The sequence below is a fragment of the Pholis gunnellus genome, assembly GCF_910591455.1.
Source record: "Pholis gunnellus genome assembly, chromosome: 5".
NCBI classification, from domain to species: domain Eukaryota; kingdom Metazoa; phylum Chordata; class Actinopteri; order Perciformes; family Pholidae; genus Pholis; species Pholis gunnellus.
The window spans coordinates 25,938,984-26,083,162 of NC_136531.1; the positions used below are offsets into that span (position 1 = coordinate 25,938,984).

Genomic DNA, 144,179 nt, shown 5'->3' on the forward strand with positions numbered 1-144,179 from the left:
TGAGTTGAGGTGAAGCTTTACTCTACATCCACACTACTGCGTTTACATTTTAAAACGCATATCTTTTACTAAGTTTACACTGAGCGTCCACACTGCCTACCTCGTGTTGGGGAACAGGACCTAGTGGAACCATTCCACAGGTTGACAAATTAAACCTAATGCAGGAGAGAACCCTACACACCAAGAACAGTCAGGATCTCTCCTGGCAACACATCCATGAGACAGGCAGCTTTGAATCACCTGAAGAAGATCACCGACATAGGCCGTCAGCAGTGCTGTAGCAGATCAGTGGTCGCTCTCAGGCCTGTATTCATAGGGGCTGTGGTGGAATAGTCTTTGCTTAGGAAGGTTCCTCACTGAGTGAATGGGATTCATGTTGATGAAAATGAACAGAGGGTAACAATCCTTACAGTTCATTTCTATGTATTTATTTACTTCTAACATGTAACAAATAAGTTTCAAAAATAGAATACAAAATAAAATGTACAGTAACTATAGCAAACTGTTAATGAACAAATTCTCAATAACAAGAAGCATCCTTACATCTATATATAGATGATAGATTATTAACTCTACATCATTGCACAGAGGATATATTGTTGTGTGACAGCAGCAGGAAGGAAGGAGCTCTGGTTTCTCTCCTCCACACCACGAGTGAAGCAACTTCATGCTACAGAGGACCGTATTTAATCACAGTATGTTAAAGTATATCTGGAGATGTATGTGGCATACATTACAATACAGTCAATTAGCTGACACTTTTATCCAGAGCGACTTATAATTCAGATGCTATGATACAGTAGGCACAGCAGTTTTTGGGGTTAAGTGTCTTGCTCAAGGACACATCAACATGCAACCAGTGGTGCCAGAGCCTGGGTTTGAACCGCCAACCCTCTTGAAAGACGGCCCTGCTCTCCACTCAGCCGCAGTCGCCACAACAGCAGACCATATTAGCAGACCACGTTGTCCGTCTTGTCTCCCTCTCTCCTCTCTGTCGGCTGGCCCGGTCTCCTCCACCAGAATCAGATTGGGGGGGGGGGGGGCTGCTCAAGGTTTCCTCTTACATCATCACATCTCCAGCTAAGCCTCCGCTGCTTTGTTCCCCGTTTGATGAATCGCACACTTTTTGTTTCCTTGTCCCTGTGCATCTCGCTCACAGAGAGCAGGGCTGGTGTTCTCTGCACGGCCGGCGATCGAGCGCAGAGCAGCTCGCGCTGTACAATGGCTGAAGGACATGTTTTCAGGGACATGTGGGGAGAAGGAATGTGAAACTGTGTGGAATGAATTCACTCAGGTATGTGTTGTCCTCAGACGTGAAGGGACGGGCCAAGGAAAAGAAGGACTACTCTATATGTCCCTCACACATGTAGACCACATCCATTCCTACTGGGATCAGTAGTGACGTGTTCATATCAAGCATCAACATGCCATAGTCCTAAATAATTCAAGTCTTCCGCGATAATGAAGGTACATTAATGAGATATATTTCCGATCGAGTCATCGTTGAATCCTCTACCTCCAAAAACAGGAGACAAACAGCCACCATGTGGCAGGCCACTCCCTCACTACTGTTGATTCTTTGTTTTTAAGGTCATCACACTTTGATCAGTCTGACAACATCTGGAAAGAAGAGCTGCACCATGGAAGAAGCTTCTGCTCTCTGCAGGGGTCTGTCCTCAGTAGAATAGTCCTAAAACTGTGAATTGAGCAATATTATTATTATTAATAATAAATATATATCAGGATACTTATTGTTTAATATACAAATTATGCAGTGCCTTGTCTATAAAACATTGAACTACGTCTGTCATCTTCTTCCTGGCAGCGTACCGACCGACCGCCGATGAGCATAGTGGTGTGAAACATGTGTGTCCTGGTTCAAAACACAGCAGGGGCCCACTCATTAAATCATTGTCCCCGCAGCACGAGTAGTGGTCAGAGACTCCACAGGGGGCCTTTAATCCCACACTGTACCAATTCTTACTAGTATTGTGTCGTTAGAGTTAATGCATACAATAATGACAAAATACATCAAGAATGGTCTGTTAATGACTTCTATCCAGGGCTGCTCTCTGACCCCTTGGATGGCCACGATGTGCTGGTTGCCACTTAATAAAAGTCCAAAAGGCAGAAAGTTCAAGCGTACTTCCTGTTTATCAGCCGGTCTGGGTAACATTCCACACATGTGGAGACACACTTCCCTCCAGGTGTAGAGCTGATCAGCACAATCCACACACTGAGCTCTGCTTATCTACAGTATCGGTGGCGACCTTCTCTGCAGGTTAATGAACAGTGGGAGGGTAAACAGCAGACAGGACGGGACATGCAGGACGCTGGCTTTCAACACCACCGAATCCGGGAGGGAGGGAGGGAGAGAGAGTTTCAAAGTGAAACCCGGGTGCCTGTCTATCTATGGCTGCCTCCATCAGTCTATTAATCAGTTATTATTAACTTTATTGGCACAGACAAAAACACTCTATTCATCTCGCCCCTCTTCCTCTCTCCCCCCCACGTTGATGTTCCAGTGTTTCTTTACTTCTCTCAGCCCATGTGGTTACATTCCAAACCTCACTTCTCTCTTTTCCCAGCCACGCCCTTATAAGTGTGGGCATGGAGCACCCTACTCACACACACACACACTCAGGGAGTGCACTGCCAATCCGATTCCCCCCTTCAGGGAGAGACTGTGGTTGGTCTGTCCTGGCTGTCAGCATGGAAACTCTTGAGAGCGTCAGCACGGCTAAATCTGGTCCTGCGCTGCTCTGTGAGCATTGAACCTCTGGAACAGGTGAGCGCCCCTCCCCCGCTGCCTCCGCCTTCTCAACTGGCCTACTTACTGAACCCAAAGTGAAGCCGTCTGCTCTTTTCCTCAGATTGTAGTAAAATGCTGAAAGTGCGACTGGAACGTTGAGCCGGTGCTTCTACTGAATATTCAGGGAGGGTTAGGAAGGCGTGAAGGGCAAAGGGTTAGGGTCAAACCATTGGCTCTTCTTCATTTCAATTGAATCCTGGTTGGCCCTGTCCTGTTCATCGCCCCATTCTATTATGAGCTAAATATGAACATGGAAGTGACAGTATGTGAGGTGAGAAGCACATGCCTGCTGGGTTTTTTTCATTCTCCTCTTGTCTGCCAGCTGGACGTATTCGGTCTTCAGGGTTTCTCACAGCGTAAGCTGTTCTATCTCTTTGCTGAATGTATTTGTAATGAGCGTGTGTGAGAGTAAAGTGTCCACTTGTCTGAACTTCAACAGCAGCTCCTCTGCTGAACTTGAAAAGAGAGGAATGAATTGTTCCAGTGGTTTGGAAAGGTTCTCCTCTCAGCAGTGTTAACACAGTGGACACCATCAGCAGACTGGCTCACAACATGTGTTTCTGACTCGTCACCTGCTGACGCTCTGTCAGACGCTCTCTTACGTCCAGCACACAGTCGCAGTAAACACGTGGGAATGCAGACAAAAACACACTTAGGTGTGAGAACACATCTCTGTTGGGATTAAAATAACGATGTAGACTAAGCAAAACGTACTAATAATGCCGTCCAATACAGACAGCGTCGTCATGGAAGCGTAGCGCCCACCCTCTGGCTCCCCCTCAGATAAACACTGTTAGCATCGTTAGCTTCTAGCTGCTGGCTCAGCCATGATGAGAGCTGTGTGAAGGCAACAGAAATGCTCTTAACCTTTGGGCTAGTTGTAATTTTCTGACATTTTATGGACTAAACAATTAAGTGAAAAAAGATGAATCTATAATGAAAACGATTGTTTGTTGCAACCCTAACAACATTCAAACAACCCTATCCTCCATCACTACGCTGAAAGGATATTGAAAGGAGAAAAAAGCGTCTGATTCACATCACATCACACAGAGAGTTACACATACCAGCACGTTTTAAGCCCCAGGAGGACATGGGTTCTCGGTCCATTCGGGGGTTTCCCAGACTAAGCCGATCCCTGGAGCCTTGTTCCAGAGGCCACAGCAAGGCTGTGCAGCGACTGTGGACAGACGGGAGGAAACACAGCCCTGCACCTGTTGCCTTATTGAAACCGAGGGCAGAACTGCCACGTGGGTCATAACAGGCCCACACTGGGGACGTCTCCAGGATCAGAGCTCAGCTCTTTAGACAAATCCACACTCCCGCACCACCCCCACACACGCATTCACTGCGTAGAAGCATGCAGGGTATCATGTTCCATCCAAATATAACGTGCCAACGTGGACAGTGATTTGTCTAGATCTGGTGCCAGCATGCCACTTTATATTCAGAAGCACAACTGTGAGTGATTGTGGCTGGTTGATTCACATGCTCCATTAGCTTCAGCTGAGGCAGGAAGTGAAAAGGTGCACTCCTCAAAGATTTGGGCTAAATGTTCCTGAGCTTGTGTTCCTGAAGAGGAAAAAGGGGGTCAGAGATGAGGGGGGACATGTGTACATCCTGGAGACAAGATAGAAGCAGACCAGCAGAGAGAAGGAGCATGTGTGGCCTTCCTCGCTATCACCACGTCGCCATGGAAATGGTGAAGATCACATGGCTGCCTCGCTGTGCCAGTCATGGGTTGTTCAGAGAGTTTATTTCCAATCTGTTCTGTTCCACTACTGTGAAGCCCGGGGTAAACCCTCCCAGTCACATGGCCGCCAACAGGAAGTGAGGCATCAATCCACTGCAAAATAACTGTATGCCCCCCCCCCCCCCCAAGTTTATGCCAACTGACTCTCACAGTTCCTTATATGGAGGCTCTATTCTTAGCACATGTGCATGGTGTGAAGAAGGAGCTGTTAGTCCAACCCTGGCGCTGTTGTCATTTGTTCCTCTGGCTCTACTTCTTCCATGTTTCTGGAACTGAATGAAGGAAACACATCTCTATGGGTGATTCTGTACATTGTCCACTTCACGTTACTCCCCTCAAACTGTGTCGGTGGCTTGGCCGGTTAGGAAATGGTTCAATGTGACCAAAAGCAATGCTGGAAGGCTTGGTGAATAATCAGCTGCAACAGTGCTAAAGCAGCTTCTCAAATGTGAAGCGGTATTTCTGTTTGTGTCTCATATCAACGTAAATCCTCTTTGATTTTAGACTGTTGGTTGGACGATGACATTGATTTGGAATCAGCTATGAACACAAAGAGTCTTCCCTTTATTACCTATGATTTCCTTTTCAATGGTTTAAGCTAACTCTCTTATCCAGAGCAATGTAGTCTACGATTTGAATCAGCTGTTCAAATCATTTAGAAGCCTGATCTCCATGAAGGTGTGATGTGCAGGAGCTCTACAGTAGGAGAGTAAACATTACGTCATAAGCTCTACTTACTCTGACAACAGAAAGATCCTCTTCCTTTTTTTTTTACCTGACTCCCAACATTTACACCAGTGGTCCAGAGCTGTGCAGCATCATCCAATCACGTCCCTTCACAACTCTCCTTCACACTCGCTCTGTGCTGGTTACCAAGGAGACAGTGAAGTCTGGGAAGTGGAGCCATGGTTTGGCATGAGTGTTTTTATTTTTTTATTTTCTTTCTCTGTCCACATCCTGCATGGAATATTACTACCTGGATTGTGCTTTTGTCATACCACAGTACAGTTCCCTGCACGGTGTGCAGCGTGTCTGCATGCATGTCAAACGTCAGGAAAGGCTTGAACCACCTTCAGTCTGATCAAAGACGACCTGAGCCCAGAACTGACATGTCGAGCCTTACAGGGGCTTCAGTCCTTCCCGGTGCCTGCACCTGTACACACATGAACGCACACACACCCGTATATACCTTCACAACCACTCAGCCTTTGGCTTCGATTCCCCCCCAATCACATTCCTCCTCATCATCCACTTTTGTCAAGAATGAAAGTGCTGCTTTTCTGCTAAATGATTGGTTGCTGGTCCATCATCCATCCGTCCCTCTGGGTCTGTTGTAAATTCAGCAGGATTTCGCTGTTTGTTTGTCCCAGGCAGGGTGTGTGTGTGTGTGTGTGTGCGTGTGGGGGGGGGGGGGGGGGGGGGGGGGGCTGCTGCAGGTTTTGTGCTGTCGAAGCAGTAGATGATCTGGTATGGATGCAGGAAGACTAGGTAGAGTCCTCTTGACTCTCCACCCAAGTAGAACCGGTGGACAAAAGAAGACAGGAGTTCAATAGAGAGATGCATGCAGATTGACAGATTGACAGAAGCAACTGGATCTGGGGACAGATGTGTCACCAGGGGACATTATCTGAGTGTGTGTGTCTAGATGTCTCCATGCAGGACGTCTTGAAGCCCCATCCGGCTGTTTGCTCACTTAGTCCCTGAGGGTCTTTTACAGCCATCAGACACAGTGATGTCTCCTCTCCTCCCCCACGTGGGAAACACTTTGCTGCATTGCTGTACAGTATGTCTGCTAGCCCTCTGCATCTCTCCTCTGCTTTGCTTTTACTCTCTCTCTCTCTCTAATCCCTCTCGTGAATGATTCATTTGAAGGGTGACGCGGGGTAAACACAATATGGCTGACACACTCATCTACACCCCCTGACCTCCGCTGTATCTCTCTCCCTCCGTCTCTCCGCCTGCTTTGTCTCTACCTTCTCTCTGTTTCTTTTTCCCTCCATCTTCCCTTATTCTCTTTCTTTCTGCCTACCCCTCCAGCTCCAGTGTCAGCACTCCTCTCCCCGCGTTCATGTCGCTGTGCTTTATGAATTCATCGGAGCTCGTTTGACTCCCGTGAGCCCCGCAGCTCACCGAGCCGACCGCTGCACCATCACGACCACAGACGCTTTGACGGGCTGTGGTTGTTCATGTGAAGGAGGCCCAAGAAAGAATTTCTTATGTGTTCGCAGGAGTTTTTTAATAAAGCTGAAATAAGTGTGAATCAAATCAAAAGAACACTGAGACTATTGTTTTCTCTCTGAGAGTAGAATAAACAGCGTGACGTCATTTTCATGTCGAGTATGAAGCTACTGTGCTAGATAGCGTAACACAACGACTATTAACAGTCAAACATTGTCTCACTCAGAAACAAAGCACACGTACCAAGAAGACACAAGATTAAAACTCTCCCCTCTTGTTTCTCTAGATGCAGATACTTGACAAGTTCCCAATTGAGGGAGGGCAGAAAGACCCAAAGAAGAGGATCATCCCATTTCTCCCAGGTAATAGCCTGCTCCAGAGCTCCAGTTATCTGAACAGGCTCCCATATTAATAATGTATGGCTGGCACTGGTGGGGGGTCAATATGAGCTGGTTACTGATGCCTGCCTGTGCTGCATGTGTGTGCCCGTGTGTGTGTGTGTGTGTGTGTGTTCATGTTCCCCTGTTACTGCTGACAAGGCGCTCTCTGTGACTTTCAAATCTCAGCCGTGGTGGCATGGTGGTGTCTGTGTGATTTTTGTTGTTGTTTTATTTTAAGGACACATTGGATTGTGTGTGTGTGTGTGTTTCTGTCTGAGGTTGTGGATGCATTTGATCGTTTCATTAGCTTGATATACAGTGTGTGTGTGTGTGTGTGTGTGTGTGTGTCCTCGTATTGATTTGAGCCATGCCCCACATGCTCGTCTCTCCTGCTGCAAGTCGTCGGCTGACATTCAGGCTCATGGCGACCTGCAGCGTGACAGTGATCGATGAGGGTGTTTGTGGCGGTTCAGTGTGCGGGGCAGAGGTGCTGACAGTGATTCTGCTAATCACACTGGGTCCTGTGTGTGTGTGTGTGTGTGTGTGTGTGTGTGTGTGTGTGTGTGTTCCTGTATGTTTTGTCATGCAGCTTTCTCTGGATTCATCTGGGAATGACATGTGTCTGTTTATTTAGTGCAGTTTAGTTTAGTAAACGCTGTGTTTAAGCCCTGTGGCCAACACATGGTCCCAGCATCTACTGTAAACTCTCTGAGTCTCTCTCTCTCTCTCTCTCTCTCTCTCTCTCTCTCTCTCTCTCTCTCTCTCTCTCTCTCTCTCTCTCTCTCTCTCTCTCTCTCTCTCTCTTCCACCTACCTCTTGACTATGAAGCCATGGGACCAGATGCAAACAGTATTGACTGTCTGCGTTTGGTTGAGGATAAACTCCTCTGCCTCACCTGAGTGACAGTTCAATAAACTGGACAATGTTTCTGATTAAGGTGGCCTACAGATTCAAATTGTTGCCGTACAAATCTCAAGACAACTTCACTTCTTTGACCAGATGCTTCTGGTTTAAACCATCCTTCATGCTACACCTGCCCACCAAGTCTCATTACAATCTGTCTGGTAGTTTTTCCTGTAGTCCTGCTGACCAACACACCAACACACCAACACACCAACACAACATGGCGAAGGTCATGATGAATTTCCAGACCGAAGGGTAAAAACGTCCCTGTGGTTCTTTGGGACAGCTGTCCTCCCAATGAGACCACAGCTCACAGTCACCATCTGGGGTGTTACAAGTAAAAGTCAAGCATTCAAAACTTTATTGAAAGTAAAAAGAGTATTAGAATAAATATATTTATTTGTTGATTCTTTTTTTGTATTTTAGATTACGGTATCAAATACATGTAGTAGAGTAAACAGTACAATATTTTCCAGAAAATGGAAATACTCTAGGAAAGTACAAGTATCTCAAAACTGTACTTTAGTACAGTACTTGAGTAACTGTGGTCAGCATCAGTGAAGTGTGCTCACTTGAAGGGATCAGTAGAGTGAATCCTGACTCATGAGATTCATGAGATTATGTGTTTATGTTTGAAAACGTCATATCAACCGATTGAAATAACGTAAATTCTCAAAGCACAACGGTAACATCTATTCATGCGTCACCTTTATTTCTCAAAACTTGCCGATCTCACTGAACACTGCTATTTTGTAATGCTCGACACAACTTTGACTTGGTGTGAGGGTTTACTTCTCTTTTTAAAAAGCAAACAGATTTGTGGAAGTTTTGACTGGATTCAGAATGGTGGAAGATAAGAATGTTGATTCTTACATGAATTGATTCCCAGCGTAAAACACGAGGACCAGTAATGCTAATGTGCTAATGATAGCATGTTTCAGCGGGTCATTGAAGGCGGACTTGCACTCTAGTCCTGGTGCTGGTTAAAAATAATATTTATCATATTGCCTATGTAGAGCTCCCTAAATAGTGAGCTGATGATACAAGAATCTTTTGTGATTGGATGGGGTTGGTGAGAGGCGTGAGAGCAGGGCCTTCTACGGAGGACCCATGTGTGTATTAATCCTATTGTCATAAGGAAAGCCATGTCACAGGCAGGGGTCATGGAGTCCTCAGGGGGGACAGCAGGGGGACAGCAGGGGGACAGCGGGGCACAGCAGGGGGGGGACTGAGATTGCTGAGGCCGTGAAGGGTCTCCAGCGTACATTACTGACATCTCCTGCTCTGCTGGGGTATGACATGAAGCAGCCATCAGCACTGCTGGATGCATGTGTCAGCTATTCACTTCTCTCCTCTTCCTCTCCGTCTCTCATCATCACACCGTTCCTCTGTTTTCCTCCACCTCCTCCCTCGTTCTGATTTTTTTTTCTGTCCTTCTCCTCCCCTCCAGGAAAAATCCTGTTCCGGAGGAGTCATGTGCGAGACGTGGCCATGAAGCGGCTGCGTTTCATCGACGACTACTGCAGGGTAAAGAGGCCTTACTGTAAACATCCTTCAGTTCCCCATCTGACTCTGGGGAATGCCCCCCCGTGAGGGGTCAAAGGTCCTTTCACATACTTTAAACATGGCACACATGAGACTGTAGCCACAGTAGTGGACGTAGAAAAGTGTCCTCGCAGTGAAGAGCTGTGTTTCTGAGCAATCTCAGGAGCCTGTAATGAGCTCTGACACTAGGCTTGGTAGGGGAAAGGTGGGATCAATGTGTCAATGCACTACACAAGACAGACTCTAGCTCTTCCATTGTTGCAGAAGCTGTGGTTCCACTTGTCTTTTTCAATGTAACAGACCACATGCTGAGGTGGACTGGCTCGCATTGAGTTCAGGTCTCAGTGAGGTGTGGACAGCATGTGGACACGATGTGGACAATTTATCAGACGTAGGTCTCCATCATCTTCCTCCCACACAGGAGTTCCTCTCTAGAGGAGAGTAAAGAGAAGAGAGGAGGAAACCAGACTGGAGCCAGCGTAGACCTGCTGTCTGAGTCCTGTTATCTTACTGGTGATGAAAACACAACATTTCATGATTTTGCTGCTCCAAAATAAAAGCTTTTAAATAACACAATAACGGAGGATTTTAACTGTGAAGAATTTATAGGAACACGTGTTTAACACTGAGTTAGCGGAGCTTTGTTAGCGGCTATTCTTCAATAAAACAAGTCTGCTAATTCTGCAGGGAGGAAGAGAAAGCAGCAAAGATAACGCAGGACTTTTATTGTGAAGCATTTATAGGAAATGACATGTTGGTCCACCGTTTTACAGCCGCTCCTTTGACCATGACATATATCCGATCAGGCAGGTTGCATTGAAGTGTTACGTGTGGACACAGCTGAGTTTCGATCCGCCTCATCTGATCATAGAAGTCGCATTTAAAAAGACAAGTGTAACCAGGACCAAAGTCAAACTCACTAACAAGCTGATCCTCATTTGGTCCAATCAGGAAAGAAGTTCTCCTACGAAGGAGCGTCTTTTTCCTGGAAGAAACAAAGAAACCTAGAAAGTGACAGCCTTCTTCAAGTCTTCAGTTCGCCTTATCACTTCCTGTTCTCTCTCTCATTAGATTTTTCAGATTAATTTCTTTAAAACACACACACTCTCTTCCTTCCGTCCTTCCCCTTGGCACAAAGCCACACTAGCAGCAGGGAGAGGCATCACAACAACTAATTTGTGATTGTCTCTATGCACACAATAGGGAGGAATTAGTTGGCCTTCATTAGGAAGGGTTAGCCACAGTATCCACTCAGTAATCAGGATCAAAAGCAGTTTAAAAACAAAAATATACACACAAAAATGACTGAAAATGACCCTGCTCCTTCTCTCATTACCCAAATAACCTGCAGCGCTCTAATGTTTACAGAAGCCGTAGCGAGCCGCTTCTTCTGCCCGGTACCTCAGCGTGCCGCGCTGTTTACTTCCTACATCCTGTTTATGAGGCAAACAGCGGAGCGGAAGAGTAATTACCCAGGGTTCTCAGAGGGTCTGCTCTCTGGAGATGGCAGGGTGCTGAGTCCCGCCAGCTGTGGTGCACAGTGAGATACGGCCCTCTTCAATCACAACCACAAAGGCTCTTTCAATATCCACATAGGTCGGATCCCATGAATGAAACATGCAGACCGCTGTCAATGAAAAGCCCACGCTGAACATATGGCCTCACATGTCTTATGCACCCTGCACCCCGCTACTGTACATGAGCTCCTCCTTTGGTTGGAGCTGTCCAGATCATTAAATATAGATGGCTATAGTCAGACATATGATCCTCTCTCTGACTGCCGTGTGGCTCTGTCAATTAACACACAGAGGAGAAAGGATGCTTGATTAACCAAGTACTCCCCCTGCACACCCAGACACTATTCTTTTCCAAAGAAGCCTGTATGATGCCCTTTAAAGGCGCTATACAAGAGATACATTACTGATACGCTATCACTAAAGGGGAGGCTGTGACTCGCCGTCTTCCTCTAATCGGAAGATCGGCGGTTCAATCCCCGGCTCCGCTGGTCCATGTCGATGTGTCCTTGGGCAAAACACTCAAGTTGCTCCTGAAGGCTGCACCTGCAGTGTTCCAATGTTCAGTCCTGATGGGCAGGTGGCACTTTGCATGGTCACTCCTGTCATCAGTGTGTGAATGGGTGAATGATGACATGTAGTGTAAAAGAGCTTTGAGGGGGTCAGAAGACTAGAAAGCTCTATACAAGTACAGTTCATTCCAGGATGGGGAGACCATAGCAGTGGCTCGGAGTATGGTGGAAGCTGCATCAGAAAAACCTAGAAGCATCCTAGAAAGGTTTCTGCAGTGGGAGCTCCAGATTAATAAAAAGGAACTGGGCGTTCAGAGGAAGGATTTCAGTCAAAACAAAAGAAGGATGTGGACAGCCACTGGGGGAGATGAAGATGGTTCAATGAAAACAACAACAGGACTAATCAATCAGCTGGTCTTTAACCTCCCCGTTCTCTCTCTTCTTAGGCGCTGGTGCGACTCCCCCCTCAGATCTCTCAGAGCGAGGAGGTGCTGCGCTTCTTTGAGACAAAGGCCGAGGACGTCAACCCCCCAGTGGAGTGAGTGTCACATACTGTACAACACACCCGTACGCATGCTGTATGCTCAGACTAATCGTCCATCTGACTCAGCGTCAAGCTCTCCAGCGACACCGTCGTTCCTGTTGTGCTGCACTTTCACTCAAAACCCCACTGAGGGTGGTAGCTTATGCTAATGTAGTGTCGCTCCCAAAACACTGGTCTGAAATTGGTTTTGACATCCTCTGTTGGAGAAAAAGAAAAAAGAATGTTACTGCTTTAATTACAGGATGGATGTGAATGGGCTATGTGGTGTAGTGGTCAAAGCAAGACTTCATCATTTGAAATAACATAGGTCCTCCTTTTACAAATGAAAAGTATAATTCATAAGTGATAAAGTGCACACTTCAGTTCAATACACTGAGAGGTTTTGCCTGTGTGGTGTGGTGTGGCTAACGTTAGCTAACGTGTGCGCCTGTGTTCTCACGTCATAGATAGGCCTGTACTGAATAGTCTCAAACTTCATTCATGGCGTTTCTTTGGGTGATGATTTCATGAAATATGACGACAGACATTCAAAATGTCATTCAAAAACCTAAATTGGCACTTTGAATGTAAATATTCAGTAGTCATAAATAAACATTCTAAGAGTTGTATTATTAAAATAAGACAAGAAGTAAACACGCGGAGGGGGAGGCATGTTTACCAGGAAGTAGTTGTGATCGTGGTCCCGTTCCACTGATGGAGCTTCATTCGGTCACTTAATGATGATGTCGTTAAAGCAACTCAAGACTCAAGAGAATTGTGGGAAATGCAATGTGCCACTATCTCGTAATGGCAACTAGTGGGCTCAACAACAGTTGCAGAGTCTCACTTTATTTTTTCCTCACAGTTTTGTTTATTTATAAAGTCAATATGTGTATGCATAGAGAGAGATAGAGATAGTAATAATAAATATGAAGTAGAACAACAACATGTAGTAAAAAAACAACAATAATGATAATAAGAAATAAGATAAAACAAAGAGACAAAAAATTGAAATATGGATAAAAACATAAAAGTCAAAATGAAATAAGAGTGATAGCAATAATACTATGAGAAATTCAGTAAATAAAGAAAAATAAAATAAACAATTTACAGAATAAAAGAGAAGAAGAAGAGAAAAAAACAATGCCATGCTTTTTCTAAAAGGATGCATAGAGTCACTTTAAATCCTAGACGGACAATTTCAGAATTTGCTAGCTTGTGATTATGAATCAACAAATCCAATCCATTACTATGTCATATAATACACTTCTGGAACATGGGTTGAGTGTAAGGACTGCTCTGCATGGAGCAGGTTGTGTTTGTTAGCATAAAGCTACAGTGGGTACGGAAAGTATTCAGACCCCTTTAAATTTTTCACTCTTTGTTTCATTGCAGCCATTTGCTAAAATCAAAAAAGTTCATTTTATTTCTCATTAATGTACACTCAGCACCCCATCTTGACAGAAAAAAACAGAAATGTAGAAATTTTTGCAAATTTATTAAAAAAGAAAAACTGAAATATCACATGGTCATAAGTATTGTACTGAAGGCTGTTTTTACTTTTGTCTTCACCTCACACTGATTACAGGAGCAGCATGCACACATGATGATGATGAAGTCATCACTTTTTTGATTGATAATGTTACTCACAATAGCTCAGATGCTAACACACCGAGCATCTGTATATCCCCCCCCAAAATACAGTATGATGTACAGTGGATAAGCTCATTATCTAGTCTATTCCCAGATCAGCTCTTTCTCTCCGAGTTCGTTAAAACCTCCAACGGGGAGTGCGAGGAGGAGACTGACTTGTTTCAGAGCAGGAGATAGCCCCTTTGGGTGCTTTTTAATTAGAGAAGACCTGGAATGCCAGTAGCGCACTATTTTGTGATGTGCTCCTGTACGCACGAGGAAGCTGCAACCGAGCACTGTTTGTTAGACCTCCCCCTCCTCTGCTGACAGTCTGTAGTTTAGAGTTTTGCCCTCGCCTTTCTCCGTTGGATGAGAGGGAAGACGTGAGGCAGGCAGGATTTAGTGACCTCTGGCTGCCAGTGTTTCTTCAGCACAGAGTAATGAGGGTGTCTCTCCCTATCGTCCTCTCCCTCCTCTAATTCTTTGTATCCAACCCGGCCTCATAAATTCAAGTATAAATTGAAGCAACGGCTCAAGGTTACGAACGCCGACGCGATCAGTCTTTGAGCAACAGCCTTCGTTTCCTCACTGACAACACAGCTTTCCATCTCGCTTCTCTTCTACTGTCTCTCTCTCTCTCTCTCTCTCTTTCTCCTCCTGCCTCTCATTTGACTTACGCCCTGCATCTCTTCCATTCCTTTTTCCAATCCTCCTTCTCAACTCGTTCTCATGCTTCTTTCTCTCTCCTCTACGTGTGTTGATGCTTAAAGAAATGGCATTAATCTCGTTTGGAGATGTGGGAGATGAAGCAGTGTGTGTGTGTGTCAAAACAGGGACGAATTTGAGATATTTCTCTTTCAGCCACTGGAATCAAACAGGTGTTTACACAGTGAAACTTGGGACACATTAAAAGAAAAAGGAATAGAATGAAAGAGGTACTTTTTGAGCAGTGTCTGTTGAAAAGATGGCTGTTCATAACTGAACGTCTGGCCTGTGGTGTTGCTGCATGGCAGCTTTCTGGAGAACCGCTCATACAAAGTCAACACGTCAGAAACACACCTGTATGAGACACAGTAGTAACACCATACACTGACGTCACGGCTCCTCACGGTCAGGAACTCCAGTGAACTACAGTCTAGTTCAGGAGGAACCACCAGGAGCAGACTTTACTGTGGACAAGGTAGACCACCTGGACCTGGTACCCCTAAAGAGCCCCAAACAGCTATAGATGTATTATGATGTTCAGATATGAATGATATTGAAATATGTTACTATTCATTGTACACTGAAATAACTATTAAAGGCCCCAAAGCTCTTACACAATATGCAACTCAACTGTATACTACTTACTGTGTACTTCTACTGCAGAGGAAGACATTGGAGTACTACCTTTACCTGACAGAGAAATGTTACTGGTTACGTGACAGATTCAGATTTGACTCGCGGAATATAACTATTCAAATTATTCATTAAACTATCCAGCATCATATTAGAATGGTAAGCTCCAACAAGTACATGTAAGTACATTGTGTAAATAATACCTCTTCGTTTGGTTTGTGGACTCTCGTTATGAAGTCTTGAGTTTGGCCTTTTCGCCGTCGCTATCTTGGATTACGGCCGTCGTTGCCATGTTGTTTTTTTGCAACCAATGAACAGAAGTGAATGCGGAGCGTTGACATAGAGACGTTGTATTGAAGAAGACTTGAAACTAGAGATTGAGACCATAAACTCATGTTCACAATGTTTACTGAGGTAATAAATCAAGAGAGAAGTCATTTTCTCATAGACTTCTATACAACCAGAGGAGTCGCCCCCTGCTGGACACTAGAGAGAATGCAGCTTTAACACATGAAGCTTTGACTTCACTCGGCAGAACCGGAGGTTGCTGCCTGACTGTCTACGTTGCCTGATTATTGCTCTCCATGAAGATGAATGGACTTTAGGTGACTTGATTGTGCTTTTCTGCAATTAGAACGAGTATCCAATTTCTTATTAAAAAAATTGGAAATAGTGCTTATTTCCATCAGTTGCACTCAACAAAAGCATCTCTTCTCACAGTCCTAAATGGCATGTTGATGCATGGGGATGCAGGATCATTCTTGATGCTGTTGGATGTCAGTGCAGCTTTTGACACAAAGTGTGTTTCCAACCATCTGTTTTATGTACATTTTTAATTTGCGCATTCAAAAACACAACTTTTTTCAAAAATCTTGAAATATCGCAAATCTTTTTTATGCTTGGCAGAGGCGAAAAAGTTGGTTTATTTATGAAAGCAAAACTCTACAAAGTGCATCTTAGTGAATCAATGACTAAAAACTAAAAACAGTCTCCTCATCGCTCCGCTCAGATCTGACGTAACCTTCCGCTCATTAATACACAAATGTCATATTTACCTCCAATTGTTTTCCACCGTTCAACGTTCCTCTCTTTTAGTCAAGTCATCTTGATGCGTCCTCTTCTTCTTCAGTGGTATAATGGGGTTGGACTGGAGAACGGTCGCCACCTACTGCTTATCTCAATGAACTGACTCCTAATAATGGAATAACAGAAGTGGATGAGTGGGTGGAAACAAGCTTTCGTTCACATTTTCTTTTGCGGATTTTCCCAAAACTGGGTTACAATTGTAAACCACCATCTCCTGAGCAACAGACTGAGGCAGTGGACGGGCTCTCCCCTACCTCTCTGATGGGACTTTCTCAGCTTCTGCTGGTAACCTCTGTTCTCTAGTTAGTTTCAGATCAAATGAAGCCAGAACCTCTTCTGGCTTCTCTGGATCCCTGCAGGCCTTCACTCTGTCTCACTAAAAGAAGAACATACTCAGAAGGGTGAGCTGCCCGCTCTCCATTTCAAGAAAGAAAGGAGAAAAAGACCTCTCAGTTAATTGTTAGGAAGACGTCATCATCCAGAGGACTTGACTGTGTCAGGGCTAAGTTTGATGGCTTTCTTCCATTAACCTACCCATAATGCATCTGCTAAATGGAAATGACCCATGGGGTAGTGTGTTCAGGAATGACATGGGCCATTGATTGTGTGTGTGAGTAGTGTGTGGGTAGTGTGTGGGGCTTTTAATGTGTAAGTGCACATGTGTGTCCTAAGTGCTGCAGATGAAGAAAACAGGATGCTGAGCACTAATATTAATCCAACAGGGTTTGTGTGTATGTTTGAGTGTGTGTGTCCCGTCAGCTTATTTAATGCAAATGACCCGGTATCGTCTCTGTCTGCTCGCTTTTTATGTGCATCACTTCACGCAGAACTTTGTGCGTTTTAGGATCGTCCTGATCAAAGCGTGTTTCCTGTTGATCATCTGTCAATAGTGAGTCCTGGTTCGGGTTTGGGTTTGAAAAAAGTGGTTGTTTCCATTGATTATACAACACAAGAGTACTCAGAAACTCAAATGCTATCTTGACTAGGGCTGGGTACTGGGACCAAGTAGCATCAAAACAACATACGATACCTTTTAGTGCCCTCTCTATAGTAAAAAGGGATATTTAAATGGTGTCTTCTTAGATTTATTGCGACGTGTGATTGGCCCACTACCGCAGCAGCTACAACCCATACAGCCGGGATTGCCTCCACATGGTTCCCAGCGTGAAGACGGCTGAGCTGGCAGCTAGAAGCTAACGGTGCTGACAGCGGGAACAGCGCTAACAACAGCAGCAGCGGTACCTCCGTATGAGACACAGTGCAGTGTGCCCATCCTCCAGCCTAACGCTGGCAAAACATTATTTGACAAGAAATAAGTTACAGCGCCCTTGTCCTCACTCTGACATGGAGAAGGCAGAAACGGAGTACTGGCAGCTTGTGAGGAGTGCAGGTGGGCAAGAAAAAGTCACGGTACGCCAAAGAGTCAAATATAGAAGAGCCGGTCCTCTTCAAGCGTTGAACCTCAGCGAAATATCCCTGAGCTGCTTAGTCCACAATAACTGAGTCATCAGCAGGTCTCTAAAGTCCTAGCGTCAGTGTTTGTTGGCAGTTCCCGTCCTAAAACTAAGAGACTGTTGCTTTGAGGTTGTGGCTCCTACACTTTGGAACTCTCTCCTTTTGGACTGGTGGAAGATTTGTGGACACTGTGGACACCATGCTGTTTGAAATGGTTTATATATTTTATTTGATGGTGTTTTTGACGTGCTGCTCTTGAAAGGCGCTATGCTAATAAACTTCCTTACTTCCTCTCCTCTTCAATTACCTCCTGAGCTTTACCCTTCCTCTATCCCTTACTTATTTCCCTCTCCTCTCCACTCATTGCCTCCCAGTCTCCCACCTCTGTCCCCCCCCCCCACCAGTCATCTGTCCATCCCACTCCGTCTGCTGAGGTGGAGACAGGGGACAGGCTCACTCAGCCTTAATGGATAAGATGCTGCACTCCCCTAACTATTAGGATCAATAGCACTCGCTGGAGACCGAGCAGGACAGCAGCGCACAGCAGCGCGTGGAAGGGGTTAAACACTTTAAGTGTGTCAGAGTGAGAGGAGTGGTCAGCCGAGCGTGCAGCGCTTATGTGTGTGTGTGCATGTACGTGCTCTCGTGTGTGAGCGTTTATCGATCCGTCTGAAACAGAGCAGTTGTACACTTCGTGCAATTATATCTTTCAAAAATGTTTGTGTTCTCAGCCAAACAGAGACAGCAGCAGGAGACGAGTCTTCATTGCGGGACTAAATTGGTCTCGCTAGTTGTGTGCAGCAGCCTTTGTTGCTGTCAGGTTATTTCAGTGCACCTCCCGTCTGTGCTCCACAGTCTCCTTTCTCTCGCCATCATCCTACATGGATGCACTCATCCACCCAGACACCCACCCGATGGCGTCTGACTCACTGCTGCTCTACTTCCTCACACACTCACTCACACAGGGTGTTGTCAAGGCTGGGCTCGCTACAGTAATAGCTTTGGGAGGGCCAGACTGTACATGGGTGTGATGAACAGAGCGGGGCCAGGACAGCTACCAGGGTGATGAAGTGTGTGTGTGTGTGGGGGGGCTAGCACAAGGCCAATGGTGCACTGGGCTCCCACGGTTTCTCTGATGAGCTTCAGAAGAATATATACAAGATACTGACATTTAGCTTCAGGTTTTTAAGACTGGATCAAACTGTTTCTTATTTCTAACCCTGTCTCCATAACATCACTGTGAGTGAGTCATGCTTTGACATTAGCCAGCAGCAGTCTCCTTCTCTATGTGAGATACAGGTTTTATTTCTGACTGTGATCTGATTAGAAATAATGAGCCACATGCCTCACAGGCACAGGAATCGATCCCATCAATCAGAGCTCAGCAAGCACACGGAGCTCTCCTCTCCCCTGTCTGTGGAGTGGAGTACTGCAGCGGTCTGATGTCACTCAATCAGCTGCTCCGTTTTCAAGCTGAGCGTATTTCTTTTTACATTAAACGTATTTTGATTGGACTTGTGCTGGATCTCTGGTCTTTCTGTTGGCTTTTGACGCCTTGAAACGTCCTGCCGAAGAAAACTACAACAAACGAGGATATTGTACATAAAGAAGAGACGCTATCATCACAGCTTGATGACATTTTTTATGTTTCAAAAACAGGAACTGTGCATGCATTTGAACTGCCCACAGGAAGTCCTCTGCAGAGCAGGCTCGTCTGGGTCTTGTATTCTGGAGGTCAGTGACTCCCTCAAGGAGTCGTTCGATAAAGTAAACACATTTTTTCTGAAGTTAGCCTCTTTCTTTGGAAATACTGTGTCGTTTTATCTCTACGTCTCTTGAAATTATTATAATAAATCAGTCAAGGGGAAATCATTCTATATATATATATATATATATATTAGAGCTGTGAAAAATAACGCGTTAACGCGTTATGATTAAATTACAGGATTAATTCGGTATTTTTTTTTAACTTAAATGCGCAGAATGAGCTTCCAATTAGTGCTGGGCGGTATGACCAAAAATGTATATCACAGTATTTTGCCTAACTCTAGTATTTTGCCTAACTCTAGCGGTACCACGGTACATCACGGACGGTATATCACGGACGGTATATCACAGTATTCTCTTCAAACTCATACACCTCACCACAAGTTCAAGTGTGCGGAAAAGAAACACTTTTATCTTTTCACAGCACTGATTTGGGAATGCAGTCTTTTTAGCAATTTAAATTGTCAAAATTGACCACAGATATTTGACTTTCACATTATATTCTTATGCTCTATGATGTCTTTCCTCGTCTCTCCTCCCTGTGTCACGGTGTGGGTACATCTCACTGGAGTAAGGAAACATATCAGAATAACCTTATTTGATTGGCTAAACTGCATCACGTGACGTGATTTACAACACATTGGCCTGTGTTTTTCCTGCACCGCTGAACAAGTGCCGTAAATGCTGGAAAGGAGCGTGAATAACTCCGCTGCTTTAAGGCAAAGGCCCGCAACCCACTGAAAACGGGTCCGCGATGACCCACCAGTTGAGAATCTGTTCTACAGGATCGTGAAGAGCGGTGAACAGCTGTTTGTGTGGAGTGTCTTCCATCTCTTCCGGTTTCCTTCACCTACATTCCCCTGGGTCCTAAACCCCTCCAAGTACAGCTTGTTATCACCCTCTACGCACCAACGTACATTTATAACAAATACCACACATCTTACAGTAATCAGCGTTGCATATGTGTCAAACTCTATCGGTGCATCTCCAGTCTGTCTATGTTTATCCTGCATCGCTGTTCTGTAATGTAGCGTTACTGGAGGACCGAGCCTCTCCCAGCTGTTAGCAGACTGTTGTGCTAGCAGGTGAGTGAGCTGTACCCAGCATGCAGTTCGGCGGTGAAATTTTATAAATGTACAATTATTAGTGTTACAAATTGTTTATGTGTCACAGACTGTTGTGTTGTGGTGTTTTGCTCTGTTAAAGAGCGTTAGTTGTGGGTTGTTAATTGTTATAAATTTATGACCATGACTAGGGGTCCCTCTCAATACAGATAAAATAACTAGCTCCACCACTATCATTTTCAGTAGCGAAGATCATCTTTAGCTGCCTGTTGAAGACAGTCAGTAGTGTTCTGGCTATGCACCGGTATGACGGTATGTGGAAATTCATATCGTACGGGGGGAATAGAAACCGGTACTACTTCCAATATCCCACAATTGACCGTTCGCCCCCTTAGTTACTGTTGCTACGTCGACAAAACTCCCAGGACTGTCAACCCGAAAGCATGGCGAGGACGGGGACCAGCGCTATATCTGTCAGTGTCAGTGATACTTTTTGGAGTAATATCTCCGCGATATTCTCCGGATCAAGGCAAAAGGGACTGCAATATGCAGTGGAAGGATATATCCAAAACATTAAGATCACGAAGGTGACGCAACAATAATCGAAGCAAAAGCATACAGGTCTCAATCAAAACATCTCTAATGCAGTCAGACGTTAGCTGCTATCCTAAGAAACCAATGTAACAGACTGTCTCATGTTTGTCCTTTCTGGTGTTGAAGATATGTCCCATCAGGGTTGCCGTAGAGAGGGGGCAATTCCCGCCTCTAGGAAAAGGGGCGTAAACGTAAACGGGAAGACGTTATGGTTTCACCGTAGCACTACCAGCCTAAAGTACCATCTCAACGCGACGCATGCGTTGGTCGGTGAGGGGAGTTTAAGTGGAATGCGCCAAACCACCCTCACTGAACAACGTAGTTCCCTCACTAAGTCTGCCTGTGACAAGTTGACGAGCACAGTTGCCAAATGGATTGCAAAAAGCTGTAGACCGATTAATATTGTTGAGGACGAGGGGAAGTTTTGCGAGTGGCAACGGGGGACTCGAGCATCAAAGCACCGCAAAGACGCACAATAATGACAAAAATCGGTAATATGTGATTAATCATGATTAATCCACAGAAACCTGTGATTAATTTGATTAAAATTTGTAATCATTTCACAGCCCTAATATATATATATATATATATCTGTATTTCTATCTCTCCACTGCAGAGTGGACCCGTTGGGACTAATCTATGTCATTTGTATAAAAAAGAATGTTAATCAGAGTCAGGCGTCCGAACATTGGCTAACAGTCCCCCCCCTCCTCTCTTTACCTCGGTGTTGTCTCGGCTCACAGAGCTGTCAGTGTCGCTGTCCATTTATCTCTGTCCAGATGTTCACACAGCGCACTGAGGCTGCAGTACGACCTTGCTCACATGTGGTGCGGCTTTGTCCCGTATCGTGGCGACTTGAGGCCAAAGTGAGCTCAAAAATGTGAATCCATCCTTTGAAGGATCTCCAGCAGAAAGGTTGCCGCTCTACGTAATGCACTGCCTTTGCATCACAGTAAGAAGTCAGAACTCAGAGCTTTCCATGGAGCTACATTAGCTCTGATTCTACCCTCCGGTACGTCTCCACATGGTGGCGTGCTTCACAACACAAACGGCCCTCAGCTGCTCTGTGTCCAGTTCATCCCCCGGCGTGATCTGTTGTCCGCTCACAAACCTCCCTAAGGCTCCCCTTCCTCTATACATGTATCCAGTGTCTTCTTTATGTCCCCCCCCCCCCCCCCCCCGCTGACGCTACACTCCCCTTCCCCTTTTTGTCAGACATGATGTTTTCCTCTCTCTTGCTTAACACTTTTCCCACCATCTTGCATTGCTCTGGAGTCAATTAGCATGGGCTGTGGGCTGTGATGTGTTCCATGTGTCTGGGCCCTGCTTTAGCAATCATATAACTATCAGCCTGAATGGCATTATCTGTCCTCTGCAGACCATAACCATGACAAATGTCTCGATTCATATGCGCATACTGCATTTCAGCCATGATGAAAATATTGGCCACTGCCCCCCGATAGGCTACCGTCGTGTGAGACATGGCCGACGTTATCGTTCATCATGCCCCCTCACAACCCTCCCCCTGAATAACAATAGGCATCGACCTTGGCTCGTGCCTCGAGGAGAGAGATGCTGCAAGATTATCAGATTATCACGGGGTTAAGCCATGAACTCCTGTGATTGGTCAGATTTTGGGCCTAAGTAGCAGGGCTGTACCTGGTGACAGGGGGAAGACACATTTGGTGTTTTTTGGGCTAATTAGGAATAAGTGGGTGATAAGGATTGGGGCGTATGTGTGTCCAGCTCTATCACTGATGTCGACAGGAAGTGTATATTTAAAGTCAGATCAATGTAACTTCTTTGAAAGAACAAATAACGTTCCTCTTACAAATGAAACCTTGTACTCCAGAACACACGCGTGCTGGCTTACACTGCTACAGTCGCTAATGTTAGATAATGTTAGATAATGTTAGATAATGTTTGCAAGCTTTGGATCGATATCGCTGTGGAACTGTTGCTATAGAGTCGGTTTGGCTGGAATTCTCACATTTAATCAGCAAAAGTTTCAAAACATAATTCCTTCGTCTTGCAGTGTCCTGTAGAACAGAAGGTTAGTTGGTTTAGGGTCTAGATTATTCAGTGGAACATAAAATGTATTTGTAATGCCCGATCCCATTCCCCACACTCACTGAGCTGTCCCTCTGTCAGATCATCGAGTGTTTGAGGACTCTCTCTCTCTCTCAGACAGTTCGAGTCCTTTATGAACACTTTCCATAAAGCTGCATTTCTGCAGACAAAAAACGAGTAAATAGATTATTTGAAATGACCGCTCATCTTGTGAGGAAAGAGTCTGGAGGACGTTTAAATCAGGAAGTAAAAAGTATCAAACAAATCATATTTTTGACGGTGTCATGGTAAAGTGAAATGTTGCAGCACAGTGCTGTTCCATTCATATTTACATCATTTCAAACCCTCACAGTCTCTCCAGGAGGATGTCAGTCCCTGAGGGTTCAGGTCTTAAGGCCTTGATGCTCCTCACATGGGACACAAACTTGCGTGTATTTAGTTGCCGCCAATTCTTTGGTACATCTGCAACCCGAATGAGTCTCTGTGGGCACAATGCGTGTGTGTTGACTGTGTGTACGGGAGAGTGTTGAGGTTAATTAATTCCTTGAACACTAATAGTGTGCTAATGCCCACAGTGAGCTTTAGCCTGGTCACGGCCATGAGGGCTCAAAGACAGGGGAGGCTGAGGGTAATTTGGGGCTCTGGAGGGGGCTTAGAGTGGGGGGGTGTAGAGCGGTGGAGGTCTGGATCTGGTGACGCTGACGGATGAATGGGGGTGGTGAGTTCAGGGACGAGAGAGAGAGAGAGATAATCTGTGGGAGTGTGTATTTCCTGGTGTTGCAGGCTAGCCCAGCAGGGGGCCATTGAGAGTCATTAACTTGCAGCCAGTTGGCTACACACATTGATTAGCCTATTATCTGACAACCCACTCATACACGCTTAATGAGTAAATCCACTGCCTTCTTCTTTCACAATTTAGAGTCATACTATGAGTTTACAAAAGAATGTAGTTTGTTAATGTCCACAAACTAATCTAATTGTAGTAATACTATCATCATTTTCATACCACTCATCCATCCACCGGCTCTGGACCTGATAAGAGCCGGATGGAAGCGACCTGCTCCACGGAGCCGTGGTCAGTGAATGCACCGTGACCAAGTGTCAGTGTGTGACGAACAGTGTGACCACAATGTGTTTGAATGTCCGTGGCGGACCCACCTGTTGATGTTTTTGATCGGGACATACCTTTTCTTTTCTGTGTCTGACAGAGTTAGACACACGCACTGACACCGATACCATTTGGTCACTCAGTGTCACTAAACAGCGCTGCTGTCAGAATAACAGCCGTTTTGAATTGCACATGTTTGTGCATGAATAGTCAACATCTGTGCATGTTCCAGTCTGTGCTGGGACAGAAGAAAACAGGTGTCGCATCACTGCACATCGTAGCAGTTAAACAGACGTATACTGAAAGGCTGTAAAATCTTGGTCTCCTGCTTCTCTACTAAAAAATGGCCTTGAGATTCCACGTCGCCACATAAAACACCCTTTTCTCCACCACTGGAGGATGTATTCTTCACGTCGCCTCTCACTCCTCGCTTCCTCTCCTCCATTCCTCAAGGAGACGGAGGAAATGTTTGATTTCAGCCTCCAGGGACTCCGGTCACTGTGTTTCTGCTCTGCCTCCTCATCCTCCCACCCTCTCTCAACGTTGTACCCCCCCCCGCCCCTCCCCTCCCCTGTGCCCTAATGCTTTGCAGATGCCTCCAAAACCATACCTCTAAAAAAATACAGCCCAAAATAGCCAGCCGCACCCCCACTGGCATGTCCCAATGTAATGTTAAGTGTTAGTGGCTAAGCTAACAAGCTAAAGAGCTCTCTTTGTACTGTGTCACAGAAATAATGATCAAAAACCAGGCTAATCTCGGTGCTATGCAGGTTGCTAACACGGCTAACGTGGCTAACGTGGCTGCGTGTTGACTAGTGTTTGCCTCCTGAGCTGTGTCAGTGGGCTAATGCTCGGGTTCCATGCAGGCATGTTGTTCTCAAGCCCTTTGTGAAGGCTTAACGCTACCAGCCGCCCACACGTGATGCGAGCCAACCTTTGCTTTGAGCCGCTCAGCATAACAACAATAGAACACATGCTATCGATCCAATCAGCAGTCACTGTGTGTGTCGGGGTGAACAAACAGCTGTCTTCTGGGAATGCATCTGATCACATGATCATCTGATCGAGAACCACTAACCCCAGAGACTCCAGTGCAGCGCGGCCCTCACCCAGAGATCTGTGTAGACTCTACCGTCAGACCAGAAGCTGCCTCTGTCCTGATTGGGACTGTTCATAGAGCTCCACGCTTGTATTAGCCTTTTTAAACCATACACAGCATGAGCAGCTTAACAGGCTCGGTGGGAGTTTGCTACAGCAGAGCACTTGTCATGCTGCTGCTGCTGTTCTTCACCAAACAGAGCTCATTCATCGGCCCCTGTCCTCACCGCCTCGATAAGTTACAACCAGACATTTGCAGGTTCCACTCTTACACCTATTGTATTGTCAGGCTGCTGCGTGGATCATTTACTGTTAGCTTGTTCAATTAACCCAGCAGGCACCCAGCATGCATATAGAAACTAGTTTGGCTGGTGGAGGGGGCATTCCTTTCACACACTGGGCCACTTGTACCATTTATGAACCTCTGAAAATATCAAAAACACATTTTAAATAGAGTGAAAAATGAATAAAATGTTGAATTATTTTATCACCATCCAATCTATTAGTAAACTATTGATGGAAAGAAGGTGTAGAAAGGGTCAAACAGTGCTGGCTGCTGAGTCTGCTCATTCCTTTGGCCTCTTCACCAGATGACCTGAATCCCTGCATGTTAACTCCTACAAGGCTGGACCACAACAAGTGGTATTTCATGGCGGCCAATGAAATGAATGACTATAGGAGTTTTTTCCCTGTTAGGGTTGGCCTCTGGCTGAGGAATCCACTGGGACTTCCAATTTCTAAAAGAAGTATTTGTTTTACGAAACTAATTTGAGCTTACCAGAAATGTTGGACAATGCGTCTGATTGAGGCAGCAAAAGATTGAGCGTGGCTAAGAGAAGGGCACTGAGCATGTGGAAGCGTGAACACAGCAGCTAGCATTGCCTGGACAAGTAAAACATTTCCCCTTCACCGGTCAGAGGATACCAGCATCTTTAATGCCACTGCGGCGAGCCGGGAGCGAAAAAGGGTAAACATCCCGACAAATCCCCTGCCAACTCCTAGGGCTCGGTCCGTCCACCGCATACCTTCCACTGAGACACATCCACAGCTCACTGCATTATTATGTGTAGTATAAGACTTGAATATTGTCCCTTCCCCATATATCAGAGGCCGTGTGTCCAGCATGTGTGTGAGACGGACCAGATGAGGAGAGGGGGTCAAGTCCCGCTCTCTGCCTGTCCCACTTTGGTGACAATGAAGCGTATTCTGGTTGCAGCGATGGTGGTGGAGATGTCGGTACAAAGGCCTCATTCTTCGGCCGCTGCCGCTCACAAAGTGCCGGACACGTCAGATCACAGACGACGACGGGACAGAGGGGAGCACAGCGACTCACAACAACACAGAGCGGCTCTCGCTCGTGCGTGTTGTGTTGCTGTCTGCTTGTAGAGCGCGTGTCTATGCTCAGAGGCGGACAGAGGACTTGTCGTGTCTCTTTATTGAGCTTGAGTGTGGTCGCAGCGAAAGCCCCCCAGAGGAGGTTTCCATTTACCTCATGCAGTGACCGCTGGCCACGCTGCTCTTCCTGGCAGTGCACTTTGATGTTGCTCCGGGTCACACCTTTACCAGATCAGAGCGCCCTCATTAATGAAATGGGCTGTTCACAGGGGGCTCAACTGCCCCAGTTGACGATGCTGGAGCTGGGTGGCTGATCCTGAACCATAGAGGAACAGCCACGTTCAATAAGACATTTTCACCGACCTACACCTGCTTACCTCACACACATCCCTCTGTCATCCTGAGAGATGAACCCACAGCCGTGAGCTGGCATGTGGTGCTCCAGAGTGGTGTTGCACCGTCTGGTCTCCAGATCCTTGCTGCTGCTGTGTGTTGATATGAGGGTGAAGGAGGGATTCAGCCTCACTGCAGCATCACGCTTCATGGTTGTTGTTTGAGTACTGCAGCAGGATGACGTGCGTGAGGATGGGTGAGGCTTTTGATCGGGCCTTGGGAAGGACACTGAGCAGCACAAGAGAAAGGTGACGGGGGGAGGAAGGGAGAATGGGGCAGGATGGACAGATTGTCAGGTCTGTGTTTCTATAAATAGCGCCGTCGGTCTTCACCTGATCTGTCCTCCGCTGTCTTTTTTTTAAACTTGATTTCCACGCTGCCGAGAGTCACTGCTGATGAGGGCGGAGTCCGACCCGCTCAGCCTCACACACAGCCCCCCCCTCAGTCTGTAGCTGAGCCTTGCGGCTTAATCCCATTAGAACCCATTAAGCAAGGCATCTTAAACTGAGCCCCCTGATTCTTCAAACTGTGGGGAGGGGTCATCTTCTTGTCTGACAGGGCGGAGAGGGGAGGGAGGGGGGGAGGAGGAGTGTAGGAAGAGGATGGTGGTGCCGTTTTGGAGTCACATGACTAATTTGTGTCTGTTGCTGGAAGTACAGGCAGCTGGCCAAAGTCGTTCCTCCCGCTCTCTCTCTCTATCCTTCACTCCCTCCCTCTCTCGCTCTCTCCCCCTCTCTCTCTCCCTCTCCCTCACACACAAGCATTTGTTAGTGAGCTAAAGCCGATTGTGTGAGTGCGGTGGTTCAGGAGAGCTTTGTTGTTGCCTGAGCAGCATCCTCTGTCACTAACTATGTCCCTCCTGTGTTGCTTCTCCTTCAGGGACTATGGCTCCAAGCGCAAGTCGGGTAAGTCACCTGCTTTTTTCCTTCACTGTAGTTTTTTCTCTCTCAACTTGTTGCTCTGGACAGAAGCTGCAGATCTGAGGGGGGGATGTGATGCCGCATGACGTATGCCTCTTATCCATGTGATGTCAATGTGCGGTGTGTTGGGGTGGGTTCAGCTGAAGCCTCCTCTCCTTCTGGCTGTAGGTCTGATATCACAGTGGGGGGGGTTCAGTCCTCACTGAAGCTTTTTGTAGGGCATGCCGATTCATCAATATCTGATCAACATGTTGGCATGAGATGACATGTCTTAGATATTAGATATCGTCATATGGCGTGTTGTCGTTTCCTGGGTTTAAAGGCTGCAATACAGTAAAGTCATTTACCTACCAGACTGACTATTATTTGCCTTTACCCACTTAGTGAAAATATCCACATTAGTGATGAGTATTTATCAAAAATGAATATTCGCAAAAGGCACCACTTGCCAACCCTACAATATCACCACATGTAGAGGTATTTTATGACATATTGTGAGATGTGTCCCGGCCTAGCTCCATGTTTAGTATTGCTCATGATTCAATAAAGTAAGAAAGAGGGATTTCTCAGGGATACCTTTGGAGGTTTGTGCTTGTTAAGGGGCTTTGCTTCAGTCCTGATTCCTGGGACTTAAGACGTCAACAAAAGCTGAAATACTTCCTTTGGATGCCACACATGTAATTCAGTAGAGTGCAGGGTAAAACCATCCCGACTATGAACCTGAACCTGTTCCACTGAGCGTCCAACATGTGGATTCAGTGGCACGTTGCAACAAGCTACTATACCAGCGTTCATCCATTCATTGGCCATCTTAGCCATCTTATAGCGGGCATTAGCTTCAGCATAGCTGCTTAACATGTGAGCCACTAATATATGCACCTTGGAACCCCGTTTGTTTACAGCCCGGTAGACAGAAGAACTATCAGTCATACCTCTTCTGAATTATTGACGAGAAATAGCACGGAAATAGCTTGTGGTTGTTGGAGGATGATTCCCTTAAAGAGCTCGTCTTGATGTTTCAGTAGCTTGACGCTTGTTTTTTTGGTACGGCAATGCAAAACTAGTTCATACGATGCGGCCCCTTGATTTTTTACCTCATTCTTAAAGCTTTTGAGTAATGGGACCTCCTTCAAGTGAAGTTAGATTTTTGGGAAGTGTGTGACCCTCCTGCGTCGGCTCAGAGGGAGCTCACTACCTCCTCGGTCACATCCACAGGAGCTGATGGCTGCTGCAGATAAGCCAGCTCCAGCTGCTCTCTCTCTTGGGGTGTAGTGCATTGTGCTCTGAAACAGGTAGATTTAAACCTTTATGTGAGCTAACTCCACCACTCCACTGACCCGGGGACCTCGCCTACGACCCTGAAGAGGTCGTCTACTTTTACACCTTTGGACAGTTACATAACATCTGAGTACAGCACATTCCTCCTCCGGTTTATTCTAGATTAACATCATGGAACAAATCTAAACGTCTATAAACCCAGTGTGTCAGTACATATTTTCATGCTTTATTTTATTCATGTGATTTTATGTAGAGGTGGTGCGTGTTACAGGAAGTACATTACACCCTAAAGTGTTCCATCGCTGTATTTATGCTGCTTTCTTTTTCTTTCTGAGATGCTTTTGAAGATGCGTTTAGTGACCGTTACATCCACTGCTGACAGCAAACAGAGCCTCCAGGTGGGGGCTGAGGTTGTGCTAAAACCTCTGAAGTTCACTAGTTGTATCTTTGTTTCATTTGTACTCACACAGAAGTGCAGAGATTCGTGGTCTTAGCGGGAGTTATGTGATTGTAGTCTTGTCTTGAGTGAGGTTACCAGTCTTTATGCTAAGCTAAAGAGGCTAATCACCTCCTGATGCAGATGTAACAGTCAGAAAGAAGGAGAAGGAGTGGAGTCCCCAACATGTCTCTTTGGTGGTATTAGTTTTCGTTGTCTGCTGGAAAAATATAAATACAGCTTTTAGAAAACGTTCATGCAGACACAGAGGATATTTAGAACAGCACATGTAAACTGGGTATTTGTTCTCTCAACATTGTGTAACATGGAGTTTGTACACATATTATATGATATTGTTTTATATTGTAATTTATTCCCATCATGCTGAGAGTCATCCCAGTGACGGCTGGTCTGCAGACAGCACAGATCTCTCTATAGCACAATCGTGCTGATAAAGGAGCCAAACAGCTGATGTTAACGGGGTTGCAGTGACTTGCATTATGATGCGTTCAGGCTCTATCAGTATAAATGAGTATTCAGCAGATCAAGTTTAAATGTAATCTTGTAGTTTTTGCTGAGAGACTTGATTAAATCCAGTTTGTTTGAAGGAGATGTTTTCACATCAACACAAAATAGATATTAGAGATGAATTATGAGCTGTTCTAAGCTCTAATCTCATTATAATACATCATTAAAACTACCAATGACAAGATGATTTTTGGAATGATATTTCCAGGACGGTGGTGAGAAAAGTCTGGAGCCTTGCTGTCAAATATAGTTCTCAGAAGGAAAGTCAAAATGGGCAGGTCAGATTTCAGCTAAGAAAACTACAACTGGTGCATCTACAGGAAACCCGTTTGGGGTCCTGGTGGAGGAGTCTGTTGAGGGACTTTTGTTACAAGTCATCCCCTCTAATAATGGCCTGATGCCATCTCACATATGGGATTTTCCTTTTAAGACAATGTGACAATAACGTTTTTGAAAGTACAGTTGAAACAACTAAATCATTTAATCTAATAATTCCTAGAAACGGAACTTTAAAATGAACTTTAAAAGTTCAACAGAAACCAAACACTGATTCGTCTCTCCTCTTGTGAGGGGTCTCTGTGCTCCCCTTGGCTCTGCAGAGTGCAGATGGAGCTCCAAGTGAGGGAACGGAGGAGGGTGCTGTTTGGGCTGTGGAGGCCACAGGGGTCGAGACTGTCAGACAGACGCTTGTTTGTTTACGTGGAGACATGGAGAAGATTTCAGCCTAACGTTGGAATGGCCTCTCACTCTGTCTGTATGTGTGTATAAGATAAGATAAGATAAGATAAGATAATCCTTTATTAGTTCCACAGCGTGGACATTTGCAAGTTTGTAGGTTTTAGTGGTGCAACGGATCTTAAAACTTACGGTTGGGATCGGATCACGGCCACAGATCAGATCTACACAAAAGAAAAAAGGGAGAAAATATAACTTTTAGTGATCTCGGTTCATGTTTTAATGCAGCTGATACTAATTACCCATCATTGATGATCCATATTGGCAGATACAGATCCCTTTGTTGTTTGATTATAGCAGCTGGTCTACAAGGATCAAGACTATTTCTTTTTTTGCCACCATCCCAAAAATCATTTAAACTGCTCTAAAGTCTGTAAAACATGAAAAAAATAATATACTTTGCTATAGTAATTTATAGTGTTTTTTTCTTCATAAAAACACACAATCCAAATGATAAGGAAATCATTACAATAAATGTTGTCTTATTAGTTTCAATGATGTATTATGATCTGTTTAGGAAGTTAAACAGCTCATAATTCATCTCTAATATCTATTTTATATTCATGTGAAAACATCTTCAATCTACTGGATTTATTCAAGTTTCTCACCAAAACTACATTTTACGAGAAGACGTCACTGAGCAGAGCCTGAACACATCATAATGTAACCGAACGGAACCTTCGTTGGTTAGCCGTTAGCGGTGCTGCTAACGTTACTAGCTCTCAACCTCGCTCGGGATCTGTTGTAGCTAACTGCGGTATTTAAAGCAGAGGGCCCATCAGCGTCGCTCCCCTCGCTGCTCTATTTAGCTAGAGCAGAGGCCCTTCAGCGTCGCTCCCCTCCCCGCTCTATTTAGCTAGAGCAGAGGCCCTTCAGCGTCGCTCCCCTCACTGCTCTATTTAGCTAGAGCAGAGGCCCTTCAGCGTCGTTCCCCTCCCCGCTCTATTTAGCTAGAGCAGAGGCCCTTCAGCGTCGCTCCCCTCACTGCTCTATTTAGCTAGAGCAGAGGCCCTTCAGCGTCGTTCCCCCCACCGCTCTATTTAGCTAGAGCAGAGGCCCTTCAGCGTCATTCCCCTCCCCGCTCTATTTAGCTAGAGCAGAGGCCCCGTCAGCGTCGCTCCCCTCACCGCTCTATTTAGCTAGAGCAGAGGCCCTTCAGCGTCGTTCCCCTCACTGCTCTATTTAGCTAGAGCAGAGGCCCTTCAGCATCGCTCCCCTCACTGCTCTATTTAGCTAGAGCAGAGGCCCTTCAGCGTCGTTCCCCTCCCCGCTCTATTTAGCTAGAGCAGAGGCCCTTCAGCGTCGCTCTCTTCACTGCTCTGTTTGCACAAGAATGTCATTCGTCAAAGTCGCTGTTGTTCTGTCCTCTTCCTGCTAAACATGGCGTCGATACCATTTATCTTCTGTCTGTGGTTTGACATTGTTAGTGGCGGTGTAACTCTCGGCTGCTGTGCTTTTTCACAAGTGTCCCATCAATACTGGTTAGCTGTTATTGGTTGCCTTTGTCGTGGTGTCAGGTGACAAGGGTTTACCATTGAAGCTGTGACTGTGTGGAGGACATGCAGGGAGAGCCAGCGTGAGGTTGGACCGTCAGTGTGGCTGTCTGAGGATAACTTTGTTACCTATTGATAAGGTTCAGAAAGTACTTTCTCACTGTTGTTTGAGTTCTGTAGAGAAGACTCTGAGCACATAATGCTGATGTCAAATGTGTCCTCCACTCAGATGATTTAGAGCTCGCAGTGAAAGACATCTCTGCTTCTGCGTCTTCACCTCTCCCATCTCTTTCAGACTTGCTTTTCATCCTCTGTATCGCCTCCTGCAGGTGGACAACTATTAAAGGGATTCGGTCAAATTTGGTGCAGACATTCGTGCAGCCCTCAGGATGTACTGTAAAAAGAGATGCTTTGAATTTTCATCTGGTGCCATGATCAGGTGAAAATTGCAATTTGTCCAGTGTTTTGGTTTATGACCAAATAACTGGAAAAGTTCTGGCATTTATACCGATGCTACATTGTATTTCATGCCAATTAGCAAATGATAGCATGCTAACACACTAAACTCAGATGGTAAATGTTGTGGCTCCCCCCTGAGTTCTTGAAGCTGATACTGATGGCATTATTTGGGAGTTGTTGGCCTGGCAGATTTATCGGCCTAGCTCTAAACAGTATACCTGCTAAATAGGTTAGCATGCTAACATTAGCATTAAACTCAAAGTAGCAGCGTGCCCTCTTGTTTGTTGTGTTGTTGATAAAAGTTCTCTAAAAGTAAGGAATTTGTACACTTGAAATACTAAAACATCCTTACAAATTATGGATTTATTTGATTTAAAGATACTTTAAGTTGTGGTTTTATCCTTATCATCCTTTAAATTGATGCAGAAATAACTTCTTTTTACAATCAACATTTGAAATAATGAAGGCACTTGCAAATGACAAGGTAGTACAAAATGTAAACCATACTTTGGTGTTTCATTTTTACCTCTTTACTTAAGATGTATAGCTGCCAAACACAAGTGAAGGTTGGACTAATCTGAATGAGAGCAATAGTCGTCATTTTAGAGCTAGAAATACTAATTCCAGAGAACAAACCAGAATACTTAGAGACTCAACTCAGTTCACATTCGGGTTTGGATTTTGGGAACGTATCTTTAAGGTTCCAGAGAGAGATCACATACTTCAGTAAACGGTCACTCCTTGTACTCCTCAGGCCGCTGGTCTTAGCTCGTTGATGGACTGATGTAAACAGGAACACAATCTACTAATCTACTGGTCTGACATGCCCCTTTTCACTGTCCTTAGACCCTGAATTGCAGAACAATGCAGGCGTTTGGGGTCAGAATTCTAGTAAAAATGACCCACAGCAAGCAAAGGGACAGAGAAAACACTGCTGGCTCTGCTGGTTTGTGACGTCATCACCCAGACCTGAGAGGAATGAAGCATGGAGGACATGGAGGGCCCAGAGTCAGAGAGTTAATATCAATCAGATGTTGAGCGCTGGACTGAGAGCTGCCCGGTGTGTAGTAATCACGCCAGGGCGTTAGTGAGCGAGGTTTGACCCTGGCTGACCTGGGACCAGCAGTGTCCCTCCCTCGGGCCAACATCAATCCAGCTAAAGCCCCTGAGGCTCTGGAGGGTAGCGGCTTGGGGATTTGGCTTTTATTATCTCTCGTGAGTCGACGCAGAGGAGCGTCGGCTTCACTACAGGGGCAGCGCTCGCCAGGATCATGAAGTACACAAACTTCAAACTCTTCTAAAGATGAGTTGATTCGTTGGGAAAGCACACGATTTTCAGATTGTTACATTTTGAACATTTTCATGGAGTGATAAAACGAGATGAACTTGTTAAAGGCCATATCCTTCAGAAACACGATCCATTTGCCTCAACCATCTCTGTGGGACTGCGTCTCTATTTTTACACTCCATGGTTACATTTCCATAAAGCTCATTTTATCACACAGACTGAACAGAGAAGTCACTGTTGAAGTGGGCCATGGTTGAACACAAGTCATGAGCTGAAGAGAAGCAGCAAGATTTCTTTTAGACCTCTGAGTCTCGTCTCTCGTCTCTCGTCTCACGTCCTTTAAAACCCATTGAGTGCTGCATCTATCATCTAATTAAAGAATCTGACCAAGCAGTCCATGCCAACTTTCAATATGTTCAATCCTATAGTTTACTTCATTATTCCTGGAAAGACATAGATGTCACACATGTTCATATTGTTTATACACAGGGAGATGAAGGGATGTCTGGGGTCAGGAGGGGTCATGAAGGATGGGAAAAAGCAGTAGATGAACCTAAATTAGTGTAATTTTATTGTGGACCCTTTTTTAACTTGTTTCAGTTCAATGCTTCTCACTGCAGCTTTGGAAGGTGTCTACTATCGATCCTACTCCTCTTGTGTTGAAATGCCTGAGGGATCCATACATAAAGCAGAGCTCAATCAAAGATTCTTATAACAAGCTCTTGGAACAAGGTCGCCGGGGTCAGCTGACCGCAGGTGAAACCAAGTCAATGTTGACTCCTTTTACTTTACACAAAACAGCAGTCACAGAAATACATATTTTACCCAAAATATATTTCTGTTGAGTAGTGAACCTACGTCAGACTTTTATTTTGAAACCACACATGTACCAAGCAGGAAGTGACACGCCGTCCCCGACACGTCCCAAACACTCGACACTAGAGGAGAACAGTAGTGTGAAGCTGTGGTCCACTGAACATGTGTTGTGGTTTGAAGAGTATGCAGTGAGACTGTGTTGGTGAAGAACGTTCCTTCTTGTTCTCAGTAGAACAAAAACGTATTGTAAAATATTATTTTGGCTCGAAATCAAACTTGAAATCACGGCCTCCCTGAGATATACCACAGTAGCTCTATCTACTGCACCCCGACCCGAGTCTTGGCCCCCCAGTCCCTGTCGTCTCTGATGCATGGCGTTTCATTTCCTGGCTGGGGGGTGCTGAGATGTTTTTTTGGAGGGGGACGCCCATCTCAGACATTCCAAGAGGTCGAGATAGAGGGAAGGAAGGAATGGAGAACGTTATGGAGAGATGGAGAGAGGGGATCACAGGAAGGGTGGAGCCAGCGTCTGGCAGTCTGAAGGAGGGAGGGTTTGAGTCTGTAGTGTCTGCAATAGAACTGTACCAACACTCAGATGCACTTTATTCTCTTCAGCACGAAGAAAAACACTGAGCTCAGAAAACGCAGTCATCCCGGGTTATCTCTGCCTCTTCATATTTTGTGATGTAATAAAAGGTGTGCTTTACCATACTGTTGCTTCTGCATGCTGTCCAACTGAATAATCTCTCTGCTTCTCTCCTTCCTTCTCTTTGTCTGCAGTATGGATGTACGGCTTTACAGACAGCCCGAGGAAAGAGGCCTCAGGTAGCCTTGTGTGTCTAACATGTTGAATATGCATGAGCCGCTGTGAGAGCCACACACCAGCTGCATCTTTCTATCAGCATCTGCTTTGCATGCACCGTCATTATCCTCTCCTTCATCCCGTTAGCTCAAATGCAGGAGCTCTCTCTTTCTCTATCTCTCTCTCTCTCTCTATGCAGTCTACCTATCCATCTCCACAGGCCTGCTCGGCCGACGACAGCTGGGCACAGAGCACGGACCTTAGGTCTGCATGTGGCAGCGAGCCTCAGACTGAAATGAGGTGTCAAGTCTGGTTCCTTACATTTGTCTGCAACGTGGCTGCAGATCGCTGCCTGCACTGTGACCTCAATGGCGTTCAGGAATGATGAGTCGAGAGGAAAGAAGTGGAATTATAATTGTCACTATTGCAAATAAACTATCCCGGGAAATCACTTTTATTTCCCCGGCACATACAAACACACTTTCACACAAATTCAATCAAAGATTTGCCCCATCTGCTGAGCATTTCACCAGTGTTGAGACATTTAACTGTGATGGAGGCATCGTTGAAGAAAGACATTCCATTAGAGCTTTCAGCGTCAGTACGAGTCAGGAACAACAAAGACAAACCTGTTTGAGTGTACAGAACGCGGGGGACCGCTCCCCTGATTTCATACATTTATTGCACCAGGTTGCTGTATTGTAACAGGTCTTTAGGATTGATGGTATTTCTCAACAAGACGTGGTTACATTACGACAGTATAAAGTGTTTAAATAGCTGGATCTGTGCGGCTTCATTACCTCGGGCTGGCTTTGATTGCTCCCTCCTCGTGGGCTGCTGACGTTCTCCACAACATGCAGCTTTTCTTTATTTGTCTGAGGACAGACAGACTGACGGTGGGGCAGGGAGGTTATGAGCATTCCCCGGTGTTTCCTGCCTGGTTATTGGAGTAACACCATGGAGAGATGCTTGATTGTATTTTAAGCAGTTGTACAAATGCTTTAGCCTACTTTGTATTCTTCCAAGCTGCTGAAATGCAAGATTGCACTGCACTCATCAACATATTACAAGGCCACTGTGAAGATATGGTATTAGATGCACTCAATCCTGACTGTGGCATCTAACGTGCACAGCTTAACATTCCAACTCAATACAAACATGTTCCAGGTCCGATTCGATAAAGAGGCTGACAGAGAATTCCCCGTCCCGCATGCGGTCGTAATTGGGAAGATGGAGAGATCTGCTGACGAACAATGCTCCGTACGTCTCAATCAGCCAGCGTTCACGTCTTCATCAGAGACTGAATTGACGCGTTGTTGGTGCTGACATGCCGCCTCCCTTCAGGTTTGATGATGGCAATCGTCTTGTAAGAACATTACGCGTAGCATCTTCCGTATCTCCTCTGCCAAGATCTATCTGTTGATGTCAGATAGGGGTGAGCAGCTAGCCAGCTAACTCAGCCGGATCTCTGGCTGAAATCAGTCCGCTGCACATGCTCTGTTTGGACCATCTCTGCTTTTCCCTCCCCTGTCCATGTGATCCAATCTTAACTGCAGATGGAGGGCCGAGGTGTTTGAAAGAACGCTGCAGGTCACCTGTGATGCTGTCCATTGATGCTCACCAACACTGTTGTTGTCATAAAGAGGCAGGTGGATGTGCTGTTTGTCAGGGATGCCTCTTCAATCACTGTGATGATGACACGAGTTAGCTGCCAGCATGTGAGCAATGTTTAACCCTTTGTTGACTCTGCAATAGAATATGACCCACTAGTGTAATTTATTGGAATATCTTCAAATGCTTCATATCCCTAAAATCTGTACCTGAGCTAAAAGGTTATGCCAGTCAGTAAACCATGAGAAGTATTTCAACTGGGTCATACATGTTAGAAAGACAAAACAATCTAACTTAAAAAATAAACTAAATAAACACACAACACATATTGATCCTAAAGATTTCTGAGTGTAGAAACATGAACAAAATATTGAAATGATGTACATAAGGAGATATTCTCATTGTTATGAGCAGAGTGCAAAGACATTTTGATGGTTTCATCTGCAATAGCAATATTTCCCCATGATGTCCTAAAGACCTCCAGCTGTTATTATTGTTTTAGATCCATTTAAACAGCATCATGCAAACAACTAAAGTTTCTTTGACTCCTAAGACCAGGGTTCACATCCCGACTCAGACCATTAGTGCTCATTCATTGTTTTATCATTTAAGGACAATTATGAATTTCAAAAGTCACGACCCATCCCTACTCTAAGAGTAGTTTCATGTCCATGAATCCAGATGTATTTATTTAGGTGTTACTAGAGGTTTGGCCCATCAGCTTTTTCCTGCTCCAAACTATCTCCATGATATCGGCCTGTAAAAATCCACTACTGGCCGACCTCTCACGCTCATGAACGTCATTCTAACTCAGCCTTTTAAATTGTCCAATAGCAGCGCTCCGTCTGGTGAGTGGGTTGAATTCATTGGGTGCTGTGATCAGCTTGTTCTGCACCGCCTCAGTCATCACATTGTAGGACGGGTACAGTAGAAACAGAGATGGGGACTGTGTCTTTGGCCACACAACATCCATGTATCTGTTCTTATTGTATAACTGTTCTGTTCCTGATCACCGATACTCAACATCTCTCTGTGGCCCAAACAAGCCCGTAAGGATCAGATGAGATATGCAGCAGCACGTGAACTCTGCCGGCAGGGAAAGGGTTAAACATCAGAGAGAAACCAGAGTGGCCTAACCCCAACTCAAATGCTTTCTTCTTTTGTTTCACATAAACATGGTCCCAGTCTCTCTCTCTCTCTCTCTCTCTCTCTCTCTCTCTAGTCCACTCATATGTTTCTATTTAAGGCCAGCAGTGCCGACTACCATGATTGGTGTGTGTCCCCCCCCCCCCCCTCCCGACTTGCCGTCCAACGGCTGGCTCCTAAAGGCAGTGGAGGGGAGGCCTTTCCTCTCAACCGCACTGCTGATTTTCCACAAGGAAACTTCTTCCACTCATTCGCTCCCCAGTCTTCCCCTCAAGCATTAGCGGCTCCTCCACTTCTCCTCGTTTTCCTTTTTACTCATCGGTTTCCTTCTTGTTGGATCTTAACGTTCGGATTGTGTCATGGATCCCTTTCGGTGTGAGATGCAGCCCCCGCAAACGTTTTCTTCCCGCTCCCTCCTTTTGTTTTGATTCCTCTCCGATGCTCCTCAGTCCGTTGCTGTGGGCCGAGGGTCGACTCAGCTATGTGGCCAGACGTTTGGGACTATGCAGCCAAGTCGTGAGCTCGCTTTCTGATTGGTCAGGGAGGTACGGTGGCAGGGAGCGGGGGTGGGCCTATGGCGGCGTACCGGTTGCACAGCGGCGGCGGTTTAGTCAGTCACAGGGGGAGGAGGTCGCGGGGCACCACGGCGGGCAGGTGGCTGACGGCCTGTTTCTTCCCCTCAGGGATTGACAGCTCGGAGCCGATGGTGCTGGAGCAGTACGTGGCCGTGGCCAACTACGAGAGGCAGGAGAACTCGGAGATCAGCCTGAAGGCGGGCGAGACGGTGGACGTGATCGAGAAGAGCGAAAGTGGTGAGTGGATTCTTTGTTTTGTTTACGAGCCAAGCATGTCTCTTAGATCCATGACAGAAGATCGTTGATGGTAATATCAAAACCAGCGTGGCTCGTTGTTAGAGCTGCCTCACATCCGGCTCCTCTCTTCCTGTTTGTCTGAGTCCATCAGTAGCATCTACAGCGTCTCTCCCCTCTTCTCCCCATGTCCTGATGTCCTAGCTGGGCTCAGCCCCACCCGGAGGTGCTGTTTGGCTGGCAGCAGTCGGCGGGTGGAGGAAAGGCAGCGGTATGGCTGCAGGCCAGTCTCCTGCCTTTTGCAACAACAATGTCAAGTCATTTTTCAGCTTTCTAAGAATGACACTTGAGAGGTTCGATCGGTTGAACAGGGGGCATAAAGGTGCAATGTGTGGACAAAGTAACTTCCAGGATGTTCACAGTGAACTACAGTAACAGTATTTGGCTACCAGCGCCAATCGACTGAAGAGTATTTACATCACCAAGAGATGCTGCACTTCACTTTTCACCTTGCCTCACCCCAGTGGATATTTAGTTTAGCAATCCCAGAGCTGGATCTGATTTTCTGTGCAGGCAGCGACTGACAGCCAGCAGCTTGCACAACTCCAGAGAGCTCAGCCAGAAGGCTTTGCTCTGCGTCCCCACTGTTCCTCCCGCTCTTATCTACACACTTATTACGTGCACAAATTCATTTTCTGTGAGATATCTTGGCTTGTCATCTTTGAGGGATTATGCGCCTTAACGAGTCACTTTTGAAGCAGCTTGTCATTTGGTCGTCTCTGTGTACGATTCACACAGCATTTAGTGACTTTCCAATTTGTCCCCCGCCGTCAGCACATATGACACAATTGTTTAATTAAGTTTTGACATTGTAAAGAAGTTGCATGGGAAAACGGTTTCTTTTGTGACGTGGCTTTTGGTCCCACACGCACTCAAGGAAATGGGTGTCTTCTCGGGATTGACTTGGAGGCCGTGGATGTCTTCATTTCCGACCTCTGGTTTCGAAATGCCAAGTGTTCCTGTTAACTCTTGACTGGTTGGGAAATTCACTTTTCTCATGCAACGTTGATCAACGGAAACTCTTCGGAGTGAGCGCAGCATTGCATGTTTTGTTTTATGAATATTCATAATAGGGCCATAGCCACACTGTCTATTTCTTCTGTGATCCCATTTCTGAATATCTGGCCCGACAGCAGCTGCTCACCAGACCCGTCTGTAGGCTCCACTCAACATGAATCCAAAGCACTTACAGCAGCAACACCAGCAACTTCTGAACTCAGAGCAACTTTTTGTTTTTGATATGTGTGCTGTCGCCATTTACTGGGCCAAAGAAGTGGAGCAACAGCCATGATGATGATGATGATGATGATGATGACATCACTCTGAGGCCGTTCCAAGACAAACACATCTGAGAGCTCGTATAATATCCCACAACCCCCTCCTGCTTCCAAGGCTTTACTGCAGCCTCTTGCTCTGCGTATTTCCTCTGACACTGACTGGCTGTTAATTTCAGCTTGTTTTCTTGAAATTCTAGTCAGTACATGTCAGTGTGGTACCGTGATGTCTTTTAATCCCCTCCAAGCAAGGCTGAAATCCATTTATTCACCTGCTTTTTCCTTCTAATGCAGATATTTTCCTCCACACAGATGGTGTCACGCATTGATATGCACTTCCTCATTTTTACACAGAATATTTCAACCAGTTTTTAAGTGTCTGCAGGCTTGATCTGATGTAATTATGGGTTCGACTCCAGAGTTGGATGTTGTTGTTTTTTCCCCTGTGAGAAGTTCAGTCAGTGTGAAGACCCCTCGTCATGGTGAAAACTGGTTAAATGATGAGCTGTGTGTGAAATGCGGGTTAATGTGTATGTGAATGACTTTGCGTGGGTGGTTATGTCCCAGTGTGTGGGAATCCTGTGCTTGCACAAGTATCTTAGGATTTAGGAACTGCTATCTAGTAAAGTGAGACTTCTGAAGCACCAAGGGGTTGGGAGTACATCCCTAAGCGAGGAGAGGAGGCCTGGTCGGGGCCACCGTCCTGGTTCCTCGGACATGGTGGCGTCTTGAGAGACAAATGTCCCAGCTTGAGAAAGTAAAACTGCATATGTGACCAATTACATGGTGTGTTGGACTAAGGGGATGCATTAGTTTTCTACCATGCTCAATAAGACAATGCAGAAATAACATGCTGTTACTAGCGGGCAAACATATGCTAACTAGCACTAAACACACAGTACAGCTGTGCCTGATGGGAATGTCTTTAGAAATGACTCATAAACTAGTCATTTCCTGCATAAGTCAAATCGTTGACCCGTTGGTGGCCCAATTTCAAGGTAAACCATCGTTGACACATTTCACTTAATGTCAGTCAACCCTGTCAAAGTTAAAAGGTCGGGAGGGCCCGAGGAAAAACCATTACATCACCAAAGTCATGAGGACTCATCGTCTCTGGTGATCATGGATACCGGTATCTAATTACATTGCAATCCATCAAGTAGTTGAGATAGATCAGTCTGGACCTTAATGGCGGACCAACGGATGAACAGTGTCATCTCTGGAATAACTGTCCGTACACTATCCCTGCCTACTTGGATAGGGCCTGACGACACTTTTTGGAACAGGCCTCTTTGTTTTAAATATTAGTTTATGCACGTCGGGTTTGTTCACAAGCTCCTTCACACGATCGGTCAATCACAAGTTTGCTCTCGATCAAGACCTCTACTGTCAGGCTTTACTTATCTTGTAAGTGAGTGTGGACAGTCGTCCACCTTATTTGTTGTATGCACATTCAATTTGATAGCCTTGGTGTGTTGTAATAGCCTTGGGGTCTAAAACCTTGTATTCTCTTCCTTCCTCACTTCATTATCTTGTAACCGTCTATTGTCTACAAAGGCCCAAACGGCCAAACAAATGCTTGATGTTGCCTACAACACATGGCCTCATGAGCATTGAGTCCACACATGTTTTCATCATGAGCTTCTGATTAGGGCTGCAACAACGAATCGATAAAATCGATAAAAATCGATTATTAAAAGAGTTGGCAACGAATTTCATTATCGATTCGTTGTGTTGCGCGATTATTACGCCACTCAGTGAAGTGCAGTGAGGTAAGTCACTAGTGGCTGGTGAGGCACTGACTATTTCAGGGTCAGATTTACAAATATATGAACCCAATATAGAGCAGCTTAAATCATCATTCAATTGGCAACTTGCACATTGACTACTGGTTGTTTTTTCATATTTCATATCAGCATTCTTTACACACATTGGTAAGGTACATGTTTGATTGCACCAGGAGCGTCTGCTCCGCGATCTGTGACCTGCCCCACCAACCTGTTTCAGAAGCGGAGCGCTCGCGGGCGCCACCCGCGAAAATCTGTGTAACAACCACGGATTTATAAAGAGAACAACAAACACAGGTTGAATTGCTGTTGATTTGGTCATATTTCCCTGTTTTTTTAGAATTGTTAAAGCTTAGATATTTAATCTTCAATATTTGCAAGCAAAATAGAAGAAGAAGAAAAGTGTAGAAGAAGAGTAACGGCATGAACCCGACCCGTGGGCTCTCGCGCGCCCCCTTCAGTGAGGCAGAGGTACTGTTTGCTCCCCTCTGTTGCTTCTTCACTGCGGTTTCTGTCAGATCAGCAAGACTGAATATGTTCTACACACACGTGAAATACAATACATGACCTATTCTATGGAAAGAAAAGACTTATAATACAAGTGTCTACAAATGTTACAGTGGTGACAAACAATGAGAAAGCAAAAGGCACGAGCTCAACCCAGTTTGTTAGGGATTGCGCAATCTGAGGTGAGGCACAGCTCGTCGCTGCCTCACCTCGCGTGTCTCCTCTCTGTTTGAACAGGACATGAGCACATTCAGCGATTTTGACTATAAAAAGGAGGCTCTGCCTCCCCTGCCTTACCTGACCGCACGTCCCTGGTCACCCAATAAGTGGCAGAGATGTTTGAGTGTTCACAGCAGGCCCAGTCGCCTGAATAACTCAGCTAGGAATAATGGAACAGGACTCCGGTTCTATTTTGTGGGTTTTTCTCTGAACTGGGGCCATGATTAAGAGGGACGGCCGGGGGAAACCTCACCCGGCCCGGACACGGAGAGGATTGACAGATTGATGCTCTTTCTCCATTCTGTGGGTGGTGGTGCATGGCCGTTCTTAGTTGGTGGAGCGATTTGTCTGGTTAATTCCGATAACGAACGAGACTCCGGCATGCTAACTAGTTACGCGGCCCCGTGCGGTCAACGTTCAACTTATTAGAGGGACAAGTGGCGTTCAGCCGCACGAGATTGAGCAACAACAGGTCTGTGATGCCCTGAGATGTCCGGGGCTGCACGCGCGCCACACTGAGTGGATCAGCGAGTGTCTACCCTTGGCCGAGAGGCGTGGGTAACCTGCTGAACCCCACTCCTGATATTAGTCCATTTTTTTTTTTTATTACTTTCACAGCTCAGGGATGTTCGAGCAACCTGTTTGTGCACTTTCTGAAGATTCTTTGCACTGTCAGTTCTGTTTTTGAATAAAGGGTTGGAAATTAATGCTTTTTAGTTTGTAGTTTTTTTTTTATCCGATTCATCGATTAATCGAACAAATAATCGACAGATTAATCGATTATTAAAATAATCGTTAGTTGCAGCCCTACTTCTGATATCACCTCAGAGAATGACCAGCCTTCCACTCTGTGGCCACATTGAGGGGAAAAATACCCTTTTGCTCTTTGTTTCATCAGCTGAGGCTAATGGATGTACCAGGAGGACATTGAAGCTAAACTGCAAACAGGATCCTTAGGGTGACTGGTCCGCCCGAGCCACAGCACCAGCCGGGGAAGCCATTTGCCCAAATATCTTGGCCCTCTTTAGTGCCAAGTCATTTGCCCAAATATCTTGGCCCTCCTTAGTGCCAAGTTTCAGAGTCATTTTGTCACAGCTAATTTAAAGAGATTAGGATTGGACTTGACTCTGCACCTCACATAGAGTACGACCTCCTGTTGTGTTGCCAGATAACACTAATCCTCTATTTTGTAAAATGAACCCGTTGTGTTTTTGTGGACTTCCCTCAGAGATAGCAATGGTCCACATGGAAACATAAAAGACTTCTCTGAGTTATGTGGTATTGCTTGTCAGCAGGTGCGATGCTGATTGAGGGAGAACCAATCCCAGGAGTGTTGGCACCTTTCAAAGTGCCCATGAGATGTGGTGAGGCTGGCAGTCTGACCCAAAAGGCCTTTCCAACGGTTGGTCCTTAGTGCTTTGCTTTTTCTGGCTCAAGACTTCCCCTCACGGATCAGTTTCAGAAGGTTTTCACCTTTGAGCTAGAATTTAGTATCATAACCTCAAAGTGCATTAGGTCATTTGCACTACAATCCTTACCTTCAGGCTGTGAAACAATAGCGTTTGTAGTGACTGGAAAAGATTAATAAATCTCTCTGCATCAAACCACTGATTTATTCAGTTTTCTATAATTACCAATATGTTGGACTTCCTGCCCCTCTGCTTCTTGTGTCTGAAAGCTTACACAGAAACCTGGTTTCATGTTTAAGGCAAAGTTCATTATTATTAATATGACCATTAACCATCACAAGCCAAAAACCCGAAGAAGAAGCTGACATATTCAATTTACTACTGTATTATACCATTTAACCATTTATCAATAAATAGTTTTAGCATACACCAATAGTCCTATTGAGAATACAACGGAAACAATAAATACACACAACAACGTTTTCTAAAGATATGAATGATATGTCTTTGGATTATGGAACCATTGCAAAATACAACACTCTAAACTGCAGATGAAATGATATTTTAAATATGAAGTGGACTGTGAGGGGACCATGATCTCTTCCATTTGAAAGCCTCCTCTGGAGGTGATCTTGAAGAGGTTTTGCATAGAAGCCCGAATGACACGTCTTTGGCCTGAGGCTGTGTACGTGTTTCGTCAAGGTGTAGTGAGGGCTAGCTTAAATGTTGTCCTGGATCAGAGAAGGCAAGCGTTAGCTTTTAGCATTGCCTCCAGGCTATAAAACAGACAGCTAGCATCAATCAGGGTGGTACACACACACACATATACACCATATGGAGGATGAATGCAGAGGTTTAGCTACACCCCCACTGACCAACATGTGTAGTCAACACTGGTTATTGAAAGCCCCAGTACCGGCTGTCCCCTCCCACTTGTAACAAGACCCCCGTGTTTTATGAACACTTCGAGCAGGGAACATGAGCTTCAAACTGGGATGTAATGCTTCCATCTTACAGTGTCAATAAAGACCACAACTTTCTAGGAAGGAACCAGCATGGGAGGGGTTGGGTGTCCCCTCATAGATCCTATTTTGAACTGATGACCAGCGTTGAAGTGTCTTTAAGGAATATTCCACGCAATCAAGTGCATTCAAAAGGATGTATATAGAGAACGGAGCTGACAGGAACTTTGTAAAGTTAGCGGAAGTATTCATGTGTGACTATGTCCGGTTTTCAAAATACACTGTTAACATTGGGTACAAACAAAATACATATCTGGAATTAAGATGAATTTGATTGTATTCACCAGCATAAAACATGTTACTTGTGTCCTTTATGAATAAAAAAAAGAATACTACTGATTTGTTTGTTAGACTTTACTTTGCAGATTTAGATTATTAATAAAAAATACTATATTAAGCAACTCGTTAGTTATGTATTAATATGGATTAGGCTTCCAGGAAGTACAAACATTATCTCCACTTTTACACATTAATGCATCGTTAATTATAATTCAATAAAATATCTATATCATTCTTTGATTTTTAGTATGCTGGAAAATAATTGTAAAAAACTATTTCCTCACAATGACTCATGTATTTGACTTCAGGACATCTCTGACTAAATATCTGCTGAAAGTCAAAAACATTTACTGTTTCAATTTTGCAATTTTCCAAAGTAAAAGTCCTTTGAAGTGTATGATTCATCTTTTCCCCGTGGTCTAGTGTTCAAAAGTACACTACAACCACGACCATTGTGTACCGAAGCAAACATTTAGTGTGGGTACTCCGCAGGTATTTATTCTTCAACACAGTCGCAGTCTTTTGGCAATAATAATTCAGCTGGACCACAGCTGGTGCATTTTAAAGAGAATACGGTGGCTGATGTGGCAGCATGGTTTAGACAGCAACATACTGTCGTGCTGCTGTTTTAGCCATGTTCTCTGAATCGCCCTTTCTGCTTAGTCGGCACAAAGATAAGACGGCAGCTCAACACGCTGCCCGGGAAAAGCAGCCCTGCGTGTGAATCCGGGAGGGTCTGCTCCTAATTAGCAGCTGAGAGGAGGACACTAGAATGACAGTGACCTCGTGGGCTCCTCCTGAATGTCACAATTCTGACATCATTGTCAAAGCGATGTGATGTTACCCTCCTGAAGATCCTGAGGAACCCAAAGCAAAGAGTTATTTTTGGACGTGGAATTAGTGAGGAATACTACGGCTTTGAAGCTCCAGCCAAACATCTGCTGGCTCTTCCTCTTTTGTCTTTCCCCAGACCACCCATTTAATCTCTGTCTCCCCCCCTCACTATTTCACTCTCTCTCACCTCTTTTTATTTTCCAACCTTACTTTTCGGATCCTGCTTCACTCAATGCATCTCCCATTCCACCAAACCTCTCCGACCAGGGGCCAGGCCTGTGACGGTCAGTGATGCTACTGCTGTCTTCACTGTGACCTCCACTTCCCCTCCCTCAGGCAGAAAGCAGCCAATTAATGCTTGCCAAGACATGGTGGAGCAAGAAATCCAATTAGAGTTCAAGGCTGTAAGGAATGCCAAATACAGCTCCTCTACTGCCTTACATATTCATATTTTGTGCTGCTTGTGTGTGTGTGTGTGTGTGTGTGTGTGTGTGTGTGTGTGTGTGTGACTGTGGGAGACAGCAGGTGTTGCTGCATAACCTTTCTGAATATTACTCATCAGTTGTTGAGCACCTCTTAAATCCTCCAGAACAGTTGGGTCTGTTATGTCAGACATGCTAGCAGGAGCGTGTGAATCAATTTAGAAGAAAACAAGAAGAAGAGGGTTGGTTCTTTAAGGAAAGAAGTCGGCCGGGGTTCCTCCTCACAGAGCACCGGGACTAGAAGACCGGACACCTAACGGGAAACCAGCACTCATGTCAGGATGATATCAACCGGTCCACTTTGGGTTGTGCTGTATCTACAGTGTGCACTTCATTACCTGAACACCTCTTTATTTGTCCTGTTCTTCATTTTCACAGCTGCCACTGCTGCTGAACACACCCACCCCACCGACTGGCTCCAGCCAGCGTGGCTCTTGTTCTTCCCACGGCAGACCTTGTAGACGTACATTGTTTTCTACTTAAGTAGGTCTTTGATCACAGCTACAAACCCTTCTGGGGAACACTTTGGCTTTAGACACACTGGACTCCACAGTAGGCACACGTTCATTTTTCATCTATATGTTGGAAGTTAACATTTGAACGTGTCTTTACCGCAAAGACCTATGTACATATTGTAGTTTCACCGTGTGAAAGAATGAACAATGTACATGTTTTCTTCTAACAAGGACTGAAATCAACACTATGAATGTTGTCCTCGGGCAGTGTGTCAGTACATTATGAACGTACTCAGCACAGTTCAGAGCAATGTGACTGTCCAACACCGTCTCACGGCAATTTGTGAAATAGTCACGAAATAAAATCTATTGGTTTCATGTTCAGGGACACGTATTGCCCGTTTTTTTCGTGTCCCGTGGCACAACTTTCTGTATGTTTAGGCAACAAATCCACTGCCTTAAATCCACGACGCGGTGTCAAACACCGGCCCCCTGGTTGACGGTCCTGCTTGTTGGATCTCCCATCACACCCGCAGACAATTCGTGTCCCTAGACACGAACCAATAGATTGCATTCTGGCATTGCCACTAAGGGGATGAAAATGAACTAATATATATATATAAACATATTTAGCCTGACAGTACTTTGCCCGCCACACCATCTCTGATCTCCAGAGTTTATGCTGAGCCAAGTTAGGCTTTGGTTTAATTGACTTGAAGTCATTTTTCTCCATCTGGCTGCCAATCTTTGGCCCAGATCTCCTCCCACGGGACAGATTTTCTGTAAAACTGTAAGAAAAGCAGTCACTCTCTCACTGTAAAAGCCAGTTGGCAGCGTGGCAAACCTGGACCCTCACCTTCCTCTTTCAGTATCTTATAGCCACATCTGCTCCTCCATTTAGTTTTTCTGACACTCTGTCTCCGGACTGTTCCACGCTCTGTGAGAGGAGAGTGCATATGTATCTCTGAGGGGGTCCAGCACTGTTTCTGCTCCTCATTTATCTGCTTTTACTGAGCCCACTTTCTCCAGAGCTGGATTTATGGGGGGAACTGGGCCCTGTGAGGACCTTGCCATGCACCGCCCATGTGTGCACACGCTGGAGTCTGCAGCCTGGCGTGTGTGTGAGTAAGATCGACCGGCTGCTTCGCTGTTTCTGGTCTTTGGGGTGTTTTGTTTTGCTCTGAACAGTCTGCCAGCCAAACCATCTCCGTTCAACATGTCTTTCCTCTGAAACCTCTGATTGTACAGCAGAGCAGAATCAAGGCGAGACACTGGTGCACTGGTCCATTTGGAGAGTTTGGAGAGCTTTGTTGCCTCCTGATTTATCAAAAGGTTCCATTAGATAATGCCTCACTTGCATATTTGAACATATATCAGAAAACTTGGACTACAGAAAACAAGTCTCTACGTTGAAGTAGAACTGATATCTTTTAGTTCAGTTTTTTTCTAAATGTATGTCATTTTAATATCCATAAAGTCTGTTTTTCTCTCTCATCCATAAATCTGCTCTTCAGCAGCTCTTACACACAGGTTCATTCCTCTTTCTACAGATGGGTTAGTTCATACATCAGTCAGAGCCTCATTTATACTACATTTTATTACTAAAACATGGAGAAACTCAGAGATACAAAGAGATATCCATAATAACAACAACAACAGGTGAGCTGTAGAGGGGCTGGACAGAGCCAGGCTAACTGATGCATAATAACGGCACAGATATGAGAGTGGGATCAATCTCTTCACCGAACTCTTCGGCTGATAAACGTGTTTCCTAAAATAGTGCTGCATGTCACTGAGTTCTCCAAAACAAAATAACAAATCTGAAGTTTTCCCCAAAACACTTGAAGTAGTTTCTGAATGAAGTCGGCTTCCTGTTGTCCTGCGTAGCTCGGCTTGACAGCAGGCGCAGCGAATAACCCTGGATCCTGATGCCAGCTGTGATCAGCAGGACGGCTAAAGAGACTTCTGTTCTCTATGTACACCAATCAACAGTCAAACTGTAAGTGAGCCAGAGTGAGCCAGAGTGAGCCAGAGAGGCGAGTTTTCATCTGCTGTTATGCTTCAGTCAAGTTCATCTTTAGAAGATGGACTGGTTTCTTATTATTTAGCCGACTGGAGAAAGCCACTCATGAGTTTCATTAGCCACATTTGGACCTCAGCAACCTCCATCGCTCTGGCACCAATCAAAGGTTTCTACTAAGTCTTTACTGTGGACAGTGCTGCAGCTGTGACTTAATGGACATCATTCCTGGAGTTTGATCACGCCGGTTCCAAATAAGCAGAGCTTTGAACTCGAGCATTCACCTCAAAACACACACTCCTCTCAGCGTATACGTCTCATCTTAGAGACGAGGTGGGGTCTGCTGATGGAGTCTCCTCAGGCCACTAAGCTGTTGTCCTACCAGGAGTCAGGTGGCAAGAACTACTGCTCTCCTCACACAGGTGTTTCCAGTGTGATATTAATGACTTTATGAAGTGACTTTGCTGTTGTAAACAGAACTCTAGAAACAATATTTAGATATATTTTAGATAATAATTTCTAATCCTGTTCTGAATTTATTTGTTCTTAAAATTAAATAAATCTTTTCTGTTCACTGCTTAAGCGGGATTCGTTTGACTTGGAGCTCGGCCCAAACAGCAGCAGCGTAGCACATTTCATCATGAGTAATAGTGCTAAGGGAAGGAACGAGTGCTTTTTGAACCTGCGTTGATCTCTGCTTGGCCTCAAGCTCCGACCCTTTCCTCTCTCTCCAGTATCTGTCTTCTCTTTCAGCGTCCGCTTTAGTAGTGATGGGAGATTCACCAAGTAGGTGAAATGTCCAGCCATCGAGAGGCTGATGTCTCTCGGTCCTGCTGATACAGACTCCACCAACGAGTTAGATGTCACAGTACATCATGCTGTTTTTAAGGGAGCAACATGGAAGCGTGGTTTCCATCAATTGGTGTAAACATCACGTGGGAATGGCGCTCGCTGCTCCTTCAGGCCTTTCTGTCATCATCAGTACTACTAGTTCATCTCTCCTCTCTCCTCTCTCCGCCTCTCTAGGTTGGTGGTTCGTCAGCACAGCAGAGGAGCAGGGCTGGGTGCCGGCCACATACCTGGACTCCCAGAATGTTACCAGAGACGATTTGGATCTGGGCACTTCGAGGACCGGAGAAGGTTAGCCTGCAGACGCACGCACCAACACGACATTATTAGATCCATAAAACACAGAAAGACATAAACGTCATTGCGGCCCACTTGTTGTTCTAGAACCGTCTGCGTGGAACAGGGCCAGGACCTTTAGCACACAGAAGTCAGCACTGAAGGCACACGCAGTACACACATACTCACAAATACACTTCCAGTCACACATTAGGAACCTTGAAGAACACAGCAGCTCCAAGGTGAAATGGTACCAGACCACAGCCAAAGGGTTTGCTGTGTTTTGGCACCACAGAACATTCCTCTTGACTCCCCCGAGAGGAGCCTGGTATTGTTGCGACCTTTCCTCCCTCGTGTTTAGTCGAAACACTGGGACGGAGCATTTCATCACTGTGTCATAAGCCCCTTTCTGCGTTTACACCCATGGAATCAAAGATAAATAGTATGCTCACATGCATGCTCACAAATACACACAACACACGGCATGTGCAGCAGTAAGGGGGCTGAAATAAGAACGGTGCGGTAGTTTATTATGCTGGATGGTCCAACAGACTGTCGTTAAGACGTGCGAGCCTCCATGCTTCACTGAGCTGTGCACGTTCTGCAAGACACACTCTGCCAGGATGATGACAGCTCCTGCACAGCTGCCACAGTCACTGTTTGCTCTTCTCATTCCTTTCTCGGATGTTTTTTTCTCCCCTCTAACGCACACACACACACACACTTAATAGATGTCGTCAGTGCCTGTATCCAGCCTGTATCCTGGAGGTGAAATAACACGCAGTGTTGGTTGGATATTTGTTAGTGGTTAAATGTCCTTTTCATCTCTTTTTGTTGCTATCAAATGTGTTTAGCTTTAATTTGGTGTCTTATAGATTATGAAACAAATACATTTCAGTCATCCCTTTACAGGTGAATTGTACTTTATCACAACTCGGGGTCTTATTTGTGTAGCTTTGCCCATTGTTTGTCAGTTATGAAAACAGTAATTCAAGTAAAAAATGTTAAGGGTGCTTGAAAACATATCAATGAAATCCTTAAGTTGTACCTCATCCCGGCATTGTGAGTACAGTCGGCTCAGTCGTGATGGGACAGCAAGGCCGGATCCACCCAAACCAGAATGATCCTTTAAACCCGCGTCGTGTCACACACTCTCTGTTAACCAAGGCACTCAAGTGAATTTATGCGGGAAGTGCCTGAGCCCACCATCACACACAAGTACACACACCCTCTTTCCCCTCCACCCCCCATTTTCCCATTAGGCCTGGTGTCCTAGTGTTTGCACACATCGTCACTTCTTATTTCCGATCCCCCCCCCGCTCGCTCCCCGTCGTCCCGTTCATCTCATTATCTCTGCGTGGTCTGTAAACTAATTCCACTGACAGCTCGGCCTGCTGGAGAGGAACCGACAGGCACACGCTGAAATTACCTCCAAATAACATTTCCCTTTGTGCCTTCCCGAGCTGATATTTCAATTAGGAGGTCAACAGCAGTAGGGTGGTGCTCAGTGGGATGGATGGAAGGCAGACGGGAATCCAAAAAGAGAGAGGAAGTGATAAGTAGCAGAGGCACACAAAGGGAGGGAGAGAGGGAAAGATGGAGAGACAAGAGGGGTGAAGAGAGGACGGAGGGTGGAGAAGGAATCAGATTAGACAAGTGCTGCTTCCATCCATCCTCCCCCTCATTAATGTGTTTGCTCTCCATGTGGCCTCAGACAATGCAATAAGAGAGGAAAAAGACCCATCGCGCTATGACTGAGACTTTAAACAATAAGCAGTGAAAGAGGTCTAACCTCATCAATTTAAATCAATACAAGCTGTCTTCCTTCCTAGTTGATTGTTTTAATGATGGACGGTTGTAGGACTCAATTACAGACAGAAATGTCTTGATAAGATGAAGGTTGACCGTGTATTTTCCAGCGTACGGCAGCTAGAGGAATATATCGGCTATCTTGTCATTTCGTTTAGCTGATGTAATGGTCCGCCTCCGCGAGAATTCAACCTGATGAATCTTCAAGCATAAGAGCCAATTCAAAAAGTGTGAATAGGAACTGTGGGGTTCAGAGACGGGGACTAGGGGCCACAGAGCTTCATTCCGACCTCGTCTTATACGGACGCCTACTCCTCAAACTGTGACGCTCCACAGCAGTTACAGTTCTACGTACGCGTTTAACGTTGTACAAAACTACTAGGAGATGTTTGTGAAAAGATCATTGGTTTGGGTTGAAATACGTGTGTTAAATAAGTTCATTAGTCATTTAAAGAAGTCAGCTTCCTGTCCTGTGTTTGTGTGAGCCCTCCACCCTTCGTCAGCTGATGTTGCTGTGGGTGGGTGTACGTTGGAGGTACTGTGTTGTATCAGACGCCCATTCTTTGTGACAAACATGAGTCCAGTTGAAATTGCACATTAACAAAAAAATAGACAAAAAAAATGTTTTCATGGAACAGCAGTTAACTTTGAATTTAATATATTCTTAACTAAACACGTACAAACTCAGCTCATCATTGCGAGAGAAGATCTACTGGCTTCATACTTAACACACAGCAGTGGTTTATTTGGTGAACGCCGCGGTGCTGCTAACAACAGCTTCTTCTATACCTTTGTTCACTTTGCTAATCTCTGCTTCTAACACTAAACTCCACATTTCTTTGTTTCTGCCCCCTTTGGTTGCTCCTCCTCTTCATCATCATTATCATCATCATCATCAGTTACTAAGAGACGGAAGGCACATCTGAAGAGGCTGGACCGCCGCTGGACCCTCGGGGGTATAGTCAACCGCCAGCAAAGCAGAGGTGAACATGGAGACAGTGGGGGCACACACACACACACACACACACACACACACACACACACACACACACACACACACACACACATACCGACAAGGAATCAGATGCTGAGTCTGAGACATATAGTCTGAGACATATAGTGCATAATTGTTAGCATGTATACTTATACCACAGATGCATTCTTAGATGAAAACTCACGCATGTTTAAAGAACCTCCGTTACATCCTGAATAGCCAACAACAACATCTGGCCTTGAGGTTTCTACCTGGAGCAGCATGTTGGGTGGCCATTAAGTCAGCTCTGATCTCACTCCGTCAAACTTGGACCGCTCTTGAGCTCACACAGAGCGGCAAAATAATTGGAGTGCGTTGAACAGATTTGGATAATTAAGTCTCTTCGGCTCCCTCAGCACAAACCAACGACCTTGACGACCACTGAGCCGTGAGAACATAAGTGATTGTATCACAGTGTTGCTGCTTCAGTAAAGCAAGCTCCCTCAGGTTTAATGCCATGAATGACTTTTGCATTTTGCTTGTATTTCTTAAAAAAAAACAAAAGTATTTTGTAGCATTTTTAGCAAGTTATCTGTGGTTTTGACACCTGTCCGGTTCCAGGCTCAGTCAGGGCTTCAAACAGACGCCTTGTACTTAGAATGTGTTTATGGACGCTGTTCCTGGACCTGTGCATACTCTGTAAAACCTTGTTCTACTTACCATAGTACAGCATGGCTGGACACCTTTAGTGATTAATCAGAAGAGAATACAGGGCAAACTGCGCTGGAATGGGACGTAGTGACTGATACTGTGCAGGAGACAACCCACACACACACTGACATACAGGAAATATATTCCTACATAATCAACAGCATCAGGCAGCTGATGCAGGGAAAGTGACACATGTGGCCACATACCCACGACGTTAAGACGTTTTGATTCTTTTACCAGTGGCCATGGGAACACTAGTAGAAGTAGAAGTAAGTAGAAGTTTTAGAGGGTCACCGGTTACAACACATCATCTTTCATAGACTGAAGTCAAAGCAAGCAGGAGAACAGCATTAGCCAGGCCTGCAGGAATGTTACGTCTCACAGAACAGTGAGGCTTGGACCCATTGAGCTGGAAAGTGTGAAAGTGGGACATCAGCCTGATCTGTGGACTGGTTTTAATCACACAGACCTCAACCTCTATGGAGCCTGGTGGATGAGTCACGATCTATATAGATAGATCTATATATATATACTGTATGTATATGTACTGTATATATATATATATATATATACACCTAGTCCACCTAGTGGACAGGTGACTTTAATATTCACTCCAGCTGGTTTCACAACTCTCAACTCAGAGTTTGTGTCTGATAGGATCTTCTAAAGTGAGGTCTGCATTAAGTGGAGGAAGGATCAGAAAGTGCTGAGTGTGCAGTTCTTCTCCTCTCTTCAGCCCTAAAGAAAGATCGTTGTCGCACCCCGATTGGCCAACAGGAGAAGCCGAGCTGCTCTCAGTGCTTCCCTAGGAGCCGGTTCCTGCACCCTGCACAGCAGTTCAGCTCAAATGAACTGGGAAAAGGAGAAACCAAAGAATGTTTACATGCACACTAATATTCCAAATATTTTGAATAATAATCAAATATTAGTGTGATCTGAGTAATATTGTGAATTCGGTCTTATTCTGAAGGGAGCATTTTCCAATTCAGAAATGAGAGCTATGCCGATATTATTCAGGTTTGAGGAGAGGGAGGCTGTTATCAGAGTATGCTCGTCTGCATGATAATAGGAATATCAGTGGGATATTCATTAGCCATGTAAACAGCTTAGTAGGAATACATTAGGGAAACACAACAGAACATTCAGTGTGTAAGCGTAGCCATTGTTGATGAAGCCAGAGGACAGAGTCTCCTGAGCCAGCAGCTCTGTTTCACCGTCCAAAGTCTCACTATGAAAACTGGACTCATGTCAAACGTAGTTTTTGTGGATTTTCCAACTTTTTCATTCACCACCTTCCCTGACTGGCTGTCTGCCTCTCATTAGCCCGAGATCAATTAGCACTATGTGCCCTAATGTGCTTGGCAACCCAAATGGCTTGGGATGGCTATTGAGGACAATAAGAGTGCCAGAAGGTCAAGACAACCATACTACAGATTCCATGTATTGTTCCCTGAAAGTTCCAGCAGCAAATGTTTTACTTAATTTCTGTTTTTGCACCTTTCTCCCGTTGTAACCCTCCCCACTGTTTCGCCCCGTGTTTGCTTGGTGAATGGAGACGCTACTGTCCCTGCCTGATAATGCATCGCTGAGCTAGTGATAAGAAATGTGTGAGTGAGGTTTTTCAGTTCCGCGCGTACGCTCGAGAAACAGTTTGATTTAGTAGCACTGGCACAGGACAAAAAACAAAGAGCGGTCCCGTAGGATTGATGCTCAGGCAGGATGTAATCAGCTAATAGAGGAGAGCAGGCGTGTACTCTGCAGCCCTTTTGCTGACACACACTTTAACGTCACGCTTCATAAAGACGACGGGGGGACGTGATCCCGAGATCTTGACAATAAAATAAGGGCGCGCTCGGGTCTCCAATTGAATTGCAGCACATCTCTATTTGACTCTGACACAAAGCCATGCAGGGTGTTTGACCTCTCTGGGGGGTTGTTGATTGGCTACCGACGGCAAAGTGACCTCATTGTGATGTTGACAGGAGTGGCGTCTCACACGCCCCCCTCTGCCCTGTAGCCAGCGGTCAGTGCTTTCTCAGAGCGGGTCGGCAATCACATTTTATAGAATCCCACTGACCGCCCCTCTCAACTCACTGTTCTGTCCCTGCAGTGAGACTCTGGCACCAACACACACAGACACACAGATGCACGTGTGCAGCTCATGCACACATGGAGGTGATTCTTTGAATCTTTCATCTTTGATTCCGGTCCTCAGGGAATAAACCAGGCGGACACAGTGCCGGAGAGATTGTTAGTAGTACATCCACACACACACACACACACACACACGCACACACACACACACTGCGAGCTGATGTTCAGCTTAGACACTCCACTCTGCTCCACATTATTGACCTCAGCTGCTCTGCGATGACAGGCAGCCGACGAACTTGAATCCCTGCCGTCTGAACCGACTAGCGAACCATTGAATGCAAGCAGTCACATGAACAAGCGTACGCGCCTCTGAGATATTGTCCCTGACCATCACATGTCCTTGAACAATCTTGTTACCTCCAGCCATGTCCTGGCTATCTCATTTATATGGTACATGTTAGGATCCCTCCCTCCAGCCATGTCCTCCTCCCTTCCTCCTGTCAGATTTTCTGCCACTTAAAGGGACAGTGTGTAGGATTTGGTGGCATCTAGTGGTCTGAGTGTAGCTGGAAACGTTAGGATAATATTTTTCTTTCTGATACAGATATCAGTGCATTAAAAATTATTATTATTATTATTATTTGAACAGCTGTATACGACTAATCCTGTAAGGATGTGGTATGATTTAGATCATTGTTGTAAGTCCTGGCTCAGGTTAAACATGATCAAGTACATAGGGAGAATAAATAGGACTTTCTGTTTTTTTATCTAGTTTGACAGTTTTGACTTTAAAATATTGCCAAATTGCTGACATTTTGCTAGCTTTGGCTAACAGTACACTCTCTGCTCGCACTTGCCTGAGCCGCACTGAGCATGTGCAAACCCTCAGGCGAGAAGAGAAAGAAGCGAGACGTCTCATCCGTTAGCTACTTCCATCATCGATTTCAGACGCGTTTCACAGCCTTCAGGTAATGTGAAAACATAAAAGTCTCTCTCCAGAGCCAGTGTTTGGTTTGTCCCTTCTGGGCTACTGTGGAAACGTGGCGGTGCAACATGGAGGACTTCTGCTCCCTCTGTAGAGATGAAGGGCTCATTCCAAGCTACCGGAAACACATTCTTAGTTTCATCTTTACACTGATAAAAACATAGCTGTGGATATTATAGTCCAGTGCTGCTGAATAAATCCCCTAAAATGCTACGCACTGGAACTTTAAGTCATCAGAACACGTATGTAGATGATTTTTCTTCCTCTTCATACATACCAGCCATTGAAATAAGCTAATGTAGTTGGGAAGCTTGGTGTGATCTATCTGCCAATCTTTGGTCTCCTGCTCTGCTCTCATCTTTTTGCTCTGGTGTCTATAAATCCCCTAACCTTCTACTGCACCCCACTAGGCCCATTGTAGAATATCCTTCCCTTCAGGTTCTTGGAAGAACTGGCAGAGCGTGAGAGAGGAGCGGCGGACAGATAGGGATCTGAGAAGAGAGATCTTGGTCCAAATATCTTATCTCCTCGAGGGAAGCCCTGATGTAGGCCGGCTGCTCGAACAGGAATCTCCCTCTGGAGAGAGATGAACACTGGATCAGGGTCCAAATAGCTCGAACGAGGCCTCGCGTGGATAACAAACAAGCAGCAACAGGGGAGAGGTTCGGCCTGTAGAGGGAGCCGGTTGTTTTTAGTGTGTTTGTGTGGGTATGGAAATAGTCTGAGCACTTTAAGTAGGTCACACTCGCCATGTCCCCCCCCCCCCCCCCCCCCAAGGCCTCTGGAAAGATGTAAACTATACAGAGGTCTAACCCCTCAGTGTAAGAGTGTTTCATGACCACAGGTCACTCACTCTGCTACTCTCTCTCTGTCCTTCCTACAGAGGAGAAATACACGACCATACAGCCGCACACCAGTCAAGGGAAGGATGAAGTGAGCTTTGAGAAAGGGGTCACCGTGGAGGTCATCCAGAAGAACTTGGAGGGCTGGTGGTACATCAGGTGAGTAAAGCTCGTCCACACACACCGCAGCTAACTGAGAGGAATGGGATCTGCTCATACGACGCTGCTGGATATGTGGTGTCCTGCATTCTAATGTGCCTGTTTGCACATGTGTGTGCTGTTTACCCACCCAGTGTGTACTTCCAGTGGTTTGTTTCTCAGTATCCCCTGATTACTATCACATGCTGCCTCGTGGCATGTGACATACACATGCTCACACACACACAGGAGCGTACACAGAGCGCTGCTGACGGTGCTTGTGCATATGGCTAATATGTGTATCAGCTTGTTGGGCTAGTTGGTCCTCCTCTGAATGGAGGGTGACGTGTCTCTCCTTGGAGGAAAATTAGTGATCTGTGACATTTATGGCTGTAGAAATAAAATTGACTTGACGTGCCGCTCCTCTGCCCCTCACTGCAACGCCCAACGAGTCGTTTCAGAGCACGTTTCCCGACAGGACGTGATGCTCTCAGTGGGCCGTCTGACTCCAGGGCTGTCTAAAGATGGGGCTTTGTCTTCTCTTCTGGGGACTCCTTGTGGTCGCAGCTGGAGTCCCTGCAACAAGGAAGCAGAAATGATCACATCTGTTCAGAGCAGAGAACGGCCCACCTAGAGCCAAATGACTCACAGGGTTTCATTTGGAAACATTCCTAATTGTTTAAAAAAGTACTCTGAAATGACTCGTTTAGCTTCACAATGAATGTGTGAATGTGGGGAAGCAGTGCATTGATTACTGAGTCCGTTTACTTGCCTTTGGCTACCTCGACGTCACTACACTTAAGATGGTCTTTCAACACACGGGATCTGATTTGGTGAATTGTATTACAGAGTGACATGCCAGGGAATGTGCCAGAGAATGTATTCCTTTTAGTTATGATTTATGGTCAAACTAATATCAATGTATTCTGGTAATTTCGTATTGCACCTTACAGAGGCAGATCATAAAAGGAGAGGTCATAATAAGATATCTAGGCATCCTATGGGTCAAGCTCCCAAAACTTTGCCCGGTGAACATCCACACCTTTCAAACTCCATGACTCCATAAAGTGACGTTAATGTGTGAATTTGGAGCAATGCCCCTTTGAATGATATAACAATGATGTTCTATCAAACACCAGTCTGTCTGTTGACCCACAGATACTTAGGGAAAGAGGGCTGGGCCCCTGCCTCCTACTTGAAAAAGGTGAAAGAAGACTTCTCCCCCCGCAAGAAAACCCTGACAGGCCCCGTGGAGATCATCGGCAACATCATGGAGATCAGCAACCTGTTGCAAAAGAAGTCGGTCAGCGAGAAGGACATCCAGGCAGACGGAGAGGGCAGCACCACGCCGGAGCGCCACTTCTCCAAGAGTGAGATCAGCCTGCCCATGCCCTACAACTCTGAGATCAATGCCGAGACGGGCAGGAGGCTGAGCGCGGGCCGTGACACCAACAGCCCGTGTCTGGGAATAGCAGCGAGTGCTGCCCTCAATGAGAGTAAAGGGAGGGGCGAGCCAGGGTCCCCGGCTGTAGCCAGAGTGGCTCCACATAGAGTGGAAATTGGTGAGTGTTTGTGGTGTGTTAGGAGACAATTGAGCAGTAAATGCATAATAGCTATGGAGAGGAGTATTTGTAGTCTTTGTATGAGACATTAAGACTTGTCATTTTCCTTTTGTGTAGGCTTTGATGCGATAGGTAAGCTACATGGTGATGGTGGTGTAATCTAATGCTCTGTCACACTAATCTGTGAGGCTATTTAACTTAACCTCACATAGTGTACTGTGGCATCCTGAGCATGTGTTTTCCAGGTACATGAATGATACCTCGTAGAGAAATTATGATTTCAGTTGAGCTAACAAAAGTCTATTTTGTGCCAAATATATGCCTTTGCATGCTTTCTAAAATGCACAGTGATAACCTTTTTCACCCAGTATAAATACTAGACTCAACTTAAAGGAACTACAGTACATTAATGATTATAAAGCCTGTCTGTGTAGCTGGCCTCCATCAAGGTAACCCAGATGTTATTGAGCAACCTGCCAGACTGACTTACAACCAGAATTAAATGACAGTTCATAAAAGTAGGTATGCAACCAAAGCTGTATAAAAGAGTTTCCTGCTGCCGTGGAGCGGCCCGCCATTCTCTGAGCGCACTAACCAATAACACTACCAGCACTACATGCTTCATGCAGATACTGCTGTGTGAGGTGGGCTGCAGGTCATTGAGATCATCTTTTCTGGCAATCCTATAGTGAGACATCGAAACGAGTGCTACTCAGAGAACCTTAGGTTACTTACGTAACCTCTGGTCTCCGAGTAGCATAAGTAAGACGTCTGATTCTGACGTCTTGACTTCCAGCCACTTAGTGCAAACGGGAATGAGGCACAGCTACAACTATATAGTTCTTGACTGTTGGATGTGGGTTGAGTTCTGTGCAAATTCATTTTAATGACATGTTTCTTTGTTGATCAGGGTCTCCAAATCTGAGACAAAAACCCCCTCCACGAAGAGAAACCAACTTGGTAAGACACTCACAAGCTACCGCTTTCTAACAACAGCCAAGAGGGCTTTGTTTAATGTGACTGTATGTTCAACAGAAACATGTCAGCATCACAGAGCGACCCACAGTGAACAATGTCCGAGCACATTTACAAATGTTTTTTAAGTATAAACACAGATTAGCTATGAGAGTTGGCATAGCAACCATTAAAGCACAGTAACAACCTAACATCATTTCCGCATTTCTCTGATCATCTGAATCTACCACTGCCCACACTTAAATACTACACACACTATTATATGTGTATGTTATTATCATATGCAGCCATACAACATCCCCAAAATGATAGAGGGTGTCAGATACGTTATAATGATGGCTAGATGTGATGTCAGCTGCTCACATCTCTTCCTCTTTGCTGTACAGGGATTCCAGTTACCCAAGCCTCCAGAGCCCCCTGCTGTGGAAGCAGAGTATTACACCATAGCAGATTTCCAGTCCTCCATCTCTGATGGCATCAGTTTCCGTGGAGGACAAAAGGCTGATGTAAGAGGCCAGAGCTACATTGTTGTCACTGAGATTAAACAGTCAGGCCTCATTATTATGTCTGTCTACTCAGTGCTCAGATAGACAGTAAAGCTAAGGCATTAGCAATGCAACCTTGAGATTTGTGTTTAAATGTGATGATGTTGACAGAATTCCCTTTGCGTAGACTCGGGTAGAGAGATGAAGATAACAACATGTTGAGCTGGCAATTCTAGACAGTGTGTTAACGTTTGCCATTAATGTCTGCGCAAGACGACTGTAATAGCAGGTGTAATAACAGCATGTCCTGGATCCTCTGATCATCTAACCCGAAACCATTCTAGTGTTCAGCGTGTGTGACAAATCCTAAAGAAAGAAAAATGTAGCTTCTATCTTCCATATGTCTTGTTGTGTAGGTGATAGAGAAGAACCCCGGAGGCTGGTGGTATGTGCAGATTGGAGAGAAGGAGGGCTGGGCCCCTTGCTCCTACATTGACAAGCGCAAGAAGCCCAATCTCAGCCGTCGGACCAGCACCCTGACCCGGCCCAAAGTCCCACCCCCAGCTCCTCCTGTCAAAAAACAAGAGTCTGAGGACGCTCCTCCTCCCGCTATCTCTGCCTCTAAAGTTTCAGAGCCGCCGAGCAGGCCTGTGTATGAGGAACCTGAATATGATGTTCCTGCAATTGGATGCGAAGGTGAATCGGACACAGATTCTCTAAAGGATGAGCGTGCCCTGGATATAAAGATCAGCAGCGGGGCCAGCGACAAGTACCACAGCTCCCCTCCTTCCTGCAAGGCCTCTCCTCCTGTCTGCAAGGCCTCTCCTCCTGTCTGCAAGGCCTCTCCTCCTGTCTGCAAGGCCTCTCCTCCTGTCTGCAAGGCCTCTCCTCCTGTCTGCAAGGCGTCCCCTGTGTTCGCTCATCGAAGAGCTTCCTACAGGTCAGCAGAAGAGGTTGCAAAAGAGGAGTGTATCTATGAGAACGACGGCTTCAGGCCAAGCAGTGGTGTTGAAAGAACTTCAGTCAAAGGTTCCAGTGAGCCAAATTCTCCAAGGACCTACCATTCCTCCACAGTTCCACGCAAACCATCCGGATCCTCACCTTTAGCTGGTAGACCCATGAAGACCATGACGCCAGAGATGAACCAGAGAAGCCAGACTCTGGGCAGACACATAGATATCAGCTTTAGGTCGCAGGACAACAGCCCCGGCTCTTCATCAGATGAATTGAGTAGAGGCCCCAAGAAAGGCTCTGCCTTCAGCCGGGATGTGGAGCAGAGAATAGGTCAAAGCCCCTCCACCAGGCCCAAGCCTTCTGTCAGACCTAAACCACTCCTGACCAAATCAGAGCCCCAGAGTCCGGAGAGGATGGACATCAGCTCTTTGAGACGGCAGCTGAGGCCCACAAGTCAGTTTCGGCCTCATGGCCTCAAACCTACTCGTGGGGACGACTCTGAAACAGCCTCTGTCATCTCATCAGAGGACTCGATGTGCTCACGCAGCACTTCAGATCTCTCTTCTGTCTACTCCAAAGGGAGCCGTGGTGACTCAGACGTGGAAGGTCCCAATCTCTATCGTTCCCTGGATGCCTATAAGAAGGTCCAGGATTCTGAGATCAGCTTTCCAGCCGGGGTGGAGGTTGAGGTTCTGGAGAAGCAGGAGAGCGGTTGGTGGTACATTCGTTGGGGATCCGAGGAGGGCTGGGCTCCTTCGTACTACCTCGAACCTGTCAGACAAGTGGGGGATGCAGGTGGGTTGGACCTAGATAGACATGGGAGTGGTGGGAGTAAGTCCAACAGCCTGGAGAAAAACGAGCAGCACGTTTTGGCCCTCAATAACATCAATATTCAGGGTCTGAGCCAGCAGCATCAAGGCTTGAGAAGGAATACTCCGCCAATTCCTTCTAAGCCTCCTGGTGGCTTCTCAAAGCCGTCCGGGATAGTTAATGGAGGTGTACGGATGAGGAACGGGGTACGCCAGGTGGCAGTGAGGCCTCAGTCTGTGTTTGTGACCACAACACAGCCAGCCAAGGATGGACACTACATGACAGGGTCTCTGAGGCGGAATGACTCTCTTGGCAGAAGCGATCACTATGGCTCCGGTTCTGCCACTCTTGGTGTCCGCCGAAATGCCTCCTTCAGCACCGTTCGTCCACACGTAGTGGTGGAAAGTCAGACGAGGCCTGCCGAGCGCTCCGGCCTGGGGTCCTCAGGGAGCGCATTCAGCACAAGCAATGTCCAGGACGCCTTGAGCAGAGTTAACCAACGCAACGGCATCCCTGTGTCCACAGTCCGACCCAAGCCCATAGACAAGAGCCAACTGATCCACAATAACCTTAGCAGGGATGTGTACGTGTCCATCGCTGACTATCGTGGCGATGAGGAAACAATGGGTTTCACTGAGGGCACCTGCCTGGAGGTGTTGGAAAGAAACCCCAATGGATGGTGGTACTGCCAGGTGCAGGACAGCCTGCTTCCCCGCAAGGGCTGGGTCCCCTCCAACTACCTAGAGCGGAAGAAATAAAACCAACCCCACATCCTCCCCCCCCCTCCTCCCCCTTTTGATGTCTTCAAGGACGTTGGTGGCATCACTGCTTAAGAATGTTACCCGCACTCTCATGTAAGCAATATGTCCATGAAAATGTACGTCGATGACTGCGTGTACAAAGAAAGATATTTTAATCTGATTAGGAAGGACACTTTTAGTGCTGGTTTACTAAAATGTATACAAGGAGGAGTGTAAAGATTTCACATATTTTGGCTGGGAATGAGAGACAGGAATGTGGGATTGGTCATCCGTGAGAGAAGGAATTTGAAGAGGACGGTGTCTTTTAGATAGAACATGGTATGAATGGGAGTGATGACCTCTTGAAGAGGTTTGCATCGTGTAGTGAGAAGCAGCAAAATGGTTACGCTCATTCCTGCCCATCACTGACGCTGATGGCCGATAAGTGCCTTTTGTATTTGATCACCTTGAATGGAGGTCTTACTGGTGGACGGCAAAACGTTAAATCAACCAAATCTTTTAGAGTGCCATAGGCCTATGAAGACCACCAGGAGTATTTCCATAGCATATTAAGAGCTACACTTTTGAGTGCAAACAAAGTGCAAAGTTTCAAACTAGAGAGCTGTAATTGGTCCAACACAGATTTAAGACTAAAAAACAGATTTAAGTGAGAATTTATTCGCTTTACGGCGCAAGTCATCAAGCAAACTAAAACATTTTCATTTAATTATCCGTATTTTTTATTTAGTGTCATTGTTCATGTTATAATGTCTTGATTTGATGCAAATCTTAGAGAATTATTTCTGCTTTCTTGTGACATCTGTTTTCACCCACAGCCTAGAATTTGAAAAGTTAAAGCTGGTGTCATGTTCCATCTGACACCAGCTTACAGGAGGTGCTCAGCTTTCATCAATTAGAATCAGATACAACTATCTGGAATAGCAAATGTATGAAAATATACCTGTGAAACTTGAAAATAACAGTCACATCTTTTAGTTTCTCTCTCGAACAAAACCTGGTGAGCTAATAACCTCCAGATATGAAAACCATTACAAAGGTTTAGGTTTGCTGCAGTGAGTCGAGCTGCACATACAGAGATGTATCGGACAAGTACTGGAAATGTGGTGAAATAATTGAAGGGGACATATTTGCATAGAATTTATCCCAAAATGTGATCAAACCAAAGACAAATGTCATTTCATTGGCTACTTTTGTGATTTTACTATTTATTTATAAGTAATACAGTGTATTCAACAAAATGCCTAAAACAAGTTTTATGAACTAAAAGAAATGTGTACCTGGAAGCACTGACAGATCTCTAAAACTAGAAGTAAACAATACTTTGTAATATTAGATATTGCTGTGCAGTATTAACATAGCAGAGGGTAAAGATGTGTTTCAAAGTTTCCAAAGTATTTGTTCACATCTTTCAAATTAGAGTTGGGTATCATATCATATATCAGAATATCATATACATAAGACTTATCAATTCTTTAAAAGTGTCAAGTTCAAAATAATGATCTGCATATGCAGAAGTGATATTCTGAGCTAAAATCTTAACTTTCAAAATTCAAACGGCTGATGTTGAAGACTGCTGAAATACATTTTCTAATGAGCGACGTGAGCTCTGTCTGAGGCTGAACACTAAGGATCCATTCTGTTTCTGCTGGACAGTACCACAGTATTAAACAAAGTACAGTATCTATTTTAGCAGGAAACATATTGTTGTGTGTTACTCTGTGATCACACGGCGACAATAACGAGGAACGAAGTGGTTCTGCTTTGTGATTTAGTGCACTCTAAACCTGATTTATGGTGCATTAATGTGAAGATGCAGTAAATACTCAGCATTTAATTTATTGACATTTTTTTTGTAATTATTTAATTTCTCTCCATTCTTTTTTCCATCACCTCAAATGAGAGGCGGAGCTCTGTCCGTGCAAAGTGTGACTAGAACTGGAGGAGTAGAGCCCTCTAGTGGGGGGTCAGAGGTACTACAGCAGCCGTCCTGCCTCAGTGTAAGAAGAGACGCACTGCTGGCCGGTGACCAAAAGCTGTACAGAATTTTCTGTTTTGTTTTTTTAATTGTATTAATCTCAGTGCAGCTATGATATTTTTTGTATTGGGCAATAATTATTATAGTTTTTTTTAAATTTTATTTTTCCTTCATGCTGTGTGCTGCAACTTTAGCAAATCACGGGCACTTCCTTCATCATTATTGTGCTTTACATAATGCCGGATTTTAAATGTATTTATTATGAATAGTTTTATATTTTATCAAGGTTTGACAATCGCCTTATTCCCCCACTCAAAACATTATTGTAAAGCGTTATACAGATTTTAATTGTTACACAAATTGGCTCCTTAGTATCCAAAACTGTCCTGTCAGACGACAAAATAATTTAAAAATATCATAATCTAGTAGAATATTTGAGATTGTTGCATTCATTGTAGGATATGGAAAATCTAAATCTAACCACATGTGGATGAATACTAAGATTAAGATTGTAAACAAGGCCCCTCCCATCCAGACGAAGGCATTATGTAAATGTGTTCAATCACTTTGTACACTTCGCTCCAGCACATATTATTATTATTATTATTGCATATTGCTTCTTTTGATTGATCTGAATTTACTGAAACAGTAAGGGAATTGTTCTGTGAGAGGCTTACATGTACCTGTATAGCATCTGTCTTTAATCATGCTTTCACCTTTTCTTCCTCTAATTTCCCTTTTTTTAACCCCAAATTCTGAAATGTAACCGTGAGGAAATGTGCAATAGACCAGAAACACATCATGCTTCAACAAGAGGGATACTATCACAGGAGTAGATATTCCCAGTCAGACTGCCAGTCGTGAGCTGTCTCCGTCATTTCAAGTGTATCGTTAGAGGTCGTTCTGAGAGAGCCGATGTGAGAGGCCCTGAGAGCGACGAGGACGCCCTGGACCAAAGGGCGACGTCGCATCGTCTCCTGACTTTTAGAACCACAGCATGAGAGTCAGCGGTGGACATGTGCTCTGTGACTGGCATGGCAGAACCCCCTTCTGTACTGACATTACAGCCATCAGGGGTCTTCTTCATAGACGGAGAGTCAAGGGCCCATCATCAGGGGCCTCAGTGGCCCTGCTCTGAGCTGTCACGTTCGTGCCTGAATGGAATTTTGATAGTTTTCTGTTTTTTTGTCTTCTTGTTGATGTTTTCTTCTTTCTTGGTTGTTTGCTTTGTGGAGTGTGTCCTCTGCACCTACGCGATGCCTCTCTACATTTGTCCTCCTCTGTGGAACCGAGCCGGACGTTCTCCTCACCAATCACCGAAAGGTGACATGGTGACATGAGGACGGGAGAGCAAACAAGAGCGGGGAGATTTCAGGCCATTTCACATCAATCTATCAGCTTCCAGGATGTACGCCAAAAAATAGAAAGGCCTTTATTTTTCTCTTTGCCTTATCCATGTGTGACAGGTACGGTCATCGTGCTAACGACTTCCTGTATGTACAGGCCAATAAGGCTGGAGTCCATGAATCCTTTGCAGTACTGAAGAATAGAGTGCTGACTTGTGGCGTCAGACCGTTGAAGTGCACAAAGCACATGCACGGAGACATTCTGCAGTGTGTGTAGCTGTCCAGATGTAACCAGCCTTCAGAGCACAACATACTGCTTCTTTCATCACCACCCTAAAACATCATTTTATAGACTTCCTGTTTTTTTTTAAATCATTTCATTTGGCGGGTTGTTTTACCCGGACTTTAAACGTCACCTTAAAGGAATAGTCTGAGAAATATCTTGATGTGTTTCCTCTCTGAGAGTTAGACGAAAAGATGGCTGGAAGTGTGTTTTGTCTATTGTCACTCAGTGATGTGCAGAATGCTCTTCTCACATTCATCTGCTGAAGGCGGGAGTTTCTTTGGCTTTCTGTGGACAGAAGCATCTGTTTGTGAAGCTCAGCTAACTGGCTCCTGGCTCCCAGTTTGGTGTTTAGAGTTCAGACATGAGCGTGCTATCAATCTTCTCATCTGTCTCTCTGCATGAAAGTGAATTAGTAACTGTTCCTTTAATAAGTGACGGGCTCCGTCTTCACTGGGCTCGGCCTCTTTTAGCCGCACGGCTCTGACAGCTGTGACATTGGCGCTGGTAATGTAGTTTGCATTCATTAGGACGAGTCATTCACACCAGAGGAAATATATATATATGAGTTTCTCGACATATTCCCCGGAGAACCAGCAGGGCGAGACCGCTCCGCCACGCCCGCACCCTGCTTCATTCCCCGCTCTCTTCATTCCAGCAGATGGGCGGCACCGCTCAGGCGTGAAGCACCTTAAACTCTCATCCCAAAACCCCGAGCTGCTGCCGCAGGCGTCTTCCTCCTCGATTCTCTTCCTTCCTCGACACAGATGAGCAGTCTATTCCCGCTGAAAAGGATTGAGATCTCTAGGAGGGGTCGTGGTGTGTGTGTGTGTGTGTGTTTGCCTGAGGAGATGGATTGCTTGCAGGTGCACTCTGGAGAAGAGAATTTAGGGGTCGAGGAGGAGATTTTGGGAGTGCAGGATGCAGGGAGGCACAGATGGATCAGGTATGGGATTCTAGGAGACAAGGTGAGCGCGAGGTGAGAGGAGCTCTGCTTTGATAGGAGCAGTTGTTGAGAGGCTGGGGGGGGGGGGCTGCTGCCCATTATTATCTAACCTAATGAGCTCTCTGCCTCCCTAACCTGAGCCCAGATCTCGTTCCTCCAACCGATGATTTAATTGATCCTTCTGCAAGTCGGTGAGAGACGAGTGCGTTCAGCCGCTTCTCTGTCTCACTTCCTTCTAGAATAACTTTTAAAAAGTGATCCAACGTCTGCTTCTAGCTTCTTTTACTGTCAGCGTCTTCAGATCTTCTGCAGCCCCTGAGGGTGAGAGCGCTTGAGTTTGGTGTTATACGGTTGTTTGGTTTTTTTTGGAATAAGACAAAGAAATGGCTTCACACGTTGGATTCCATGTCTCTGTTTCTGTCTTATTCCTCCGTGTCTTTTGCTGCTGACAGGAATGATAGAATGTTGTGAAAGTGTAACATGATTGGAAGTGTTTGCTCACATCTAATGAGACAAGCGTTCATTGATAATGGAAAGAAATGAAAAGGTCTTATGAAGGCTGGTGTTGCTAGAAGGACGGGGGAGGTTTGAGAAGTAAGTTGTAGTACGTGTGTGGGAGCAGGGTGGAGGTATTTAGGGAGATGATTTTGTAGGTTTTTAATTAACATAAAGTTTTAGTTTGAGCGTGAGTGAAGAAAGAGAAGAGGCCAGGCCTAGCTGGGAGGAAGGGAACGCTGCCGAAAAACAGGCTGTGTGGAGGAACGAGGCGCGTTTCTTTGTCCCGGTTTGAATCCCGGTTTCTAATTAGCACAGCAGTGCGTCTTAATTAACCTTTGCCAGTCAGACGACACTCCGGCGTCTTAACAGCGTCCTCATCAAGAACACTGCGCCCGCTGCGCTCTGCGTGGGGGCCTCTGGTGCCATATTCATGTCTTTGGAGGCGAGTTGTCCAAAGTGATAGCTGTTGATCCATGAGAAGGTGCAGCCCTGTTTAGCCTGGGTGTTGCATTTATAGAAACAGAATTTGTCACCGCCCTGCAGTGGAGAGCAGTGTGCCAAAACACAAAGAAACTCTGGAAACCCAACGCCATCAAAAACCAGTCCGTTAAAAACCAGTCCGTTACCAGCATGTCGACCACTCGAACACACAATAACAGGTGCAGGCCTGGAGTTGGACCAAAGGAAGGTGCTTTTCTGTTATTTTCTTTGTTTTATTACTATTGTTGTTATGCAGATTGTGTTTCACTCTTGCAAGCTCCCTGTTTTCAAAAGACATGCCATGAGGAGACTGAGAGGCTTCATCCTCCAATCAGGAGTCATGCGTGACCGAGCCACGCGCCCCTATACTGTACACTGGTGCACCAGGACCAAGTACAGAGGGAGCAGATTCTATCAGTGTCCTTTGAGATTGAGACACCCTGCACATGTGCGTTCCTTTTGAATACAGGGCATTTTCTTATCTACCGTTTCATTTTGACAAGTCTTGTTCTTTTTTTTGTATCTTGTACATGTTTACATTGTATCTCGCATCGCCCAAAAGAGGAACAATATTAAATGTATTATCGCTGTTGTTTTATTCGGACTCCTTTTCATTCGTCTCACACTTCCAGTCGCATCTGCTGCTGCAGATAACGAGCCGCGAACCCGCTCTCTGCGGTGATAGATGGTATGTGACAGTAATATTACAGAGTGAGACATTTATCTTTATTCTCCTTATTGTGCCGGCCAGATTAAGTGAGTTTAGATGTGGACGAGCAGAACGATGCAGCTGGTTGTCTATATATATAGCGAGATATGAGTTATAGGAGGAAAGTGCGAGGAGGTTGAGAGCGATGAATGAAGACGAACGAGCTCTCGGGGCCCCGGTTTCCCACTAAAGAGCGGATTTTTGTCCCTCCTGTATCCAAACGTGTGTGGAGAGATTCATCATTTATGTCCAAATTTACATGAAATATATGCTTACACCTGTGTCCTAAAGGAGCAAAAGGCCTACAGGTCTGAGGAGCACACTGGATGATTAGAGGACCCGCTCACCAAAACAACCATTCTGGGTTTATTTGAACTGAAAGCATAAAGCATTGTTCAGATTCTACCAGTACATTATGATTATATAATGATGTCATGACTGTATATATACTATATAAATGTGTTTAAGTCCAATATTCACTCCACTAGTAGCTACTTAGCTCAGTTTGTGTCTCTTCAGCTGTTAAATGCTCCGCTATGTTCGCTAGCTAGCTGTTAGCTCTGTCTGTAGTGTACAGTGGCTTTATCAGAGCTTTTACTTTGTCATTTTACCCATTGTTGATATGAAAATATTGATTAGTGCAGCTTCAATCAGTTGTATTTGGTAAATATTGAACCTTTAAAAAAAAAGAATGGCTGAGCTGTCACCTAGCGGTAAAGACAAACAAACAAGTTGTCTCAAGCTCCATCAGCTAGCTTTCGTCAGACATAAGGATGACTTTTTTTACATAGCAACAGCTGGTTCAGTGAGAGGAGACTGAAACCCATTTCTCTGTTCCAAGATGGTCTTATCCATCCACTGAAGAAGACCTTGAGATGCTGGTGAAAGCTCCGGAAAAAGCTGGTCAGTGGTGGTCAGTGACTTCATATTTTTTTGTCAAACAGATAATTAATTTGATCCAAATGAATCTTTTCTTTTAACTGAACCCGTCATGCTGTGACCATACCAAAGTCTGTCCACTAGATGGCTGTGTGGAGCCGGTCTAGCTGCAGCCTTCCTCCAAACAGACACATCTACGTCTGAATAGACCTGCACGTTACAAAGTCAATATGTACGACATCGAGTCTCCAAATGGAATTCTTTTAAGATTGGCACGTTTCATACGGCAGAACCAATACCATTGGTTGACAACATTGAACGATGACGACTCAGATGAACAATGACATAGATACATAATAGATACTCTGGTCTGGATTGTTCTTTTCCTGAGATTATCACTCACTGTATTCATCTCCCTTAGCTTCTTCTTTGATATGGACATGTCACGAGTCGGTCTATTACAGATGGATGTCTATCGAGGAGCTCTGAAGAGACGTCTGGTTGAGGTGCCTGAAGGATTTATGGTGCCGTCATTTTGGTTAGAGCACATCTACAGTTTAGGGTGCAGGTATTTCCACTGATCTCCTACTTGTCATGGAACGCGTGGGTGTAGAGTGCCGATGGTTTTGTCGATATCAGGACTTGATTAGTCGTTAACGTTGTAGTCAAGTTCTAGCTGACAGTGTGAAGAAAGTGGAGCATTTAGCGGCGAATGAACAAAGAGAGAATACAGGACTGAGTAGTCATATGTCTGGTGGCCAGACACACCGCTTACCACACTGCCCCAAAGCAGTAGAAAAGATAAATCCCCTGACAGGGAATATAATACATGTATCTGTGTCAGTGTGTTATTCCCCTTATGAACAAACATCTGAGCTCTCACCAAGTGAAACACTAGATCAACACAGCTCAAACACATCTGGAAAGTTTATTCACCACAATCATCTGACTCGCACTGAACAGCGTTCACGAACAAACACGTGATGTTTCAAAAGAAAAAGAAAATACAGGTTTGTAAAGTACTTCAGCTGTTGAGTCTATATATCTAGATCTATATCTAGATATATAAATATGTAGATATATCCATATCTAGATATATATGGTTCCAGTCTACACCAACACTGACAGCGTTCCACTCGGATGCTGGTCTACTGTTGGTCCCCATGTTCACACAGAGTGGACAGATTACTCAGGCATGACACAAAGTACTAAGATCTACAGAGAGAACCTCTAAACGTGCTGCTGTGTGATTGGCCGTACACAAAGAGAAAGCAAACACAGGAAAAGCAAGATTGGAGAAATTAGTCCACACGTCAGTGATGGACATATAAATAGTACAATGACAGGATCAGCTACATTCAAGGAGCCTGTGGAGTATTCTGGATGCAAACAAATAATACAAAATAAAAATACCTTCTGTAAAAAGGTATGTACGGTATGTATATTTCTACTGATGAAAAGCTTCAGCCAAATGGTTTTTGGCTTGGTGTGTGTCTATCAATTCATATGGTCCAGAAATGTATAGATGTACATGTTTTTAAAGTCCAGGACTTACATCTATGTGATGTAAAAACAAAACAAAATAATCAATGATTCAATTTGGTCGGAGTGTCAAAAGAAAAGACGCCGTGGTTGAGTCTCAGAGAGCAACGCTGGCCTAAACATGAACAATATTACAATCAGTAGCTTTATAAAGTGACATTTATCATTTCCATTCAGAGATGGCTTCCAGACCCAATAATGACAAGAGATCTACTTAAAGAATGGGTAGTATCCCTAACAGGTTAATACGCAAGATCAATTACAAAAAAGAGCTCACAAAATCCAAGAGTTTATATCTTGCACCCAAAGCAACGAGCTTTTGATTGTGTACTGCAATATCTCTTATTGCTGCACGGTACACCAAACTCTATATTCTCACTATTAGAGAACAAGAATGTAAAAACAGGAAAACAAATCTCAGAATCATGATCATCAATAAGGAGGAAACTTGGAAACAAACAAACAGACAAAACATTTTTTTTCTTTGTTTTTTTGTTTCAAATCAAGCACACTGATGAAAATCATTAATCTCTCTAAATACATAAGTTAACATTCAAATGTGAATTAACACTTCAAGCAGTAGCGTAATCAAAGTCTGATGTGGGAGGAGGGACGTGTGAAACATCACTGTCAGCATTCGCCCAGAGCGGGCAGCTGGCAAATAGCATAGCAGCAAAGGTTTGAGCCCCGTGTGGATTATCTACAGGAGGACGGAGAGCGTCATTCAAAAAGACAACCGTCTCTCAGCTCGGGCTCTCCTGTAATGAGCTCTGGCTTACTGCTGAGTTGCTTCTATGGAGGTGAAATCTCTGGGGGACGTATCAAGACATGTGGTAGTGGAGTCAGGGGATAGGATTCATACAAATATTCAAAATGTGAAGGGATTTTTGCTGCTGGTGAAAGGCCTGTCACAAAGGTCATCAAACATTTTAGTGAAATATTGGAAATGTTGTGAATTTATGTTACAAAAATATTTTTTTTAGATGCGTGTGCTTTACTTCTCCTTTGAGTGAACCTTTTGTGCCACACAACAGCATTATTTGGTAATGTGTCAATGGCAGGAACCACATAAATGACACATCCACATGAACCTCCTCTGGTTTAAGGCAGGAGGCTGTGTTGCATCTGTGGTGGCTTCTGATACCATGGCAACGATCCTTTGACTCTGCGTTGTCATGGGAACTATTTCAGAGCACCTGTCCATTCGTCATGAGCGCTCACAGTGTGTTAGGCATGATATAGGTCAAGTTTGGGAGGATAGTAAAAAGACTGTTGGCCCTGAGGAGAATCCAAAATCACTTCCTGTTTCCTTTCATAGATCCAGAGCTGCTGAGTCTGCTGGATGCAGGTGTGTAGATTGTTTGAACCGATGAATGTCTTTACCCTAACGGGGCTTTCTGAGAGGACAATGCTGATTTCAGTGCAACATACCACATTGCAGAGCAAGCTGCTAGCTAGCACGACGATATAGCTACCACCGACATTTGCAATAGAACTACCATAAAGGTACATTAGATTATACGAGTACAAGAGGTGTTACAATCCTAATTAACATACTCCGCTCCGCCTTCCACCTCTACGCACATCACTCACTGATAATCACCACGACAGCCACAGAGATCCATCACGTCATCGCTCCAGACTGAATGCTCAGTAACACACAGACACAAGTTGTGACGTACTGAGGTGAAAACCTGTCAGGACTAAGTCAGAGCTTCAGTCGTCCTCAGAGAGAACGCTTATCAACACATTCAGCCCCAAAGGGACTCGTTTGCTTCGGTGCAAACTGGGGTGACGGTCCCTAAAACATGGCTCAACAAATGAAATCATTTTTGGAATTGTTTCAGTTCTTCAGTCCTCTCGTTCACAGTCTTCCAAGATCCCAGCAGAGAGCAAACGCTTCTGGTTAGAAGAAAGTTCTCAGTGGAACCTCTGACCTCTTCATATGCCGCCTCTGCAGGGACAAGAGACCTTTCCAGCCAGGCAGTACCGACTTTGGAAAAGGTCATGCGAGCGAACAAAACAATTCTGTGAATAAACCAAATATAAAGTACCAGAGTTCATATTTCCTGAACTTAGACACGTCTTCCCCTGATTTTGCTGTTCTGCGGAAGTCCGTCTGTCCGTCCCCTTTACGTGCTGCGGTAGGTTTTGATGATGTCTTTGATCTGCCTTCTGCAGATGGGACAGCAGGCGTTGGACATCTTCTTGAGTTTGAGGCCACAGCTGTAGCACAGACACATGTGTCCACAGGCGTAGATGACCGTGTCCACGGGGTTCTCGTAACAGATGGAGCACTCGTCGGACCAAGGCCCGCGGCCCAATGGAAACGTTGGCGACTTGGGGAGGCTGACTGGTGAATTTGGGCTTGTTCCTGTGGAGAAATTGGAATTAAATCTTTTTGTTTTTTCTGAAGCAACAAAATAACTTGGTATAGGTTGAGGAAAAGGTTGTGGTTATGGTTCAAATAAGTCACTTTGTCACATAAAATAAGTCTGTTTGTTACATAACTGGTGTGAGTTAAGTAAGCAAGTTACAGAACTAAAATAATGGGTCTCCTGCGTTAGTTTAACCCGTCCATTCTCATCTCACACCGACCCACCTTGATCTTTCTCTCTTTATACGGCGTCAGTCGCTCTGAGCGTCTAACATCGACGCTGATGGCTTTACATTAGAGTTAGTTCAGACGAGTTTGGGTTAGAGAACGTTTTTGACCAATCAGAGCTTTGCAAGCAGGCTTAACGTCTTCATTGATGGTTAGCTCCTAGCTAAGTCAACTTACAGAATGAATAACTTTTAAATGGAAATATTTCAACCATGGGTGCAGCTAACGCGTCCACCTTTAGGACATGTCAGCTGCACCACTTGCTACTAGCCTTCACCAGTCAGAAGCAAGTGATGTATCCAACTCACCAGCATATTTTGTCAGTGGATTTCAGTAGTCTACACTTTTAGTACATTTAAGATCCAAAACACCTCCCTCTATCCAACAAGTAATGAGCTCGCACGAAAACGACATCCAGCTCAGTTAATGAAGTGAAACTAAATGGCAACTTCTCATGTGTAGGACGTTTTCACCAGGTTTATGTCTGGCACTATGTAAAAAAACGGTTTGCATCAGGTCCATTTACAGAACCAAACACGTCCCTACATCCAGCTGCAGCAGCAGCAGCAGTGGGACCATGAAGTGCTGGCTATTGTTCCTAACTACTGCAGGATGACATCTGCTCACTGTCCCATAATGGTTTCCACTACGTCCCCCTGTGGTGTGATTGATGCTGAGCTTCTGCAGCGGCATCTCCTCATATCCGGGTGTACCTACCCCCTACTGAGCTGCAGTACGCGGCGGAGCACAGGCCTCCGTTCAGCACCGGATCAGAGCTGCCACTGCCCAGGGCGCTGGGAGTGTGTGGAGAGGAGGAGGGCGAGCTGGGGTTCGACGAGGCCCGCGGATCCCCGAGGTGAGTGGAACCTGGTCGGAGCAGATTAAAGGAGGGGATTAGAATTTTGAGTTCATCCGAACGCCAATTACTTTATTCAGTAACCAGCTGCCATGAATCTATAGAGGAAATTGTCTGAGTGACATTACTGGAGATTTATAGAATATTGTATTAGTCAGAATATAATCTGAATGCAGGCTGACCGACATGGCGACAGGATGTAACAACAACAAATAGCACAGAGAAGGAAATGAACACTGTAGGCCAAATAAGAAGAACAAATCCATGGACTGCTCTCAAAGCAGGTTAATCATGACTTTTTATAAATAAAGTGACACATTACAGCTAATAGGTCTTCTGCTCTTTTTATTGTTTTTCTTTTGTCTTTGGTCCACAAAAAATACAAACAATGAAACAGAGCACAATCAACTTTTTTTCATTATCCAGGAGTTACATTTAAAGTCACGAGAGAACAGAGAGAGCACTCCAATTTGTGAGAGCAGTCTTTTTTTTTTTTTTAATCAGTGTGCACATAGTTATCACTCCTCTGCTGTTTTTAGACAGTGTATTTTAAAGTAGTCCTCCAGTCGTTCCGCATTCTGCCTCGACATTACGGTCGGGGAAACAAATGGGAATTCCGTGAACAAGTTGAGGCAACACATGTTGAAATGCCTGCGCTGCCTAGAAACACAGGTCAGGCTGTTACAGACTGCCAGATGACTGACATGACAGACGGCATTCAAAGTCATTGACTAACACAAGTTGAACGTGTGACTTTGAAGCTGCACTAATCAATATGTCCATGTTAGGAATGGATGAAAGGACTATGTGCAGTGTGAAAGGGGCCGAAAACAAATTTGTTTCTGGCAGCCAGCGAATGAAGAGGAGAGAGTTGGTTTAGCAGATGAATTGCTGGATGTTTCTCTCAGGGCTTGGGAGACCAAAACAGAGCTGAAAGTGGAGTAAATGTTGGACGACAATTTTGTCAGGGGGCCAGAAACACTTGAATGCTAAGGTGTCTCTTTTCAATTAATGCAGCTTTAAAATTTCCATTTTGCCCAAAAGGACAGTATCATCAGGGACATGCAACATGTGGTGCTTTATACAAATGATAGAATACAGCAGTAGGTGTTTCCTGAGGGCAATGTCTAATGTCACTGATCTTGTGGAATGCTCTGTCATCTGAAATAACTTTTCATAGTTTGCCATCACAGGTAGGCCAGCCACACCAAAATACCCAACAAATTTAAATGCAAATGAGCTTTCTGGCAAAGCAAGCATGTAATCGCCAACTAAGAATTCCCATCAAATGCTTTGCTGCGTCTCAGCGTAACTGCAGATTACTTTAATTACCTTCCCTGAAGCTTGCTGTCAAAAAATAGCACACTAACAACTGCATCAGAAGTCAGCTGCTGTGTGCTAATTAGATATTTAACCATCCTATTTCAGGACCTGCTTTGTTTCAAAGAAGCATCACTTAGTGTGGTGAACCGTACTGAGAATGTTCTCCTGGACAGAGTCACCATCACCACTGACCAGTAACATCATGACGAAGTCTCTGCCGCCATCTGCACCAGCGGTGATCAATACAACTAATGCCCAGGGCCAGGGGCCAATTTCTCTCCAGGGCCAAACAATAATGGAGTCACTCGAATTTAGAGCAAATCGATCATCTAATGCAGTGGTTCCCAAACCTTTTCTGTCAAGCCCCCCTTTGATGATACAGGAACATTGTAAAAAAAATTAACTTAAAATGTTAAAATTGAAGTTAGGAACAGTGCAACAACTTACATCCCCATTTAACAGGCTTTTCAAACTGAATTAGTGTGCAAGAAAGTAAAGAATCCTACATATAGAATAATGATCAAAGACAAGAGGTTACTCAGTGCTTTCTTTGCATAGATCACATTCCTATTACTACATGAAAGCTCTTGCTCTTGCTCCTGCTCCTGCTCCTGCTCCTGCTCCTGCTCCTGCTCCTGCTCTTGCTCCTGCTCCTGCTCTTGCTCTTGCTCTTGCTCCTGCTCCTGCTCTTGCTCTTGCTCCTGCTCCTGCTCTTGCTCTTGCTCCTGCTCCTGCTCTTGCTCCTGCTCCTGCTCTTGCTCCTGCTCCTGCTCCTGCTCTTGCTCCTGCTCCTGCTCTTGCTCCTGCTCCTGCTCCTGCTCCTGCTCTTGCTCTTGCTCCTGCTCTTGCTCTTGCTCCTGCTCTTGCTCCTGCTCTTGCTCCTGCTCTTGCTCCTGCTCTTGCTCTTGCTCCTGCTCTTGCTCTTGCTCCTGCTCCTGCTCTTGCTCCTGCTCTTGCTCTTGCTCCTGCTCCTGCTCCTGCTCCTGCTCCTGCTCCTGCTCCTGCTCTCAGGTTCTGTGTATTTAGACCCTTCCCTCCACCTCCTCTATACACAGACTTTGTCTTTCTTAATACTAAGTCACCTGACTTCCTCCTGTGCTAATAATAAGGATCATAATAAGATGCTTGTACAAATGACCTAAAGGGTTATTTTTAGTCTCTCAATCTACACTAGTTGCTTATCAAGACCAAACGATGTCTCATGTTGAATCTCGTGTATTACAGCTTGAGTCTTATGATGCTCCAGCCATTGGATGTATCGGTTATATTAACACTGTACTCACCAAAGTGATTGCTGAGATCTGGTCAAGAGAACAGGTCAAACAATCAGACGAAGTTTAGCCACATTATTAAAACTACTTTATTTGGTAAAGACATATCTGGAATGCAAAGGAGTGATATAGAAACGCCATGGAGGCTCTGGTAGGGCAGCAACCTGTCAATCATAGTAAGCCCGCCCTAAAGCATACTCTGCTTTATGGTCTGTTTGACTCTAAATGGACCATCATTTACTAAATGAACATCATGCTGTATTGAAGAAGACTTGAAACTAGAGATTGAGACCATAAACTCATGTTTACAATGTTTACTGAGGTAATAAATCAAGAGAGAAGTAGATCCATAGACTTCTATACAATTAGAGGAATCGCCCCCTGATGGACATTAGAGAGGATGCAGCTTTAGGACACTTCTGCATTGGCAGAACCGGAGGTTGCGGCCTGGTATGGAGGAGGTCAAGGACAGGTGGGTCTAAAAACCCCAGACTTTCACACAGGAGACCACAGTTCTGCAGGAGCACTGATCATTTGTGTTGCTGGACATTTGCAGGCAAATGCAAAAAAAATATTAAAATAACTTTTCGAAAGATATCTTGCTGAATGAGGAAACGTTGAGTTGGCTTGATTGTCCGATTGTTTCTGACACAGACTCCATGCTATTTTAGCTTACTGAGGCCTTAAAGGTCCACTACAAAAGGAGATCTAAGCAGCTAGAGAAAGGCTGATGAAGAAAGGCTCCGAATCAAAGCGTCACACTGTGAGTGTTGATCAGTAAATCACTGTGCCACTCTACAAGGTGCTACTGCACTCCTCATGTTGCACCTCTCATCGGATTACTTGAGCCTGATCACCCTGCAGCCCTGTAGCACGAGCGGTTCCCCGCTGGAACCGAGTCCTCTTTCTCTCCTCTCCCCTCCCTCCCTCCCTCCCTTTGTCCATCTCTCCCTGTTAATCCCCCTGGCAGGCAAGCAACTGCCATCCAGGGCAGCTGAGGCAGGATCTGTGTTGCCCAGCCCTGATCCCGCCACTACATCAAACCGGCCTGTGTGAACAGCTGCCCGTCTGAGGCCACATCTCTGCTGCTAACTACTTCAGCAATGCTTCCATCTTTAGCATCTATGGGAGGTATGCAGAGTATGTGATGAGGGAGGTGGGTGGCGACGGAGGACGGTGGAGGGTTTGGGGCTTAGCATACGTGTGTGTAGTAGGATCCCAGCCTTCAGGCTTGTGTGAGCCATAGATTTGTGTCCTTTTTTACAATACAACCTGAAGGGAGGGAATGTATAGACTTAACATGCACCAGAAAGATCGAAAAGAGAGGAGTGGAAGGATCCTTGCAAACGTTTGAATTGGTGACGCTATATCCTCAAAGTGTTTCACGATGGGTGGCTCTTGTTCTGAGGTATCGGGACAAATGTGGCTCAGTTTTGTTGTGTGCACGTGTTCAGATCGGATGAGAGGACAGCAGCTCTGAGAGTAGCAGTTTAAGGTCATGGCTTCCCCTGCTGCACAAAATGTTAATAGTCTCTTCTGTCCGCGGTGGAGATATTATCTTCAGAGACAAAAGAGCTGTTTTGGAGGGAGGACCCGGTCGTACATCTCTGAGCTGTTCACTTTAATAGGTGCAGTGAGGAGGGTGTGTTTGCTTCCATACTCATGTATTAACACTTGTTTACATGGAGAAATACATGCAGTATGCCTAGAAAGATGTCTCTGAAATTTAAAATGACATGCGCCCCTCACTTTTCGGTGATTTAGTCATTAAAATCGTCATATTGCAGCGTGTTCACTGAATATTTATTTTCTTTGTCAACAGTAATACATGTAGATGCTGCGGCCGGTAGCTTCCATGAGTTTCTCCACAATTTTGTCTTAATTTGTTGTCTCTTAGTTTTTACTACTGGAGCACTCGTGGCATTTCATTTCAACAGTCACATGAAAATTCAATCTAACCAACAGGAGGTCTGGGACTGTTGAACCCAGACTTCATCTCTCCTGATATCAAACTCTGCACTCTGAAGGAATACACAATATGAAATAAACTGAAATAAACAGCTCAACTGTATCAGGCCAAGAGGAACACACGACTCGAGGATGTAAAGGCACTGCAAACTCATCCGGCCAAAAACTGATTAAATGTCTGTCATTATTTATTGTTAGTATTCTCCGAGGAAGATGCTGCTGAACATCAGTCCCAGATAAAGCAGTAAAGGACAGAAGCAAATACAGTATTCGTTTATCATAAAGTTAACAGGTAAGGTACACTTTTAAATGGCGGGTCCATTCATTTAGTTTTTATATCTGTATAGCTACCCCGTGCTGTTCCTTAAGCATTCAAGTTTGAGCATTTACATTTTGGTCAAAGTTGATATGTTTCAGTGACAAAATGCTGTTTTCCCCAGCCCTCCTGAAGCTAAGGTAGGTTTCTGCATGATGTTGCTACATTTATATTACACATCTCCTTGTCCATAGTCGGAGTGTTAGGAGAGCTGCAGGGATGACGTATTCATGTCGGCTGGCAGGAAGTCATCATCACTGGTTCCCAAACAGCCAATGAGATTCTTCCATTGGATTTTGGACTATTGTAAAAAATAATCACTGTGGCAAACAAATGTTTATGATTCTTAAAGGTTTTGTTCAGCAACATTATCATGTTCTAGTGAGGACGTTTAGTTGTCTCAATTAGACACTTTAGGACACGTAAAAGCTGATAAACTCACCAGAGGGGCATTTACTGACCTATTAAATATCGTAAAACCAAACATTTAAATCTCTTCAGCTGGTGTTCAACACAGACCTTATTTTAAACATCTAACCAAAAACACATGTAGAAAACACATTGACTGAGAGAACAGGACGTGTAAACATGCCGACTCATTTCCTGGTTTTAGGACTCTACTGTAGAACTCTATTACCTACAGTAACTATTACTCAACAATTATTCGAGTAGCCCACAGTGCTATATGATTAGGTTACACTTTCTGTAGATGACTTTGAGCCTGTGAGAACGCTCGTATGTATGCCTGCACGGGTACATGTGTGACAACTGAGGGGGTAGAAACGAAGAGGTGGGGAGCACCAAAATGACCAAAATGATAAAAACAAGTTCATTTGAAAGACACCAGCAAAGATGACAGAAGTTGAGAAGAGGAGGAGAGAGGAGCGAGGCAGCCGCGGTGTACGAGGATGTGGGCGGTGAGACGTTTCACTTGAGCATGAACGTGCTGACATTTTAATGGAATCTATAATACATGTGAAGTGGGTCACTGCATGGGTGTCCTACTTCCACACCACAAGGCACAAGGTCCCTTCAATGTCTGTCTCTCAAAGTCAAACTGTCAGCTGGTCTGCTTGCAGCTTCCTTTGGCATAATCACACTAATGCGAGATATTTGGAAAATAGAGACTGTGTGGCATGCAGTCAGTGAGCTGGTGTATCCCGGTGGCTGAAACTATAAGTGACATGTCTTTGCTTGGACGGCTTACAAAACACAGATTCAGACTAAAACACCCACATACAGTATAAAGGTGCAGCATAGTACCCTATGTATCCAGCTAAAGGTCGGCTTGTTGCTCAGAGTACAGCTGAAGCTGAGTCACGGTGCATTTTCTGAGCTTAAATTCTGACAATATAGCACAGAAATGAATTTGTTCTTTGCTCTGCACATGGTTTATGAGGCACAAAGCTACACATTATACATGTGTCCTTATGTATACATTTCATTATACTGAGATGCGTATATTGAACAGAATAGTTCAAACTTCAAATAGATGTAAAACAGAAACCAGAATTTGTATTCACAATGATAAAGTAAGTATTACCTCCAGAACCATTGCTGCTAATAGAACTACTGCACTATTGATTTCATCCACCATCATTACCCTGACGAGCACTCTTGGCTGACCCGAGCTAGCCTGATGAATCTGTTTGAGTATTTTCCTATTAGAAAGGTCCATTACTTCATGCTTTGTTAGAAGTGAGAGGCCTCTGTGATGACTGCTCTATCTTGCCATCCTGAAAGCAGAAGTCCACTGGGAGAGCCAAGCTGTCAAGTTTAACATCACTCACTCCCGAGTTGAAGGCATGGCTCTCGTTCAGCTTCACTGAAAGCTAAATTGCTCTCCAGTCAACATAAAGCAATAGATCAAGAGCTGCAATAGCCAGATAAGAGATGCCTCCTAATTCGAAGCAGCTGGAAAGTAAAAATGATTCACCCCTCAGTGGGAATTCTTAGATCTGCTCTGATAAGGAGATGTGCCTCCGACCAGTTTCATTGTTCTGCTTTTCCTGTGTTGTTGTGCTGCCAAGGCTCACAGAAAAAAACAGGCAGTCTGTTATGGACAGAAGCAGAGCAAAAATGTAATGTAACAGTAAAGCAGGTGATCTCTCTGTGAGATAACACAGGATCAAGACGTTTAGCTTTTTGCAACGGAAATGAAGGTACGGTTTGCTTTTTGAACTGAATTGCTGATTGTGGAGCTGCCCCTTCAAGAAAGTTTACTGGTTTGTCAACAGAAAACTTTCAAAATCTGCAGCCTCTCACACTGCTCCACTGAAAGTCATTGGACCTAACGGGAACATACCACCTGCCCAGGTAAGTAAAGGGTGAGAAAGAATATCGTTTCCTGCAGAACTAGCTCACCTGTCCTCCTACATCTTAACAGAGCCCAGTCCCAGATAGAGCCCAGATAGAATGAGACCAACCTGTTAACACTGTCCTTGATTGATCAGCTGATCCACCACAACATCCCAGACGGAACAACAAACCATGAAGCAGAGCAACTGGAGTCATTTACACACCTTAAAGGGAAAATGTAGCACATAAATGGAAACACTGGACTGAGATAAGGGATCAAGCAGACACAAACACAATCCTCATGTTGGGGAACAGTGTTTTTTCGGCATTTGCTGAGTTGATCCCTCTACACATCACAGCTACTGCATATTGAAGCTCACTGTGATTTGTATTGACATGGTTGTCACGGTCACTTTGCTGTCGGTTGTTGTTAAGTGGGTCAGGCTAACAGAGGGCAACATTAGCCCTTAGTGAACACAGCGAATCCCCTTGTGTAACATGCAAAGAGACAGATTTGGAATAGGTCACCACGATTTGAGGAGAATAGGCCATAGCGTCGCTGAATATCACAATAATGATATTACTGGTGTTAAATAAACTGATATTAAAGTATACTGCTAAAATACAACAAATTGCTTGTTGAACTAAAAGAAAGAAAGGAAATTATTTGCAGCATTGTTTTATTGAACTAATTGAACTGAACACAAAAGGCCCAAATAAAAGAAGGATTTGATGTTTACATTATAAAGTGCAATTTTCACTTTCAACTATCTCATAACATCCCAATATCGCATTTTTTCAGCATAACGGTTTTTGAACATTTGAACACATCATGATAAGTTTATAATGTAGCTTCGCTCAATACTGACTTTTACTGCATAGAGCTGGAACGCATCTTAATGTTTCTCAATGCGACCTCCGAACGTTAGCTGTTAGCCCCGTTAAGTAGCCATGCAGGACATGTGCCGCTAACAGCTAACTGCTATCAGCTAACGTTAGCTAGCTCTCCATCTGCAGATTTCAACACAGATTTGTTGTTCACAGTGTAGCATTATCTGGGACATTTTATTTCGTCCCCCGGGGAAGGACGGGACGCTGTCTCGAGCCCTGGTCCCCCTAGAACAAGTATGGTCACGTTTTCAGAACTTTGGTATCGACCTGGTACCAAAGTATTGGTTCTCATGACATCCCTACTCTAGAGTTTAACATCCTTCCACATGGTGTTTCAAGACTTTTGACAAGAGAAAGGTTTGAGATTGTCTTCAGCGTCTGTCTCTCTTGCATGTCTAGCAAACGCTAATGTTGTTCCTCTCTAACCTCTTTTTAACCTTTGCTTTCCTTTTCCGCTGCTGTCACTGAAGAATTGCACGATGTATTGATAGATGCCTCTTCCTCCACAGACAAACACGTGAGACACCTTTGCAGTTTTGTGCCTCTTAAATGGAAAGACAGCATCCACAGCTGAACGTGCCACTATGTGTGCCTTTTTACTGTCAACCCTTTGCTATTACCGGGTGAATAGCTTGTTGTTCAAAATGATCATTTTAAGTATGCATGCATGTAATACATTTGTGTGGCAGTTTAGCTTAAATAAAAACTTTCTTTGGCAGATGTGGGAACAAATGTCATTAGAATGTCATTCACAGCATGTGAAGCCCCCCCCCACACACATCTCGTGGGAAGGCAATATGCTTGGCACACCACTGACAGGCAAAGTGTCCACCCGCTGAGACATCTTGTCGGGCCCCCCGCAGCCTCTCTCCACCTCTGTTCACACTTCCTGTTTCTCATCTTCGCGGGTCGTGACAGAGCATCCACTTCTCTCTGATCCTATGAATGTGTGTCGATGCTTCCTGTCTGTAAATATTTTGACCCTTTGGTGCCTGACAGTAATTTCCGAACGGGGAGACGTGGTTGGTTTGCCTCGATTGGCATACTGTCAGAGCGATCAACACTTAGCACAAATAGATTTTCAACCCCAGGAAGTAAATTAATTCAGCACATAGCTCAGAGGTGTCAGCAGTAGTGTGCCCAGCCAAATGAAGATCGATATCGTGATCTGTAGGTTCCTGACCCAGGACACATCGCGGAGCTCCATAAATTACTCTTTCAAGTGGAACAATTCACAAGATAAAGCAAGCGGTCAAAGAACAAAAGTGTGCTTATTATTCCCTTTAAGACACTCACATGAGGCGGATAAAATAACATTCAAACTTTTCCATCTGATATACTTATTTTTATCTTTGTCTTTTATCTTTTAAAATGCTCAGCAACACTTTAAACTTTAAACCATATTTAGCTTTTATGAGCAGTAAACGAAGATTTCAAAAATGGTATATAACACCATCTCGTAGTTGTAAGCAGATATGAGGACATTTGTAAGTGTGTATCAATGTACAGTAACAACGTCAATTATTCTCCTCTGAAGACACATTTTATGTTATTACAACTGTGTTGTACTATATTATCATATATCTGTCTGTTTATTCAGTTGCCTCCACATATCCATTTCCAGCCTGGTCTCCTAAAAATGACATTCCCATACAACAAAAAGTGCACTGTCGATTATGTCAAGATTGATTGTTTTTGACGCATCACAAATTTCTGATCATAGTCGGCGTAGGGAGGAGGTCCAGGTGGATGGACGGGTCAAACAGGACTTACATCGAGGAGAATCCTGTTTGTGTCCTGTGTGCAAGTCAACGTTGACCTATTTTAATTGATGTCCAGAAGTTAAAGGTCCATGTGTGTAGGATTTAGGGGGATCTATTAGCATAAATGTAAAATATAATATTCATAACAATGATATTCATAACTATGCAGGGGTGGAAGTAGATTGAAGTTGTTGCTGGTACTACTAACCCAACCTTCGTCACTTCCTTTTGTTTTCCTCCCATGTTACTTATCCTACGTCTGTTAAATATATTGGTAGGATGAGGTTTAAATGTTGGAAGTTCCACATAATCATTTGTGAATGTTGACAGAACTTTCAAAATCATAATAATTTATTTTGTTTTAAATCAGAAGAAAATTACAACTCAATTTATTGACAACAGAACAGTTCACAATTAGAAATTGTCATTTTTGTTGGGAGATTTTTTCAAGAAAAGACTGCACTCGATATCAGACATTCAGCTGTCGCAGAAGTAGACGGATAAACTAACTTAACAATTTTGGAAAGGCAGCAGGTACGGAATAAAAAGCCTGCAGGTCTGTGGCAGGCACATCCACTGGAACTATCTAGAAGCAATTTAGAAGAAAACTAGAATGACACTCGGTGGTTCCTCTGACTTCAGTGTTCATGAGCTTTAAGTTGTTCCGCCATGTTTCTACAGTAGCCCAGAAGGGACACTGCAATCTGCAACCTCACCACTAGATGACACTGCTCCTTTAACTCTTGGCTACCGAGCGAGGACCATTTGGTCCTCCAGCGAGAGAGTGTCGTAGAATGCACTTTTCAGAAACGAATATAATGAATGCTACACACATGTTATATACCGGAATAAACAGCAACATCTGGGCAACACTACCATGTAAGTCATTTTTTACACACTCCAAACACAATTATACACAACTAATATAAGCAACTGGAAGATGTACCACAATATCTTGTATTTGTTGCCACGAGTCGGCGAGCTATGCACTCCGCTTCGATATTCCAAAAAACGCTAACGGCTAACACGGACCACCAATACATCGCAGAGCATGAGCATTCACCACAGAATCCAGAGATATCTTCAGAATTTCTCTCCGTGAAACCAGTACAGAGCTGTGAGCAAACAAACGCCAGAACAACAAACCGCTTCACCAAAAAAAAAATCTTAGCAGCTCCTCACCTTTACGCTGAAAAGTTGTTGAATAATGCATATTTTTGTGGGGAGCGGATTGGCTCTCATAACGGGCCGGTGCAACTGGACGGAAAATAAAAACACAGTAGAATCCAGCATTTTTTTACCTTTGATATCTCAGCCTCTCCTCAATCGATTATAGTGCGATAATAAATCGCTCCAGTACCCCTGAACATATTTTTGTCGAACTCCCTAGTATTTACTGTGACTTCATGTGGCGCTCACTTACCAAGAATCCTCAGCTGAGTCACAGCCCCATGGAGACCGAAGAACATCCAGAGTGGGCGGGAGTTGTCCACACACACCTGCATGCCCACATTGGTGCCGTTGTGGCTGAGGATGACCTCCCCCTCCTGGTTGACCAGGAAGCCCAGGATGTCACTGCTTTGGAGAGGCGTCGGCACCCGACACACCGCCCAAAACTCCTTCCTGTCCACCAGAGCCTCTGGATTGTAGGGCAAGTCGCTGGGGCGCAGCACCGCTGGGTCGCACGACGTCACGCCGTAGGACAATGAGCCCGAGCGTGCCGGGCTGGACTTGGTGACTTTGATGAAGACGGTTTCTCCGGTGCGCAGGGGCCGGTTGGTGAAGACGAGAGTGCGTTCCTCTCGTGCGTGCTCGGATCGCGCCACCGTCTGCTCATCCAGCGTCTTGATGTGGGCGCCGCGCAGCTGGTGGAAGTGGAGGTCGCTTTCCAGGGAGGATGGCAGCAGAGAGGACTGCTGGGAGTTGAGGGAGTTCTGGGGTATGGGGCAGGTGGAGGAAGAGGAGGCAGAGGCCAGGTGGAGGGTGTGGCGGTGGGAGTGATTGTGGCCGTTGCTTCCGTCCTCCTGCTGCAGGTTGAGGTCACACAGGCTGACGGACAGACGGGAGTCGTCAGCTTCACGCCGGAGAGAGGAGGAGCGCAATGTGGTGAAGGAGCGCGGGCGTAGGCAGTCAGGAGGAACAATCTCACTGTCTGGAAAGAGATGGAGACAGAGAGAGAACAGTGCTTAATAGTGGTCTTACTGTGTTTTGCTTTGCAATTGGCCTCAGATCTGTGGCAGCGAAGTTTGCAGTCAGCTGAATCCCTGAATTGTGAGCAAACAATTCTCAGAAGAGCTGAATCTGCAGCTCGTCTGACAACAAGATAATGATGAAAAAAGAGAGAGAGCAATTTAGCTTCAGTTGCACAAGTTGAAGGCGATGTAGGGAAGTTGTAATTACTCAGTGTGTCAGGAAGTGTGTTCAAAGATAAAGACATTAAAGTAGTCCCCATATCTGCACACAGCTGAATCATCTATTGTAGCTTTAGACAAGAAAATGCTGTCTTGTGTCAGTTAGCAAGGAACAAATTACTTTCCTCAAACTAAATGAAATACATGCACATGTTTGTGTGTGAGTGTGTGGGTTTGTGTCAGTTGCATGCCTTGCAATCCATAGTACAGTATCACTATACATCGAGCCGTTAATGTCATCCAGTATGTGTCTCTAATGGTAAGAGTGGTGGTCACATGCACACAAATACAAACACACTGACTCCACTGATAAGCTGCCCTCAGGTTGCTTACAGTCTCATCCTACGCCTCGACACGGCACTCAAAATAACACCCCTGAATATGCTCTCCCTCTCGGTCCCCCCCACCAGGCCTGGTGGCTGGGGTAAAATTAGCCTGCTGTCCTGACAGAGACCCCCGCTTACTCCTAGATTGGGTGGGAGTGGGCTGTCCAGGTTTGTGTGTGATGTATGCACGTGTTTTTGTAGGGACTGACAGACTGAAGGAACAAGAGACGGAGAAGAAATAGACGATGACCTCCTCTCCCCCCACAGGAGGTTATGGAGGTACTGAGAGACTCTCCTCAGTCAAAGCAAGGGGAGAAATTGAGACAAAAAAGGGGGGGCTGGGGGGAGGATGGAGGATGAAAGACAGCTACCAATGGCCTACTGTGAGTACTGATCAGCTCTGGGCCCCTCAATCATTTGGATTATGGCTCACTTTTGGATTAATTACACATTTCAAATCGGTACCAAAGAAGTTTTCCGTTTCAATAGCCAGCCCTACAGTCATTCCAGAACTCCACATCCTAACTAAAACCACTTCTCTGAGTTAACCTAAGAGTAAACCTCCCTTAACCAACAAAGACAGTGGCTGACATCAAGCATCATGCTGCGAATGTGTTCAACAGAACTGGAGAAGACAGCGATCCCCTCAGTGTTTGATCTCCTTCCAGTGGCGTGACTGATTTTCTGTATCACCACTGTGATGCTGTCTGATGAGTCCTCGTACACTCTAAAGCTAACATGGAATCACTGCTCCCTCAAAGTCATGTCAGCCGTCAATTCATGTTAGCTGCTAACCCAGAGAACAATGTTTTGTGATTCATGTTTAATGGAACTTAGGCCCTGTAATCGTGCTAATTGGTTTTTCAGAAAGGCATAAAACGGAGAGGACGGTGCCTTTGGCACACAGGGCGGCTCCCACAGACTGCTAATCAACCATTAAAGCACCTCTTAAGCACCTCAGCGCTCAGGAGCGAGCAGCAGTTAACTGTGCATCCCAGAGGCTAATAGGTGACTATACCAACCAGCTGGGATTTCATCTACTATTCTCTCTGCTATCAATCCTCTGATGGACTCTCAGCCTTCATGAAAACCCCGGCCAGCACCAAGACGACGGGCTGTGGGAATGAACACAGCCGGACGACGTATGGCTGTTGAGTCGTCATTGAACAACTCAATCTGCCATTTCCTGAATTTATGCACTTTCTTCAGACAGAGAGACACTTGCTAAAGGGAGGCCTTTAATGAAGTAGAGAGAGCCTAATGTGACTCTGGGAAGGCCTTTCCTTTGGCCGTACAGAGAGCAGCAGGCATGCTAACTGCTCAGCCACATATTACATCACCAAACAAAACTGTATGTGTGCGGGTCTTCCAGAGACGGATTTCTCCGCTGCCCATCACTCTATCCTAAATTGGATTACGAATGGACAGACTGTGTTGCAACACCTCCGGGACATGCGGTATAGGGACCGGAGCTGCTGAGAGGATGATGACATGTCGCGGGGGATAACAGCGGATGGGAGGGACAGAGCGGAGAGGTAAAGCCAGGAAGGGGAGGTGACAATGCTGGATTTATGTTGGAAGGAGTCGGTGAAGGGTTACAAAGAGGAGCAAATCAGAGCTCTCTCTGTGCGCGTCACTCTGACAAGTCCAATGCAGACTGTGTGAACACAAACAGTAAATTGATTCCTTAAAAAATATCTCTTAATCAGCTATTTTCAAAAAAGCTTCTCCGAGGGTTTATGTTCCTTCCTTACATCCTCTCCCCTTTCCTCTTCCTTGCTCACTTTTCAAAGAGAAGTCATTTCAAAGCCTTATTGGCTTGTGTGCCATGTGTTCTTCTTTTGCTACTTTATTCATCAAAGGCTGGTGAGATGGAGGCACTGTATGTGTTGTTAGCCTCCAGGACAGAAAGATGAATGAAGGCACTGGAGAATATTTACCATGTATTTGAAAAAGCTTGTGTGTGTGTGTGTGTGTGTGTGTGTGTGTGTGTGTGTGTGTGTGTGTGTGTGTGTGTGTATCTGTTTGTGAGCTCAGCAGCTGCTGCTCACTAACCGTGGTGCACCTGCGTTTTTAGCTGATACAATCCTTTTGTCTTATTGGTCCCTTTCAAATCCGCCACTCACAGATGGCCAAGGCCAGAATTTTGCACTTCGAAAGCAGCATTAAACAATGTGTGTGTGTGTGTGTGTGTGTGTGTGTGTGTGTGTGTGTGTGTGTGTGTCTCATGTAGGAGGACTTTGTAATGGGGCCATGGAAGATGCAGCTGCTGACACTGTGAGCCTGGGAGGAGAGGGGGGAGGGGGGGATTTATCACCTGATTCTTCACTTTTGATTGAATTTCAAACCAAATGTAGCACCTGTTGGACTGAACCATTCATTCGTTCATGCAGGGGAGTGTGAGAGTTATGGGTCAGCCCATTTGGAATGCCTTTTTTTCTCCCCTTGGAGCGTGTTTTGATTTGAATAATTAAGCACCTGCTGGACTAATCCATCGTATATACATGGAGGGGGGGCAGCGTGTCTGTCTCACAGGCATTGGCTCACGCTGTAAATGTTTTTGGTTAGGGAATAGCCACAAAGCAGGCTAGCTAATGCTGTGCATGGGGAGGTAGATAGTGGCACAGGCGGGCTAAGTGGCTTTGCTAGCCTGAGCAGACGGAACTCGCAAAGGCTTTGCGCTGGTGACGGAGCGGGGGGGTGGGGCAGGGGAGATTTACTCCGTCTCACGCACACAATCTATCTCACAGGGCTTATCTTTATCCATAGGCTCTGGAGGGTTTCATCTGATGTCGGCAAAGGTGAAGAGAAAGAGAGCTGTAACCAGGAAGAGGGAATGAAATGGGAGAGGAGAGATTGTTGGAAGAGACAACAGGACATGAGGACAGAAGGTGCAAAGGGAACTGTTCGGATCAGCTGGGAAGGCAGAGGCTAGAGACGGATATCCAGGGAGATCTGGAGTGCATAAAGACCAAAGAGGCAGCGCATAGCTCAGACACCGACCACGCGAGTGAGAGGCCGATATATATATACAGAGCGAGAGAGAGAAAGACACAAAGAGAGCGAGAGAGAGAGCGAGAGAGAGAGAGAGCGATGGAGATAGAGTGAGATAGAGCGATAGAGAGAGAGTGTGAGAGAGAGAGAGAGAGATGGGATGTTCTTTAGTCCCTGGCGTTGGCCCAATCCCTAGTCCTGATCGGGCTGGGCGGCTTTGAACCCGGGGCTTTTGGAAATAGCAGCAGGCTCCCGGGGCGACACATGGCCATAACAAAGAGCCAGGCAAAATGCCCGGTAAGTCACAAAAGCTCTGTCCCTTAGGTCATCGGCAGAATCCAGCATGTGCCTGACCCCCCCCCCCCCCCCCACAATCAGCATGCCAGGCCCTCAGCGTTTATAACCTCCATCATAAGGTTCTTATATTCAAGCCCCCCTGTTTTATTATTATAAGGCTGATATGAGGTTGATTATTTGTCACTGGTGGGAAGGCCTCAACTCATGCATGTCCACCCCTTTGCTATCATTCACATTTATAGAAAACTGGTTCAGCTCCTAAAGCTGCACTAATGTTTCCATTCACAGTGGATGCGGTGACTGTGTGTGTGACCCACCGGATGTAGACATTAGCCCTGTATTTCACACAGCATCTATAAGACACCATCACTGCACCTGGGGCTTAGTGGCGCCCGGGAGCTTTTTTTCTCCTATAATATATTTGAGAACCAGAGAACGTTTGGCATTTCATTTTGAAAAATGACTGAAGCGATTAATTGATTATAAAAATAGTAGTAGTCGAATATCGAATGATCAATTAATCGTTGCAATTTTAATCTAAATATCTTTATTATGAGGTAAAAACAATCAGGAAGTCAGAGTTTCACTCTTTGGATAACCTTGGTTTGAATCCTGTATGATCATCTGCCTGCTCAGGTTCCTTGCCTCATCCGGCTTCTTTTTATTCATGTAGCAGTGTTCCCACAATGCGTTTGCTTTAACTTATCATGAAGTAAATGTTGATTGCACAGTGTAATGACACCATCAACATTTACATTTGTTCCCTATATGCCTAACACGGAGGCTTCGTGGTCTGAACAAAGGGGGGTGGGGCCTATAATAATAGAAGCATAATCACAGCACATGAGAAACATGGCTGCCATATTTTCGACTGGTGTATGTGATCGGGCACCATGACAGTGTGTGTGTCATAAAGGCACACTCATACACCATGTGACCCCCTGATGTCCCTCTGTCTCAGGCAGGGAACAGTAAATATGGAGTTGGCTCTCCTGGCGCTGCTTCAGAGGGCTGAGCAGTTTTAGAGGCTCTTCACTTTGAACCATTAGTAAGATAACTTCTTGAGCACAGTAAAGACATACAGAGATGAGGAAAAACAGGGAACGCCACATAAATCTTGACAAGTTACCTCTAGTTTACCCCAATAAAAAGGTATGTTGAGTTCAAAGTGGAATTATTCTGCTCCTGACTTCTGATACTTCTTCATAGAGGTATTTAGTGACCCGGAGCATCCAGCCGAGGTAAACTAACTTCAAAATCTAAAAGCCAAATCAAAGAAATCCAGTTTATTCTTCTTGGCCTTCACAGCACGCTGACCAACATGCATCACAAATTATATGAAGCAAACTAAAGCCAAGAAACACAACATTGCTAAACTTGCTTTGCTTGATGCATAGAGGTCTTTACAACACTAAGCTACATTTCCTAAGTACAGAAAAGGCAGATTTACGCCATCTTTTCTGTTTTGTGTGTTTTTGTTGGAGGGTCTGTGTGAAGCATCAGGACTTGTACATAAGTGCTGCTATTAACTGGGAGGCTGAGTCCTGCCAAGTCAAACCAGTCAAGTGCGCGTCATAATCAAATCATCATTTCACTGAAAAGTAATGGGTTTCTCCCAGAAGTATGGGAACCCTGGTCTGTCTCTCTCTCTCTGAGCTGGATAACACTACAAACGTTCCTAATAGACTTCTGTCATTCCAGATGACTTCATGTTCCTGGAGTCCTCGGAGCGGAGCCAGAGCATAGTACGGAGAGAGCCAAGGCTCAGCCAGTGGCCAAAAGGGAAAAAAAAGGTCTTTTCCTGCAAATATTCTTTGTGTTGCATCTTGATTGTGTTTTTAATTCTACCAGTGTAGAATAAAGTAACGTTTAAAAAGTGTTTGTTTCTCTAAACACTGTGGGACTTGAGATATGCAGTACGTTTTTAATGGTAATTAGTCTCCGTGTAGTCGTGGGCTAAAGAAAACAGGTTATGTTGTGTTTTTTAAATGCAGTCCTTATTTTACTTGAAATGAGAGAAGAACATTTATTTATTATTAGATTATGTATTATTTATAATTCATCCAGTTCAATTTGAAAACCAATAGATGTTGTTGAAATATTTATTTATTTGATTTGACAGTCAGTTAGTTGTTGACTACAGACGTTAATACAACTGTTGGCTATTTCAATACATATGGCATAAAATCATAGCACAAGTTAGACATTATGGTGATGTTCCGGACCTTTGCATGAGGAAATTCTCTCGAACTGGACCTCGTTACATTTTAGTTGAATGCTTTACACCAACAAGCAGAGGCTAACACCACATGAACATGAGAGTCAACACCAGACCAACCAGATGAACCTCTTCCACTCCCCCCTCCCTTCCATAGACCCATTTTTGTCTTTTTTAGTGGGGGCAGTGAATATTAAGGGGCGATAGCAGGTCAGCAGAAGATGACACATAGAAGTGGTATACATCATCTACAAGCTGGAAACCTGAAGATTCATTTGAGAAGCAGCTCAGCAGTGTGAGTTTGAGTCACACATCTGTAATAAACTTATTCAAATGTTTAAAGTTCGGAGTGTGAAAGTGCTTAGAACATAATGATGGCCATCCCCATGCTCAGTTTTGTCTTATAAAATATTGCATCAATTTTTTCAAATTGTACAGAGTCGCTGCTCATCTTTCATCAGGCTGAAAGCTCACCTCTTCAAGAAGTGCTACCCTGAGCCTTCCACTCAGCACTTATTGTATTCATATCAGTTTGTTGCACTTATTGGATTTGTATTTGTTTGTTTCTGATCTGTACGTTTGCTCTGGTTTGTGCTCTTAGATGTTTGTTTAACAAAGGAGATGCACTTATGACTTCTGGTGACGAGTAGTTCTCTTGAATACCTGTGTTGACTACACTTATTGTAAGTCGCTTTGGATAAAAGCGTCTGCTAAATGACTGTAATGTAATGTAATGTCTCAGTCCTCCAGTCACACACAATTAATGCAGTTCAAGACGGTTAGGGACCCAGTATGCAGAACTATTCAAATACACCGTTTTAGAAAAGGTGATAATAACACATCTATACTGCATACAAAAATCTGCATGGGATCACCATAAAGTACCCACACAACCCATTTTCATTCACACATCTTGAGCTGAGAGGTCAAGGGAACCCTCCAAAAATCGCCATGCCAGTTTTTCCCTTAGCCAAAACTTTGGAACTTTATTCAGGGCCTTTCCAGACAAGCTAGCATGACATGGTTGGAACCAATAGATGCCTTACTGTAGGTTCTCTCTAGTTTAAAAACTGAGCCAGCTAAAGCCTCTGAAACACAATAATTGTCAGCCAAGGACGCCAGCGTCCTTGGAGAGTTTAAAATGTTAATCCAAATTTCATATGTTATTATTACGTTAATATGATAATGTTCTACAGCTGGTTTTGATGGCATCGCTAGTAATGCATAATCAACCCGCTCTCGCTCCCAAGGAGTCAAGTAACGCGGCTTGGTGAGTTCTCATCTGCATCAGACAGCGACGCACATTTAGCATATGAATGCAACGCATCCACCTGCAGCATTACTTAGCTTAAAGAGCGAGATAGTCCACACAGGGCGGGCGGGACGGGAGGTGGATGGGACAAACAAAACAGGACTTTGGTTCTGGAGACTGATGTTCGTTTCCATTGCTAAGTCAAAAGTAAACGTTAACATATTGTCACGTCAGTTATTAGTCACGTGAGTCACGAGTGTCGTTAGTGTTGGGATAATAATGAAGTCTGCGAGGGTTTGTAAAGGGACTGTTGAAGCTCCACATACTGTATACAACAGTATAAGTATTAGTATAGGATGGGTTTGGTCCAGGCTTCAACATATTCTGAGCTAAATGCTGCTTGAGACCTGCATTTTATTCTGCCACCTACACAAATGGTGCTCGATCACCACTTCCCACACCTGTAAAAGCAGTTAAGGGAAAACCTCTGTGCACATGTCTGCGTAGAAGCTGCTCTTGGACCAAACCAACTGGAAAGCTACAGGAGAACAAGCGGAAGGGATGTCACTTCTATCACAGAAGGCGCCCTTCATTTGAGCCGTGCGAACGCTGAACTGTTGCGAAAGGTTTCAAACAGGAAGAGCCCGCCTCGTGAGCCGAAGCGCTGTCAGAGATAAGCCAGGTCTTCTGACATGTCTTGGGAAAGACGTAAACAAAGAAACGGGGGGTGCTGCCGCGCCTTCATCCATCAAGCACTTCAGCTTCCAGGAGGAGTTGTCCTTTTCACCTAGCTCACATCTGTCATCTTTACACGAAAGAACATTTCTACAATCGGTGTCCTGCAAACTAAACAACACGGTTACATAAAGATGGTAAATGGACTTGTACTTGTATAGACCTTTTCTAATCTTCCGACCACTCAAAGCTCAATAACACTACATGTTATCATTCACACCCATTCATACACTGATGGCAGGAGCTACCATGCAAGGTGCCACCTGCCCATCAGGACTATCGAACATTCATACCCATTCATACACACTGCAGGCACAGCCTATGGCAGCAATTTGGGGTTAAGTGTCTTGCCCAAGGACACATCGACATGGACTAGCAGAGTTGGGGATTGGAACCCCGCTCTATCACTGAGCCACAGTTGCTCCTACATAAAAGAGAGGAGGAGATTGTGGTTTCATATATGCAGAGATAGATCAAAGAAAGAGCACATATGTTTGAGTGTCAGACTATGCATGTAAGAAACCGGCATGGTTTTTTCTGGCCATTTCTACAATCACGTAGAGTGACAGCAAACACTGTTGCTTCCAGATGGTGCAACGGGGCCTCATTCTCCTGTCAAGACATACAGTGTCATTCAATCCATCACCTGAGGACAATCTCTCATAACAAAGCAGACTTCAGTGTCTCCACCACGCAGTGTAAATGCGTTTTTCTCTGATGGCCCACAGAGACAGCCTCTTCCAGGACACTATGTTTCTGTGTAAACTAAATTAACTGCTGCATTCTTTGAGTTTGACAGCTAGACTGGCAAACCCCTTCTCTGAATCAACCTGGTTGAAAGGTGTTAGTGGCCTCAAGGCTTTGCAATCAGACTGTATTCTCCCGTCCTTCAGGGAAGACCCACACTGGGCCCCTCTTGATTAAAGCTCCACTGTGACTGACTCATACAATTGTGAGTCCTGCTGGCTTTACAACAGCTGGAATTACTCAGTAACTCAGCCGCCTTCCCAATGTCAAGTAAAGTTCTTCTGTGTGCATGATGTGTGTGTGTGTATGTGTGTGTGTGTGTACACATGCGAAGGGCCGCTAACCTTGGGGACTGGGACATTGGGTATAAATTAAATAACCTTTTTTTAGCTTGTTGGATTTCAAGACCATGGGGACAGCTTCAGTGTGCCCCAAAGATTACTCTGCCAAACCGCTGCAATATAGTTTTTTCCCCATTCAAGGTCAGGTACAGTCAGGGACCTAAGCAGAGACATCACCGCGTCTGACACCTTTTCTTTGTGGCACAAGCATAAAAACATGGATGTGTTTTTATGCTTGTGTATTCTGGCCTGGTCTATGGGGAAAACTAATCTTGTCTGTCAAAAAATCAAAACTTTTTTTCTCCCACTAAACGTTATTACAGAAGCAACCATCTGACATTAGCATGACCTGTTTGGTATCAATGAATTCATTGCAACATTCATGTGATAGGGCTACCATCCTAAAAACTGAAAAAGACAGTTGGCTAATGTCAGAGGATCCTTTTCAGAGGGTTAAAAGTAGGCCAAATAGTAAATGGACTGTAATTGTATCGGGCTTTTCTAATCTTTCTGACCACAGTATGGTGATCAAGGCAGGTAGAGTCTGATTAAAACATAAGCTATGGTTCTATTTTCACTTTTGGATTGTTAAAGTTTCTTAGAAATAGGCCTTCCAGTAGGCAGCAGTTTCAGTTTTGGCCAATTCAAAAAGGACAATGTCACTAAAAGAGCTTAACTTGTTTTTTCAAAGTGTTACTGGTACATTCTCTTTTCAGATTTCTTCATTCTTCCAAAATTCTTTTTCCAAAAAAGAGTCTTGTGTGTGGGGCCCACAGAAGCTGCTTATGTATAAGGCCCAGCATTTTGTTGGATGCCACATCATTTGTTGTGTCTTAGCTTCATTAGCAGGATGGAAGATGAGAGGGGAAACTCCTAAATTGCTGTCATCATGCTCAGAGGGGTGTGAAACCACTAAATCACTTCTGCCCCCCCTTGTTTCTGCCATGTATAATGTATCACCCTGGTGAATCCTTCGGGGTGGATTATCACATGATACGGCTCCTATTTCAAATTTTCTACATCAAAGCCGCTCCAAATGTCGCCCGCGGTTGTCCTTCGCTCTTTTACTTCTGCTCTGACCTCAGAGCTGCCTCAGGACGCTGAACTGATGATGAATCTTAAAATACAAAGTCGCATGCAAACCAAACCGTTCACTCTGAACACGTGCTAAGATATTAAAAAAATTAACAACAAGTTGACTGGAACAAAAGGATAGAAATGAAACATGTGAATTGAGGTGATGCTTTTAAAAAGCTGCAGCCTCTTCTCTCACACTGCTCCACTGAGAGTCATTGGACCTAACAGGAACATACCACCTGCCCAGGTAAGTAAAGGTTGAGCTGAACCCAGCAAGCTTCCACATCACACAGAAAAATGAGCACACCACTAATACAAGATGTCTAAGTTACTGCTGACATCTTGTATTATGGGGCGGCTGTGGCTCAGCGGTAGAGCGAGTCGTCCTTTGACCTCGGCTCCACTAGTCCATGTCGATGTGTCCTTGGGCAAGACACTCAACCCCAATCTGGGTGTGTGAATGTTGTATGAATGTTAGATAGTCCTGATGGGCAGGTGGCACCTTACATGGCAGCGCCTGCCATCAGTGTATGAATTGGTGTGAATGGGTGATGACATGTAGTGTTAAAGAGCTTTGAGTGGTCAGAAGACTAGAGAAGCGTAAATTACACCCCAGTGTAAATGGTATGTGTATGGTGTATGGACACCCATCCATACCTAAAATAGTCTTCTTTATGTAATTAATGAATTACAAGCAACCAGGTGGCTTTATCATAATGTAATAGATAAAGAAATCTACATTTTTTGAGAAATTCACTAAAGCTGAAATAGTAATGATAAATACTTTTCACTTGATGTCACCTATTCATCGATCGGCGCTTGCTTGTCCCAGAGGAAGTTGTGGCCATTCGGAAGCTTAATGTTAATGACACACGTCTGGGTCTGTGTGTGAAACGGCACCGCACTATTTTTCTTGACGAATAAACAATGAATAGTTCTCTTCATTGTGAATGACCTGTTTTAAGGTTGTGATGTCGCTCATAAGGGAGGACAGGGTGGGGTTTCACACATGCCGTTTTTGTGCATTTTTGAATTTCATATTGCAATTCCACACAGAGAGTGAGCTGTGATACACAGGAGCAACATAATGCAACAGCTTGGAGAAGCACGTCAAGCGGTATGAAGACGGCTGTGTGTAGTACTATCTCTGCTGAATGCAGACACTGGAGGCTCCTCCGATAATTTACATTATGAAAGGCCTACATACACGAGCTGTTCAAAATGGCTTTGAGCGGGAAAACTTAATCCACCATAGAATTTTATTTCATGCTTTATGTAGCGAGGATTATAGTATTTCCAAGGAGGCACAATGAATAATCTCACTCGCTGCTGAAAAACATTGATATGGAGAGAATAGAAATGTTATTGATCCTACAGGGGAAAGTCACATTAGAGGAGTAGCAGATTTTGAGTGAGAATGTAATAAAAAGAGCTAAATTAAAGTGAAAGCATTTGTAACATAACATTTAGTTCTGAGGTGGCTATTTAGTATTGGCAAAAAAATGCTTAATTTTTACCATTTCTATTGTTTTATGTGCTGCCTGCAGAGCTGCGGGTGTATTTACGAATCCGAGGCTGGAAATAGTAAAAACAGCTCCTCAAATGCCAGATAAAATGAGGAGTGAAAGCGAGAGGAAGGCCTCAGATGTGAAAGCCCAAGGGCTTATCCGAGGATAGGGAAAGGTTTATGGAGCGCTGCGCACAGAAACGTGATGCACAGAGCTGACACAATTGGCCATTCAGCGTCACAAAGGGCCGTGTCTAGTCTGGATGATGCATTTCTATCTCAACCTTCGGTAGCGTTCCACCCCTTTGAACAGGCCCTTGTTTGTGGGGGCAGATGTCAGTCAGTTAGCCCCCTGAGGAACATGAGCCGCTCTGTAGGCGGCCCTGCATATGGCCTCACTGTAAAAAGACAGTAGGAATGAATTGGGCTAAGGAGAAGCCCGCTTTGGGTGCTTGGAGCAGAGTTTCAAAGAGGTCAGACGTCTCTCAGAACGATGAGTTACAGAGACTTCAATCAGAGTAAACCTTGAGGGGGTAAGCCTGAATAGTTGGTTTCCGCTACTTGATATTTGAGCCATTTTCTGTATGTCCCATTATCTGATGTCCAGCTGCTAACAGTAGTCTATTAGGACAGACTTACATTCAGCAGCAGGACTTTGAGTTATGAACCAACCCCAACATAGAGGGGAAAACACAGAATATGGGCTCCCTAATACTCAAGACACTAAACGTCCACCCCCACCACCATGAAGATACCACTCAACGCAGTAGACACAATTACAATATCTATGAGCCACGTGACCCCTGGTCTATTTTCACAGCAGAAGGATGACAGCACTGGATCTCCAGGGAAAAGAAATGTGTCTACATTCTCTCACATCAAAGCCATACTATCCTGGGCTATGCATGTTAAGCTACCCGGCATAGCTTGATAATGCACAGCAGCCCCTCCTCGATGCTTTTGTGTAAACATGGGGGCCAAATATTGGCCAGATATAGATAGCCTTTGTTCATTTTTGTTCCATTGCTTCATGGAAGGCTTTACTGTATACAAAAACAGGTAGGGTAACCTCTAGAAAGGACTGTTTCTTTGTCATCTGCAGAAAGAAACATCCCATGGCTTTAAAAAAAAAAAAGACAGTGACAACGTCAAATGATCAGATACAGATGCTTTGACATCACGTAAAAGAAACGTTCACTAGTTATATCCAGAACACTTACACACAAGGTTATACTGGGAGGACACCAGTTTACATACCATTAGCTAAAACACGTATCAAGGCCGGAGTAACACTCTAGCAGACCTTGAGGCACAGTGGACTGTGGTTTTGCACTCGCCACCTTTGTTGAGGAGATTCAGGAGCACCCCAGGGTCAAGTTAGTTCACCTCTAATCTTCAGCATACCTAAACAAGATGGTTTGTTTCACACAACCATCGGATAAGCCATCGTTGGAAACTGTCTGGAAAAGGGGCAGGAACTTTGTTTATCATATTCTTCTATATACCCTTTTATATACTATTCTGGTAAAATCATTCACATTTTAGTTTACGCTAATCTGTTAATCCATCTATCACAAACTATTTTTTTTAGGCCCCACTGAGGGTCTGGGTCCCAGAGGCAGTTGACCCTGTTTCCTGTTTGGTAATTCAGCTCTGCATTGTATGCTTCTTTAACCAGCTTACCTAGCAGCTGCACTCCGCGGGTCAGACCGTAAACATCGATGATGGCCCAGAGGGGCTCGGCTGTGCGGACTCCACTGAAGAACAGCATGGGACTGGACTCATTAATGCGGTAGAAGACTCTGCCCTTCTTGTCAACCCAAAAGGCAATAATGTTGCCCTCGTTGGCAAACTCCTCAGGCAGGGCCTTGGCCCAGAAGCCGGTCTGGGACACCAGGTCGGGGCAGGCGTACTTGGGCAGGTTGTCTGGGTTTATCCTGGAGGGGTCTTTGGCGGTGAAGCCCAGACGTAGAGCCCCGCTCCAGCAACACTGCTTTTTAGTAATCTGGGGAGAAGATAACCATATGTGGCTTTATTGGTATTATTTGGAAAATTGTTTCCTTGAAATTTGATAAAAGTAGAGACTGCCATTTGACATGAGGCTGTGAATCATCCCCAACTCTCAACTTCTACATAATATTTGACTCTACATGGTTTCCATTCCAATGCAATCACTCTGTAGTTGAATCTTCACTGAGGAACTCCACATATTAAGTGTAAACCTAAGATAAAAACGGTACAATCATTTTGTCAGCTTTAAAGCTCCCAGACTTTAAGGAGCTCAAGTGCTCCACTCTGACATAGAATACCTTGAGGCGGACTTGCTCATAGAGTGCCATGGGCCTGTTGCCGAAAGTGATGGCATTGCAGAAACTGGCCTGCCTCTTGACTGTCTTCTGGGCAAGGTCCATGACGATTTGGGATCCCTTGGCGTTTGGATGAAAGAGCAGTGGGCTGATGGGAAGGGGCCCGCCAACGCTGCCGCACTGGATAGGCAGGCACCTCTTGGGTTTGTGGTGGCATCGGTGTGACGTGGACGGGAACGGGCCACCCAGGGAGTCTGAGCCAGACAGAGACAAAAGGAGAACAAAGTTGAGACAGTTGAGCTTTACTGTGAAACACAAATGCTCCTAATAAGGAGCAGCAGGTTAGGTTTGATCACTGTACTCAGGGTCTAATGTGTTTCTTTCAAATTTGATGAAAAGCTTTACATCACAGAAAATAACATCAGATATTACCACATGATCTAAGATTCCTGAGTTCTTGTATTTGGGTTCTTTGTTGATTATTTGCGAGCATGGACTAATAAGCTAATCAGCCATAATCACATGCAGGGTCCTGCAGGGTGAAAAGCAAATCTCCATGCAGGTCTACATTGCAACACATGTCCAAGTAATTATGCTCCTCAGTTATTCACATACGGAACTGTTCCAGGACAAAGGGCCCTTTTAAATGTGATATAATGGTCTGTTCAGTTGGACACCTGTCCATTGTTTGATCCGACCATCCACCCTGACCTCTGCCTGAAGCAGACTTTATACTGCGTCCGTTGCTCTGAGCGTCTAATACTGACGTGGATGGGTTTACATTGGAGTTAGATGAGAGGCCGGAGCGTCTCATACAGACACTAAAGCGTGTCTCTGTGCGTCGTATCAGACACAGAGGGGCATCAGTGTTTAACGAGTTGAGCACGAGAACATATTGACATATTACATAACATTACAGTCATTTAGCAGACGCTTTTATCCAAAGCGACTTACAATTCAGATTCTATCACATACAGGAGCCATTTTGGGGTTAAGTGTCTTGCTCAAGGACACATCAACATGCGACTGGCGGAGCCGGGGATCAAACCGCCGATCCTCTGATTGAAGGACGGCCCTGTTTTCCACAAGAAAGCAGCCCAAAAAATAATTTCTGTTTGCAATCAAACTTGCAGAGGAAGGCTCGACTGACTTGATAATTGCAGCATCTAGATGGCAGTAAATGTGTCTGAGTCTGGGTGAGAGTGGCTGAAGGGGTGTGAGCACTCGAGCAGCTACTAGAACATGTACTGGAGCAAGAGCAAAGATTTTCCAGAGCTGGAAACCGCCAGATTAAAATTGATGAATTCGTATTCTGAAAGCAAGTTTAAGACTATGTTATATACCATCATTCTGGGATGTTAAATGATTTCCAGAAGTTTGAGTATTTGTGTTTGAACATTCCAGTATTTTGTGGTAAAGTGGTTTGATTTAATTTTTGTTTCTCTTAACTTGTCTGGTCTACTCTGGTCTTACATCAGTAAGTGATCAGCATTTCATGCAGGTTGAGATATAGAGTACAATTTCTGACTTAAAGCACCACATGTTTCCCAGCTGTGTTGGATTATAGAACATTCAAGCTACTGTCAGTGGAGAAATGTCAGTAGATTTCTCCCTGTATGATTTATTGGCTAAATCAGAGGAACTGATGCATCAGCATAAACATCAGCAAAACCCAGTGTTTACGCTGATGTTTCGGTTACTTCATTTTTTTTCTCCAATCAAACTCTGGTCAGCTATGCTGGACACATTTCAACACCAAATGTTTGAATACCTATCTATGGGAACTGGAATCACAGGCATCACACTTCTACAGTATGCCTCTTTAGCCAGTCAAGTTGTAGTTTACATCCATGTCTGTCCAAAAATGTCATCACGTCATCATTTCAGCATTTCATCCAGTCAGACATTTGTGTCATAAATATAATTTGAATCATTGCGTTATGGCCACAAAACTGATCAGTTCATCCTTGAGTCCAGTTGGTGATTGGGCCAAATTTGAAGAAATTCCCTCCAGGCGTTCCTGAAATATAGCGTTCACGAAAAGAGACATTATGCGTTAAGGTCGTCTGTCCGGCCACGTCGGTCGCCGGCAAGAAGACATTATAAGAAAACGTACACCATCAACACATATGCCACTGTCATAATCAACGAGGACTGTCTGACTAACAAACGGATGAAAGCTGACACAATGGCAGCAGCAGATGTCCTGTGGAGTCCTGATAAGACCATGCAGCTTTATGTTTCTCTCTTTCTTTTGTCTCCGTCCTCTCCCTCTCATCTGTGTTCATCTAGTAATGCCCATTCCAGTTTTTTCCCCCTGTACGCATCTACCGCTCAATCTGGCCCCAAACTCCGAGCACTGCTGAGGCCTTTTGTTTTAGGCAGAGCCACAGGAGAGTAGTTGTTGAATGTGGTGCACATGGTCCTGGGCAGATTGAGCTGAATGCATTACTGGGCTCTAAAGAGGCACAGCTGCTGTAGAGAGAACAGGCTATGTGTAAATTCATGTTCCTTAGCAACCCCATGTATCTAAAGGTCTTGATCAGCGCACTCTTTCACTCTGCGGCTATCAGCTAGGATACAACAGATGCCTTTTGTTTGCTCTGATACAACAACAAGATATTTATGGTCTTAGATGGTAGCTTTTTGCAACTAAGCTTGAGTGTGGTTTCTGGGAGTCCACTCAAACAAAAAGCGAATATCAGTTTTTTAACATCTTACTTTTAATTTCTGCCACTCTGAAAAATCTCTCCATCCTTTTCCCAAATATCTTCACTAACAACACATCCTTAAAGACACAACATCTTGGCAGGTATTTTCATTTGCATATACTACTCGACTGCTGAGCAGCTACACCAGATTAAATGGGATTTAAGTGTCTTCAAGTGCTCTGTGACATATTGACCCTTCCTACTATTTAAGTTTATGTGCACAGTGGAGGGAGTGTGCGGTTTCTATTTTTGAACTAAATTACACTTAAAGTAAAAACAACCTTACTGGTTCACTCTCACCACTCCCAACCTCATTTCTAGTTGCTGCAGTGAGATGTTTTCAGCAAAAAACTCGAATAAAACCCAGAAAAGTTAGCAACACACCAGTGAACATTTGGAGCATATAGCACAGGCCTATTCAATTGACCCTTGGCTAAGCCCCGCCCCCGCTGCTAGAGCTAAAAGTGATTACATTTGACATTGGAAATATCAATGTTCAGCCCTTTTTTTTTAAAATCAGGCCTTTGTTAAAAAAAGTTATGGTATTGACCTGATTCAGCAGGTAAAGAGACATTTCCTTTCCCGGTTGGTGGAGAGCAAAACAGAGCTCAAAGGAAAGAGGTAATTGAAGCTTCATTAATCAGCATGTTAAATGATCACATAAGTTGTCAAATGCAGCCTCTTGGTCAGTGGTCCTACGCTTCAAGCTATGACGCTCCAGGCTCCCCTGTAACATCAGCTTTTGTCGTGTCAGTGACGGCGTGTCAGTTTTCACTCATAGACAGATAGTGAACTTCCGTCTTCCCAGGAAATTAGGTTTAGACAACAAAAACACTGAGCTAGGCTAGTGAGACCCGGTGGGTCAAATCAATTAATGTTGTTTAAATTGTTTTCTACACTGAAATAAAGAGAGATATTCACATCAGGTTAAAGCTGTCTGGTAAAGTGAATGTTCCAGGTAGAACACCTTGTAGCTTGTAGCACAGTGCTAATTCTACCGTTGAGCTGAAAAAAAGATGATTGCTGGACGATAACTTTTCACAGTTGTTAAGTCCTACTTTAAGGGAGTATAAACTGATAAGCCAACAAACCAGACTTCCTGGACTTTGTCTTTAAAAATAGTAAACAGCAGCTTTGGTAAGTGAACTGCTTTAGTTTTTTTACATCTGCAGTAGCGTTACTACTGTGTTCATTTTTCTATGGTGTTGTTTTTATGACACGGTTAATATTGTTCCCTCTGATGTGAATAATATTTGAACGGTGCCCTTCAGTGTGTGGTGGAATGCGTGTTTTAGCGTCGCAGTGTTGCTGGAATGTGCAGAGGCCTGTTGAATCGTGTTATTTGGGTTTTATGTTATTCTACCTGCTTTGTTGTCATATAAATAAATGTGACTGGTTCTTATGAGTTTGTTCTTGTCATTGTGTTAATTACATTGTTTTTGACTATATGCATTGTCCGTTAATGACGAAGCATCCCGTCATGCTGGCGTCACAATGAGGTTATTAGGAGCTGGTTCTACTGTAGTAGGACAGCACTGAAGGCCCAGGTATAAAATACACGGCCCGCCACTGGTAGAAAGACATTTGAGCAAAATTGCTTTTATTGACAAGAAAACTATTTATTCCATATAGCAGTTCAACTGTTAAAGATTCAGTGTGTACACTTCAATCCCATGCTGTAGTTTAAAGTTATTAGACGGACCAAAGCAGCATCGATCCTAGCGACTGATCTCAGTCCTCCAATTACCTCAGCAACACAAATCCTAGAGTATAGGCTCACGTCCACAGAGCCTGATATGTGACCCCTTGATGTAAACAGCTTGAAAATGGCTCCTGTTATCAATCGGACAGCTGCCTCTTAAAAAAAATGCTGTTTGTGCACACAGATTGATGCATGTGTTATCTGTGAAAAAGCAGTTTAAACAGCCTCGCAGGAGCCATTTGCTAAAGGTCAAGAATGTGTTATTATGGAGGAACAGGGTAAAAAGCCTGTATCCCTCTGCCCCAGAGAGAAGAGGTCTTTATCCCACTGCTGACAACACTACGAAGGCTTATGTGTGCAGCTAATATCTGTCATACGCCAACGGACAGCTCTGTGGAGCAGTAAGCTAATCTCAAACCATTTCAGAGGTGAGCTGTGTGTGTGTTCTTGTGTGCGTTTAGTTATCTAGAGTTGTGTAGTTGTTACTCACCAACATATCACCTAAGTGGTTTACCATGCAAATAGGATTTTATAAAAGGGAGAAAACTATTGAAATATTTACTGCCTGGTGCTGGGGAACAACTGTAACAGCTATTCTCCAAATGAAATGGTCACAGAAGGTAACAGTTAAGCTGTATCATATATAGTCATATATCACATATAAATAATCAAGGTTTGATATTTTTTCAAACGTGTGCTAAGTGTTGTGTGATTAACATTTGCAGGGTGTGGTGAGTTGAAAGAGTACTAAATGGCCAGGCTGTTCATACTCACACCTACAACAAGTAATGTACTAGTTTGTCAAGAACCCACAGAATTGTGAGCCACTTAAAGGGAAGTCAGGTGACGTTGTGTAAAAAGTGGCAAAGTTGGTGTGGGCTTGAGGTAGAAGTGGATGGACGGGTCAAACAAACACAGGGCGGGAAGTAAACATTGACTTATTCACCTTTATTTGGTTGTTAACGCCTCGAGAGTAAGTTACCTAACAAACATACTTATTTGAACCCAAACCACGACTGTCTCCCAAACCTAAGCAGCAACATGTTCTGCATAGGGCTGCAACAACGAATCGTTAAAATCGATAAAAATCGATTATCAAAAGAGTTGGCAACGAATTTCATTATCGATTCGTTGTGTCGCGCGATTATTACGCCACTCAATAAGTCGTGGAGATGTTTGAGTGTTCACAGCAGGCCCGGTCGCCTGAACACCGCAGCTAGGAATAATGGAACAGGACTCCGGTTCTGTAGCTGACGCTGACCGGCGTATAAACGTTGCCATGACAACACCGGAAGTTGATTTACGCGATTTGTATTATTTTTTGTTTATTTCTGCAATTATAATACATTACATGTATTGCCATTTTGGGTACCTTGTGTTAAACTCGTAACTGCTTCGCCGTTGTTTTACTTATGATAGACAAGCTTTTGTTTTTGTAACATGACCATTAAACCGGAAGTTAAGCGGAGCTCAGAAAGATGAGAAATGGCGGTGAAAACAGCGAACTGTTTCTTCCCTGTCTGTTATTCTACAGCTGGTCTACCAGGCGAACACGGTAAAGTTTATTCAGTTAACTCATTAAAGTACTGTTATACTTGTAGGTGATGAGTATTTTGGGTAACCCACTGAACCCCACTCCTGATATTAGTCCATTTCTTTTTTTAAATTATTACTTTAACAGCTCAGGGATGTTCAAGCAACCTGTTTGTGCACTCTCTGAAGATGTTTTGCACTGTGAATTTACACTGTCAGCTCTGTTTTTGAAAAAAGGGTTAGAAATTAATGCTTTTTTGTTTTTTTATCCGATTCATCGATTAATCGAACAAATAATCGACAGATTAATCGATTATTAAAATAATCGTTAGTTGCAGCCCTAGTTCTGCACTGCACGTGGCTGTGCAGACGCACCAATCGCTCATGTGGCTGAACATTCGTAGAACGCACAAAACTGCTCTATAAGGATACGGTGTAATAAGGAGGCATTCTGATTAACATACATGTAAGACATGTGTACAAACAATTATTTTCTTTTGTGAACTGAAATTGCTCTATTGACTAGTATTTGCAGATACCATCGATCCAGATCCCCACCATATATATATATAAACATTAATGATTAAGGATTTTAGTGCCGTGGAAACATGATGAGTCTATGACATTCAGTCACAACAGCAGCAGCGCTTATGAAGCACAGGTAGCCCACATAGCAACCCACTCCCTCTTCTTGTTGCTATGTACAGTCCAGTTAACACTCTTCAGAGGAGACTAGGGGAACACACACACACACACACACACACACACACACACACACACACACACACACACACACACACACACACACACACACACACACACACACACACACACACACACACACACACACACACACACACACACACACGCAGTCTAGTGCTAGGTGTTACATAAAATAACAAATGATTACAATCATTAATGTACTGCTGGGCTTTAGATCCGTTACCAAAAGAATATGGTAATAAAAAACATATTTGCATTATTTGAATATCATGTTGACTCATGAAGTTCTCCTGGAATAATTGCAATCATCACCATCTCATGAAGGTAAACGCATGAATTGTGTCTTTCACAAAAGATTACCAGTGTAAAATGTTCCTCTTGAGTTCTGTATTTGATGTTGCTCTCTGTAGATCCATTGACGGTGGCATTTACGACGCCACGACGAGCATGGAGGCCAATGACAAACAGCATCTTAATGATGTTTACATAGAAGTGTCTGGATGATGTATTCAATCCCACTGACTCGTGACAAAACGGCATTCCAGCCTGATGTAACAGCAACTGTGAAATGAATCACACGATAGTAGCGGCCATTAATCACACACACATTATCATTTAGGCTTAGATGCATCAAAATACAGCGCAGGGTGGCTTTACGCAGCTTATAGATATGTGCCTTTTACACTGTAGTTAACAGGGTATTACATTTCCTGTTCTTCCTGATCTCTGTTCATACATGTGTGACGGACGCCACAGGCCCCGGGTGTGAAACCCAATCGGCTGTGTAGCTCAATGACAGGGAGCTGCTATTCTACCTGGGGACAGGTACCAAGAACTCATTACGGGCTCATCACTCAGTTTGTTGGTGGTAACCAAAGGACTTGACGTGCTGCTAGGCAACATCATGACAAATCTATTGGTTCAGTGTTGATGATGCATTGATAGAGGAGCCCACGTAATGTGGCTTGACGGGGGGTTTCCATGATGACTGCGGTCAGAGGAGCCTCAGGTGATCCTGTAATTTAAAACTGTTAACACTAGATTCGCTGCTATTGGGTTGCTGCTTTCTTGCCTTACGATAGCTTACATTGTAAAAATAAGGCTGACGTGCAATTTAGCTTTGTCATTATTCATTCATCCTGACTTTGTCTTCATGATGCAAATTTGATCTGTTGTTAAGGAGCAGGTTGGGTTTTCAAAGACATTTTCATGATTTCACAAATGCCTGTTCTGCCCAGAAGGATAAGTCCAACACTTCCACACATCAGCTTTGCTCTTGCATACGTACATTAGGTCTGTTGCTGAGACGCAGACACAATGTTATGTTTCTACAGTAGGCAGAGAGAATAGCTCTATGGGACCGTGAGAATACGAGACTGGGTTGAGTGATTGAAAATATATATTGGCTTTTGGCTTTTTGGGGGGATTTTGGTCATTGTATTTTGCGAATGTAATGATCTGCCTCCAAAGAACGAGTGAGAGACGCTGCTCAGCGGCCGAGCAATGGCAGAGAAAGTTTAGTTCTTTTTATTTAGTTTCTTCCAGTTATGAAGTTAAAGGCTAATAAGCTTGTCTCAGTTCAGTGAAGGGGAGCAACTTGAATTCAGAAGGTGTAAAGTCGTATTTTTCTGTTTAATAAGAACAATGTGTGTCAAAATATTTCTTTACTAGACTAAAGAAGTAAACTCACTGCACCGGTGAGGATACGTTGTAATAGCATGTGGAGGCGTTCTGACTCACATACATGTAAAACATAATGAATCGTCTGGGTACAATCAATCATTTTCTATGGTCTGAACTTGCTCTACTGACTAGTATTTGCAGATACCATTGATCCAGATCGCCACCATAATCTAGCTATAACATTCGATTATAGAGAGGGGACAGATGAGAAAGAAGAGAGGAGGCAAGGATAGAGGAGAGGGGAGCAGGAACGGGTAAAGATGGAACAAGCGTCCAAAAAGACAGCAAACACAAGACTGGACCCAAATAGGCCTGAAGGTTCAATGCTTGGTTGTACTATACTTCAAATGGTACGTTTCAAGAACAATATTATTTAAAAAGCTCATTAAAAATGACTTTTCTTACACTATTGATGTTGTTGTTGTCAAATGTGACAATCTGCTGCTTTTCCCAGTCTTACGTTTCTCAGGGAAATTTGTCTCACAGCCGGCTAAAACAAAGAACGCAGAACGAGCATAAAACATAATAAATGCATAAAACATATCATGGAATATGGTTATGAGCAGTAGACACTAACTAAAGGAGTATCTCTAGTTCCCTACCCTGTGCTTATCCTACTGTAGAGGCACTCTATCAATATTTCACACCGCGTTGACCTGGCAGTGAAAGGTGAGACGGCAGAGATGATGAATTTCTGGCTGCCATCACCCACTAGTCTTCCCGCTGTTACTGCATTCTCTTCACGAGCAAGATTACACAACGTTATCAATAAGTAATAAGATCCAAAGGCCACATACAGTGGAGCACAATGTAATCCAATGATGCTTCTCTGGCGGTGAAAGAGAGCAGGCTGGTGGAGAGGCGTAATGATATGCAGTGTGCATTGACTGAAAACAGTGCTGGCTGGAAGTCATCTTGAGGGCGCTGCCTTGAAGGTGACGTGTCATGAGGATTTAGCATGCTTGCTGGACAAAAGAGGGTCAGGGTTGGTCCACCCTGTGTGTCTTGACTGGGGCTGCACTGTTATGGCTAAAAGGATAATCACTATTATTTTGATCCCCATTATTCATTGATTTTAGGGACGACATGCGTCCATTGTACTTTCACATTTCAACAAACAGGGCACTGCTTTCACTTCCATGCTGTGCTACATCCCTGCTTATGTCCGAATCGTAGTTTTGCAGACATGCCTGTCTGCGCTCAGCGTCTCCTCGTCATCATCGCTGTGTGGACGTACCTCAAAGTAATTTCTGGGCCCTCTCCCTCTTGACAGCGGGAGGCTGGTGTCTCTGTGCATTACGCACCACCTCTCCGGCTGAAAGCTTGTGCGTAATGCAGCCTGCGGAACCTTCCACTCAGCCCCTTTCGGACCGAGCCCTGCGTGGGTTGTGCTCCTACAAAAGTAACAGCAGCGAGGGCCCTGGCTAAGCTCACATCTCATGACATGACTCGGGAGGGACTCAGCCAGACGTTTCCCCGTTCTCGGCTAAAATGACGGCGCATCTTTAATTAAAGGAATTCATTTGAAATGATTCTGTTATTCTACAGTATTGTTGTCTGCATTTCTATTTGTTATTGAATCAGAAGCATTTTCTTAAAGGTTTGGTGTGTTTGTTAAAAAAAAAAATATATATATATCCGAATAATGAATTTAAAACTGAATACCTACCCAACGAATAAATATCTTAATAGTCAAATATTCGGGTCCAATAAAATTTTAACAAAACTTTTTACTCAAAATGAAATGAACATTTTCATGCTTCATTCCGACTGATTAACAAACAGCTGCATCAAAATAAATGATTTAAATAAGGTTCTTTAGTGCATTTTAGTTTAGAGTAATATACTGTACATCACTATTCTACTCTGGACGGCTGGCGTAACATTTCTCACATGCTGCTGCTGCTGCAGGGTGCATACACAGCAGCATGACAGCTCCCCAAAAGTGAAGCCACAACATCTCGATCAGTCGGCTGACTGGTAGTTTAAGAAGCGCTTGGTTTGATATGCAGCAGAGTTTATTTATGAGCGGAGCACACAATTTTAAACGTCAATGTCGTGATCGCGATTAATTGCAGCCCTGTGACCGACTGTTGAGGAGGAGGAAGTTAAAATCAAACGGGAGACACTGACGCACACTCGAAACAATACCACCTGACCCTGAGACATGCGTTTCTGTCACTCCATAGCAACCGGTCAGGCCTGATCAACGCTCTGTCTTCCTACCTCCTGCTCTCATACACACAAAGACAAAGAAAAAGATAGCGGGAGAAGAAAGAGGAGATATTTTCAGTGGTAACTGTTGGTCTGCATGCTGTATTAAATATCCATTGCCTTTATTACCGGAGGCATATCCCTTGACATCACTGTGATCCAATCTGATTCCAAGAAGTTAAGAAACGTTACTTTGTTACATAGCATCTCTTCAGCTCTGCAGTCTCTGCTTTGTATTTGGATACTGAAATCCAATTGACATCGCGTGGAGCCAGACGCTCCATCCAATCAGCCGGTGCGGCCTCAGACACTGGCCCACTTTCAGTCAATCGCGAGCAAAGAAGTGGAGCTCCCACATACTCGGCAGGCTCAATTGTGCAACCAACTTAGCAAACACTGTTCTGATGTGCTCTGATGCTTCACAGCTGCCTGAAGTCGGAGGAGCAAACATCGGAGAGCGTTATCTGCTCCTCAGTCAGTCACGCCTTTCTCTTACATGAAAACAGTACAGAACAAGAACTGGGGTTCTTTAGCTGCTGCATTTACAGAAGCATACGTATGGAGGAAAGTGGAAATATGATTCTCATGGTTTCTTCAAAGAAGCAGCTGAAGAAATCAAATGCTCTCCATGAATGGCTGTGGATCACCATAGCAACGCTTGTTCTTCCCATTCACTTGTGATCAGGACTTTTCTAAATGTAGACCTATATTAGCCGTGATCATCACATAAAATACACTTATCTATTAGTCGATTTCTGAACACTAAATTGTGTCAAAATACTGATTTATTTCCCAATAAGTGATGTAATACTAAGTACAGCTTGTTAGTATTGCAAAAAATATGAATAATTGCAATATGCAACAATAACCAGGTCACTGTGTATTTTGTATAAAGAACTCAAGAGCCAACTAATCAATACATATTTACAATACATAATACTTGTGTGTGAACAATTTAACGGATTAAACAGGACTTCTAAAGGGACACTGGGGACAGAATTCTACAGAAGACAGTACACAAACTAACAAAAGGACAACGTAATATATCATTTTCAATGAACAATAGAAAGGGTTTAAAAAATATCTGGTATGGATGCAACAGTTTGTAAAAGAACATAAGCTTCTAACCTTTACCTCCCAATGTATTGGACGTCTCGTTAAAAAAAACTGAATTATAGATCCTCAGTCTTTGTCTGTATACATTTATGAACCATAGGACTCAAAAGTGCTTGATATTAATATGATTTGGTATTGAATTGTCTTGATTTCTTTCCTACTTTTTTGTTATAGTAACCTTATTTGCAATATGATAGATTGGGCATGTAAAAGATATGCATATTAATTGATACTGTTTTTTGAAGCCAGTGATTGTTTCTACCTCATGCACCGACACATGTATTTTAATTTGTATTTACTTTCTCTGTCTGACCTTTACTATCATGAAAAATGTGCAACTAAAACATAATACATAGACCTCTAAAGTAAAAACACTTTCACCAAACTTGTCAAAGGAACGGCAGTCAGTTGCAATGGCAAACCTGATTGCTTATTTTCATTAAAAGGTCATTTACATTTAAAGCGGTATTTCTGAAAACTTTGCTTGAGTATAATTGTTTCAACCAACACACCACAGCCTTACTGATTGTGGTTGAACAGGTTAGCCTGAAGCCATCCACCAATCAGAGCTTCGTTGACTTTTGAAACAGCCAGTAACACTCATGTTGTTACTCATGGCTTACTTCCCATGGCTCCTCCCACTTCGCCATTCTATTGGAACAGATTCAATAAAAAAGATCACGGTTTGTGGAGTGGGTGTTCCCAAGAAGATCGGCTTGGATACATCTTGTTAAGGAACAAATGCAGATCAACTTCAGATTTGTTATTTAATTAAATTCAAAGAAACAACCTCTCTTTATTTTTAATATCACAGATTTAACTATGCTACATTTACATCCATTAGTCCATTTACTTCTGCTTATCTGGGGCCAGGTCGCAGGGGCAGCAGGCTTTGGAGGGAATTCCAGACGTCCCTCTCCCCTGCAACGCTTTCCAGCTCATCCTGGGGAACCCCGAGGCGAGACGAGATATGTAATCTCTCCAGCGCGTTCTGGGTCTACCTCGGGGCCTCTTACCAGTCGGACGTGTCCGGTTCAACGCTTGCAGCCCTGCTGACACCCACCGAACCGCCTGTTCATCTCGCGCTCCATTTTATCCTCACTGGTGAACAAGACCCTGAGATACTTGAACTCCCTCGCTTGGGGCAGTGACTCATTCCCAACCTGGAGGGTGCAATCCACCGTTTTCCGGCAGAGAAACATGGCCCCAGACTTTGAGGAACTGACTCACATCCCAACTGCTTCACACTTGGCTGTAAACTGCCCCAGTGCGTGCTGAAGGTCACGTTCTGAAGGAGCCAATAGAACCACATCATCTGCAAAAAGCAGGGATGCAATTTTGAGGTCCCCAAACCGGACACTGTCCTCCCCACAGCTGCGCCTTGAAGTCCTGTCCACGAAAATCACAAACAGGATTGGTGACAAGGGACAACCCTGGCGGCCAACACGCACTGGAACGTGCTTAACTTTGTTGGAGTATCCGGACACAGCTCTTGCTTAAGCAAGGCTAAAGAGCTGGTCAGCTGTTCCAAGGCCAGGACGGAATCTGCGTTGCTCCTCCTGGATCTGAGGTTCAACAATTGGTCAGAGCCTCCTTTCCACCACCGTGGAATAAACTTTCCCACGGAGGCTGTGTGAAAATTGGAGCAGACTCCCAGATCCCTCTTTTAAAAAAATGGGAACCATGTGGATCGGCCAGGTACAGCCCGAAAAATCTTCACGGAGCAGCATTGGGGTCGGGTGCAATGTGAGCTGGGCGTCAGTCAAGAACGGGGATCTAGGCATGCCGACCCCGGCATCGCAGACTAGCTCTACATTGACATCCGCTCAGATTTTTCTTTTCAGTGTTATTAGCATTAGCATACACTGATAAACGGGACCATTTACAAAGTGTATGCTTGGCAAAAACACAGTCTGCACACAGAAACCTACCATGCCAACACAAGAAATAAATGACTTAGTATTTGGAGCAACTGCTATTGAGAGTCACGTGGCATAACAAGAGAGAAAGTCCACTTAGCGCAGCGTCATCATTTCGTTGTTACATGATTTCGACAAGAACCAAAATCTTTTTTCTGCTGACTGGATTGTATGGGGAGAGCTCAGAGGTTTTATGCAAAATACACACTGCTTACACTTAAATGATACCACAATAGTGAATCATCTCCGAATTTACCTGGAATTATTGTATTTGAATGCTTATGAGGTGTTTGGCCTTGATCCTAAAGATAAGGGGTTGTAGCTTCCTTGGCCTGCTGTCTTAGTCTCTCAGTCTTTAACTAATTGGATCAATCCTGAGGCTTTAATTAGAACCATCAGGTGGTCCAAACTAAAAGAGGCTGTAGGAACAGGATTAACTCCAACAGGCTCACACATATGTGCACACATTATATATATCTATCAAAATAACATGTTATATAACAATGGCATGCTATTAATAATTCCATAGAAACAGGGAGTGGCTTCAGATGTATGCCATTGGCATTGTTTATCTTCCATATCGTAATAGAGGAAGAAAGAGAGGAGGAGCAGAACTACTTTTGTTGTAAAAGAACATCATGATGTTGTTTGTGTAACGTTTGTCACCACTGGGAGCATCAAACAAGGCACACAGAGACTAAAGCTGGCTTACGTTTAGCCCATGAACCAATACAGCAGCTTCACTGATGAGATCCACTGTTTATTGACAGTAAAGCCACAAAGTCCCTGGAGGCTCTTAAATACACCTGGAAACCTAAAGACGGTCGTTTCCACACATAGAACCACGAGGTCCATGTGCCACTATATTAAAAACAGCACCCTACTTTAAAGACAAAATACCGAACAGGTTACTTTTGATTTTTTTCACTACAGTTAGCAGTTTTGCTCATAGCCATAACTGATCACACTGCTTCGACCTGTTCCTGGTACAGGATCGATGGATCGATTTCCTAAAGCGCAGCTGCACACTGAGTCTCCTTATGAACAAGGGGAAACCACAGCAGCGAGCAGAGGGAAACCCCGCAACTTTCCTACTGACATGTTGGCGCTCCTGAGCCCTCGCCATCTGAACACTTCACAGCAGTTTTCAACGAGAGATGGGTCTTCTTCATAGGAGCGCGAGGAGGGGGCGTTAATCAAAGTGAACACAGCTGCGCGTGTCGATCCTTTATTCTAATTACCGGAGTGAGTGACGTAATTGGGACCAACGAATAGGCTGTAGTGGCAGTATGGTACCTGATGGTGATAACACAGCCAGTGCTGTGAGCATAAAGCTAATACTACACTTTATCAATTAAACACAGGAGAACCACATGACCACAGCTGGGCCGACACAATATCCTTTTAATACAACGTGTATTCCCCAAACATGCAGCCACACGGGTTTCTTACCGTAAAAGGCATTTCGCGTTATCTGGCCACCCATTGCTTTATTCCCGTAGAGTCCGCCTATCGCCTGTATGGATTATTCAGATGCTCGCGTTTGCACAGTCCGGCGCTCGTGACATGATTGCACGTTCGCGTCCGAAGGCAGCCTATCGCTTCTATCCCTTCCGAATAGATGCAAACGCGGACCCACTCCCTCTTTCTTGTGAGCGCAGGGACGACATCCGTGAAGGCAACTCCCCCCCCCCATTCACTGAGCGCTCTCTCCGCCTCCGGTCCCACTCACTCTCTCTCTGTGATTTACATAAAAGGTGGAGACTGTCTGAGCGCTTTTAACGCTGTCGCTGCCGCACTGAGCGGACACTAGTGGGGTCTCTGTGGAGCGCGAGGTGGGCGTAGCGACCAGTCCCAACAAACAAAGTATTGGGCTGTGTAAAGGTGTATTGACCTGTGTTACATGTTTTATATTAATTCAGTCATGAAAAAAAAAACGAGACAGTGTACATATCCATGTAAGACTTTGTTGTTTAAAAAATAGTATAGGCTAAGTATGGATCCAGAACCTCAGTGGTCACATTCTTTGCTCTCAGCACTCTCTCTTCACCTTCCATACTTCCTCATGTGCCTCAGGCCCCTGGCAGACAGAGCGGGTGACCCCTCAGCAGTCAGGCCTCTGACTTGAGCTGTCATCGCGTATCCGTGGTGACCTCGCGGCCCTCGATCTCAGACACCTCTGTGTTTACTTTGGGCACTCTGGCACTGTGAAGGACAGGCTGAGTGAGATAAATTACATATATGAATTAATGACCAAAAGGAGACTGGCTGAAAGTAATTATGATATCTTTTTCCACTCATCCATGTTTGGTGCTATTGTTATTCACCTGATGTAAAAGGCCTGTACTAAGAGGAGAGTTACAACATAGCCCGGGTCTCTTTTGTTATCTGGCTTAACTAACCCTAACAACAACAATCACACTCGTCAAGTACATCAACCCGGGGTTTCTCAATCTGGCTGTGAGTGCGTTCACATAAAAGGGGCGGTGTTTGCAGCATGTGACCAATCACAAAAATTAAAAATTCTACTCAGCAAACTGTATCATTGGTCAAAGTCAAAGAAGTTAAACGCATAATCCAGGATAAAATGAACACAGCTGCAGTCGCCAAATGCAGGAAGGACAGCGGGCAAGAAATCACCGACTGTAAATGAAATAAATGAATAGGAAATCAATAGACTGATAATATCACTGCCCCATCCAGAGCATGAGTGGATCTGACTTCAATTACATTTGTGTATTTCACTCAATTCATTTCTTGCCTAGATATATTCTCATAGAATGGAATAGGCTAGAATAAAAGGTACTCTATTCATCCCCTTGGGTAAATTGTGGGTTGTTTGATCATTTAAGCTTTATTCTTTCATCTGCAACCCCAGCGGTGTGAAAAGGACTTGGGAGCAAATAAAAAATAGCATAAATATAAAAACATCATGCAAAGCTTTAGGAAGGCTTAGTTTTATTTCTTAATCACCGACAGCATACATACAAGTACAGGTAGCATATGACTCTGACGTGTCATACTGCTTATTAAGATGCTATTTCAGATGACTGAATATATGATATGATGAATATAATGGTTGTGTGTTTTTGTTGCCATATAAATGTAATTCATGGTGCTGTTGTATTGCAGCTACACACTGTAGTTATGTACGTAATCATCAATTTTAGACGATTTCAGTCACATTTTGGATCATGTTGAAATACTTGAAATTATTCGTAATTTTTGCATCATTCATGTTCTGGAAATTAAAAATTAAAAAAAACATCTATTGGGAAAAGGAGACTTTTCTAATTGTTCATCAGGACTCATTTAAGGAAATGATGAAATTACTTGAATTTCAAAGGATAATGAGTAAAAAAACAACTGGCTACATTTTGCTGTACATTCTCTGTTAAAGCATTACCTGGTTAATCGTGCAGGTAATAATATATATTTTCCCATCACTTTTAACGATTACGACCATATAACCATAATAAATACACAAGCCTTGCCTGGGATGTTGATGAAAATGAAATCAGGACCACAACCGTAAGGTTCGGTTTGCTAAATGAGACACTTTAGACACACACATGGCGCACACATTTGAGGTGAAGACAGTTGATGGGAAGTACTTGTAGCAAAATGAGGGGCTAACCACATTTGGTTTCATGCGGCACCTCAGCTGACAATTGTAAAAATCTGGATACAAGAAGCCTATTTGACTTAAGGGAGCAGTATTTAATATTCTGAGCAGAGAATAAAGTCTCTCTCTCTCTAGTGTGTGTTGCTATCACAGCTTCTCCTCTCTTTGTTCACATAGCTGGCCCCCCGTGTGCCTTTTAGTGCATCTTAGTGCACGTGAGCGTGCCTTAGCTCACGGCCGCCGTTCTGCTCTGCTCTCACACGGCGGTTACAGCTGATAATGCCGTCCAGACAGACAGCGTCGTCCCTCCGGTTCCCCCTCAGGTAAACACTGCTGTCAGCACTCGTATACACTCGTTAGCACTGTTAGCTTCCTTGCAACTTAAAGCCAATGCAAGATTACTTTCAAGACATCACAAGCAACTTGAAATTAACTTCCTGATTGCGTTCATCAGTATTTATAAGTTAGATAAAATCCTTCCTTTTAATTTTGATAAGATAGAATAATTAGTTAACAGCATAGAATGATTTAAAGTCTAGAGATAATAACTTGGTCTGGACTAACTCTAATTCTGACAAGAAAGCTGTGATAAACGTAACACCAACAAGTCAGTTGAGTCTTAAAGGTCTCCCCAGGGATGACATCATTACACCAAGGTATAACAGCTCTTTGTCACGCAAGGGATGCGGCTGTAAGAAGAGCTGTGACTGGACTCTGGCCAGACACGTTTCAGGAAGAAACATCAGACCGGGTTTTTTAATGTAGCCATGTCTTGTAACCTTGCTGATACACAGTAGAGGAAAGGCTTGAAGTGAAGTGCACTTCCTTGCCTGGTTTGACGTTGGTGTTGTAAATGATTGCATTGCTAGAACATCCTTCCTTTGTACAAAGCCTTTTACTTCCTGTTTTAATAATGCAGCCAACACTCTGTCGACCTTAACCTTTAAGCATCCAAGCCTCCTTTGTCCCGCAGTCCTCTCTGCAACATGCTTGAAGTGCATGTCTGAGAGTCTCACTATAAAATTACACTACATAACTTACTCAGATAATGAGAGTTTTAAAGATAAAAGTTGCCGATATTTGGTGGGACACAGTATATAAATGACAACACATTTGTTTTTATTACATGAACAGTTTTGCTAAGAAGTCTTTGAACTGTGATGATTGGAAATGCTGTCACATTCTTGTAGTCCTGCAAACCTAGAGAGTTCAGTGAATGGAAGCCAACATGGACCCTTACCCTAAACCTCTTTAAAGCATGACCAACATCATCTTTCCCCAAATGTTCATTTTGTGAGCTATTTTTTTTAAATTTAGTCTTAGTCTTGTTTCAAATGTGCTTGTAAGCTTTTATCAGGTGGTCCTTGTCTAACCTCAACCATTAGAGGTTCACGTCTTATCTCAACCATTAGAGGTTCACGTCTTACCTCAACCATTAGAGGTTAATGTCTTACCTCAACCATTAGAGGTTAATGTCTTACCCCAACCATTAGAGGTTAATGTCTAACCTCAACCATTAGAGGTTAATGTCTTACCTCAACCATTAGAGGTTAATGTCTAACCTCAACCATTAGAGGTTAATGTCTAACCTCAACCATTAGAGGTTAATGTCTAACCTCAACCATTAGAGGTTAATGTCCTACCTCAACCATTAGAGGTTAATGTCTAACCTCAACCATTAGAGGTTAATGTCTTACCTCAACCATTAGAGGTTAATGTCTTACCTCAACCATTAGAGATTAATGTCTTACCGCAACCATTAGAGGTTAATGTCTTACCTCAACCATTAGAGGTTAATGTCTAACCTCAACCATTAGAGGTTAATGTCGTACCTCAACCATTAGAGGTTAATGTTTTACCTCAACCATTAGAGGTTAATGTCTTACCTCAACCATTAGAGGTTAATGTCTTACCTCAACCATTAGAAGTTAATATTTTACCTCAACCATTAGAGGTTAATGTCTTACCTCAACCATTAGAGGTTAATGCCTAACCTCAACCATTAGAGGTTAATGTCTTACCTCAACCATTAGAGGTTAATGTCTAACCTCAACCATTAGAGGTTAATGTCCTACCTCAACCATTAGAGGTTAATGTCTTACCTCAACCATTAGAGGTTAATGTCTAACCTCAACCATTAGAGGTTAATGTCCTACCTCAACCATTAGAGGTTAATGTCTTACCGCAACCATTAGAAGTTAATATTTTACCTTAACCATTAGAGGTTAATGTCTAACCTCAACCATTAGAGGTTAATGTCTTACCTCAACCATTAGAGGTTAATGTCTAACCTCAACCATTAGAGGTTAATGTCTTACCTCAACCATTAGAGGTTAATGTCTTACCTCAACCATTAGAGGTTAATGTCTTACCTCAATCATTAGAGGTTAATGTCTTACCTCAACCATTAGAGGTTAATGTCTTACCTCAACCATTAGAGGTTAATGTCTAACCTCAACCATTAGAGGTTAATGTCCTACCTCAACCATTAGAGGTTAATGTCTTACCTCAACCATTAGAGGTTAATGTCTTACCTCAACCATTAGAGGTTAATGTCTAACCTCAACCATTAGAGGTTAATGTCTAACCTCAACCATTAGAGGTTAATGTCTTACCGCAACCATTAGAAGTTAATATTTTACCTCAACCATTAGAGGTTAATGTCTTACCTCAACCATTAGAGGTTAATGTCTAACCTCAACCATTAGAGGTTAATGTCTAACCTCAACCATTAGAGGTTAATGTCTTACCTCAACCATTAGAGGTTAATGTCTTACCTCAACCATTAGAGGTTAATGTCTAACCTCAACCATTGGAGGTTCACGTCACGTGAATGGCAATACATCCCTGGTACACAGGAAACATTTCAGAAGCTTATTCGTCTTGTTTTATTAATTTCTGATACAGTTTAGAGTTGTTTGCAGCTCATTATGCTTTGTGGCTGTACTTAAATAGGGTTTAGGTTAAGGTTAACTCTAATCCAAACAGCTGATAGAACGTTGTGTTTACTCAGTTCTACTCGTTGACTTGAATTGCTAAATCTTTGAATAATGCAAATCACCATCTATGTGAATAGTTGACGTCCTCACACCCACAGTTGATACACAGTAAAAATGGGGCAGGAGGTGAGTTTGTCACCATTTTAACTGTGACATCTTTGACATTTTTCTGTCTCTGCATACAAATTAAACTGTTTCAGGGTTTAGAAACTGAGTGCCGTCAATACATATCATGTGGCTACAGATTTGACATGGTGGCTGATGATTAACCAACCGTCATCACCGCATGTCCCAGCATGCTTCAGTGTTTGAGCAGCTGCAGACCAGACCTGACCAAGGTTTCCATGACAACCAGTTTGAGAGGACATTAAGTACAGCTAACAGGGAAGCATATGTAAGCACACACACAGAGTCCATTAGTCCAATGAAACGTGATATCCATGAACAGTAACCATACAATGAAATAAAAAGAGACAGCAAAGGACGATGTGAGCTAACCCTATACCGATCCACAGGAGCGACATAACATCCTGCCAGCAGAATGGGGCCTGCCCCCTTTTTCTAAGTGATTTGTATGGAAGTGAAAGGGAATCTGGCAGCAGATGCCGAGTGGTGAGGAGGTCAGCAGAGAGGGTCTTCTGCATTTGGTATTGTCTGAGAGTGCTACTTAGCGCGTATATGCAAACGAACCATCCCGTCCAGCATAGCCTCTCTCCCATCATAAGGCCATTTGCAATATATGAGTAACAGTATATGACAACTTCAAACTATCCAGAAACAGAACAAATGGGAGGAGAGGAAGAGAAAATGCAGGGAACTGAAACTCTCTACGTTTTTACAAAAGTGACTTTGGATCATTGTCCAAAGAAGAAAAAATGAGAAAAATGGAAAAAGAGAGGGGGGCAAGGTAAGAGATACTGCTGCAAGCATTGGAATAATGATGGCCTCCTCCTTTCATGAATCCAGCCTTATTGCAAATCCCTTTCTGTCTATTCTGAGACATGCCCTCAGCAGGTATTCCAAATAACTACACTCTTAGTTATTAGCAAAGGTGAAAGTTAGTTTGAGGGCAGAGGATGTCTGATGCAATGTAATACTTTTCATCAGAGTTGGAGCAGACAAAGTGGGGAGGTGATAATTAGATCTGTCACTCTGCTTTAATATCTCACAGACCAGCTCGGCCCACGGCTGGATTGTTGCAAAGAAATACCTCATTGTCTCTGCTACTCAGGAACTGAAAATACAGTTTCCATGCCTGATACACTCCCGCAAAATGTGCTGGTGAGGAGTGATGGGCTTCAGTGGGGTAACACTGTGGATATGGAAGGATTTTAATGATCAATTTGATATGCTCTACATGTTGCCTGGTGTATGAACAATACTATATTCTTTACATTATTAGTTAAACAAGAACAGTGGCGGGCCATGTATTTCATACCTGGGCCTTCAGTGCTGTCCTACTATAGTTGAACCACCTCCTAATAACCTCATTATGACGCCAGCATAACGGGATGCTTCGTCATTAACGGACAATGCATATAGTCAAAATCAATGTAATAACACAATTACAAGCAATTATATGACAACAAAGCAGGTAGAATAACATAAAACCCAAATAACATGATTCAACAGGCCTCTGCACATTCCAGCAAAACTGCGACGCTAAAACACGCATCCCACCACACACTCGAGGGCACCGTTTAAATGTTATTCACATCAGAGGGAACAATATCAACCACATCATAAAAACAATACAATAGAAAAATGAACACAGTAGTAACGCTACTGCAAATGTAAAAACAAAGCAGTTCACTGAACACAGAACAGAACACGGAACATAGAATATAGAACACGGAAAGCACACAGAACACGGAACACACACAGAACACAAACAGAAAACAGAACGCACACAGAACATGGAACACACACAGAACACAAACAGAACACAGAACGCACACAGAACACAGAAAACACACAGAACACGGAACAGAACACACAACACATGACACACAACACACACAGAACACAGAACACGGAACACACACAGAACAGGGAACACACACAGAACAGGGAACACACACAGAACACCAGAATCAGAATCAGTTTTTTTGGCCATGTATGCGTGCGAATTTGACTCCGGTTACACATTGCTCTCATCATACATACATACATAGAATATACAATAAACAAGAGAAATATAAAAACAAGGACATTAAAGACAACAACAAAGTAGAACAGAGAAACTAAGCATAAACATTAATTAACATTTAAGTACTATGTACAATATAAATATATATCGAAGAATATATATGAGCATAAAGAACATAAAGAACAACAACAATGACGATGGATTCGGGATATTAGTGCAGAAGGTGTAATAGCGCAAATAGCGGAAATGAAGATGCAATATGTCTGATGAATTGTTCATCAGAGTGACAGCCAGTGGAAAGAAGCTGTTCCTGTGTCTGGTGGTTTTGGCGTACAGAGCTCTGTAGCGCCTACCAGAGGGGAGGAGTTGGAACAGCTTGTGTCCAGGGTGTGAAGGGTCTGCAGTGATCTTTCAGCCCGTTTCCTGACTCTGGAGGTGTACAAGTCCAGGATGGGGGGCAGGCTGGAACCAATGATCCTCTCTGCAGTCCGTTGTAGTCTGTTTCTGTCCTGTTTAGTGGCCGATCCAAACCTCACAGTTATGTAAGAACAGAGAACAGACTGGATGATGGTGGAGTGGAAAAGAATCAGCAGCTCCTGAGACAGGTTGAACTTCCTGAGCTGGTGCAGGAAGTACAACCTCTGCTGGGCCTTTTCCCTGATGGTGTCGATGTTGGGGGCCCACTTCAGGTCCTGAGAGATTGTGAATCCCAGAAACCTGAAGGTCTCCACAGCAGACACAGTGCTGTTGAGTACGGTGAGGGGGGGGCAGTGTTGGGGGGGCTCCTCCTGAAGTCCACTGTCATCTCCACAGTTTTGAGCTTGTTTAGCTCCAGGTTGTTCTGACCACACCAGAGGACCAGCTGTTCAACCTCCCGTACGAAGCTGCCTGAGTCTTGCAGTAAACCAGGTTTATTGTTGTTGTATGTGCAGAAGGTTTTAGTCGGCACACACATAAATCACAAAAACTGATGTATGATGTCACAGTGTCAGTGAGCCCATCCAGGTCTGTAGCAGCAGCCTCAAAAATGGAACGGAACACAGAACGGAAGACGGAACAGAACACAGAACGAAAAACACAGAACGGAACACAGAACGGAACACGGAACACGGAACACAGAACACAGAACACAACGTAAAATACAACACGGAATACGGAACTGAACACAGAACACAAAACACACATATAACACAGAACACAGAACGTATACACACACACACACACACAAAGTTCAACAGCTGCCAGATCTATACATAGGTCTTTCCGTCTTCTGTATGTGTGGTCTCTCTAGTTCGGGTTGTTGCTGTGTGTCTATGTGAAAATCTGCAAAGGTTCTCCTCTTCATCTTCTCAGACTCGGAGAGACCAGAGCCTCATTCAGACATATGTGCGTGTGTGATTATTCTCGCCTTGTTCCAGTCACGATTAAAACAGTTGAAAGAGCAATTAAAAACATTTAGATATACATGAAACATGTGCTTTTAAGGCAGTGGCAGGCCGTGTATTTCATACCTGGGCCTTCAGTGCTGTCCTACTATAGTTGAACCACCTCCTAATAACCTCATTATGACGCCAGCATGATGGGATGCTTCGTCATTAACGGACAATGCATATAGTCTAAAACAATGTAATTAACAACAACCAGTCACATGTATTTATATGACAACAAAGCATGTAGAATAACATAAAACCCCAAATAACACGATTCAACAGGCTTCTGCACATTTCAGCAAAACTGCGACGCTAAAACACGCATCCCACCACACACTAGAGGGCACCGTTCAAATATTATTCACATCAGAGGGAACAATATCAACCGTATCATAAAAACAACACCATAGAAAAATGAACACAGTGGTCACTTACCAAAGCTGCTGTTCACTATTTAAAGAGAAAGTCTATCCTCCTTTCTTTGATGACAAAGAGATCAATGACACGGTTGTACAGTACATCAGTGCGGTTCAGTTCCAGCAAGAGGTTCTCCTCGATTCATGGACGGTGATGACAGTTGAGCCTCCCCAGTTGTATTTCTTGAATACCTTTTTCACTAGCAAGGACCACACCATCAACGGAATGCGTTTAACAATTTATTTGTGAGACATGAAGGATAGCGAGGATTGTACGCGACTTCCGTCTAGTTGGTCGGATGAGTTGTGGGAAGCTTCGTCGGAGGATCCGCCATGGCGCCGGGCACGACGAACCCCTTCAGGACCCTACGAAAAAGATAGAAAGAGAGAAGGAGAGAGGAAGTGGAAAAAGGGGTTGGGAGGGTGAGGTTTGGAATACGTAAACGGGACGGAATGAGTGAATTAGGGATGTATTTATAGGAATACCGGAAGAGGTGTTAGAGGTGTGGTTGTGCTCCCGGAATTATGCTAAGTAACTTCAATAATGCGTTTGAAGGCTGAAAGTATACATGTACATTAGGATTGTCATCGCCAAACATGCCAAAATGCATAAAAACTTCTTACATATCTTTAAACTTTGCGAATGACGCGCGGGGACTATTTGTGTTCATTCGTGTGAATCTCGCTGGACGCCATCAACCGTGGAAAAATAACCTCTATTTCTGCCTAGTACATGTTGTGGAAGTCCAAGATATCACGGGAAACTAAACGCCGCCATGTCTGGTTCATAACATAGTCCGGAGGAGCTCCGTGGATTTCATCAAGCTCACTGTGTCTAGCAAGCCGTCAAGGCTCAAGGCGATCCGCTCCGCCGTCAATCTCATGTTGTGTTTATTTCAACACAGCAAATGTGAAAACCATTTCGACACACCAGCTGTGTTACATGGCTTAACATATAAATGTGTTATTTCTGCAAAATGTGTGTCACAAAGTGTGTAATGGAAGTAGGCTACCAGGTGACTTTAAATAAATATTTAAGTCAAGTGCCGACGGGCTCCGCCGATGCCGACAAGCTCCGCCGAACCGACAGGGCTCCGCCAATGCCAACAAACTCCGCCGAATCCAACAAACTCCGCCGATGCCAACAGGCTCCTCCGATGCCGACAGGCTCCGCTAATGCCGACAGGCTCCACCGAGGCTAACGCTGGGCGGAACCTGTCGGATCGGCGGAGCTGCTCCGCCGAGCGACAGGCTCGGCAGAGCCATGAAGGCAAGGCTCCGGCGTCAAGGCTCAAGGCTCCGGCGTCAAGACTCAAGGCTCCGGCGTCAAGGCACAAGGCTCGGCCGTCAAGGCTCAAGGCTCCGCTCCGCCGTCGAGTCAAGGCTCCGCTCCGCCGTCGAGTCAAGGCTCAAGGCGATCCGCTCCGCCGTCAAGGCTCAAGGCGATCCGCTCCGCCGTCAAGGCTCAAGGCGATCCGCTCCGCCGTCAAGGCTCAAGGCGATCCGCTCCGCCGTCGAGTCAAGGCTCCGCTCCGCCGTCAAGGCTCCGCTCCGCCGTCAAGGCTCAAGGCGATCCGCTCCGCCGAGTCTCCAAGTTCAGATGCAAAGTGACAATCTGAGGTCCGCTGACCTTTTATAGCGCCGTGGTGGTGTCGTTTCCATGACATTTACTGACGTATGTGCGTCCGTTGTCATGCACCCGATAGCAACAGAGACTCTGTTTTTATTTAAAAATCTAGAATCATAGAAATGCTCATCAAAGCACTGAACTTCAAGCACTCTAATAAGAAAGAGTAACTTCTCCTCCTGGGGTAGAACATGAATTATCTGACCAAATAAGTGCTTCCCATGATACTGTGTTTTTAGTGGCAGCACAGATCCAGTCCTGTATGTCTGGCCATTTACAGTCAGTGAATGTGTAACATAAATGATGCTGATTGTGAAATCTTTGTGCATGGATGACTTAAGTCCCTCGAGTATAAGATCAGCTTTCTTTAAAGAACCAATGTTCACAGGGTAGGCATTGCCGACATTGTATTTTTTACAAAACGGGTCTCCAAGCTTGAAATTATACATTTGTTGAACCTGATGTTTATAGGCGAGTGTTTTGGCAAAATTTTTTGAAATTGCATACCACATGTGCTTGCCTCTTTTAAGGAATCATGCTTTGCCTCAAATCTCACACACCACAAATGAGAAAGAGGTCCAAACATACACAGCATTCTTGGATCATAAAATGGTGCTTAGGAATTAGATTTCGTTCAAACAACTTCTTTTTTAGTACATGTTGCATGTTGCACTGATCTAAGATAACTGGCACAAGCGTGTGACAGACAGACAGACAGAGAGACAGAGACAGACAGAAAAAGAAAGAAACAATAATGTGACGGTCATTACAGATTTGGGAACCGAATCTTCGGGCCAATCTGGAACAGGGACAGCGTGGCCTGTGTTGTTCTTTAAAGAACTGTTTGGGACTTAGGGACGAGGAGGCTGCTTTGATGATTTTGGCATCATCCGGTGAGTGGAGAGAAAAATAAATCCCTAAAGTTTGTCTTTGAACAACCTCTTGGACCCGAGCGAGATATTTAATCAAAGAGAGCGTCGCAGAAATCAAAGTTCATAAAGAAATTTAAAAATTTTTTTATCGAAAAGTCTCCTTAACTTAATCATCTAAACCATTTTACACACTGCAAACACCATTATAAACTATTCTACTAACTAACTAAGAAGATCCGCCACAATAATAATATGTATTTTATGCCACAGACGGCGAGCCAACAACTCAGAGAATGCTTCGAAAACCTAGGCCATAGCATCTCCCTATAGCATATCACACAGCTAAGAGCATTAGCATTTCACACAGATTTCAGCGATAGCGTCCAAATTACTCTCTGTGAAAGCGTTCAGGAGTTACAGCCAACAAGCCACAGAAAGCACAACTCCCACACTGCCAAATATTAGAACTGAGTCAGTTTTCAGGGCGAAAACGGCGTAATCCAAAATGATTCCTTATGACCCTTATGAGGGGGTCCCAAAGTTAGAAAACATTGGATGAAACTACTGCCCTGTATTTAAAGTAGTCCACCAGCTGCCTCAGTGAAATGCTGCTCATCAGTACAATCAAGATGTCCAATATCAGTATTCAGATGATTAACAGAAAGGGGACCAACCACCAATTCCAGATATACAGTAAAACACAGTAGAAGCTCCTGTTTCTGCTTATATCGTCCCCATTTACTTAAACTGCACATGGATTCACTTGTAATGCTAAAGGGCCTCCATGCAGATATATTTACTTAGAGACAACATAGGGGTGAAATCTGATTGGATAAAAGCTCTACTTAAAACAATCAGCGCTGGAAGCAGCCTTTCTAGCCAAACTGCATTTGTGGGGCCTCCCTACATGCATTTGATATTTGGTAAACGATCAAAATGACTTTAAACTTCAATGAGAATAATATCAGCAGCAGAGCAGAGAATCGTGATTGTGGAGCTATAAGGAGGCTGGATTGTTTTATAGCAGGTGCTAATGAATTTTGACATAACAAACAATAACAAATAATAGCCTATTACTACAGCAAATGAGATTCAATGAACCCGGGTTAATATGTTAATATGTTTAGAATTCTACAGCAATACAAACACAATGAATTGAACATATATTGAGAACTTTGATAGTGCTGTTCTTATGTGCTTTTTTCGCTTTAATGTTTTATTTAATTATTAATATTATTATTCAATTTTACTAAATTATTTTATTAAATTATTTTATTTATTCTATATATTTGACACATTTTATTTCTTTGTTTATTTTATCGTATTGATTATCTTTTGGTGTTTCATCTATTGTACTGATTTACCAGGTTTAACTCTTACCTTAGTTTGCTTTGTTGGGCCTCACTGTGGAGCTTTCTGTTGTTTTATTGCCTCTTTTGCTGCTTTGTCTGCCAAAGCATATTGTAAACTCTGTTTTTAAAGGTGCTATATTAATAAAGTTATTATTATCATTATTATGAGGTTGTTAAAGACTGTTACAGCACAAGTCGAATATGAGCCGTTTAGGGGACCTGTGTAAGTTGTAGCATAGAAGTCAGTCTGATGTCTTCATATATATATATTTATGTTCTATTCATTTATGTTTCAACAGTTTTCATTAATGCGGGCAGTTGATGTTCTTTACCCCTCTGTCTGGGCCCCTACCGTACGCTGCTCTCCACAACGTTCTCTGAGGGACACGTCTTCCAGCAGAGAGTCAGGCAGAGCCTTTCTTTGGGCGAGTGTCTTTAGAGGGAGACCTGAAGGGAGGGGCTGGGATTTCTTTTTCTTGGTTGGATGCTTTCAAAATTAGTTTACTCTTAACGGTTTGAAGAAACCGAGTCATTACTCTCATGTCTGTACAGTAAATGTGAAGCTGTGCTGCCAGGGATCAGTTAGTTTAGCTTAGCATAAAGCTGGGATGAGGAAGGAAACACTAGTCTGGCTCCGTCCAAAATCCTCCTCTTAGTACCTCTACAGCACACTGATCAACCGTGTCTCGTTTCTTTAATGTGTACTAAAACCAACATGTAAAAAGTCTCAGCTGGTTGCCTCGGACGAAATGTGTTAATTTGTGAGTTATAGGGGGACATTTGCCATCTATCGAAGCGCACCAGGGCTAAAAGCAAATGAGTCCAAAAACAAAAAAAACTCAGTGTTTCCTGACGGGGGCAAGACTACATCTGGTTGTAATTCCTCTCAGTACAGATCACTGAGACTTTTAAATCGCAATTCCGATCATGATGGAGTGTTTATTGCTCATTACATTAGATTAATATTGGACAGCTGCTGCTAGCGGAAACATATGAATGCGTTTGCATGGATTTTTGGCGCCATCAATCAGTGGCCCTGCTGCTTTAGTGGGTTCCAAACTGTGCCCTCTGTGAATCAGCGCTCTGTATCCTTCATGACACCCACCGGCTCATGTCACGTTTAGCAAAAAAAAGATACTTCCAAAGGCTGAGACAGATTACCAGTGCTTTCTTTTATCCATTTATGTGGCCCTCACTTTATCTTTCCTCTGATTTATCCCATTTACAACCTGGGTTTGTCGTCTCTCTAGGTTCTTAGGCTGCGTTTAGGTCCTTAAGGAGCTGCTGAACTGAGCAAGATCAGAAGAAAGGAAACTGTTGTGATTGTCCCATAGAGCTGGCACACCTCAGAATGAAAATCACCTCAAACACTGCTTTATTTATACTCACTAAAACAATGGCCTTTTTAATTATACACTGGAGAGGCCACTAAAGATATTACCGTGGGCTAATCTGTTGCTCGACTCATTCGAGACCATTACAGAGATAAGCAGATTGTTTTAAGGGCATCTTTTCCTCTTGTTCCCATGGCGCCGATCTGAGAATTAGTTTCTCTTCCAGCATGAAAAACACATGAAGATGTCTCATGCTTTGCTCTGAGCCTGAGAGAAAGAAGACTGAAAAGAAAAGAGGAGTCACAGGATTCAGCTGAGATCTGGTAGCTTCAGGGTGCAAGAGCCAGGAAGTCATGAGGAGCAACGTTGCACATTGTGCTACAGTATGCTCGACGAAAACACACGTTATCTAGGAACTCTCCATGGAAAGGGACTATAGTTACCTGTTTCCAAAACTTTTTTACAATTGGAACACCTGTTCATCACTTATAATGCAATACATAATATGAAGAGTAATTGCTTCTGAATCACAGATAGACATTTCAAGAGGACACACACCAACTCGTATTAAATACAGAGGGGTGGATTCACAAAAGCTTGTGCGGCTTTTGCAGCCGCTGAACCTGCACAAATGAGACTAAAAGACACAAAGTGTAACTCTCAAAGCACCTGTAAAGGCTGAAATCCACCACTAACCGCGTTGCCAAGCAAACAGTGCCTCGGTGCTCCTGTGCTATTTGCTATTATTTGAAAATGCAGACATTTGGGGTAAATTGGCCCTTATATTAGTCCCATGTGAATAGGACGTAAGTTTATTTTCTTCCATTTTACGCGCGTTATTACAGTGATTGTGGTTTGTGTGTGTGTGTGTGGGAACATCTCTGGTGAACTACACTCAATACTGAAGCCTGAGCCTCTGCTTCCAAAGTTATCAGCACACACAGGTGGCTGCAGGCAAGGCAACCTCTCCCCCAGGTGTACCCCCATCCCGTGTCTTGGACTGTCATTGGCTGTAGATCCCTGACACATCCAGAGATATAGCATGCTACATATCTGGAATGCTTCTGCGATGTACCGGCCAGTATCTCGGCTCGCGTCTTTTAAACAGGTTACACGTAGCTACCACTAGGAAAAAAACCCAACAGAGGGTTTAAATCTTAAACTTTTAGCAAAAGATAAATATAGTAACGGCAAGTAAATCTAGTCCACTTTGAGAGTGAGATTAAAAGGCTTGATCTCTGAAGAACTTTGTGCTCTATTAAACTATTAAATCATAACGCAGTGGTTGTATAGATATGAATGGTGAAAACAGGGCAAAAGCCCACACAGTCAAAGAATACGCCCAACAAGTCAAACTAAAGATCTGATTGGTTGAAGACTATGACAATCAACAATATCGTCCCCATTTACTTTAATCTGTACATGGATTCACTTGTGAGTCTGCAGGCCTGGGCCTCTCTTCTACCTAGAGACACAGAGGTGAAATCTGATTGGATAAAAGCTCTACTTAAAACAAGCTGCACTGGAAACAGAGCACCTGAGGAGCACAGTAGCTGTGCAATGAGAAAATAAGATAATGGGAAAAATATTTTTATAAATTATGATACATGTAGTGTATTTAAGAATAATTATTAAATTATAAAATAGCTCTAACTTTGGGATTCTGTTTAGGCCAGCAGAGAAGGCTTTGCAGGCATTGACGGGCCACCACTGGCTGATACACATTTCATTTCAGCATTAACCCAGCTGAGGACCAACAACGTTTTGTTTTGTACGTTTCTATTGATTTCTTAGAGATGATACAGCACAGGGATATTGTTCAGACATTCTATAGAATCCTCTCTTCTGTGTCCCTATTCTGCCTCTCATCGTTAGTGATTGGTGGATTTGTGTCAGTTCAGTTTGCAACGCAACAGTTCTACAAAAAATATATCGACGTCCCCGGTGTGTGAACATGATAACATGATATGTGCAGCACCATTGTTATGTTAAGAGGTCGTGGTCAATTCACTTATTTCTGTGGGATCACTCCTACTTCACCATAATACATAGATGTCCCATGACCACTCTACTGATGACAGATGGTGAAGGCGGGTTGAAAACTCCCCAAATAAATATGTAATCCCTTCCTCATATGGGCCGTAGCACAACGCAGAGATTATCCCATCAGAAACACTCCAGAGCTCTGCAGAGCAGCGGGCCGGAGGGGAGATCCCTCTTTCAGTGTCTGTATGAAATGATTTGAAACAGAGCCTGTGTGACTTTTACTGGCTGCCTGTGCTTTTTGAGTGACAGAGGTGATGAGAGGCAAATCATTTGCAAATCATATACCTATCTATTATGTCGTCAACAGTGGAATAAAGAGCTTTTCTCTGTCCGCATGAAGGACAGATTTACACACCAACAACACTACAAATTGAATTCCTTCAAATGATTTATAGTTGCTATAGTTTCTTGGTTTAGGTGCCTATTTGGTATTTTCCCATCTGTATGGTGACCAGGACACAATTATGGCTCTTTTTATGATCATAAGCCTTGTAACTGTTGTCCAAGCACAAATATGCGGACTTCCCCTATAAAGATAGGAACATTACCTGCTTTCCTGCACAGTGACAGATGTGTTTTACTGGAACCATTCTGTGACATGAGCAGTGTGTTCTCAGCCCCTCCACAGAGTTTACAAGGGGAGATGGAAGTGGAGTAACAGTCGCCTCACCCACAAAAGTATGTTGTAATTATTAGCTGAGTGCAGTTTCCAGTTTATTACAACTTGAGTTTTGTATTCATGCTCTTGGCCGTCATCCCCAATATGATACATTGTATTGTTTTTGGGCAGAGTTTTTGAATATAAGAAACACTTTCATAATAGTTTTGTTGCCAAGATTTTCCCTTGAAAAAGACCCTTGAGGCTTTGCTCGGAATATATATCCTCTGTGGCAGCAAAGCACGGAACATGGGCTTTTGGAAAAATCCAATAGGTTAAACTGAGCTAACTAAACATTTGGAACATACTAACTCTGGAAGACACACTATAAGCACTTTTGAAGAAACTTGCTATCCTGGCAACATGAAGAGATGTGAGCGTGCCCCACTGGTTAGCTCACGGCCGCCGCTCTGCTCTCATACGGTGGTTAAGCTGATACCTGTGGTTGCGACAGCGAAGCATCCGCCCTCCGCTTCCCCCTCAGGTAAACACGGTTAGCTCTGTCAGCACTTTCGCCGTAGTTTGAACTGTTAGCATCATTAGATGCTGCCTGCCGGCCCAGCCGTAAGCGCCTATCCGGCCAAACCCATGGCGAACACTACTTTTGTTGTGAACACATAACCATATACTTCATTTCCAGACAAAATATTTTCTTTCATTTGTATCAATCCAGTAATTGCTGGGATCTTGGAACACAGCAATATGGTCACAACAACAACATCAACAACAACAACTTGATTTTAGAAAACAGACATGATGTCCGGACCTTTCTTGTGAGGACATTTTAATAACAGGACCTCTGTGAATGAAGTTGAGTAGCCGTGCTGTGGAGACAAAATGATGACACTGTAGTAACATTAACAGTTCATTTAAAATTCATTTTGAATCTAAAAAGAATCACCTTGCCTTCACAATGTTCTCAATGCTAGCATGTAACAGAACGCAGAGCAGCACTTCCTGACTGATTCGTCATTTTGCCAACATTTACTTTCAGTCCAACGTCTTCCTTTTTTTAACTGTGCAATCCAAACCGTTTGTGTGGTTGATATGCTTCTTTTGATCTGGTTCCATATAGAAAAGCTATTTGTCTGGTGGTCTGGTCGGAAAAAGAGAAGCAACACATTTGTTTTGACATTTTCAGCATTAGGTCACATTAGGACAAGGTACTGCAGGCCGTTAAAGTCAGTTCATTGTCTGACCAGAATGGCTCCACTCTGCAGAGCCGCTCACCACAAGATGCTTTATGTTCTATTCATTTCATCCTAGATGAGTAACACAGTTTGATTTGAACCATGTGTCAAATATTTCCATAACACAAATCATTAAAATCGTTTGTGCAACCGAATATTTAGTTTATGAAGATTATCTTCTTGGTCCATCCATCCATCCATCCACACACACACACACACACCCCCATCCATCCATCCATCCATCCACACACACACACACACACACCCCCCCATCCATCCAACCATCCATACACACACACACACACACACACACACACACACCCCCATCCATCCATCCATCCATACACACACACACACACACACACCCCCCCATCCATCCATCCATCCATACACACACACACACACACACACACACACCCCCATCCATCCATCCATCCATACACGCATATACACACATATTACTATTGCACCTGAAGCCCAGTATTCTAAAAATATGTCCCTGGAAAACCATGGCACTATAAAACCATCTGCATCTATAACACAACCCCTGTGACTATGCAATTCACCTTCATTGTGTTATTTTAAAAACATTCATGGAACCTGACCTGAATTTAACATCCTGCATCTGACGGTTCCATGATTCATCCAGTTTTTACAGAACTCACTGTGTGTATACAAAGCACATGATCATGATTCAAGCCGCGGTGACTTGTTCCTCATCTTCCCTCATAAAGTCTGTGGAGCGGCTGAGTACACAAGCTAAGCAAAGCACCACATCTGTCGCTGTGCATACAAGAGGGCAATATTCCCATCTTTATAGGGGGAAGTCGATAGATTGGTACTCTTGGATAACAGTTACAAGGCTTGTGATTGACCAAGTGTCATAATTCTGTCCTGGTTACCATAGCGTGAGAGCAGGAAGACAACTATTGTCATCAGAGCATGAAACTAAAGCGACTATAAAGCTATGACATGAATACATTTGCCACAGTGTCACACTCCTAGAATACAAATGCTCATTTTGATGAAATATCAGACAATACATGACATGAATAGACTCGGTTGTTGTATTTGTCAAGAGCAACACAATACATCGTCACCAAAGCACTCTTAGGCAATCTCAAAATGCATATCTCCTTGCCTTTGCATTGTCTTATATAAGTGTGTCTAACCTGATGAGCTCATCTAGCACAGGCAACTGTCTGGGTTGGAAAATGTTTACAAAGTGTAAACGCTGCATTACAGTGCCTGAGGAGCTTGAATCCTCCTAGGATTGACAATGTGTCGGTATTTGTGTTTCTTACTTAGGCAGGTGTTAAGAATGTTGGAGAAAACCCCGGGCAGGCAGCTGTACTGTAGCTGCCACGTTGCATAAGCAGGTCAAGCAGTGAAGAAAATGGTTGAAATGTTTTCTGAATATTTCCTAGGGCTTCTCGCTCGTCTCTTTTGTAGTAATGACTCCACTCCACTGTACAGTGCTTGAAATATTGTCTATGGTTCTCCAACAACACAAATACAGTGTTATTTAATTTAATGACCACTAAGAGTACACTTAGTATATGAATTTAGTACAAATTGTAGGTTTGTCTAAAAACACCAGATTTTCAGCTGTTTGTGACCCGAGTCAAACCCAGAAGTCAACGTTGACTTATTCTTCAAGTAACTTCTGTCCTCCACGATCTTCTCCTAAACCTAAAAAGGCAGATTTTGTTGCCTAAGGCAGTGATTTTAAACAGCTGTGTGCCGTGAGAGATCGTCAAGTGTGCTGTGGGAAAATGTCCAATTTCACTTAATCGCTCCAAAAAAATATTATTTAGTTGCTGCAAATAATTTGCTATTGTTGAGCGTCTGAGCTGCAACATAGTGGCTGGCTAAGTAATGAAATACTCTTCCATGCCAGTGGGTGGCAGTAGGTAGCGCATTAATGACAATCATTTAGAACAGTAGAATGAAATGATGCGGGTTGCTGTGACGAACAGCGATGGAGAAATATTCGAAAACAAAAAATGCAGACTCTAAACTTGGCACTGGACTAAATAACCCCGATGAAAAGCCTCCTAAGGGTCAACACATTGAGAGACTTGTCATTAAATTGTCGGCATATCTGCTGTATTATGCTAAAAGGTGTCATTTTGTAACTGTTTTGGTTGTTGGTGTGCCGCTGGATCTTTTTAATGTAAACAATGTGCTGCGGCTCAGAATAGGTTGAAAAACACTGACCTGAGATCTGCAGCTGCTTGCACAAACGCACTGATCACTCGTGTTACTCGACCAGGTGGGAACTTCCGCTTCTGAAAAGTGAAGACAATGCAGAAGTGCCTTGAATCTGAATTCTTTCCAATGGCCATCAGGGAGCGACGGATGTAGAGAAGTATACGGCCCAATCCCAGTGTCCCCCTTAAGGCCTTAAGACCTGAACCCCCAGGGACTTACTGACGTCACCTGTTAAATGCTTGAGTGTGAGAGACTGTGAGGGCTTGAGATGGTGTAAATAGGAATGGTACAGCACTTTGCTGCATCATATCACTTTACCATGACAAAGTGACAAAGACCATGATGTATAATTGTTTACTTCCTGATTTAAACGTCTTCCAGACACTCAGAAGATGAGAGGTCATTTAAAATAATTTATTTACTCGTTTTTGTCAAAACAGCTTCAATGACAAAAGGAAATGTTTGATGAATAAATCTGTGTAATATAATCTCTGATTTCATGTGTTTTAATGTTCCAACTTTAACCCTTAATGTTTCTGTGTAAATGTAATACTCCAGGCTGAACACATGTGTTGTCCTCTTTGTTTACCTATTTTTACGTCTCCATGCTTCCACTGGTAACTCATGTTTAATGTCACGATGCTATGAATTGTGGGTAATTCCCTTGGGCAAAGTCTGCATCTAATGCTGATTTACGGAGTGTTCATAAAGGGCTCAAAATATCTGGCAGAGAGCCCTCACACACTCGATGGTTTAGAACAGCCCTAAACCCTCTCGGACGTCAAAGTCCGTGAGTCCATGAGTGTGGAGATTGGGATTGGGCCGATGAGAAAAAGACCCTACTTCTGTTTGTTCTCTTTGCAAATAAACAAGATGGAGATGACCAAATTGCCGAACTTGAGATTTCCAAACAGTGGTCCACAAACCAAAGGAAGATGTCACGGTGACTGCATCCACTTCCTATATACGGTCTGTGCTGGACATTCGCAAAACACAAAAGAAAATAACAAAATAATAGATATCATACTAACTGTTGTATGAAGATACGCTGAAATAAGTATTGCAGACCAGATTTCAGCAAATTAGCATACAATATTATACACTGTGTGTGTGTGTGTGTGTGTGTGTGTGTGTGTGTGTGTCGGTTCGGCGCTGTACAGAGTGCTGAAACAGAGCAGAGTTCGATGGACAGAAAGACAGAACATGGTTAGTCTGCTTACTTTTTGTAGTAAATGGAACTTTGGGCCCTACTTTCATTGCCCTGTAGCAATCCACAGACAGAATGGAGACAACAGGGAAGTGAAGGGACAGTCAAGGAGAGACAAACACAGCAACAACATGAGAAATCAGTCTTTTCTATTAAACACCTGCAAACATACCAGGCAAGGAACCAGCTGATGCTCAAGCCCTGATCCGGCAGTAAGGCCTGCTGAGTGTGGCTCTATTGGCTGCATGCCACATGAAAACTCCTCTAAAAGCTGATTTCAGAGAATCATTCATAAAGTATCAATATATCTAGCGCTCTGATGGTGCTATGTTCTTATGTGAGTGCTGTGATTAATAATGTGTTCTTTGATTTTGAAACAGTAGCCTTATGATGTTGTTCTTTAGCCTTTCTGGTCCTGCATTTAGATTAGATCATCATAGACATGGTGAGTTATTCACGCACAATAAGCAATAAAGCACACGAGTTATGTTCAAATCTGTACGGGTATTAACTGTCGGAGACCTGCGATCTTTCAGTGGCTGTAGCTGCCTTGGTTTTGAAGCTAGAGAGGACGTGCTGTTATAATATGAAACCCGACGACCTGATGAATCTTTGATTATAACCATGTCATGATAGCTTAGTGGGAAGGGACCCGAATAATGTTCCAAAGTTAGGCTACATTTTGGTGAATGAAAATGGGTTGTATGGGTAGCAACAAGTCTCCCCTCTATAGGCACGCACACTTTATGGTGATGGCATGCAGATTTTTGCATGCAGTATAGATGTGTTATTATCACCTTTTCTAAAATGGTGTATTTGAATAGTTCTGCATACTGGGTCCCTAACAGTCTGAGACTTGTGGATCCGATGAACTGTATTGTGTGATGATGTTCACATAGTGAGACCATTGACCTCATTATAAATGACCTGTTGTGACCTCTAGAATGATCACAGCCTCATGAAGCGTTATAGCTACAAACTACAGGCCGAGGGCGGTCAGAGGATGTATGGCTTTCCCAGGTGTTTTGACAACAAGGGAGTTTCTGAGCAGTTTCCCATAGTGTTTTATTTTCAGGATTTATTGGGAGAATCCAAGCATTGGAAAGCAGACATTCACTCCTCCATAAAGCTACAATGGAATGATCCTTGTTTCATTGCCACATTTTTTTTGGCCACTGCAACAATTGTAACTATAGACCGATAAGTATACTGCCAGTTCTGTCAAAGATTGCAGAGAAAGTTGTCATTGAACAACTTACAACTTTTCTTAACACAAGCACCTGTGGTCTACATCGTATGCAGTTTGGCTTTAGAACAAATCATTCCACTGAAACGGCTACCTTGCACTTAATAGAGCAAATTAAATCAATGCTTGATAAAGGAGGAGTAGTTGGTGCTGTATTTTTAGATATACGCAAAGCTTTTGATACAGTCAATCACGATGTGTTGATATCAAAACTCTCTACATTCAACTTTTCACCTAGAGCGCTGGCATGGATGTCCTCATATCTATCAAATAGGAAGCAATGTGTTAAAATTGGTGACGCACTTTCCAGCAACATGAAATGCACAATGGGTGTTCCACAAGGGTCAGTGTTAGCTCCTCTATTATTTAGCCTATATATTAATGATCTCCTGCAACAGTGTCATGACGTTGAACTGCAAATGTATGCGGATGACACTGTTGTATATACACATGCAAAAACAGCTGAGTTAGCAGCTGCCAAGCTAACAATTGCGTTGGAAAGGATCACACACTGGCTCGATCAATCATGTCTGACTCTAAATGTAAATAAGACAAAAGGAATGTTTTTCTCCAAAACCATCAGACAACCTCCTGATGTTGAGATCCTCATCAACGGAGAAAGGCTTGAAATAGTCACTGATTTTAAATATCTTGGTGTGATACTAGATCAAAATTTGACATTTAAGAAACATGTAAAGAAAATGGTTAAAACCATAAAATACAACCTAGCAAATTTTAGACACATCAGAAACTGTCTCTCTCTAACTGCAGCCAAGATATTTATGCAGCCATGATCCTTTCCCATATGTCCTACTGCATTACATGTTGGGGGCAGGCTGGTGAAACGGTCATAAGACCTCTTGAGTCATTATATAAGCAAACAATAAAAATCCTGGACAAAAGGCCGTTCACCTTTCACCATTGTAGGGTATTGAAGAAGCACAATCTACTGAGCTTTGACAATTTTAGATTGTTCTCAAATTTGTGCCTGGTCTATAGACTTTTAAATGGTTTGGCCCCTCCTCCACTCCGTGACTTTGTATACACTCACTCAGTCAGTTCCATTCGATCATCAAGAATATCCTCTACACAAGACTGTAAAATACCATTTCGCTGCACTACTTTTGGACAATCTACCTTCTCTGTAAAAGCAACACATCAGTGGAACACCCTGCCTGAAAGTTTGAGGAGCTGCAGCTCTATTAGCACTTTTAAATCCAACTTAAAAGGTATTTTAAAAGCTGCACAACACTGCACACACTGACCTCAATTCTTGTGGTCTTTCTGACTTGATTTTAGTGACATACATTATTTTTTTATGTTATTTGTGTGTAGTGTTGTATTGAGTGTCTATGTTTTTTATGGTATATCTTTGTATTATGTCTTTTACTTTTACTGTTATTGTCCTGTCCTTGTTTGACCTGCCAAGGGACTGCAGATGCAAATTAGCTTAAGCTATAATCTGGTGCAGTGCATCGAATGGAGACATTTATGTTTGAACTGTACATGGTCCCTTTTAAATAAATTTGATTAAATTAAAAATTAAACTCTGAGATTGGAAGTCAAATCAGGCTCTTTTCATTGAATCGCCAAATAGTGGACTACTTGGGGTCACCCCTAGTGGAAATATAGTTTAGTGCTGCTTTAAGCTGAATGCAATGCTTACATCCCATTTCTTTTATTAGATGAAAAAGTCCACATCAGCCTCGTCACTATAGTAATTTACTTAATTAAATTGAGGAATAGTTAGAAACTGGGAGTCGCGATGAGGCAAAATAGGTTGAAGACAGTACATGTGTGAGCGTTTGCCATACACATTTTACAGACGGGAAGTCTTAAGATTGTGATTTTGGGCTATATAAATAATAAGACTAGACTTGATCTTTGGTTTGAAAGATAATAACTTCCAGTGGTCACCACTATGTTACTGGACAGTAGTGAACTAGTCAGTAAATCTGTCTGGATATGTATAAGTGTGTGTGTGTGAGGTAACAGCATGCCCTTGTGGTGCCCTCGCAGTAGTATCATGTAGCAGAATGAACCACGCTGCAGGGTCAGTTTGCTCTAATGAAAAGGCGCTGATGTACAGCTCAGACGGGCTGTTTGACGCTGCACTCCTGTCTCCGTCTAAATGGACTGTGTCCCAACTCAATGAAGCAAACCATGCCAACCTATAAAACACTCTCCACAAATGTATTTCATGTCCTGTCAGAGGTGCTGTGAGATGATCAGGATGAAAAGCAACCGCACAACTTTGACCTCCTGATGTTACGATGCCATTCTAAAGCCTTGAAAGTGGATGTCTCTCTCTCTCTCTCTCTCTCTCTCTCACGGTTGAAGTGTCCTTGAAGAAGACATCAAATGAACTCATTTTCCTGATTTGATAAATGTTCAAAAGATGACCTATATTCTATTCATAAAACCTATTCAACAGTGATAAATGAGTTAGCTTACACAGTACTTTAGTCAGGTAGGGCTTTCTGAGAGAGGTGGTGTTCATCTCTAAAAAGATGGAGAAATGGTCTGGAACTAAGCTGTTGTTTACCCATGAGGAATTACTCTACATCGTGTTCCCCCCCACCCCCCCCACACACGCACATTACCTCCCTATGTCTTCTTCAGTTACATCTGTTTGTGTCTCAGTTTCTCTTGTCAGTCTGCATGCACCTAGTGTGAACATCCCGCAACTCTACTGTCAGACATGATGTTTGTGTAAGCGACTGAACACCATGTTCAAGTGCATTTGGTGCACTAAAGAAACGCTCTAGTGTAAACTCCTTTACCTGCATAACAGGGCCTGGTTACACAGCTGTATCCTCGTGTGTGTCCACACGTAACACTTCAATGCAACCTGCCTGATCGGATATATGTCATGGTCAAAGGAGCGGCTGTAAAACGGTGGACCAACATGTCATTTCCTATAAATGCTTCACAATAAAAGTCCTGCGTTATCTTTGCTGCTTTCTCTTCCTCCCTGCAGAATTAGCAGACTTGTTTTATTGAAGAATAGCCGCTAACAAAGCTCCGCTAACTCAGTGTTAAACACATGTTCCTATAAATTCTTCACAGTTAAAATCCTCCGTTATTGTGTTATTTAAAAGCTTTTATTTTGGAGCAGCAAAATCATGAAATGTTGTGTTTCCATCACCAGTAAGATAACAGGACTCAGACAGCAGGTCTACGCTGGCTCCAGTCTGGTTTCCTCCTCTCTTCTCTTTACTCTCCTCTAGAGAGGAACTCCTGTGTGGGAGGAAGATGATGGAGACCTACGTCTGATAAATTGTCCACATCGTGTCCACATGCTGTCCACACCTCACTGAGACCTGAACTCAATGCGAGCCAGTCCACCTCAGCATGTGGTCTGATCGGGTCCCAATGTGAGCTAGACCCGATCTCGGAATGTACAGACTTGACAGTTAATGCGTTGGCATGTGAATCGACAAAAGTCATATTGAAAAGACAAGTGATACCACAGCCTTCCATTCTAATACTGGCAAAGGAGTCCAGTACAAAAACAAAAAATACTGAACACAATCATTCTATGTTTTCAAATCATCCAAACCTGATGATTAATATAGTACAAGTATAATGATAAACAAATCTTTTGTACTTGTTCTGCATTTAGACAGGGTTCATATGATGTCTTACAAAGGTTACCTAGAAAGCCAGAAACACGTGTCAATTTCTGCTTAAAATAAACTTCCGTCTTCACAGGAAAAAACTCAGTTAGGCATCAAAACTACTTAGTTAGGTTTTGGAAAGATTGCATTTGGGTTATAAACTACGGATGTGCTGTAGTTGAAGTACGCAAGTACTGGACAAATCAAGGTTGACTTGAGGGTGGAAGGTTTTTATCTTCATTTCTGTCTTCCTTTGCTCATCTGTATGTATATCTGTTTCTGTTTGAACATAATATATGAAGCTGGACATGTTTGTACTGTAAGGTGCTGTGTAAATATGATGCAATGTCCCAATAAAACACACTTGTCAAATGTAAAAATAAAAGTCCTGCATTCCTGTTATTCCAAAAAAGTACTACAGTATTAAGAGTACTGTAACACTTTGTACAAACTTCTTTAATGAAGTATACCAAACCCTTT

At 44.0% G+C, this 144,179-nt stretch overlaps 2 protein-coding genes across 7 annotated transcripts; one reads left to right on the top strand and one right to left on the bottom strand.

The window, feature by feature from the left end:
• Positions 1-7,029: 7,029 nt before the first annotated feature.
• sh3pxd2aa (SH3 and PX domains 2Aa) lies at positions 7,030-70,078 on the top strand (the record flags this gene model as incomplete). Of its 5 annotated transcripts, XM_079159107.1 has the most annotated exons (14): positions 7,030-7,105; positions 9,477-9,553; positions 12,044-12,135; positions 27,940-27,965; positions 35,794-35,838; positions 39,256-39,384; positions 50,756-50,869; positions 53,563-53,646; positions 58,310-58,427; positions 59,565-59,968; positions 60,086-60,100; positions 60,879-60,928; positions 61,330-61,449; positions 61,845-70,078. In XM_079159107.1, 14 exons carry the CDS (start codon positions 7,030-7,032, stop codon positions 63,948-63,950), a joined length of 3,456 nt encoding a protein of 1,151 aa, XP_079015233.1. In that variant the 3' UTR covers positions 63,951-70,078. The 5 variants fall into 5 exon arrangements, with proteins under 5 accessions (XP_079015233.1, XP_079015232.1, XP_079015234.1 ...); XM_079159106.1 differs by lacking the exon at positions 60,086-60,100; XM_079159108.1 differs by lacking the exon at positions 35,794-35,838.
• Positions 70,079-74,743: 4,665 nt separating this feature from the next.
• On the bottom strand, positions 74,744-117,289 carry neurl1aa (neuralized E3 ubiquitin protein ligase 1Aa; the record flags this gene model as incomplete). 2 transcript variants are annotated; one of them, XM_079159425.1, is made up of 6 exons in its annotated part: positions 117,167-117,289; positions 102,117-102,367; positions 101,491-101,812; positions 87,326-88,054; positions 75,934-76,083; positions 74,744-74,985 (listed from the first exon to the last, which is right to left on the bottom strand). In XM_079159425.1, exons 1-6 carry the CDS (start codon positions 117,198-117,200, stop codon positions 74,744-74,746), a joined length of 1,728 nt encoding a protein of 575 aa, XP_079015551.1. In that variant the 5' UTR covers positions 117,201-117,289. The 2 variants fall into 2 exon arrangements, with proteins under 2 accessions (XP_079015551.1, XP_079015552.1); XM_079159426.1 differs by having other exon boundaries at positions 74,744-74,978; positions 75,930-76,083.
• Between the last annotated feature and the right edge of the window lie 26,890 nt (positions 117,290-144,179).